At 32.2% G+C, this 144,179-nt stretch overlaps 12 protein-coding genes and 2 non-coding genes across 15 annotated transcripts in view; 7 read left to right on the top strand and 7 right to left on the bottom strand.

Moving 5' to 3' along the window:
• Positions 1-41,147: 41,147 nt before the first annotated feature.
• On the top strand, positions 41,148-41,254 carry LOC128289563 (small nucleolar RNA R71). Its single transcript, XR_008279209.1, has one exon. It is a non-coding gene; the product is annotated as a small nucleolar RNA R71 (small nucleolar RNA).
• Positions 41,255-67,062: 25,808 nt separating this feature from the next.
• Positions 67,063-68,115, top strand: LOC108474784 (zinc finger A20 and AN1 domain-containing stress-associated protein 6-like). 2 transcript variants are annotated; one of them, XM_017776799.2, is made up of 2 exons: positions 67,063-67,223; positions 67,303-68,115. In XM_017776799.2, exon 2 carries the CDS (start codon positions 67,378-67,380, stop codon positions 67,915-67,917), a length of 540 nt encoding a protein of 179 aa, XP_017632288.2. In that variant the 5' UTR covers positions 67,063-67,223; positions 67,303-67,377; the 3' UTR covers positions 67,918-68,115. The 2 variants fall into 2 exon arrangements, with proteins under 2 accessions (XP_017632288.2, XP_052881142.1); XM_053025182.1 differs by having other exon boundaries at positions 67,074-67,223; positions 67,312-68,115.
• Positions 68,116-69,226: 1,111 nt separating this feature from the next.
• LOC108466345 (purple acid phosphatase 22-like) lies at positions 69,227-72,405 on the bottom strand. Its single transcript, XM_053022789.1, has 3 exons — positions 72,244-72,405; positions 71,741-71,829; positions 69,227-69,455 (listed from the first exon to the last, which is right to left on the bottom strand). Exons 1-3 carry the CDS (start codon positions 72,403-72,405, stop codon positions 69,227-69,229), a joined length of 480 nt encoding a protein of 159 aa, XP_052878749.1.
• On the bottom strand, positions 72,188-75,442 carry LOC108475168 (purple acid phosphatase 22-like). Its single transcript, XM_053021693.1, has 3 exons — positions 75,209-75,442; positions 74,844-75,135; positions 72,188-72,812 (listed from the first exon to the last, which is right to left on the bottom strand). The coding sequence occupies exons 1-3, from the start codon at positions 75,365-75,367 to the stop codon at positions 72,448-72,450; spliced, it is 816 nt and encodes a 271-aa protein (XP_052877653.1). The 5' UTR covers positions 75,368-75,442; the 3' UTR covers positions 72,188-72,447.
• A 1,654-nt stretch (positions 75,443-77,096) lies between these two features.
• On the bottom strand, positions 77,097-77,168 carry TRNAD-GUC (transfer RNA aspartic acid (anticodon GUC)). Its single transcript has one exon. It is a non-coding gene; the product is annotated as a tRNA-Asp (tRNA).
• Positions 77,169-77,558: 390 nt separating this feature from the next.
• Positions 77,559-78,594, top strand: LOC108474529 (uncharacterized). Its single transcript, XM_017776478.2, has one exon. It carries the CDS (start codon positions 77,668-77,670, stop codon positions 78,427-78,429), a length of 762 nt encoding a protein of 253 aa, XP_017631967.1. The 5' UTR covers positions 77,559-77,667; the 3' UTR covers positions 78,430-78,594.
• Positions 78,595-87,815: 9,221 nt separating this feature from the next.
• On the top strand, positions 87,816-100,529 carry LOC108476254 (cell division protein FtsZ homolog 2-1, chloroplastic-like). The gene is made up of 12 exons (XM_053022787.1): positions 87,816-88,486; positions 90,508-91,603; positions 91,767-91,838; positions 91,945-91,974; positions 92,198-92,282; positions 94,554-95,203; positions 96,336-96,635; positions 96,759-96,849; positions 97,301-97,425; positions 97,535-97,627; positions 99,946-100,005; positions 100,090-100,529. The coding sequence occupies exons 2-12, from the start codon at positions 90,533-90,535 to the stop codon at positions 100,216-100,218; spliced, it is 2,706 nt and encodes a 901-aa protein (XP_052878747.1). The 5' UTR covers positions 87,816-88,486; positions 90,508-90,532; the 3' UTR covers positions 100,219-100,529.
• LOC108476253 (pentatricopeptide repeat-containing protein At4g33170-like) lies at positions 100,126-103,177 on the bottom strand. Its single transcript, XM_017778405.2, has one exon. The coding sequence runs from the start codon at positions 102,999-103,001 to the stop codon at positions 100,920-100,922; it is 2,082 nt and encodes a 693-aa protein (XP_017633894.1). The 5' UTR covers positions 103,002-103,177; the 3' UTR covers positions 100,126-100,919.
• A 7,502-nt stretch (positions 103,178-110,679) lies between these two features.
• LOC108466753 (protein BIC1-like) lies at positions 110,680-111,545 on the top strand. The gene has a single exon (XM_017767122.2). It carries the CDS (start codon positions 111,007-111,009, stop codon positions 111,412-111,414), a length of 408 nt encoding a protein of 135 aa, XP_017622611.1. The 5' UTR covers positions 110,680-111,006; the 3' UTR covers positions 111,415-111,545.
• An 801-nt stretch (positions 111,546-112,346) lies between these two features.
• Positions 112,347-117,672, bottom strand: LOC108461029 (protein CIA1). Its single transcript, XM_017760776.2, has 10 exons — positions 117,188-117,672; positions 116,765-116,911; positions 116,279-116,497; positions 116,081-116,145; positions 115,808-115,873; positions 115,591-115,662; positions 115,001-115,063; positions 114,206-114,275; positions 113,536-113,619; positions 112,347-112,720 (listed from the first exon to the last, which is right to left on the bottom strand). The coding sequence occupies exons 1-10, from the start codon at positions 117,380-117,382 to the stop codon at positions 112,649-112,651; spliced, it is 1,053 nt and encodes a 350-aa protein (XP_017616265.1). The 5' UTR covers positions 117,383-117,672; the 3' UTR covers positions 112,347-112,648.
• A 1,271-nt stretch (positions 117,673-118,943) lies between these two features.
• On the top strand, positions 118,944-120,772 carry LOC108466488 (cytochrome b-c1 complex subunit 9, mitochondrial). Its single transcript, XM_017766852.2, has 3 exons — positions 118,944-119,176; positions 119,415-119,462; positions 120,599-120,772. Exons 1-3 carry the CDS (start codon positions 119,057-119,059, stop codon positions 120,647-120,649), a joined length of 219 nt encoding a protein of 72 aa, XP_017622341.1. The 5' UTR covers positions 118,944-119,056; the 3' UTR covers positions 120,650-120,772.
• A 142-nt stretch (positions 120,773-120,914) lies between these two features.
• Positions 120,915-123,411, bottom strand: LOC108466550 (iron-sulfur assembly protein IscA-like 2, mitochondrial). The gene is made up of 4 exons (XM_017766919.2): positions 123,175-123,411; positions 121,893-122,023; positions 121,672-121,780; positions 120,915-121,221 (listed from the first exon to the last, which is right to left on the bottom strand). Exons 1-4 carry the CDS (start codon positions 123,346-123,348, stop codon positions 121,156-121,158), a joined length of 480 nt encoding a protein of 159 aa, XP_017622408.1. The 5' UTR covers positions 123,349-123,411; the 3' UTR covers positions 120,915-121,155.
• Positions 123,412-129,322: 5,911 nt separating this feature from the next.
• Positions 129,323-130,025, bottom strand: LOC108466832 (uncharacterized). Its single transcript, XM_017767188.2, has one exon. It carries the CDS (start codon positions 129,925-129,927, stop codon positions 129,436-129,438), a length of 492 nt encoding a protein of 163 aa, XP_017622677.1. The 5' UTR covers positions 129,928-130,025; the 3' UTR covers positions 129,323-129,435.
• A 14,069-nt stretch (positions 130,026-144,094) lies between these two features.
• Positions 144,095-144,179, top strand: part of LOC108467179 (uncharacterized) — a 4,071-nt gene continuing 3,986 nt past the window's right edge. The window contains exon 1 of the mRNA XM_017767732.2: positions 144,095-144,179. This exon is cut by the window's right edge and continues 405 nt beyond it. The gene's annotated coding sequence lies outside the window, so the exon portion shown is untranslated.

The following is a 144,179-nucleotide window of genomic DNA, read 5'->3' as shown; positions in this document are numbered from 1 at the left end:
TTGCCAAGATAAACATGAGGTTTTGGGGCACTGTTTGTCCACCATGGAAAGGGATCGCATCAGTTGTACAATGAATGCCAAATTTAAAGGAGTAAAGACTTATGGGGCATGTATGTTATGGGCCCGAGCTCATCAAAAGTTTCAAGCTGACAATGACTCATCTTTGTAGACATCAACTACTCCATTAAGAGGGGGAGATAGCTTCATATGCCAATATTACAAAGTCAAAAGTCATCTATTTCAAAAAAAAAAAGATTATATATAACTGCACAATGCCAAAAGTTTGCAGTCTTTTCAAAGATAATGCGCCATACCACAGTACAACAAAAGTTGCCAAAAGAAAAAAAAAAGAAGAAAAAAAATTACAAAAGATGACCGAGACTGGTAAAAATTGGCATAAGAAACTACCGCCTACTCTCTATGCTTACGCTAGGGCAAACACCTTCAATTCCAGTTGTTTCAAAGGTTCCAACCATCATCCTTGGAATGGGTGCATTGTTTGGCTTTCCTGAGCAGTCTGATGTGTCATCAATAGCTGCGATGGTTAGCTCCAGGCGGTGGCCATTGATTTTCAGCTATGGGGCATCAGGCCGTACACATTCTCTGAAGCTTAAAATGATAGATTCTTTCTTCAAAACCAGTTTCTGACAAAGTCAATGACGGTATCATGAAGGAAGCTCTATTAGACTTCTATACAAGTTCAGAAAAGAGGAAACCTGATCAAATCATTATTTTCAGGGAGAGGGTTAGCGAGTCTCAATTCAATCAAGTTTTGATCAAGTTATTGAGGCTTGCAAGTTCCTTGGCGAGAAGTGGAACCCTAAAGATTGTGGTTATTATTGTACGAAAAACCATCATACCAAGTTTTTTTTTCAGCAGGGATCTCCTGACAATGTGCTACATGGTACTGTCATTGACAACAAAGTATGTCATCCAAAGAATAATGATTTTTACCTTGGTACCTATGCTGGAATGATTGGAATCACGAGGCAGACCCACTATCATGTTCTCTTAGACCAGGCTGGGTTTTCGGCTGATGATCTGCAAGAGTTTGTTCATTCTCTATCCTACATGTATCAAAAGAGCACTACAGCCATATTTGTTGTGCCTCCTATTTGCTACGCTCATTTGGCAGCTTCACAGTTGGGGGCAATTTATGAAGATTAGGGATGTTTCAGAAACATCATCGAGTCATGGTGGGATGTATGCTGCAGGAGTAATCTCTGTACCTCAGCTTTCCAGGTTGAAGGATAAAGTCAGCAATTTCATTCTTGTCTACTAAGAATCATTGAACCATCTTTTTGTAAGGTTTGACAAACAACAGCCAGGATGGCTGCTGGGGTAATCCATTTCTCATGGGTTTATGAATCAAGATTTTTCCTCCAAGCTTTGATGGAGTCAAGAATTGAATACCTCTAGTAAACTTAACTTGAAAATATTCAACCTAAGCAAATGTACCAAGAATAGATGACACAAACTTATGACAAAGAAGGTTCATCCAAAAGAATCTCATAAAGGAAACCTTGCAAAAGGATGCCGAATTGGGAAGGGCCATATGTTACGAAGAGGGCTTTCTATAGAGGTGCATTGATTTTGACAAGAAATGGATAGGAAGAATTTATCTGATCCAGTGAATTCGGACTCAGTCAAAGAGTACTTTGTCTGAAGGAGAAGGGAAGCCAAGGTGAAAACCCGCAAAGGGCACTTTGGGACTTCTATTTCAAAAAAAAAGAGAAAAGAAAGAAAAGAAAAAGAGAAAAAAATAAAGAGAAAAAAGAAAAAAAATGGAGACGCCAAGGTGAAAACCCGCAAAGGGCGCCTTGAGACCAAAGGGGTTTTGAGTTGAAAACCCGAAAGGGCAGCTCAAATTTGGAAAGTCATGCAGTGACCTTGCTATACTGGATTCGACTAGAAGTGAAGTATGTTACATATCGAGGCATCAACGAATTACTTTGGATCTTTTAAACACATGTTGAACTCAAAAAAAGTCTTTATGGAGCTGGTGTATAGACGCTCAAGCGGCGATATCTGGGGTATCTGATTTTTTGTCCTATTTACTATCTTTGGATTCTCTTTCTTCTCAAAGATAGATTCCTAGATTAACCTCCCTTGTCTTTTTGATAAATCATTATCCTCAAGATCAATTTATTCGTCCCATTATTCTTAAAGTGTGTTGCATAGAAATAATGATTGATGAACTAAATATCTTTACAAACGAAGTATTGCATATTACTCTGGAAATTTCTAGATAATACAAGAAACTGAAACAAGACAATTGTTTAAAGAATTTCCATATTTGAGGGTCAGATGAACTCAGGAAAATTTCTTCTTCAGTCCAAAAGGTGGTTGGATATTTTAAATTGATCCTAAGAAAGGATCATTTCATAAACATCTCCAGCAGGTTACAACATTTGGAGGATGGCACAATAGGACTAAGTTGATTCAAAGCATACAAGCAGAGTATGATTGATACATCAAGAAGTATAAAGTTAAAACTTCGATGAGGGAATGAGTGATGACGCCCGAAATAAGGGTCATATTCATAACATTTTGCATTATAACATGTCTAATTAGGAGAATTTGACTCACTTCGATCATAGGCATGAACTCATAAGCATTCTACAGGTTATGTCTTTTATGGGACAATGTAGATCAAAGAAACAAGATTTGGCATCCCTATGTTTATAGGGAACAGATCGAAGATAGTAGATTTGACATTCTTGTACTCTCTGCGAAGTAGATTGAAGATTTCAGCATGGCATCCCTGTGTTTATAGGGAACAAGTTGAAGATAGCAGATCTGGCATCCCTGTGTTTATAGGGAACAGATCGAAGATAGCAGATCTAACCTTCATATGTTTATACTGAAGCAGATCCAAGATGATTTGGCATTCTTGTGTTTACAAGGAACAAATCGAGGACATAGCAGATTTGACTCTCAGACGTTCTCAAAGATAGCAGATCTAACCTTTAGATGTTTATACTGAAGCAGATCCAAGATGATTTGGCATTCTTGTGTTTACAAGGAACAAATCGAGGACATAGCAGATTTGACCCTCAGACGTTCTCAAATATAGCAGATCTAACCTTCAGATGTTTATACTGAAGCAGATCCAAGATGATTTGGTATTCTTGTGTTTACAAGGAACAAATCGAGGACATAGCGATTTGACTCTCGGGACGTTCTCAAATATAATGATCTAACCTTCAGATGTTTATCTTGGCAGATCCAAGATGATTTGGTATTCTTGTGTTTACAAGAAACAAATCAAGGACATAGCAGATTTGACTCTCGACGTTCTCAAATATAGCAGATCTAACCTTGGATGTTTATATGAAGCAGATCCAAGATGGTTTGGCGTCCTTACGCTTACAAGGAACAAATCGAGGACATTGCGATATGACTCTCAAATGTTCTCAAACAGACTCAAGATGGTTTGGCATCCTTGTGCTTACAAGGAACAAATCGAGGACATTACAGATATGACTCTCAAATGTTCTCAAACAGACTGAAGATGGTTTGGCATCCTTGTACTTACAAGGAACAAATCGAGGACATTGCAGATATGACTCTCAAATGTTCTCAAATAGACTCAAGATGGTTTGGCATCCTTGTGCTTACAAGGAACAAATCGAGGACCTTGCAGACATGACTCTCAAATGTTCTCAAACAGACTCAAGATGGTTTAAGCATCCTTGTGCTTACAAGGAACAAGTCGAGGACCTTGCAGATATGATTCTCAAATGTTCTCAAACAGACTCAAGATGATTTGACATCCTTACAAATCGAAGAAGCAGACTTAGTGTCTCTGTGTTCGGCAGAAAATAGATCAAAGATATCAACATAGCATTCTTGAGGTCGTAGGGAGAAGGTAGAAGACCATTCGAGGAAAAGATCGCAAAGATTGGGCTAGGCCAGGTAAATTTGGTCCTTTATGGTCTTTGCTCAATTCCTATTACATAGCAATGAGCAAAGAGGGACAGCTGTAAACACTCAATTTTGCCCGCCCCATTTCAGTATTTAAAATAATAAACCCAAAAAAAAAACGAAGTCCAAGTTCAGTCTAGAATTACAAATATAATTTGGCCCGATCGGAATGGCCCATTACTTGAAAAGATTTAAGGTCCATCTAAAAGCTTGACTCATATGGAAATATAATCTTCAATAATATGCAATCTTAGATATGATACAATCTTAGATATGATTGCAATCTTAGATATGATATACAATCTTAGAAGATATGATTTTGTAATCTTGGAGATTTAATTTGTAGATATCCTTTAATCTTAACCGTTGATGTAATTGATTTGTACCGTTGGATTTGGGGAGGCTCAACTATAAATAGAGGCCTCTCCCTTCATTGTAAATCACTTGAGTTTTGGGAAGCAATAAGAATTCTTGAGAGCATTCACTCAAATTTCTCTCCCTCTTGCGTTCTTACTCTCTGTGGTTTGTTCTGTAGCACCCCAAACCCGGCTTAGAAGTTATGGCCGGATCCGGCATGCCACATCGAAAACGTTAAAAAAAAATTCCATTCTAAGTCCAGAAAATCGTACTTAATGTTCAAAAGATTAATTTATTAAGGGTTAAAGTGAATGGAAGCTGTGCACCAGGTAGAAAACCGAAAAAGAGGTGGTGAGTCCATTGGACTGCTTAAGTACCAAGCTCCCTTCGGATCCAATCCTAGACATGCATACCGCCATTGCCACACCTTAACATCATGGATATTTCTAGGAAACCGATTTGATTAAGTCATTTTTAGGAAAAGTGATTAATTTTGGAAAATACTTTCATTGCGGAAGCTTTGCTTGTTGTCGTGTTATTTTGAAATCAACTGTTGTTTTTGAAAACGTGCCCTTAAGCTATCCAATTTTAACAGTTAAAATAAGTATTACCTATCTTAGTAATACATATTAAAAACCATCAAAAATAAATAAGCAGCCTTATTACATTTAAAAGCCCAAAACCTCAAACGTAATTAAAAGGATGTCCAGTTCACGGAAGAAAATCAAACTTTCGAGCGGTGGCCACTCAATTCTCTCACGACTCCAAGCCCACTATGGTTGGGGATTACTGCGTGGATGAAAATAAAAGGGTGAGTTTGGGAAACTCGGTGTGTAAATTAACCCAACCATAGCCTATATCACTCAAACCACGAAATAGAATAAGTTGGCCTTAGCCCAGAACAGAATTCAGAATAAATCCCATAGGCCCATAACAGAACAGAACATATATTACATGTTTATACAGAAACCCAACCATATCCAACTGTATACACCCCCGTACCAACCTTACACCGTGTGGGGAGACAACTCGACCCACCCAACCGCTACACACCACAGAATTTGCAGCATGGCTGCCAGAACAGATAATGTGACAGAGTCACTAGATACAGATAATCGTGGCAAAGCCACCAGAACAAATATATGTGGCAGAGCCACCAGATCAGATATTTGTGGCAGAGCCACCAGATCAGATATTTGTGGCATAGCCACCAGAACGCTTCCTCCATAATATAACCCATGTCCCCATGCAACAGATATATAATCATGGCATACATCATACGTAATCGATCGTCATGCTTTTGGTCAAAATTAACCCTAGGGGTATAACGGTAATTTTGTACCTAGGGGTATAATGATAATTTTCCATACATAGGGGTATTATAGTAATTTAGCTACTTTTAGGGTTTTCATGCATATCCTAACTATTTACATACTATCGAACACTTATCACAAGATACTTATACGAATTGGGCCGTTGGCCCATGAACCCGATCTTTGGCCCATTAAGCCCAAATTATCAAAATGTACGAAATCGCGCATACTGCAGTTTATTACTTTAGATTACCAAACATACAAACCCAACTATCTTACGAGCATTCGCACACTTGCAAATTCTCAAAATACTGACTTTTCGGCATTTCGGCTTTTCGGCTTTTGCCAATCTAGTCTATGAGAGGGTGTCAGTTACACACGTTTTTCTAACTATTCAAATACAAACTATGTATTAACCCCTTACAATATTCGGCCAACCACACCTACAGATCATAGTAAGCTTATAAGAAATCAATAAGCAACTCATTAACAAATTTTTGTCAATGTTTACCACATAATCATAATTTCACTGCAAGCTGTCTTCCTGAGCAACAGTCACTAAATTATGTATAACTGGAGCTACGAAACTCCAAATCAAGTGCCGTTAATTTTCCCTGAAAATAGACTCATATATCTTTTATCCGTAAAATTTTCATAATTTTTGGTATGGCCAATCAATACCAGATTTTTCTTAAAGTTTCTCATGTTTCACTGTTTGACTAATCTGACCACTCTTCATTACGAATCAAATTTCTCATTGTACAGAATTCAAAATATGTTCTTGTTTATTTCATTAGAAACTAGACTCAATAAGCTTTAATTACATAATTTATTCAGCTTCTAATTCATCTCCCACAATTTATGGTGATTTTCCAAATTCACGTTACTGCTGCTGTCCCAAGCAGATTTATTACCAAATCACTCTTTCACACATACCTTGCATGCATGTTATTTAAACATGTATAACACCAATCAATCATCACATATCTATGATTTTACTTAAGTATAATCTCCATTTCATCATTTTAAAGCACAACATGTTAGCCGATTTTTCCTTTAGCATCTAAGGCACATGCATGCTCATTTTTTGGCTCAACTTCACCTATCTTCCATTTTTCATCAAAAGAACATGAAACAACAACCATTTCCTTCATTTTAATTCATGACTAAATGCTCACAACACAACTAAAAATCAAAATATACTTCAAGAGTTAAGGTAGAATCAAGAAGAACTCATGAACCTCAAAATAGAAGCAAGGTACCAAGAACTTACCTTCAATTTTCCTCCTCCTAATGACCGAATACTCAAAAGCTTTCTCCTCTCCTTTCTCTTCTCTAACTTTCAGCTATGATGAACAAAGATGGACAAAACTTTGTTCTTTTCACCCCTTTTTCTTTTAATAAAACTTCATATTTCATCCATTTAATTCTTTAATACAAAAGACATGAAATTCTTATCATGAAACATTTACCTAACCCATTATCATGAAACATTTACCTAACCCATTATCATGGAACATTTACCTAACCTATTATCATGGAACATTTACCTAACCTATTATCAATTTGTATCAATTTGTACCATAAATTATGGATATCAAGTGTACATTTTGTCTACAACAACATGATGATTAGCCACTACATGTAAAATGGGAGGTTTGTCATGCAAATCCTCCTATTTTGCACTCCTATTTATTTGGTCACTTCAATTTAGCCTATAGCATTTTCAGACATTTTCACATAGGTTCTATTTCATAATTTCACCCCCTTTTTCTTATGGAACAAAAATTAACTAAAATTGTCGGGTTCTATCTTAAGTTTGGGCTTTCTAGAGGCCCACTAACATAATTAAACCTATGCCAACATTCACAGAATTCCCGAAAATTGGGGCGTTACAACTCTACCCTCCTTAAAGAAATTTTGTCCTCGAAATTTACCTAATCCAAACAGATGAGGGTATTGCTGTTGCATCGTCTCTTCTGGCTCCCAAACTCAGAAGTTTCCTCTTCCTTAACTTGTTGAAAACGAGCGACCAAAGACTCATCGTTCAACTATTTTTCCTTAATCTGATCCACCCAGGTTGGCCTCACTTGCAACTCAGTCAACAGACTTCTATCATCATACAGACTCAGACGAGCAAACATTGCTCTCAGATCAGATACAGCTCTACAACTTAGAGCATCGGCTACCACATTAGCCTTGCTTGGGTGATACTCGATCAAACAGTCATAATCCTTAAGCAACTCAATCCATCTCCTTTGCCTAAGGTTCAGCTCCTTCTGAGTCAACAAATACTTAAGACTCTTATGGTCGGTGTATATAATACACCTTTCTCCGCATAAGTAATGTCTCCAAATCTTAAGTGCAAATATCACTGCGCCAACTCTAAATCATGAGTCAAATAGTTTCCCTCATGAGGCTTAAGCTATCGTGATGCATATGTAACCACCTTACCCTCTTGCATTAACACGCAGCCCAAACCCACGTGTGATGCGTCACTGTACATAGTAAAATCATTCCCAGACTCCGACTGAATTAACACAAGTGCTTCAGTCAGAACTTTCTTCAACTTCTCAAAAGCTCCCTGCTGCTTCTCAGTCCATACAAACGGTTCTCCTTTCCTTATGAGTTTTGTCAGGGGTGCTGCCATAACAGAAAAACCTTCCACAAACCTTCTGTAGTATCCTGCTAGTCCTAGGAAACTTCGTATTTCCAACACCGTCCTAGGTGCCTTCCACTTCAAAATTGCTTCAATTTTTCGAGGGTCCACCTTAATCCCCTCAGCAGAGACCACATGTCCTAAGAAGGTTACCTCCCTCAACTAAAATTCACACTTGCTGAACTTCGTAAAGAGTTCCTTCTCCCTTAGTACTTACAGCACTATACAGAGATGCTCATCATGTTTCGTTTCAGTTTCAAAATATACCAGGATATCGTCAATAAAGACGACTACGAACTGATCCAAAAATGGTTGGAACACATGATTCATCAGATCCATAAACGCTGCAGGAGCGTTCGTTAGTCTAAATGGCATAACCAGAAACTCGTAATGACCATACCGAGTCCTGAATGTCGTCTTTTGGATATCTGCCTCCTTGACCCTTAACTGATGATATCCAGATCGAAGGTCGATCTTGGAAAATATAGAAGCTCCTCTAAGTTGGTCGAATAGATCGTCAATCCTTGGTAGTGGATACTTATTCTTAATCGTCAGTTTGTTTAACTGGCGATAATCAATGCACATCCGCCTCGTACCATCTTTCTTTTTCACGAATAGCACTGGTGCTCCCCATAGAGACACGCTTGGCCTAATGAAGTCCCTGTCCAACAACTCTTGAATTTGAGCCTTTAACTCCACTAACTCCTTCGGTGCCATCCTATACGGTGCATGGACACAGGCGCCATTCCAGGCAACAAGTCTATTCCAAACTCAACTTCTCGATTCGGAGGCAATCCTGGAAGCTCCTCCGGAAAAACATCTTGGAACTCCTTTACGGTCCTAACCTTATCCACTGTCAGTCCCTCCTCTTCCGACTGACTTACAAATACCAATTAGGCCTCACAACCTTTCCGAACCCACTTTTCGGCTCTTAAAGCCGACACCACATTGGACAAATAATCCCTTCGCTCACCTATCACTATAACCTCCTCATCCTTTGTGGTCCTTAACACCATTCGTTTAGCAGCACAATCCAGGGTCGCCTTATGCTTAACAAGCCAGTCCATTCCCAAAATAAGATCAAACTCTCCGAACGGTAACTCCATCAGATCTCCAGGGAAAATCTTACCTTGAGTTTCTAAGGGTACATCCCTATACAGTTTGTCTACCCTAACCGAGTGACTCAAATGACTTAGTACAGACACCCCACTCACAATCTCCTCAGAGCAGTCCAAGTTGTCCATAATCTGTTCTATGGCCTCCAACCAATATTCTGCCACATTCGGGGCTATACCAAACGCACCTCTAAAGATCTCAACTTTTTTGGCCCAGAGTGGTTCAGAAATCGATCCTCGAATTTCGTTGTCCGAACTTGTTCCGGCAACCCTTTCCAGAACACGAAGCATTGCCTGTGACAGGGCATCATCCTCCGTGGCCCTATCATACGGCCCATTCTCATCCGCCGGTGGTGGTCGTGCTACTCCAGTGGGTATGTGTTCAGAAGACGAAGTTCCAGCTTGAGTACTACCTCGGCCTCGACCACGGCCTCTTCCCCGAGTAGCTCTCGTACTCATATCGATTTATCTTGATTACCAATTTTTATGCATCAATTCAATATTCCAGTTTTTATTACAGATGTTTTATGAATCAGACAGTAATTTAAAGTTTGTTTTCGCAGAATCGAAGTCTAGCTACAGTTTCAGTTTCTTATTAGATTTTCCTATGGTTTCAGTATCATCCTATCTAGAGTATCCTAGCAGGATTTCAGTACAGATAGATAAGTCAGAAAAATATTCAAAAGAGTTCAGAGTAATACTTACAGACTTGAGCTGGAGATTCGGAATGCCACCTTCTAAAGATCTAAATTTTAAAAATCAAGTTTTTTGCATTCTTTATAAAATTTTCGTTTTTGAAAATCTTTGTTTTTGTAAACCCATTCCACAGCCAAGTTTTTGCAACCTAGGCTCTGATACCACTAAATGTAGCACCCCAAACCCGGCTCAGAAGTTATGGCTGGATCCGGCATGCCACATCAAAAACGTTAAAAAAAAATTCTATTCTAAGTCCAGAAAATCGTACTTAATGTTCAAAAGATTAATTCATTAAGGGTTAAAGTGAATGGAAGTCGTGCACCGGTAGGAAACCTAAAAGAGGTGGTGAGTCCATCGGATTGCTTAAGTACCAAGCTCCTTCGGATCCAATCCTAGACATGCATACCGCCATTGCCACACCTTAACGTCATGGATATTTCTAGGAAACCGATTTGATTAAGTCATTTTTAGGAAAAGTGATTAATTTTGGAAAATACTTTCATTGCGGAAGCTTTGCTTGTTGTCGTGTTATTTTGAAATCAACTGTTGTTTTTGAAAATGTGCCCTAAAGCTATCCAATTTCAACAGTTAAAATAAGTATTACCTATCTTAGTAATACGTATTAAAAACCATCAAAATAAATAAGCGGCCTTATTACATTTAAAAGCCCAAAACCTCAAACGTAATTAAAAGGATGTCCAGTTCACCAGAAGAAAATCAAACTTTCGAGCGGGTGGCCACTCCGAATTCCCTCACGACTCCAAGCCCACTATGGTTGGGGATTACTGCGTGGATGAAAATAAAAGGGTGAGTTTGGGGAAACTCGGTGTGTAAATTAACCCAACCATAGCCTATATCACCAAACCACGAAATAGAATAAGTTGGCCTTAGCCCGAGCAATTGAGAATAAAGCCCATAGGCCCATAATGAACAGAACATATATTACATGTTTATGCGAAACCCAACCATATCCAACCGTATACACCCCGTACCAACCTTACACCGTATGGGGAGACAACTCGACCCACCCAACCACTACACACCACGAATTTGCAGCATGGTCGCAGAGCGAATAATGTGACAGAGTCACCAGATCTGATAATCGTGGCGAGCCACGTATCAGAATATATGTGGCGAGCCACCATATCGATATTTGTGGCGAGCCACCAGATCGAATATTTCGCATAGCCACCGAACGCTTCCTCCATAATATAACCCATGTCCCCATGCAATGATATATAATCATGGCATACATCATACGTAATCGATCGTCATGCTTTTCGGTCAAAATTAACCCTAGGGGTATAACGGTAATTTTGCACCTAGGGGTATAACAAATAATTTTCCATACATAGGGGTATTATAGTAATTTAGCTACTTTTAGGGTTTTCATGCATATCCTAACTATTTACATACTATCGTAACACTTATCACAAGATACTTACGAATTGGGCCCGTTGGCCCATGAACCCGATCTTTAGCCCATTAAGCCCAAATTATCAAAATGTACGAAATCGCGCATACTGCAGTTTATTACTTTAGATTGCCAAATATACAAACCCAACTATCTTACGAGCATTCGCACACTCGCAAATTCTCAAAATACTGACTTTTCGGCATTTCGGCTTTTCGGCTTTTGCCAATCTAGTCTATGAGAGGGTGTCAGTTACACACGTTTTTCTAACTATTCAAATACAAACTACGTATTAACCCCTTACAATATTCGGCCAACCACACCTACAGATCATAGTAAGCTTATAAGAAATCAATAAGCAACTCATTAACAAATTTTTGTCAATGTTTACCACATAATCATAATTTCACTGCAAGCTGTCTTCCTGAGCAACAGTCACTAAATTATGTATAACTGGAGCTACGAAACTCCAAATCAAGTGCCGTTAATTTTCCCTGAAAATAGACTCATATATCTTTTATCCGTAAAATTTTCATAATTTTTGGTATGGCCAATCAATACCAGATTTTTCTTAAAGTTTCCCATGTTTCACTGTTTGACTAATCTGACCACTCTTCATTACGAATCAAATTTCTCATTGTACAGAATTCAAAATATGTTCTTGTTTATTTCATTAGAAACTAGACTCAATAAGCTTTAATTACATAATTTATTCAGCTTCTAATTCATCTCCCACAATTTATGGTGATTTTCCAAATTCACGTTACTGCTGCTGTCCCAAGCAGATTTATTACCAAATCACTCTTTCACACATACCTTGCATGCATGTTATTTAAACATGTATAACACCAATCAATCATCACATATCTATGATTTTACTTAAGTATAATCTCCATTTCATCATTTTAAAGCACAACATGTTAGCCGATTTTTCCCTTTAGCATCTAAGGCACATGCATGCTCATTTGTTTGGCTCAACTTCACCTATCTTCCATTTTTCATCAAAAGAACATGAAACAACAACCATTTCCTTCATTTTAATTCATGGCTAAATGCTCACAACACAACTAAAAATCAAAATATACTTCAAGAGTTAAGGTAGAATCAAGAAGAACTCATGAACCTCAAAATAGAAGCAAGGTACCAAGAACTTACCTTCAATTTTCCTCCGCCTAATGACCGAATACTCAAAAGCTTTCTCCTCTCCTTTCTCTTCTCTAACTTTCAGCTATGATGAACAAAGATGGACAAAACTTTGTTCTTTTCACCCCTTTTTCTTTTAATAAAACTTCATATTTCATCCATTTAATTCTTTAATACAAAAGACATAAAATTCTTATCATGAAACATTTACCTAACCCATTATCATGAAACATTTACCTAACCCATTATCATGGAACATTTACCTAACCTATTATCATGGAACATTTACCTAACCTATTATCAATTTGTATCAATTTGTACCATAAATTATGGATATCAAGTGTACATTTTGTCTACAACAACATGATGATTAGCCACTACATGTAAAATGGGAGGTTTGTCATGCAAATCCTCCTATTTTGCACTCCTATTTATTTGGCCACTTCAATTTAGCCTATAGCATTTTCAAACATTTTCACATAGGTTCTATTTCATAATTTCACCCCCTTTTTCTTATGGAACAAAAATTAACTAAAATTGTCGGGTTCTATCTTAAGTTTGGGCTTTCTAGAGGCCCACTGGCCCACTAACATAATTAAACCTATGACAACATTCACAGAATTCCCGAAAATTGGGGCGTTACATGTTCTTATTTTCTTCTTCGTCTATCTTAGTTTTTCAACCCTTTTTTTTTTTAATTTCTCCATTTTTCAAATATGTATATTTTTTCTATCTTTTATACATTTTATCATGTATTTTATATATCATAATATTTAACCTTTTATATAGTTTATTTTCAAATATATATTTTCTATGCATGTATATATATTTCATTATAAATATAAATTCTTTTACACATTTGATATTTTATACATTATTTTTCTAAACCAATATATTTTATATTTTTTATATAATTATTATTCTTATAAATATATTTTTATTATATTTTAAATTTATTATTAAATATCACATTTTTAATATGCTCAATCTATTTATCAATTGTTTATATTATACATATATTTTTAAAACTTATGTTTTTTTATTATTATACAATATTTGTTTTACTTTGGAATTAATGTATTATTGTTATGTTATGTATTTCATATGTTATGTAATATCTTAGACTTTTATAATTTACTTTCAAATGCATATTTTATATACATTGATATATTGTATTAAATGCATCATTTCATTTATTAATCCATTCATGCGTACATTAAATTATTGGATTGTATATTTTATATTTTATGTAGATTCTATTTATTCATTTGCTATGCATGTCATATATTTTTACTCATACATATTTTACACATTAATATTTACCATGTTTTTATATTATTTAATATTTTATTTATGATATATTGTTTATAATTAGTGCATTTATTATGCTTTCTTTTGGGTATATTCCTATTTGCTTAGCATGATTATTTTTATTATTCTATTTTACCCTCTTTATAGTGATTGCATTTATATAAAGTGTTATAATACTTTGTAATATAAGCTATTTGAATATCTATGTTTCGTAATATAGAATTGTCACTCTAAAAGGTCATTTAAAACAATATTTAAAAGTTTTATAAAAAAAAGGTAATGCTTAGTATTTGAAAGCTTCGAGAAAAGTAATGCCCTAACTTATTGGGTTACAACTTTTCTCGTTGAGTTTGAATAGTCAAGTACCCTTCTAAGTTTTTAAGATTTTCAAAATACGAGCAACTGTCTTGGAATTTCAAAGCGTTGTGTCCTAACTTATTGGATGTGGCAATTTGTCGTTTCGAGATAGGGATTTCCAAAAGGTTAACTTAGTGTCAATGTTTTGATACGAGTGAACCCAAATTTTCAAAATCAAAGTATTTTAAAGAGGATTACATCTTAAAATTTTTTAAATTTCCGACATTAAAGACATTTGATAATCAATTAGGTACCAATTTTTGGGCGTTACGAGGGTGCTAATCCTTCCTCGTACGTAACCGACTCCCAAACCCATTCTTTTATTTCGTGGACCAAAACTAATGATTTTTAAAACAAAATGTTTTAAAGGTGATCTAATCACACCTAAAAAGATTGGTGGCGACTCCCATTTTCGTTTTTTTTAAAAAAAAGTTTATTCCCATTTTCCAAAACTCGACTTAAAAATGGTTTTGACATGATAAATATATTAAATAATGACAAATGTAAGGTTATAAATGGATACAAATGTACTAATAATATACACATGAATAAATAAATAATACTTACTATTTAAGTATAAATACATGTGTGTATATATATAAAAAAAAGAATAGAAAGGAAGAAACAAAGCAAACGAAACAGAGAGCAGGGGAAGGAAAGAAAGAACAAGAGAAAAGAAAGAACAAAAGGGAAAATTCAAGGTGTGAAGCTTGGAAGTTTAATAGGTAAGTCAATTTAGCCCTTTTTACTTAATTTTGATATTTTAGAAGCTTTGGAACAAGATTTTGATAAAATTAAGTTGATATTTTGAAAGTTATTAGATTTCTAGATAATGTTCATGTTGAGTAAAATGATGAAATAAGGGTTTAATTGATAGAAATTCAAGTTAGAAATGAAATAAGGATTGAATTGTAAAGTAATTCATAAGTTTTATGTTGAAGGGCTAATTTTTAAAGTTATTATGGATGAGTGCTGGAAGCATATGATGAATAAACATATAATTTAAGCTTTAATTTTGATATAAGATAATTTTATTAAGTAAAATTGACGGAAATTGATTTTAGGACCTAATTGTGAAAATGTTTGGAATTAAAGTCTAGTGCCGAAATAATGATTTCTAAAAGTTGTAAAGTAGTTTAAGGTGATACAATAAAGTATTAATTGAGAAAAATCAGCTCAATTGAGAGGCTAATTGGGTAGGGATGAAATTGTTATTTATTAAAGTTCAGGGAAAGAATGGTAATAAACAACTTGCACTAAAACAATCTTGGATAGCAGCAGTAGACTAAATTTGAAAAATCACCATAAATTGTAGAAATCGAACTAGAAGATAAAAAAAAATATAAAATTAAATCTTATTGAATCTAGTTTCTCATAGAATAAACGTTGTAAACAATGGATTTGTAAATAAGGAGATATAATGAATTTTGTGAAACAAGGTCAGAATAAATTCGGGTTCTCCTGTTCTGACTTTGGAAAATCATCAAAAATTGGATAAAAATAATTATAGGATTAAATTTATATGTTTAGAATTCTGAATGAGTCTAGTTTCAATAGAAATAAACGGGAATATCATTCGAATTCTGTACGAGGAGATAATTAATTTTAGTGGAGAAGGGTCAAAACTTTCAGACAGCAAAACAGGGGTAAATTTAAAGAATAAACTGTACTTATTGGGTAAACAAAAAATTCTTAAAATTTTATGGTAAGAAGATATATGAGTCTAGTTTCAGGAAAAATTATCGGATCTTAATTTGGAGTTCTATAGCTCCAGATATAAATAATTTAGTGACTATGACACAGATGGACAGCTTGAATATTTATAAAAATAAAGAATAAAAATTATAGATGATGTTACTTACAAGTGTATTATATACTTTAAGGAAGTGGAATGGAGAGGAGGAGGAGGAAAATATATATGAATATTCAGCTAGCATGGCTAATTTGTATGTTCTATGCTTAAGGACTAAATTGAATAAAAGTAAAACTTTAGGGGGTAATTTTGTAAAAATGTAAAAAATGACTAGATTGAAGAGAATGAATTGTTTTATTATCTAAATTAATAAATTGAATGAAATTTTCAATTTAAGATCGGGTGAAAAATCGAGGAAAATGATAAAAAAAATTTATCAAAATGCCCTTGAATCTTGGTATTTTTGTAATTTAGTCAGGTAAGTTCGTGTAACAGAATTATGCATAATTATAAGCTTGAATTAAATATCATACTTGTGAATTGTATTTTTTTCACGCATATGAAATTGATATGGATATATTTGATAATGCCCGATAAAATGATACATCCTGTTGAACAAAGGAAAATCGATGGATGTAAGTTTCCCGAATTGGTTGTAGTTCTGTATATGTTGCAGACACACCATAGATCAAAAGATCGTCCCGATATTAGCCCTCTCGATCTCCCCGTTATATGGTTCTTGCGAGCTTCCCGTTATAGCTCTTTGGAGCGTCTCGATAGGTTGTGATCCGCATGTGTTGTGAACACACCGTAGCTCTTAAGAGCGTCCCGAAATACATCTCTTCGTGAGCTTCCTGATAGGCTCTTTGTGAGCCTCCTGATAGTGCTCGCTTGAACTTCCCGATATATGGCGATCCGGAGCTTCCCGATAGGCTCTTCGTGAGCTTCACGATATGGTTCTTTGTGAACTACCTGATTTCAGCTCTATTGAGTTTCCCGTTATAGCCCGGATTAGCTTCCCGATATGGCTCTTTATGAGCTCTCCGTTAATAGCTCGAGACGGTAAAAAGGATCTAGCTCGGATGGGTGATCCTATCCTGATATAGTCCTCCCGAAGAATATGTGTAAAATGAATTTAGCCCAGACGGGTAATCGAATTAGGGTCTGAATTTAGCACAGAGTGGTAATTAGATCAAGCTCATTAGAGTAATTGTCGTTGCGAGGATTTAGCTTTGGTGGTAATCCCGACAATACTCTATGAGTTTATATTACAGGGGATTTAGCCTGGACTGGTAATCCCATTGTAAGAATGAGGTTCGCGGGAGTGTGCTCTCTGAAATGAAATGTCTAAGACCATGGTTGAAAGATACCATGGCAACCTGATATGAAATATGTAAGACCATAGTTGAAAGATACCATGGCAACGTGACATGAAATGAATAAGACCATGGTTGAAAGATACCATGGCAACATGATAGAAAACGAGTAAGACCATAGTTGAAAGATACTATGGCATCATGTCGAAGATAAACAAGATTGTGGAAGAGAGACGCCAAGATATCTGTTGATCAACTAATATTCAGGTAATATGTACCAGATGACAAATGGTTATATGAATTGGTTATACAAAATGGTTGTGTGAAATGTTTACGGAATTGGTCATATGGAAATATATGTACAAAATAGTTGTATGAAATAATTAAGAAGATAGATAAATGAAATAAGTATAGGTACATGGAATTTAATTTATGTTGAGTTTAATACTGAACTATTACCGAAATAAATATACATAGAATATAAAGAAATTATGGTGCATGAACTATTGATATGATGAAATGAATAATATATGCTTATGAAGAAATAGTAAGAGAATAATATATTTTGTGACATGCACATATATAATTATCTTTGATATGTTAATACAAGGAAATTATGTAAGTTGAGACTATTATTAAACTCAAGTGTGATATGTTGAGAAAATAGGTATATCAATGTTGAATTTATATGAAATATGTGCAAGAATACTAACAATGTTGTTGTTTGACGTTTAGACAAGTATCAAGCTATTGACTGAATGGTAACATGTTTAATTATAAGGAGCATCGAAATGGTAAATACTTGGATGAAAATATAATTTAAGATTTTGCGAAAAAATTTTCTATGATCCCGATTTTATTTCGGTTGATTTCTAATGTATGTTTTGGGCTTCGAGAGAGAGACGTTATGATTATTTTCAAAATATTAATAATAAATGACTTAGAAATTATCTGAAAATGTTCAGTAAACTCCGGTAATGCCTCGTACCCTATTCCGGCAATGGATACGGGTAGGGGGTGTTACATTTGTTGGTATCAGAGCTAAGGTTTAATGGGTTCTCGGATCGAACATAGTATATGTGAAGTCTAGAAATAGATGTTGATGATGAATATTATGTTATATGTATTATTAAAAGCAAATTGTATTACTACATGAAATATTGTGCTGATGACTAAATTACAAAATATATAAAAGTAATATATGAAGTACATGATAAGGATTATTAGAGAAATATGAATGAATAGTGAATTTTGAAATATAGTACATGTATTGAAGACACAGAAGATATAAGTATATGAATTATTGGTACAAGGATTAAATTGTAAAGCATGTAAAAGTATTATGTGAAAGGTATAAAAGTGATATGCGTGCATGAAATAATTTGTCCAAGTAGACAAACTAGGATATTAAGGGACCTCAGCATGCTCTCTGATTACTAGCACGTTAGTGCTCTCTGATTATAAGTGTAACACCCCCTACCCATATCCATTGCCGGAATAGGGTCCGAGGCATTACCGGAGTTTACTGAACATTTTCAGATAATTCTGAGCCATTTATTATTCAGATTTTGAAAATAATCATAACATCTCTCTATTGGGCCCTTGAAGCCCCAAACATACACTAGAAACCAACTGGAATTAAATCGGGATTATAGAAAAAAAATTCGCAAAATCTTAAATTTTATTTTTATCTAAGTACTTACCATTTCAGTGCGCTTTATAATTAAACATGTTACCATTCAATCAATAGCTTGGTACTTGTCTAAGCGTCAAACAACATCATTGTTAGTACACTTGCACATATTTCATATAAATTCAACATTGATATACTTATTTTCTCGACATGTCACATTTGAGTTTAATAATTGTCTTTACTTACATAATTTCCTTGTATCAGCATATCAAAGACAATCATATATGTACATGTCATGAAACGTATCATTCTCTTACCTTTTTTTCATAAGTATATATCAATCATTTCATTATATCAATATTTCATGCTCCATCATTTCCATATATTTTATGTATATATATTAGGTAAAGTTTATATCAAACTTAACATAAATTATATTCCATGTACTTATTCTTATTTTGTTTATCTATCTTCATAATTATTTCATACAACTATTTTGTACATATATTTCCATATGACCAGTTCTTGTAAGCATTTCACACAACCATTTCATATAACTATTCGTCATTTGGTACATATTACCTGAATATCAATTGTTCAATAGATGTCATAGATTCTCCCACCCACGGTCTTATTTATCTTTGACATGATGCTATATTGTCTTTCAACTATGGTCTTACTCATTTTCTGTCATATTGCCGTGGTATCTTTCAACCATGTTCTTATTCATTTTCTCGTCATGTTGCCATGGTATCTTTCAACCATGGTCTTATTCATTTCATGTCACGCTGCCATGGTATCTTTCAACCATGGTCTTACACATTTCATATTAGGTTGCCATGGTATCTTTCAACCATGGTCTTACACATTTCATATCAGAGAGCACACTCCCGAGAACCTCATCCTTACAGTGGGATTACCAGTCCAGGCTCGATCCCCTGTAATATAAACTCATAGAGTATTGTCGGGATTACCAGTCCAAGCTAAATCCCCTGCAACGACAATTACTCTAATGAGCTTGGATCTGAATCACCAGTCCAGGCTAAATTCAGACCCTAATTTGGATTACACGTCCGGGCTAAATCCATTTTCCACATATTCTTCGGGAGGGCTATATCAGGATAGGGTCACCCGTCCGGGATAGATCCTTTTTACCGTCAATTCCTTTTCAGAGATCCATCGCATTTTCCTTTCATTCAACCGAGATTTCTTCCCCTGTTATCAAATATGTCAATGTTTCATAAATTTTCATACAATGAACTTTCAAATCATATTCACATCAATAACATACATTTCAAGCATTTAAGAATATAATTCAAGTTACACGAACTTACCTAGCAAAATTGCAGAAATATCAAGATTCAGGGGCATTTTGGTAATTTACCATTTTCCCGATTTTCACTCGATCTTAAATTGACAATTTCATTCAATTTATTAATTTGGATAATAAAACAATTCAGTCCCTTCAATTTGGTCATTTTTGACATTTTTACAAAATTACCCCTGAAGTTTTACTTTTATTCAATTTAGTCCTTAAGCCTAAACATGTAAATTAGCCATGCTAGCTTGATATTCATATATATTTTCCTCGTCCTCCTCTCCATTCCACATCCTTAATGTATATAACACACTTGTAAGTAACATCATCTATAATTTTTATTATTTACTTTTATGAATATTCAAGCTGTCCATCTGTATCATAGTCACTAAATTATTTATATCTGGAGCTATAGAACTCCAAATTAATATCCGCTAATTTTTTCTGAAACTACACTCATATATCTTCTTACCATAAAATTTTCAGAATTTTTAGTTTAGTAAATAAGTACAATTTATTCTTTAAAGTTACCCATATTCTACTGTCTGACAGTTCTGACCCTTCTTCACTAAAAACTAATTATCTCCTTGTACAGAATTTGAATGATATTTCCGTTTATTTCTCTTGAAAATAGACTCATTCAGGATTCTAAACATATAAATTTAAGCCCATAACTATTTCTATCCAATTTTTTATGATTTTCCAAATTCAGAACAGGGGAACCCGAATTAATTCTGACTTTGTCTCACAAAATTCATTATATCTCATGATTTACAAATTCATTGCTTAAACCGTTTCTTCTATGAGAAACTAGAATTAATAAGATTTAATTTCATTTATTTCATCTTATAATTCGATTTCTACAATTTATGGTGATTTTTTAAAGTTATTCTATAACATCCTGGTTTTCGGATTTATTCACGGTTTTCAATATTTTGTGAAGATTTTAAAATCTTGTATTTGGATGTGAAATTAATATTTTTGAGTAGGTAAATGGGCTTATAGAAGGCCCATGTGTTGGCCAAAACCTGGTTGAATTTTTGAATTTTTGGACTTAGGAGTTAGGGGTTCTGGCTAAGTGGCCCTTAAGTGGAGTGATGGGTAAATTGCATCACAAAAAGAGCCTTAGTAAAGTGGCAAGGGTGACGCCACTAGGCTCCTAAAAAGGTGGCGTGTGGAGCATTGGGGAAGGCATGGGATCGATTCCCTGTGTTGACAAATAGATGCATTTATTTTTTAAGTGCAGGAGGGGTAAGTGTTGGAGTCCAAGTGGATTCTGCTAAAGGAAAGTTTGAATCAGTCCAAATGCTTGAATTAAGGAGTGATAAGGGGAGAGATTTAAGGGATATGGAGAGAGGCTAAGAGTTGGCCGAATTTAGGGAATTGAAGAGGGAAATTCGGCAGAGGGTTTAGGTAAAATTTCGGCACCTAGGGCTTTGTGAGGTGACATTTTCTTCTACTCAGGCACCACAAGGGTTTCTTTTTCTCTTTTTCCTCTCTAGCCAAAACTACCACTTCCCCTATTCTTGTTTTTTCTATTTTTCTTCTTCAAAACCATTCATCAAACCCGCTATTCATCAGCACCTTTGCCGAAGTCGCAAAAGCCGAAATCCTGTGATCACTACTTGTGCCGATTTCTTCAAAGCCAGGTCCTTCTATATTCTTTTGTTTTTATTAATCCACGATTATCTTTTCTTAATCCTAGATAATTGACGGCAATTTTACTTCAAGGTTATAGTTCCATATTGTCATTTCCTTCATCACCCAAAAGCCGAAAAACCATAGATTTGGGGGGGGCTTATAGCCGAAACTTCTTCAACCCTTGGATTCGGGTTTTACCATTGTTCTAAGGATAAATCTGCACCGGATTGCGTGGAAATCAAGTAGGAGTAAGGGGTAAGTACTTATCATCTCAGATCTGTTCTTATTTTACGATGTTAAGAAAAGCCGAAATCCCTAAAAATTAGGGAGGCTGTCGATTTGAGCATAAGGCTTTAAGGGTTTGTAACTGATGTTTTCTTTCGATGATTAGAGTCTTCTTAAGCATTGGATCAAAAGCGTGAATTATTGGAACAATCGGATTCGGAGCTAGCTATCGATTTTGGCAAAAAGGTAAGGTTTCAAAGGCTTTTAGGGATATGGTTTGAGCATGGATGAGTAAGTTTTGGGGTTTAGTGATTATGGTTTGTAAATAAGAACTGTGCTAATCAATTGTAGGACATCGAAAGGGATCTTGGTAGCGATCGTCATGAATCGGTGTGTACAGAACACCCTTCCTTAGTTCAATTCGGAAAGTCGAAATGCCGAAATTCCGCATTTCATAGGCTTGTGAGTATGCGAATGCTCTCAAGACATAGAGTAATTGTTAGATCTAGCACCGCAAAGTGGTAAGTAAGTTCGTGTGACATTTTAGCGTACTTCGGAAAAAGGGGCTAGATGGGCCAAAATTGGGCCCAATGGGCTTACGGACCAATATGGGTACGATATGGGCAAATTAGCCTGTTAGTTAGATGGTGGAACCAAATTGCATAAAACTGCTAAAAATTACTGAAGTAGCTTGTGTAGTTGCGTAAGTTACGAAACTACCCCTAAAGAGCATAATTACCGAAATACCCCTAGGGTTTAAATTGGCTAAACTGCATGATTGATTAATACTGTATTTTACATGATATGCTTTTATTAATATCTATTGCATGGGATTGGGGTATTGATGGAGGAAGTATTGAAAGTGGTTCATCCACGTCTTGGAGGCTTTGCCTCAACTTATCGATATTTGAGCGGCGTTCTTTGCAAGCTGTGGAGTGTAAATTTGGGTGGGTTGAGATATTCCCTAGATGGAGTGTAGGGCTAGTACGGGGCAGTGTAGCGGTTGGTGGGTTGAGTAGTCTCCCCAGTTGGGCTTGCATTCATTACTACTATGGTTACTTATGTTACTGAATTGGGCCTATGGGCCACACTGTTATGTTAAGGCCTTGCTACTGTATTCTGAAAAGGGCTTTGGTCCACTGTGTACTGTTATCTGAATAGGGCTTAGGCCCAATGGGCTCGAGCTGATTTGGGCTTTGGATGGGTTTCTGTATAACCAAGATGGGCATAACCAAACGGTTTTCTCCAAATTATACGAGATGTTAGAGTGTGGCAATGGCGGTGTACATGTCTAGGATTGGATCCGAAGGGAGCTTGGTACTTAAGCAGCCGACGGACTCACATCCTCTTCTTCCTGGTTTCCTACCTGGTGCACAGCTTCCGTTCACTTTAACCTACTTTCAAAAGTGTCTTATACAACACCAACTAAGTTTTCCAAACTAAGTAATACGGAATGTTTTGAACGCATCGATGTGGCGCATCAGATTCGGTTATAACGTCTAGGCCGGGTTTGGGGTGTTACATTTAGTGGTATCAGAGCCTGGTTGCAACAACTCGGCTGTGGATCGGGTCCGAAAATCTCTAAAAAAAAAAGTTTTTTCTATAAGATTTTCAAAGAATGTTCAAGTTTTTCTATTGTTAAACTGGGTTAAATCAATATTTTTAAAATAAAGGTGTTTTCAAATCAAATCCTTTTATTTTCAGTAAACAAAAACATGGTTTTTAATTTTTACATAAGGAGGTGGCACACTGAATCCCCGGCACCAAGTCTGTAAGTGTTCTTTTTCTGCTTTAAATATTTATTTGGAACTGGACTGAAAATAATACTGTAGATAGTACTGAGCCTTAGAGATAGTGCTATTGATAATGTAGTATTAAGGCTACAAAACTTGGACCATAGCTAAATTGTGAGTACGCGAAAATAACTCTGAAACTCTATCTGTTCATAAGACATTCTGTAATAAACAGTGAAACTAGTAAACTAATGCCATAAAATTCGTAATCAGATAAATCGTTATGAGTACAAGGGCTACTCGAGGAAAGAGGCCGTGGTCGAGGCCGAAGTAGCACTCAAGCTGGATCTGCGTCATCTGAACACATGCCAGCTGGCGAGGTACGTCTACCACCGGTTAATGAAAATGGGCCGTATGACTGGGCCGCAGGGGATGGCGCTCTGTCTCAGGCCATGTTAAGGGTTTTGGAAAGGGTGGCCGGAGCTAACATCGGGCCCGTGAATAGGGGGTCCATTTCTGAACGACTTCGGGCCAACGGAGTTGAGATTTTTAGAGGCGTATCTGGAGTGGCCCCAAATGTGGCTGAGTACTGGTTGGAAGCCACAGGGCGGATCATTGATAACTTGGATTGCTCAGTAGAACAGAAGTTGAAAGGGGCGGTGTCGTTGCTGCGGGATGAAGCATATCAGTGGTAGATTACTGTGAGAAAGGGTACCCCAGCTGAGAGGGTAACATGGGAGCTGTTTAAACAGACCTTTAAGGCAAAATATGTTGGAGCTAGCTATGTGGATGCAAGCAGAAAGGAGTTCTTGAATCTGACTCAGGGAAATAAGACCATTGCTGAATATGAGGCGGAGTTTCTACGATTGAGTCGGTATACTAATGGCATCGTTTCCACTAAATACGAGCGCAACGTTCGTTTTGAGGATGGCCTCAAAGATAAGTTAAGGGTGCTCATAGCTCTGCAGAGAGAGCGAGATTTCGCTGCACTGGTAGAGAAGGCTAAAATTGCCGAAGAGGTGAAACAAATCGAACGGAAGAATCGTGATAGGGATCGGAATCGATTCAGGAGGGATGCTGGACCAGCGGGTGCTGCAAATTGAAATGTTAAGAGAGCTAGGATGGAGGAACCGGTTCGAGCAGTTCTGGTGAACACAGGTAGACCGCAAGCTTGTGGGGATTGCGGCAGAACGCATCAAGGAGTGTGCTAGAAGCGTTCTGGGGCTTGTCTTCGTTGTGGGTCTAAGGAGCATAAGATTAAGGATTGTCCTAGGAGGGCTACTTAGGCTCAGTTGGCCGAACAAGGGGCTGTGCGACCGGCTCAACCTGTGAGGGATGGACCGCCGCTGCCAAGAGGTCGTGGACAAGGTCGCGGTGGTAATGGCCGTGGACGTGGGGCACCCGGCAGGGGTATTGGTAACGCGGATGCTCGTCAGCCAGCTTTGGTGTATGCTGCTTGACGTCGCGAGGAGGGTGACGCATCTGATGTCATAACTGGTACGTTTTTTATCTATGGTGTACCTTATACTGCTCTGATTGATGTGGTATCAACCCATTCATATGTGGCAGATAACATTTCTGGGGCATTGGGTGTGCACTCCGAGGAGACTGTGTGTGGGGTGTCGGTGATAAGTCCTTTAGGTCATTCGGTTAAGGTAGAGAAACTCTTCAAGGAGGTACCTTTGGAGATTCAAGGCGGGGTTTTCTGTGGGGATTTGATGGAGTTACCGTTTGAAGATTTCGATTTGATACTAGGGATGGATTGGTTGACCAAGCATAAGGCAACTTTGGATTGTGCAGCTAAGAGGATGGTGTTAAGGACTGTCAATGATGAAGAGCTAATGATTATTGGAGAATGAAGGGATTACTTATCCAATGTAGTATCGGCGTTGAGGGCTGAGAAACTGATGCGCAAGGGGTGCGAGGCATATCTGGCTTTGGTAAGCCAAGCTGAAACTGAGGATCTGACTGTGGAGACCATCAGAACTGTTAGGGAATTCCGGGATGTTTTTCCGGAAGAGCTTCCTAGATTACCTCCGAATCAGGAAGTTAAGTTTGGAATCGATTTGTTGCCTGGAACAGCTCCAGTATCTATTGCACCCTATAGGATGACACTGAAGGAGTTAGTGGAACTGAAGCCTCAAATTCAAGAGTTGTTAGATAGAGGCTTCATTAGGCCTAGTCTGTCTCCTTGGGGAGCACCGGTCCTGTTTGTGAAGAAAAAGGACGGAACGATGCGCATGTGCATCGATTATCGCCAGTTAAACAAACTGACGATTAAGAATAAGTATCCACTACCAAGGATTGACGATCTGTTCGATCAACTGAGGGGAGCTTCGGTATTCTCCAAAATCGATCTTCGTTCTGGATACCATCAGCTAAGGGTAAAAGAAGGGGATGTTCATAAAACAGCATTCCAAACTCGATATGGACATTATGAGTTTGTGGTCATGCCGTTTGGCCTGACGAACGCACCTGCAGCTTTTATGGATCTGATGAATCGAGTATTCCAACCTTACTTGGATCGGTTCGTAGTCGTCTTTATCGATGATATCCTGGTATACTCTGAAACGGAGTCGAAGCATGATGAGCATCTCTGTATTGTGCTGCAAGTGTTAAGGGAAAAGGAGCTCTATGCGAAATTCAGCAAGTGCGAATTCTGGTTGAGGGAGGTAACCTTCCTAGGGCATGTGGTCTCTGCCGAGGGGATTAAGGTGGATCCTCGTAAAATTGAAGCAATTTTGGAATGGAAGCCACCTAGGTCAGTATCGGAAATTCGGAGTTTTCTAGGGTTAGTAGGTTACTACAGAAGGTTTGTGCAGGGTTTTTCAGTAATGGCGACACCCTTGACAAAACTCATAAGGAAAGGAGTACCATTTGTCTGGATCGAGAAACAACAAAAAGCTTTTGATCAGTTGAAAAGGGTATTGACCGAAGCGCCAGTTTTGGTTCAACCGGTGTCTGGGAAGGACTTTACTGTATACAGCGATGCGTCGCATGTGGGGTTAGGTTGCGTACTGATGTAAGAGGGCAAGGTGGTCGCTTATGCATCGCGACAGCTTAAGGCTCATGAGTTGAATTACCCTACGCATGATTTGGAGCTAGCAGCGGTGATTTTTGCGTTAAAAATTTGGAGATATTACTTATATGGGGAGAAGTGCATTATATATACAGATCATAAGAGCTTAAAGTATTTGTTGACTCAGAAGGAGTTGAACCTTAGGCAACGAAGGTGGGTGGAGTTGCTTAAAGATTACGACTGTTCGATAGAGTACCACCCAGGAAAGGCTAATGTGGTGGCAGATGCGTTGAGTCGAAGGGTTGTTACTGATTTGAGAGCCTTGTTCGCACGATTAAGTCTGTACGACGATGGAAGCTTACTGGCAGAACTGCAAGTAAGGCCTACTTGGACTGAGCAGATTAAGGAAAAACAGTTGAAGGACGATTCATTAGTTCTTCGGTTCCAGCAAGTTAAAAATGGTGAGCACGAGGGTTTTGGGTTGAACACTGAAGGAGTTCTGTGCTTTCGTGGAAGGGTTTGTATTCCAAAGGACCCCGAATTGAGGCAATTAATTCTAAAAGAGGCTCATGGTGGACTCTGCGCCATGCATCCAGGGGGGAATAAGTTATATCGAGACTTGCGAGAGGTGTACTGGTGGCCCGGATTAAAACGAGAGGTGACTGAATTTGTTGGGAAATGTCGACGTGCGGCGGAGTTAAGGTGAGCACCAATTGCCTTCGGATTATTGCAACTGTGAAAATTCCACTATGGAAGTGGGAAAGAGTAACAATGGACTTTGTGAGTGGGTTACCTTTGACACCCACCAAGAAAGATTCGGTGTGGGTAGTTGTGGATAGGTTAACAAAATCGCTCATTTCATACTGTTCGCACCGACTACTCACCGCAAAAGTTGGCCAAGTTATAGTGGCGGACGAAAGCGACCGCATGGGGTGCCGGTGTAGTTATTTCGATCGAGACCCTAGGTTTACATCTCGGTTTTGGCGAAGTTACTGAAGCGTTGGGTACACGATTGGATTTTAGCATCTTTTCACCCACGCAGCAGATGGACGATGAAAGGGTTATTCGAGTTCGGAGGATATGTTGAGAGGTTGTATCATTGATTTTTGTGGAAGTTGGGAGGACTACTTGCCATTGGCGGAGTTTGCCTACAATAATGACTATCAAGCAAGTATTCAGATGGCACCATATGAAACGCTTTATGGCGAAGATGTCGTGACGCCGACATGTTGGACAGAGTTGGGTGAACGCGAGTACTTGGACCGGAATTGGTGGCGAATAATCGAAAGCAAGGTTAGGCGATAAGGGATCGGTTAAAGGAGGCATCCGATAGATGAAGTCGTATCGGATCTCAAGCGCAAGGAGATTGAGTTCATTGTTGGGGATATGGTTTTCTTGAAGGTTTCCTTGGAAGAAAATTTTGAGATTTGGTAAGAAGGGTAAGTCGAGCCCACGGTTTATTGGGCCTTACCGAATTGTTAAGCGGGTTGGACCAAATGGCTTATCAGCTAGAGTTACCATCGAAGCGCATCGTATCCACGACATTTTTCATGTATCCATCTTTGAGGAGGTATCGATTTGACCCAACTCATATCATACCAGTTGTAGAAATCGAGGTACAGTCAGATTTAACTTTCGAAGAAGAACCTGTGCAAATACTTGATCGTGACATCAAGGTGTTGAGAAGGAAATCAGTTCCACTAGTGAAAGTACTTTGGAGGAACCATGGCAAAAAAGAAGCTACTTGGGAGACTGAGGATGCTATGCGTCAACAGTACCCTCAACTGTTCTAATAAGGTAAAATTTCGAGGTCGAAATTTCTTTAAGGAGGGTAGAGTTGTAACATCCTGGTTTTCGGATTTATTCGCGGTTTTCAATATTTTGTGAAGATTTTAAAATCTTGTATTTGGATGTGAAATTAATATTTTTGAGTAGGTAAATGGGCTTATAGAAGGCCTATGTGTTGGCCAAAACCTGGTTGAATTTTTGAATTTTTGGACTTAGGAGTTAGGGGTTCTGGCTAAGTGGCCCTTAAGTAGAGTGATGGGTAAATTGCATCACAAAAAGAGCCTTAGTAAAGTGGCAAGGGTGACGCCACTAGGCTCCTCTTAAAGGTGGCGTGTGGAGCATTAGGGAAGGCATGGGATCGATTCCCTGTGTTGACAAATAGATGCATTTATTTTTTTAAGTGCATGAGGGGTAAGTGTTGGAGTCCAAGTGGATTCTGCTAAAGGAAAGTTTGAATCAGTCCAAATGCTTGAATTAAGGAGTGATAAGGGGAGAGATTTAAGGGATATGGAGAGAGGCTAAGAGTTGGCCGAATTTAGGGAATTGAAGAGGGAAATAAGGCAGAGGGTTTAGGTAAAATTTCGGCACCTAGGGCTTTGTGAGGTGCCGTTTTCTTCTGCTCAGGCACCACAAGGGTTTCTTTTTCTCTTTTTCCTCTCTAGTCGAAACTACCACTTCCTCTATTCTTGTTTTTTCTATTTTTCTTCTTCAAAACCATTCATCAAACCCGCTATTCATCAGCACCTTTGCCGAAGTCGCAAAAGCCGAAATCCTGTGATCACTGCTTGTGCCGATTTCTTCAAAGCCAGGTCCTTCTATATTCTTTTATTTTTATTAATCCACGATTATCTTTTCTTAATCCTAGATACCTGACGGCAATTTTACTTCAAGGTTATAGTTCCATATTGTCATCTCCTTCATCACCCAAAAGCCGAAAAACCATAGATTTGGGGGGGGCTTATAGCCGAAACTTCTTCAACCCTTGGATTCGGGTTTTACCATTGTTCTAAGGATAAATCTGCACCGGATTGTGTGGAAATCAAGTAGGAGTAAGGGGTAAGTACTTATCATCTCAGATCTGTTCTTATTTTACGATGTTAGGAAAAACCGAAATCCCTAAAAATTAGGGAGGCTGTCGATTTGAGCATAAGGCTTTAAGGGTTTGTAACTGATGTTTTCTTTTGGTGATTAGAGTCTTCTTAAGTGTTGGATCAAAAGCGTGAATCATTGGAACAATCGGATTCGGAGCTAGCTATCGATTTTGGCAAAAAGGTAAGGTTTCAAAGGCTTTTAGGGATATGGTTTGAGCATGGATGAGTAAGTTTTGGGGTTTAGTGATTATGGTTTGTAAATAAGAACTGTGCTAATCAATTGTAGGACATTGAAAGGGATCTTGGTAGCGATCGTCATGAATCGGTGTGTCTAGAACACCCTTCCTTAGTTCAATTAAGAAAGCCGAAATGCCAAATTCCAGGCATTTCATAGGCTTGTGAGTATCTGAATGCTCTCAAGACATAGAGTAATTGTTAGATCTAGCACCGCAAAGTGGTAAGTAAGTTCGTGTGACATTTTAGCGCACTTCGGAAAAGGGGCGAGATGGGCCAAATGGCTGGGCCCAATGGGCTTACGGACCAATATGGGTGCGATATGGGCAAATTAGCCTGTTAGTTAGATGGTGGAACCAAATTGCATAAAACTGCTAAAAATTACTGAAGTAGCTTGTGTAGTTGCGTAAGTTACGAAACTACCCTTAAAGAGCATAATTACCGAAATACCCCTAGGGTTTAAATTGGCTAAACCGCATGATTGATTAATACCGTATTTTACATGATATGCTTTTATTAATATCTTGCATGGGATTGGGGTATTGATGGAGGAAGTATTGAAAGTGGTTCATCCACGTCTTGGAGGCTTTGCCTCAACTTATCGATATTTGAGCGGCGTTCTTTGCAAGCTGTGGAGTGTAAAGTGGGTGGGTTGAGATATTCCCCACATGGAGTGTAAGGTGGTGCAGGCGGTGTAGCGGTTGGTGGGTTGAGTAGTCTCCCAGTTGGGCTTGCATTCATTACTACTATGGTTACTTATGTTCTTGAATTGGGCCTATGGGCCACACTTTGTTATGTTAAGGCCTTGCTCATCTGTATTCGAAAGGGCTTTGGTCCATGTGTATCGTTATCCGAATATGGCTTAGGCCCAATGGGCTCGAGTGATTTGGGCTTTGGATGGGTTTCAGTATACATCGAGTTTTCCCAAACTCACCCTTCCTCTTCCATCCTTGCGGTGAGCCCTAGTTGGTGGACTTGAGTGGGCGGGATTCAGAGTGGCCATGAAGATTGGTTGCCGATTTTAAATAAGTTTAGCATTTAATTTGGATTATTTTTATTATGCTTAAAGTTGTAATAAGGCCGCTCTTTTTAATTAATTTTATTTTGGGGATTATTAAACTGGTTAGCACTACGGTTCGTTTTATAAAAACTACTTGTTTTTAACAGATCACGATGACGCGCAAAGTTTCCGCAAATTTTTCCAAGAAAATAAATATTTTAAGCAAACTTTTTTCAACCTTAATCATTTTCTTAAGATAGGCATAACCAAACGGTTTTCTCCAAATTATACGAGATGTTAGAGTGTGTCAATGGCGGTGTGCATGTCTAGGATTGGATCCGAAGGGAGCTTGGTACTTAAGCAGTCCAACGGACTCACCTCCTCTTCTTCCTGGTTTCCTACCTGGTGCACAGCTTCCGTTCACTTTAACCTACTTTCAAAAGTGTCTTATACAACACCAACTAAGTTTTCCAAACTAAGTAATACAGAATGTTTTGAACGCATCGATGTGGCGCATCAGATCCGGTCATAACGTCTAGGCCGGGTTTGGGGTGTTACATATTCTACTGCTGCATCCAATATTGTTTTAGTGCAAGCTGTTTACTACAATTTTTTTTCCCTTAAGCTTTAATAAATCACAATTTCGTCCCTACTCAATTAGACTATCAATTGAGCTGATTTTTCTCAATTAACACTTTATTATATCACTTTAAACTACTTTACAACTTTTGGAAATCATAATTTCATCACTAGACTTTAATTCCAAATATTTTCACAATTAGGTCCTAAAATCAATTTCCATTAATTTTACTTGAAAAAATTATCTTATATCAAAATTAAAGCTTCAATTCTATGTTTATTCATCATATGCTTCCTACACTCATCCATAATAACTTTAAAATTAGCCCTTCAACATAAAACTTATGAATTTCTCTACAATTCAATCCTTATTTCATTTCTAACTTGAATTTCTATCAATTAAACCCTTATTTCATCATTTTACTCAACATGAACATTATCTAGAAATCTAATAACTTTCAAAATATCAACTTAATTTTATTAAAATCTTGTTCCAAAGCTTCTAAAACATCAAAATTAAGTAAAAAGGGCTAAATTGACTTACCTATTAAACTTTCAAGCATCACACCTTCAATTTTCCATTTTCTTCTTTCTTTTCTCTTTTTCTTTCTTTCCTTCCCCTGCTCTCTGTTTTGTTTGCTTTGTTTTCTTCAGTTCTATCCTTTTTCTTTCTTTTCATATATATATATATATATATATATATATATATATATATATATATACATATATACATATGTATTTATATTTAAATAGTTAGTATTATTTATTTATTCATGTGTATATTATTAGTACATTTGTATTCATTTATAACCATACATTTGTCATTATTTAATATATTTATCATAAAAATCTTATAATATAATTATTTAATTAATAAATATCTTTTATAAAATAATAAATATCTATTTAATATCTAATACATGTTTTACAAATGTATGTATTTTTATCCATACACTTGTATATTTTATTTACTATACATTTGTCTTTGTACTAATTTCTTTATCATATAAATATCTTATAATAAATTAATTTAATATCATTTATTAATATATATATATATTATAATTTGAAATCTAAGTAAAAATCTTAGATTTTAACTTTATATGCCGCCTCACTTATGCTAAATGGCTTAATTTCTATTTTGGTCCTTTTATTTTCTTTTAATCTATAATTAAACTTTCACATTTTATTCAATTTAATCCTTTTATCAATTATCCTTAATTAAGAATTAAGCTAAATTCACTTAATTAAACTCTAATTAATCACTCAATTAACTTTTTAAATATTTTTTATAATAATTTACGGATCCATTTTTCAGTAACAGAGACTCGAAAATACACTCTTTTCGATAACCGTAAAATTTGGGTTATTACATTTCTCTCCCCCTTAATAAATTTCATCCTCGAAATTTCCTTATTTTCTTTTGATCATGAACTTCATTAGTTTTACAATTCTACGGTTTCTTTCTGCACATATTTACCTAGTTTATCATTTATATCCGTTCTCTATCCTTTCATTTCACAATTTTCTTTAATTCAATATATCACATTTGCCTTTCACAGCTTCCACTAACAGTAATTAGAAATTAATATCATATTTGAATAATTTGATTTTCTCATAAATTACTTCTTTTTTTAACAGTGATACTGTACATCTCAACTAGTTTTCAGAAAAATCTAATATCTCTATTCATAACCCATCTTTACCTATTAACTCATTCTTAGTTCCGACTGCATTATCGATTGTTCAACTATTGAACTTTTTACTTTTCACTTCTGAACTTAATCTCATGAATTTCATTGTATAGTATAGATCGTAAAGCCTTATAATTAAATTTTCATGTATTTACTCATATAACATTTATCATTCTCAAGTACTATAAAACATTTACCTGTACTTTTACGAGTTCTGTTTCATCATTACTAACATTTTTACTCAGAGATAATCCTTTACCTCGTAACAAAAATTGTTTATTATTTTTTTACTTAGCAGAGGCCCAGTAGACTAGATAGAGCACTTCGGATATACGAGACTTATATAGAGGTGCATTATTATGCATTATTTAACAGAGAGCACTAAAGTGCTATACAGAGATTACGAATATGCTGAATGTGCTTATTGTAATAACTCAAATTTTATGGTTATCGGAAAAAGTGTATTTTTGAGTCTCCGTTACTGAAAAATGGATCTATAAATAATTATCAAAAATATTTAAAAAGTTAATTGAATGATTAATTAGAGTTTAATTAAGTGAATTTAGCTTAATTCTTAATTAAGGATAATTGATAAAAGGATTAAATTGAATAAAGTGTGAAAGTTTAATTATAGATTAAAAGAAAGTAAAAGGACCAAAATGGAATTAAGCCATTTAGCATAAGTGAGGTGACATATAAAGTAAAAATCTAAGATTTTTACTTAGATTTCAAATTATAAAATATATTTATATTAATAAATGATATTAAATTAATTTATTATAAGATATTTATATGATAAATAAATTAGTACAAAGACAAATGTATAGTAAATAAAATATACAAGTGTATGGATAAAAATACATACATTTGTAAAACATGTATTAGATATTAAATAGATATTTATTATTTTATAAAAGATATTTATTAATTAAATAATTATATTATAAGATTTTATATGATAAATATATTAAATAATGACAAATGTAAGGTTATAAATGGATACAAATGTACTAATAATATACACAAGAATAAATAAATAATACTTACTATTTAAGTATAAATACATGTGTGTATATATATAAAAAAAAAAAGAATAGAAAGGAAGAAACAAAGCAAACGAAACAGAGAGCAGGGGAAGGAAAGAAAGAACAAGAGAAAAGAAAGAAGAAAAGGAAAAATTCAAGGTGTGAAGCTTGGAAGTTTAATAGGTAAGTCAATTTAGCCCTTTTTACTTAATTTTGATGTTTTAGAAGCTTTGGAACAAGATTTTGATAAAATTAAGTTGATATTTTGAAAGTTATTAGATTTCTAGATAATGTTCATGTTGAGTAAAATGATGAAATAAGGGTTTAATTGATAGAAATTCAAGTTAGAAATGAAATAAGGATTGAATTGTAAAGTAATTCATAAGTTTTATGTTGAAGGGCTAATTTTTAAAGTTATTATGGATGAGTGCTGGAAGCATATGATGAATAAACATATAATTTAAGCTTTAATTTTGATATAAGATAATTTTATTAAGTAAAATTGACGGAAATTGATTTTTTGGAATTAAAGTCTAGTGCCGAAATAATGATTTCCAAAAGTTGTAAAGTAGTTTAAGGTGATATAATAAAGTATTAATTGAGAAACATCAGCTCAATTGAGAGGCTAATTGGGTAGGGATGAAATTGTTATTTATTAAAGTTCAAGGAAAGAATGGTAATAAACAACTTGCACTAAAACAATATCGGATAGCAGCAGTAGACTAAATTTGAAAAATCACCATAAATTTTAGAAATCGAACTAGAAGATGAAAAAAATATAAAATTAAAGCTTATTGAATCTAGTTTCTCATAGAAGAAACGTTGTAAACATTGGATTTGTAAACAAGGAGATATAATGAATTTTGTGAAACAAGGTCAGAATGAATTCGGGTTCTCCTGTTCTGACTTTGGAAAATCATCAAAAATTGGATAAAAATAATTATAGGATTAAATTTATATGTTTAGAATCCTGAATGAGTCTAGTTTCAAGAGAAATAAACGGGAATATCATTCGAATTCTGTACAAGGAGATAATTAATTTTAGTGAAGAAGGGTCAGAACTTTCAGACAGCAGAACAGGGGTAAATTTAAAGAATAAACTGTACTTATTGGCTAAACAAAAAATTCTGAAAATTTTATGGTAAGAAGATATATGAGTCTAGTTTCAGGAAATATTAGCAGATCTTAATTTGGAGTTCTATAGCTCCAGATATAAATAATTTAGTGACTATAACACAGATGGACAGCTTGAATATTTATAAAAATAAAGAATAAAAATTATAGATGATGTTACTTACAAGTGTATTATATACTTTAAGGATGTGGAATGGAGAAGAAGAGGAGGAAAATATATATGAATATTCAGCTAGCATGGCTAATTTGTATGTTCTAGGCTTAAGGACTAAATTGAATAAAAGTAAAACTTTAGGAGGTAATTTTGTAAAAATGTAAAAAATGACTAGATTGAAGAGAATGAATTTTTTTATTATCTAAATTAATAAATTGAATGAAATTGTCAATTTAAGATCGGGTGAAAAATCGAGGAAAATGAAAAAAAATTTATCAAAATGCCCCTGAATCTTGGTATTTTTGTAATTTAGTCAGGTAAGTTCGTGTAACAGAATTATGCATAATTATAAGCTTGAATTAAATATCATACTTGTGAATTGTATTTTTGTCATGCATGAAATAGATATGGATATATTTGATAATGCCCGATAAAAATACATCCCGTTGAACAAAGGAAAATCGATGGATGTAAGTTTCCCGAATTGGTTGTAGTTCTGCATATGTTGCAGACACACCATAGCTCGAAAGAGCGTCCCGATATTAGCCCTCTCGAGCTCCCCGTTATATGGTTCTTGCGAGCTTCCCGTTATAGCTCTTCAGAGCGTCCCGATAGGTTGTGATCCGCATGTGTTGTGGACACACCGTAGCTCTTAAGAGTGTCCCAAAATACAGCTCTTCGTGAGCTTCCCGATAGGCTCTTTGTGAGCCTCCTGATAGTGCTCGCTTGAACTTCCCGATATATGGCTATCCGGTGCTTCCCGATAGGCTCTTCTTGAGCTTCACGATATGGTTCTTTGTGAACTACCTGATTTCAGCTCTATTGAGTTTCCCGTTATAGCCCGGATTAGCTTCCCGATATGGTTTTTTATGAGCTCTCCGTTAAATAGCTCGAGACGATAAAAAAGATCTAGCCCAAACAGGTGATCCTATCCTGATATAGCCCTCCCGAAGAATATGTGTAAAATGGATTTAGCCCGGACGGGTAATCCGAATTAGGGTCTCAATTTAGCCTGGAGTGGTAATTGGATCCAAGCTCATTAGAGTAATTGTCGTTGCAGGGGATTTAGCCTAGACTGGTAATCCCGACAATATTCAATGAGTTTATATTACAGGGGATTTAGCCTGGACTGGTAATCCCACTGTAAGGATGAGGTTCACGGGAGTGTGCTCTCTAAAATGAAATGTGTAAGACCATGGTTGAAAGATACCATGGCAACATGACAGAAAACAAGTAAGACCATAGTTGAAAGATACTATGGCATCATTTCGAAGATAGACAAGATTGTGGAAGAGAGACGCCAAGATATCTGTTGATCAACTAATATTCAGGTAATATGTACCAGATGACAAATGGTTATATGAATTGGTTATACAAAATGGTTGTGTGAAATGTTTATAGGAATTGGTCATATGGAAATATATGTACAAAATAGTTGTATGAAATAATTAAGAAAATAGATAAATGAAATAAGTATAGGTACATGGAATTTAATTTATGTTGAGTTTAATACAAACTATTACCGAAATAAATATACATAGAATATAAAGAAATAATGGTGCATGAACTATTGATATAACGAAATGAATAATATATGCTTATTAAGAAACAAGAAGAGAATAATATATTTTGTGACATGTACATATATAATTATCTTTGATATGTTAATACAAGGAAATTATGTAAGTTAAGACTATTATTAAACTCAAGTGTGATATGTTGAGAAAATAGGTATATCAATGTTGAATTTATATGAAATATGTGCAAGAATACTAACAATGTTGTTGTTTGACGTTCAGACAAGTATCAAGATATTGATTGAATGGTAACATGTTTAATTATAAGGAGCATTGAAATGGTAAATACTTGGATGAAAATATAATTTAAGATTTTACGAAAATTTTTTTTATGATCACGATTTTATTTCGGTTGATTTCTAATGTATGTTTTGGGCTTCCAGGGCCCAGTAGAGAGTCGTTATGATTATTTTCAAAATATTAATAATAAATGACTTAGAAATTATCTGAAAATGTTTAGTAAACTCCGGTAATGCCTCGTACCCTATTCCGGTAATGGATACGGGTAGGGGGTGTTAAGGACCGTTCCAGGATCGTCGAAGTTTGTCATGACGACTTGAAGATGGAAGGTCGAGCAGAGTTCCATCGTGAGCTCGAGGTATGTCGGCTCGATGATCTCAAAGAAGAGCCCCCATGGTTCAATCGTCAGGAGGGCTTTGACCTCGTTAGCCATCTGAATTTGTTCGAGTGCGGCCCAGTCAATACAGCGGCCTACACCTAGGGGTCGGGCCCGTAATATCTGAAATAGTTTCTCATGGGGTCGCAAAGAGAACTAGAGGAAAGGGTGACGGATCTCAGCGATAGAACCCAAGGAGGATGTTGCTCCTTTCCTTTTCTTTGAAGCAGGGACAGCGGTCTTCTTGCCACGTGAGGTCGACATAGTATACCTGCAATGGCAAATTGAAAAAAGAATAAAATTACTCCCCAATAATAGCATGGAAAAATATGCATGGTAAAACTAATATAGATATTTCCTAAAAGTCAAGTACGAAAGAACAATTATAAATAAACCCAATCAGATGAATTACATCATTACTATGAAAAAGACAACGAGAATAATGCTAACGGAAATATTTAGTGAATGAATGCATGTGGGTAAGCACGAAATCTATGAAGCAAGAAGAATGGATGAATGCAACATAACATGACAAGTTTCTATCATGATAACTATGATTATGTACTCAAAATAAAAACAAAATATCATGAAATAAGTGAAAGAATGAAGAAAATAGAGTGAAAAAATGAACAAACGCAAGAGGGAGGAGCTTTGGATCATCAAAAGTGGTGTTGTAGTCGGCGCACGGGCGTGGCAGGTAGGGCGTGTGAAGTTGCAGCAGCTAGGGTTAGGGATTTTGAAGAAGAGGATGATGAATAGTGAGAGGTTTATATAGATTTTGGGGTACACGGCCATGGAGCATGCCCGTGTGCCCTAATTTTTGCCCGTGTGTTTCGTAATTTTTTAAATTTAGGGGCGTTTGAGACTCGCACTCGCTCGTACTCTTTGGGTGTGTTGGTGCACACGACCGTGTCGCACGACCTTGTCCTACTTCATTCGCTTCTCCCACGCCCGTGTTCCAATACGCATGCCTGTGTTGTTTTATCAGTCTTGAGCACGGGTGGTGGGCACGGGCGTGTCACATGACCGTGCTAAATTCTTAGTCGCAACTACGGTTCCTAGATACGGACGTGTCGCACGCCCATGTTGGTTTGACAGACTCGACCACGGCCACGTCGCACGGTCGTAGCCACTTATCGCATCCTGTGCTAAGGAAAAATTTTGACCTGTTTTCACATAGTCATAATGCACGGCTGTGTCTCCTCTCGTGGTGTGGGCACGGCCTAAGGCACGCCTATGTACCCTGCCGTGTGGATTAGAGAACCTGTGTTTCAATAATTCAGTTAGTGATTAAATGTTAAAACTAAAATTTTTCAAGAAGTTATCATCGTTAGTGCTCGGGTTGCCTCCCGAGAAGCGTTTATTTATAGTCTAAGCTCGACTTCCCTTTCTGGTGCATGGTCATGGTGGTGCAAGGAGTTTACACTCCTCATCCCTACTATCAATTTTATCAACATAAGGTTTAAGACGAGTACTGTTTACCTTAAAAGTGTCGAATTTGGGATGAATTACCTTGATTGTACCATATGGGAAAATACTGAGTACCGTAAGAAGGATTGCTCAATTAGGTTCAGAAGTGGCAATGCGAGGGTCTGCTGTATCTAGTAGTACTTTGTCTCCAACCTTAAGTTGATTTGGTGCTACATTGAGATCGTCATGGTGTGGTTTTGGTTTATCGTGTGTCCTCGGTTTATGTGTCTGCCATTCATCTAGTTCCTCGATTTATAGTTTTCGTTCTTCATAGATAGGTCCTTTGTTGTTACTTGAACATGGCTCATGTAGGTTCTTCGAACTTATTTTCTGCAAAGTAGGCTACTTTGCACTACATGGTCAGTTTTAGTAGAATGATTTATACAACCACCTTCAAGTTTTGATGTGTTACTCGTATTACGAGCTTGAAGGGTGATTGTTTCGTCTCCCACATGAAGTGTGAGTTCACCTGTGCCAACATCAATTATTGTTTTAGCGGTTGCTAAAAAGGGCCTCCCTAAAATTAAAGGAACGTTACTATCCTCCTCTATGTCTAGAACAACAAAATCAACTGGGAATATAAATTTGTTAATTTTAACGAGTACATCTTCAATAATCCCTCTAGGAAATCTGATTGTTTTATCAGCTAATTGAATACTCATCCTAGTTTGTTTGGATTTACCAAGACCTAGTTGCTTAAACATTTTGTAAGGCATAACATTGATACTAGCCCCTAAATCAGCCAAAGCATTATTAACATCTAGGCTACCAATTAGACAAGGAATCATAAAACTCCCTAGAATCTTTTAATTTGTTGGCCAGCTTATTCTGTAGTATGGTTGAGCAAACCGCATTTATCTCCACATGCGACCCCTCATCCAACTTCCGCTTATTTGTTAAAAGCTCCTTTAGGAACTTGACTGCGTTTGGCATCTGCGAAAGAGCTTCAATAAATGGTAAGTTAATATGTAACTTCTTCAATAATTTAAGAAATTTACCGAATTGTTCGTCTGTGTTGTCTTTTCTTGTCGCATTGGGGTATGGCACATGAGGTTTGTACTCTTTACTTATCGGTTTCTGGTTATTGTAGTCCAGCTCACCTTTATCTTTACTTACCACAGTTTTTTGCCTCGATTCTGGTTCAGGTGCAACTAACCCTTCCTAATCTTGAATGGTAATTGCATTGAGTTGCTCCCTTGAGTTAGATTCAGTGTTACTCGACAGGCTACCTTGTGGTAGTTCAGATATCAATTTAGCGAGCTAACCTATCTGAGTTTTGAGCCCTTGAATCGATGATTGTTGATTTTTAAGTGCTGTCTCGGTATTCTAGAAACGAGTTTCTAACACCGAGATGAATTTTTCTAGCACTTCCTCAAGGTTCGGCTTTTTCTCTTGCTGGTAAGGTTGTTGTTAGAAGCCTGAAGGTTGTGGTGGTCTCTGATTCCCTTGGCCTCCCCATGAGAAATTTGGGTGGTTCCTCCATCCTATATTATAAGTATTACTATAAAGATTATTTTGAGATCAAGGATTATTACCCATGTAATTTAACTGCTCGTTCTCCATGTTGTGGCCATAGGGTGGGTATTCTAAATTGCTTGACCCACCTCCACTTGCTTCGCACTGCATTACTGGGTGAACTTGTGAAGAACCAAGAAAACCGTCAATTTTTCTATTCAAAAGTTCTACTTGATTTGAGAGCATGGTGACCGAATCAACGTTAAAAACGCCTGCTATTTTCGTTGGATTTGTCCTCATAACTTTCCACTGATAATTATTCAATGACATCTCTTTTATAAATTTATAAGCATCTTCAGGTGTCATATTATTAATAGTTCCACTAGCGGCTGCGTCGATCATTTGTCGAGCCGAAGGATTCAAGCCATTTTGAAACGTTTGAACCTGTAGCCAAAGTGGTAACCCATTGTGAGGGCACCTTCTCAACAGATCCTTGTATCTCTTACATACATCATAGAGTGTTTCTAAATCCATCTGCATAAAAGAGGAGATATCATTACGTAATTTAACTGTTTTAGCCGGCGAAAAATATTTTAATAAAAACTTTTCGATCATTTGTTCCCAAGTAGTTTTTGGCCCTCATGGTAACGAGTTCAACCATTGTTTAGCCTTATTCCTCAACGAAAAGGGAAACAATCGAAGGTGAATGGTATCATCAGAAACGCCATTGATTTTAAAAGTGTCGCAAAACTCTAAGAAATTTGCCAAGTGAGCGTTGGGATCCTTGTCCTGCAAACCATCAAACTGAACAAACTGTTGGACCATTTGAATGGTGTTAGGTTTCAGTTTAAAATTATTTACAGCAATAGCAGGCCTAACTATGCTCGATTCAGTTCCTTTTAAAGAAGGTTTAGCATAATCATACATAGTACATGGAGCAGGATTCTGATTAGCAGCAATAGCAGGAGGTAGCGGATTTTCTTGGTTTTCAGCCATCTCCTTGGTTGTGGTTGAAGTATCGTCCTCTTGCTCTTCCTCTGTGTATCGTAAGCTTCGCCTTATTTCTCTTCGGTTTCTATGAACTGTGAGATCGATCTCATTATCAAACAGTAATGGTCCCAACGGGTTTCTTCTAATCATACACTATAAAAACTTGCAGGAACGAATAAAATAAAAATTAAAAAAGAAAATAAAAATTTAACTTGCAAATAAAGTTGAATGGATAAAGTAATAAAAATCGAGTGTTCCTAATATCCTAGTTCCCCGGCAATGACACTAAAAACTTGATACGTGATATTCGCAACAGGTTTTAAAAATTTATAATTAATCGTTCTTGAAACTAACTATTATCACGATGAAGGCAAGTGTACCTATCGAACAGTAGTATAGCTTTAGCAAGACCGGATTGTCGAACCCAAAAGAACCAAGAGTACTAGTAATTAATTTCTTTTTATTATCTAGCCTAAAAATTAAGGGATTTGTTTATCTAAACTAATTAACTAAACTAAGAGTGCACACAGAGAAATTGGGGAAAAACTTTTGGAAAAATTCGATTGATTAAGACAATACCGAAGGAACAATCCACCTATACTTCACTTGTTATTTGACTCTGAATCAGACGATTTATTCATTTGACTTGATCCGTAGAAATCCCTAAGTTATATTATTATCTCTCTCGAGACTAATAACTTCTAACCCTAGGTTGATTTAATTGAAATCTCTTTCTAATTAACGCCCTAGTGTTGCATTAACTCGATCTATGAATCCCCTTATTAGGTTTCACCCTAATTCGGTAAAATCTTATCACCCTATCTCTAGACGTGCAATCGAGTCCGCTTAATTACGACAAATTTACTCTTAGACAGGGTCTTTTCCTCCTCTAAATAAGAGCATTAACTTGAATCAATATCCTGGAATATTAAAACAAGAATTAAGAACACATAATTAAGAACAAGTCAAATATTTATCATACAATTCAAATAATAGTAACAAGATCTGTCTTAGGTTTCATTCCTTTTAGGTATTTAGGGGGTTTAGTTCATTATTATAAAAGAAAACATCTCAGAAGAATAATGAATACAAAACATAAAGAAAACTCAAAACCCCTGAATGGAAATCGAAGGGGGATCTTCAGTCTTGACGATGAATCCGGCTTCTGAGATGGACCAATCGGCTTCCCTCGAGTAATTCCTTGCTTCCTATTCTGCATGTCTCTTTTAAGTGCCTCCTCCGGTGTTTAAATAGGCTTTAGAATGCCTAAGAGCCCTCAAAAGTGGCTTTTCCGAATAGGGCTATACTTGGGCTCGGCAGGGACACACCTGTGTGCGATTACTCCAGCCCGTGGTCAAGGCTGTTGAATAGGCATGGGCGTGTAGTCTACCTGTGTAAGTTGTGCTTCGATCCTGCCAAATGGACACGGCCGTGTGACACGCCCGTGTGAGGAAGGCCAGGCCGTGTTGATTTCCTATGTAGGTCAATTTTCTCTGTTTTCGACTCGTTTCTCGCTCTTTTTACTTTCTTATGCTCACCTAAGTATAAAACATAAATTAAAGGATTAGAATCATCGAATTCACCAAATCTAAGGAGAAACCATCCATAAATGTGCTAAGCATGGGATAAAAATATGTATAAATTACGGTTTATCAAAGGGTCATCTGACTTATCTTGAATGGATGTATATTGCTTAAAATGTCGTGACAACTGCTCTTAAAATGGATTTGCACCTCCTTTCTTTAGTTGAAATGGTTTGTGTGAAAATAAAATAAAAATAAAATACACACAGATTTTATGTGGAAACTCTTTCAGGAAAAAAATCACGAGTAGAGGAGAAGAAAATTCACTATGTCGAATTCGAATTATTACAAGAGGAATAGACTATATCTATTTATAGGCTTGTGAAGCCATATTCTAGTAAGACTGAAATACCTTATTCTAATCAATATTAAATAGATAGAATTTAATAAGGTTTAAAAAACCTTATTCTAAAATAAAATAAAAGAAGTGTAATTCTATATGGATTCTTCTTTTATTTTATTTTACCACTGTATTTTATTTAAATAAGGATTCGAGTCACTTAATTCTAACAATCTCCACCTGGACACGAATTCTCAATGAACAAGTTCTCCATTGCGAACTCTCAACGAACAAGTTCTCCACCTCTTCCATAAACCCCTTAATGGTTTAACTTCAACAATGAACACCAACCAAGTTTAAGCAATGCTTAAACTTGGTTATAGGAAGTGACTTAGTCATCATATCTGCAGGATTTTCATGAGTACTAATTTTTCTCACAACAATATCACCACGAGCAATAATATCACGAACAAAATGATACCGAACATCAATGTATTTTGTTCTCTTATAAAATATTTGATCTTTTGTAAGAAAGATGACACTCTGACTGTCACAAAAGACTGTGCTGATTTGAAGGTCTTCATTGATTTCACTAAAGAGTCCCTTCAACCAAATGGCTTTTTTACAAGCCTCAGTAATCGCCATGTACTCAGCTTCAGTGGTAGACAAAGCGACTGTAATTTGCAAAGTGGCTTTCCAATTGATTGCACAACCTCCAATTGTAAAGACATAACCTGTGAGAGATCTTCTTTTATCAAGGTATCCAGCAAAATCAGCATCAACATACCCAATGATTCCATCTCTAGTTCTTCCAAAATGTAAGCAAACATCAGTAGTACCTTGTAAATATCTTAAAATCCACTGAACTGCTTTCCAATGTTCTTTACCAGGATTCGCCATATATCTGCTAACTGCATTAACTGCATATGATAAATCTAGACGTGAACAGACCATAGCATACATGAGAGATCCCACTACACTAGAGTATGGAACATGTAACATGTACTCAATTTCATCTTCTAATTGTGGAGATAAAGCAGATGAAAGTCTGAAATGGGCTGCTAAAGGAGTATTAACAGGCTTAACACTTTGCATATTGAACCTGCAAAGAACTTTCTCAACGTACCCCTTCTGACTTAGGTACAATTTACTTACTTTTCTATCTCTGAGAATTTTTATATCAAGTATCTTCTTTGCTGGTCCTGAATCTTTCATCTCAAATTTCTTTAATTAGTTGGGCTTTAACCTTTCTTATCTCTCATTTATCTTTTGTTGCTATCAACATGTCATCAACATAAAGAAGTAGATACACAAAAGAACCATCACTGTTTTTCTTAAAGTAAACACAATTGTAAAAAGTACTTCTTTTGGAATCATGAGAAGTCATAAAGGATTCAAACCTTTTGTACCACTGTCTTGGTGACTGTTTCAAACTGTAAAGGGACTTTTTCAGTAAGCAAACATAGTCCTCTTTTTCTAAGACTGTAAAACCCTTTGGTTGTTGCATGTAAATATCCTCCAAAAGTTCTCCATGCAAAAATGCAGTTTTTTACATCTAACTGCTCAAGCTCCAAATCATGCATGGCTACAATACCAAGCAAAGCTCGAATCAAACTATACTTAACAACTGGGGAGAACACATCTGTAAAGTCCACTCCTGGAATTTGACTGTAGCCCTTTGCAACAAGCATTGCTTTATATTTGGGTTCTTCAACTCCTAGAGTCCCTTCTTTCTTTTTAAACACCCATTTACAACGAACAACTTTTTTACCTTTAGAAAGTTTCACAAGATCCCATGTTCTGTTTTTATGGAGTGATTCCATCTCCTCTTATATAGCAAACATCCACTTTTCTAAGTCTTCACAGCTAATCGCCTCAAAATAATTAGATGGCTCTTGATTCGCATCTATATCTCCAGCCACATTTAAAGCATAAGCAACTAGATCAGCCTCGGTATACTTCTTTGGAGGTTTAATTTCTCTTCTAGTTCTGTTTTTGGCGATAGAGTATTGTGGTAAAGAAGTAACTCTATCTTCAATTTTTATACAGACTCGAGGCGTCAACTCTATATTAATCTGATGCTTCACCTGCTTTTGATTTTCTTTATTGGAAGAGTCTTTAAGAGATAAGTTAGGCAGCATAGCAGTTTTATCAAAAATAACATCTCTGCTAATCACAACTTTTCTATTTTCAGGACATCATAACTTATTCCCTTTTACACCAGCTTTATAACCAAGAAAAACACATTTAATGGATCTCGGTTCCAATTTTCCATTATCAACATGAGTATACGTAGGACACTCAAAAATCTTTAAATCAGAATAATTTGCAGGATTACCGATCATACCTCTTGTGGAGTTTTTTTCTCAATGGCAACAGATGGGGATCGGTTGATAAAAAAACATGCAGTAGAGGTTACTTCGGCCCAAAACAACTTTGGTAAGTTGGTATTTGACAACATACATCGAACCTTATCCATGATCATTCTGTTCATTCGTTCTGCAACGCTATTTTGCTGCGGAGTATGGTGAACTGTTAAATGTCTCACGATCCCTTCTGACTTACAGAATCTATTAAACTCATTAGAACAGAACTCTAAGCCATTGTCTGTGTGGAGGTATTTTATTTGTTTTCCAGTCTGTTTTTCAATCATAATTTTTCAAGACTTAAATGCGGAAAACACATCGCTTTTCTGCTTCAAGAAGAACGCCCAAACTTTTTCGAAAAAATTATTAATAAAGGTTAGCATATAATCAGCTCCACCTCTCGAATGCACTCTGGATGGCCCCCACAGATCAGAATGAATATATTCTAACGTTCCCTTCATGTTATAGATTCCTTTGGTGAATCGAACTCTCTTTTGCTTCCCAAAAACACAGTGCTCATAAAAATTCAGTTTGCAAATTCCTTACTCATCAAGAAGTCCTCTTTTACTCAATTCTGTCATGCCATTCTCACTCATATGCCCTAGACTTATATGCCAAAATTTAGTAATATCATCATCTGACAAGGAAGAGGAAGTGACAGCTGCATCACCAGTAACAGTAGAACCCTACAAAACATATAACTTGGCAGTATTTCTCTGCCCTTTCATCACAACAAGATAACCTTTGGAAATCTTTAACACCCCACTTTCAGTTGTGTATCTGTACCCTTTTAAATCAAGAGTACTTAACGAAATTAAATTTCTTTTCAATTCTGGAACATGTCGTACGTCACTAAGTGTTCTGACAACTCCATCAAACATCTTAAATTTAATTGTTCCAACACTTGCGATTTTACACGAAGTATTATTTCCCATCAAAACAACACCTCCAGACACTATTTCGTAAGTTGTAAACCAATCTCGATTGGGACTCATGTGGAAGGTGCAGCCTGAATCAAGTATCCACTCCTCGCTCACTTTAGAATTATTAACTGAAGCGACTAGAAGTTCACCATCGTTATAGTCTTCTACAACATCAGCTTCACCAAAATTTTCTGGTTGTTTTCCCTTTTGATTCGCAGCCTCCCTTTTAATCTTGTTCTGTAGCTTATAGCACTCAGATTTCATGTGCCCTTTCTTCTTGCAGAAGTTACAAGTTTTACCTCTTTTTGAAGACTTTGATCTACCTTTAGATTTACAGCGAGGATTCTGTTCCTATGTTCTTCCACGATCATCATCAGCATTCCGGTCTTGTCTCTTACGAATGATGAGACCTTCTCTCTGAGAGTTAGATTTAACCAAAAAATGCCTCATCTTATCATACGAGGTCAAAGAATCATAAACCTCATCAACTGTGAGAGACTCGTGGTTATATAAAATCGTGTCTCTAAAGGTTAAATAAGATGGGGGCAACGAAACAAAGTAGAATCAATCCTAGATCTTCCTTATCATACTGAACCTTCATGGCCTCCAAGTTTGAGAGAATTTCTTTAGACACTTTTAATTGTTAGTGTACAGACGCACCTTCCTCTAAACGATGAGCATAAAGACGCTGCTTTATATGCAACTTGCTTGTTAGAGTTTTCGACATGCATATTTGTTCTAGCTTCTTCCATAATGCAGCGGCGGTCTTCTCTTTCATTCCATCCTGCAAAATTTCGTTGGAAAAATACAGATGTAATTATGTTAACGCCTTTCGACCCTTACGCTTTTTCTCTTCATCTGTTAATGTCGAATGCATCTTATCTATCCCTAGCAGGGCATCCTCCAGATCCATCTGTGCAAGAACTGCTTACATCTTAATCTGCCACAATACAAATCTGGTGTTGCGGTCCAACAGCGAAATTTCATGCTTAAAAGACGCCATTACCGTGATTGAGATGAATAACCCGGAAGCTCGGATACCAATTTGTGAAAATAAAATAAAATAAAATAAAAATACACACAGATTTTACGTGGAAACCTTTTCGGGAAAAAAGCCACGGACAGAGGAGAAGAAAATTCACTATGTCGAATGCAAATTATTACAAGAGGAATAGACTATGTCTATTTATAGGCTTGTGAAGTCATATTCCAGTAAGACTGAAACACTTTATTCTAATCAATATCAAATAGATAGAAATTAATAAGGTTTAAAAAACCTTATTCTAAAATAAAATAAAAGAAGTGTAATTCTATATGGATTCTTTTTTTTTACCACTGTATTTTATTTAAATAAGGATTCGGGTCACTTAATTCTAACAATTTAAAAACTAGTCTCCTTCATAAATAGATTTTGACTCTCTCTCTGAGATTGAGATTTTTTAAGCTAATGTGCTTATATTGAATGGTTTTGGGACCCCTTTTTATAGTGTCAACCACATGAATAAAAGAAAGTTCTTATGAAATTTAATTGCATCATTTGATTGTTCTACAAAATTTATTATTTATTATTTATCTCTCATTAATTTAATTAATTAGAGATAATTATAAATAAAATAATAATTTAATATTATCACTTAATTTATTTTATATTTAACTAGTGACAATATAAATTTTATTATTCAACTCTTAATTTATTTAAGTTAATTAAAAAATAATAATTATGGTACAAATATAATTTCATTTTTACTGCGACCAAAGACATAACGCTTTGTAATTCGCCCGAAAAATTTCTTCGTCTACAAGTACATTCCCGGACAAATGAATCCGACCCTCACCCACGCTCCCAAGTGAATGACGAGCCAATGAGAGGGACTCAATCAGGTTGCAATCGCAAATGCATTCACGATAACCCTCAAGCCAAGGCCTAGGGTAATCCGCCCCTCCCTTTTTATCATTAATAGATAATAAATTAGTAATAGATGCTTTGTGTCTAATCAGTTTTGGTAATAGACGTTTTACCTAATTACACATCAATTGACGACAAAATTAGTAAAAAAAGGTTTAAAGAAATTAACAAAAAAAGAAATAGGGGAATTAGAGCACAAATGTTCCAAAAAGAAAGATCCAATCCACTTTGTTTTTGGTGATTTTTCTTTTGGTTTTTATTGATGTTTCATGCTAAATTAGTGATAAATGTCAAAAAAAAATCAATTGACTAAAGAGGTTAGTTTTTTTAAAAATTTAAGAAAATAGATCGTTTTTGAAGAGAGTATGTGAAAGCGCGACCAGCTAAGCGTGCTTTCTTTACAGTAGTGTGAAAGCGTGTCAAACTAGAAGAGTTTTCCTGATGACATGTCAAGGAGGGCGTGCCCAGCTAGACATGCTTTCTTCAAAGTAATGTAAAAACGTGTCCAGCTAGAAGAGCTTTTCTAATGACGTGTTAAGAAGAATACGCCTAGTTAAACTCGCTTTCTTTGTACTTATCGGAAAATGCATCTAGTTGGATGCGTTTTCTCTAACAAGTCAACAGGAAAGCTCGTCCAACTAGACGCGCTTTCACACACTATTTAAAAATGACATATTTTCTTAAATTAAAATATATATATATTTAACCAATTAACTTTTTTTTGACATATTAAACTAATTTAACCAATGATTCTATGTTTTGTAAGGTATTGATTGCTTAATTGATTTAGTAAAGGAAAAGCCGAATTGATAAAAAAAATCATTACAAAAAGGATTTGTACTAATAAAAAAAACAAAATGCAAATATTGCAAAGTGCCATAGTCAACTAATAAATTGCTTGAGACTATTTTGAAATGCAAAAGTGAAGCATGCAATTGGGGCAAAGTGAGAACTTTTTTAGGTGTTGAAATTAAATTATAATTTTTATTGTAGTAAAAATATAATTTTACCATTTTAATAGTTTCTATCTTTATAATTTTTAAAGGATTAAATCAAAATTTTATCATTTTTAAGGAAGGCCAAAGTATAATTTTATCTTTACTAATTTAAATTTTTAAAAATTTCAAAGAGCCTAAATAAAAAAATTTCATTTCAGGGGGGCGAGGCCCTGCCAACCGCCTGATTTCGCCTCTGCATGTAGCTTGCCATCCTTCTTGTGTAGGGTGAACTTCATCCCGAAAGAATTTGGATTTAGGGTTTGAGCCTAGTGTGATCTGATTTTCTACATTTAAATCAACACTTCCACAAAAAAAACCCTTCACCTATTCCAAAGCAATATGCTTAAATGGGTTCTCAAATGTTGGACTTTCTGTAATGAAAAGAAGCGAATCATCGGAGGTAAAGTCAATTTTTTTGAAAGGGTTAAAATTAAAATAAAATTTTTATGAGAGTTAAAATACAATTTTTTCACTTAAACTTAAACCATTATAAATTTTAAAAGATTAAATCAAAATTTTATGATTTTAGTGAGGCTAAAATATAATTTTATTATATATTAATTTATATATTTTTTAAATTTTAAAGAAGTTAAAATACAAAATTTTGATTTTAAGAGGGGTGAATCCCTTAGCTGCCACCCTCTAATGCTGCCCTTGTGAATCATGTTGAAAAAAGTCAACTAAAATTTAGGGTTGATTCTTCTAGACGTCTACAAACTATGCCTTAAATTCTAAATTCATCGTAAACTTTAAAAGGATTTTAATTGAATCATTTGATTGTTAATTAAGTCCTTATGTCAACTTAGACATTAAATGTTAGTTTAAATCTAATTGATGAACATGACACGCCAGTTCAAATCTAAGCTATCCATGTAATAGAAATACATGTTTAAAATTTGATCAATTATTTTAAATATGCTCTACATTAAATCCTAACTGAATTTTAAGATAAGTTCATTGTTATTCATAGAAAGACCTAAAGATATTGATACATTAAAGACTCGATTAAAATTCTTTAAAATTTGGGATCAAATTAGAATCTGAATCATAGTAGATACATTGAAGACTCGGTTAAAATTCTTTAAAATTTATAATCAAATTAGAATCTAAATCATAGTTGAAAAAATGTATAGTGCAATCAATCCAACATTTAAGATGGTTATGAACTATTTGCCTTGATGAGTTTTGGTCCGGTTGAAAACGATCTTAAAGGCATTATAAAGATCAAGAATAAAGAACAAGGAGCCTTTGGTGGTATCGATTTGGTTGTTCGAGGTGTTGACAGATTCAAGCAGCAGCATCTTATGAAACTTAACGAGGGAGTTCTGAGTTTCGTTGCAGCGTTCAAAAGAGGACCGGATAGTGTATCCAAGGACACAACCCAATGGTAGCAATGGCACGATACCTATTTTCCTCACTCCCAAGTCATGGATGTGTTTCATGTTCATCACTAGATGGTTGACAACGCTTTGTAGTTATGTAATTTGGCCTCTGAATTTGTCTAAAAGTATCTAATTGATACTTAAATTTATTTATTATTTTTTTGAATTTGTCTAAAAGTATCTAGTTGATACTTAAATTTATTTATTTTTTACTTAATTGATATCTAAATTTATATTTTATCAACTAGATTACTCATTTTTTAATTAAAGAGACAAAATATAATTTGATTTTCCTTACCAAAAATATTACCATCGTAATGCACTTCTATTCCATCTTAAATTGAATTTATATAAGGCTACAACTATCAAATTTGTAGGGAAAGAAATCACATTTTTCAACTAAAGAAACAAACTAGTCTAAAAATAGATCCCATAACATGAATTTTAAAACATTTTTAACCATCCAATAGCAGTTACCAAACTAAAAACACAAAACGAAAAGTAGGGCATTTGCAAATATGGTTTAGTGATTTTGGAACAAGCTCCAAGCCATGATCTCATATACTTACGTTTGCCTCTTGGAAGTGACTGTTAATTTGTGTTGTTGGAAAATTTGATATGAAAAACACTTTAGTTTACAACGAAATATTTTTTTTTTCATAAAACAATACTTCATATCTATAATAATAAATTTAATTTAATAAAGTACATGTGATTTTGAGTTTATGGTAATGTTGACATATAGGAAAGTGTTGGATTTGTTGAATGATTCATTAGAATCTAAATATGGAATCCAAATCATGCGTCACTAGTATCAATATCATGATCATCAATAAAAAAATTCAAGTTTATCGGCCTGTTAGGATGGTTCAATTGCATATATCACAACACTTTCACTTTACACTTATCTTGATGATAAACGACTTGTCTCGTCGTGACCTTTTTTTAAATTCTCAAAATTTTTATAACTCGATCCCTGCAGAGATAGAAAACCCTTGTTGTCTCGGAGAATGATTTGTGGATTCCTAATAACAATACCAACAGAACCTAATAAGATAGCAATTACAACCCAAAAAGTAAGAAGTACTCAAGCTTCCAACTTAATTATTTCTTTTATTATACTTGCACTCTTAAATTCTTATAGAATAGGTTATAACTCAAACAATCAAATAGAAGACAAAAGTAATTCCAAAATCTAATTTCTAATTTGGATTATACTTATCAATAAATTGTAATTATAATTTCACAAATAAACTAGAAAAATAGAATTGATATGTCTATAAAAACAATTATTCAATAAAAATCGAATCCTTTTAAATCTTCTCAAATGAAGGGCTTACGAAGGAGATCCGTTAACCAAATTTGATATATTTAATATGGATATAGACCATAAATCCAATTTCTCTATGTGAACCAACCCAATCTTTCCATCACCGTCATACGAAAAAAAAAAAGCCTACTCTCTTTGTTTATCATTTATTATAAAAGAAATAACTCTTTCAAGATTGAAGATTCATAGAAGTTTTTATTTTAGGAGTCAAATTACATTTTATTTTTTTAAAAAATGGGTAATTTAGTCCCTATACTTTAGATCAAAAAGTAAAATGGTCTTTTTTGTTAAAAAATTCATCTATTTTTATTGTTAAAAACTAGCATAATTGATAGAATAGCTAGACAGTTACACGTGAAATGTCACGTATACCTCATTCTAACATATATTGATCAATTTTTAACAGCGAAAATAGATAAAGTTTTTAATAGATAGACCAATTTGCTCTTTAATTTATTGTCCATTATTTGAGTAATGAGGTCAAAATATAATTTGACTCATCATACAAAATCCTTCGTAATATTTTTACTTGTTTTCAACTATTTGAAAATATTCTAAAAAAAAAAATTTTACAGCACCCTAATTAAGGCTAATAGGCCTAAACTCATTCCTAATTAAGGCTAATAGGCCTAAACTCATTCAAAGGACTAGGACAATAGTACACCTTGGAAAATGGAAGAATTTTTACCCCTTTCTCCAATTTACCTTGAAGCCCAAAATCACCTACATAAAATTTTCAGTTTTAACCAAAATCCAAGATTTCTTTGAAAAATATTCAAGTTAAAAACTTTTGATCTATGCCGAGAAAGTTTTGATTTAATTAATATAAATATTGTTGTCAATACAAAAGGATGTGAGTTTAAGTGCACTGAAACATATTATCTTTATATTTATGAGTTATAGTAAAATTATAAATAATTTTAAATATTATAAAAAAATATGATTCGAAATTATAATAAGATATTTTTAAAAAAAATTGACCTTAGAGGGAATCCAAACCAAGGAGGACGGTGTAGGGTATAGGCAATATGATGGTGACCTTGATAATGACTGCTTGGATATGTGGAATGTGCAAAATGATGTTATTTCGTCTAGGAAAGTAAAAATAAACCATATTACTACCGAAAATGGAGAACAAGATCCAACTATAAATGTCAGTGGAAGAGAAATTGCAATGATTTTGGAATCATGTCAATCGGATTTTTAATTCAATTTATGAATTAATCAATTTTTTATCTTACTCTAGATTGATGTATTGATCTGCCAGTTTCTAACAATTTTAAACAATTTTAAGGAATTATTATAGAGATTAATAATTGATTAAACATATCTTTAGTCTCTATATTTTTCTTACATTAGAAATTTAGTCCCTTTATTTTTATTTTTAAGAATTAAACTCTTTCCTTTTAGATTTTAAAATGTAAGTTCAATTGTTAACATCGTTAAATTTTTTATTCGATTTATTACAATATATTTTTTGTCACAAGGCTACTAATGAGGATTTTTATTTTAAATTTTAAAATACCACATCATCGAATTTAACAGAAGATTTTAATAATGTTAATAACTGGACCTAAATTTTGGAATTTGAAATGTAGATACACTAAATTTTTAATAAAATTAAAAATAAAAAGACTAAATTCTAAAAATATATATAATGACTTTGAGCATATTTTAACCATGATAATTTGAGTTGGGCGAAACAACTTTGTTAAATTTATTAATTAGTATGGGAAGAATCCCCATTTTAAATGTATTTTAACTCTTTTCAAATATTTATAATTCAATTTAAATTCTTTTAATATAATTTTTTTTGCTTTTAACTCCTTCATTTTTATAATTTCATTCTGTCCCTTTTACAAAATTCCTATCTTCGTTTTCAATGGTAAGTCATTTTTATAGTGACCTTGAACAAAATTCTTAATTTGACTCACTTTACTTGATATAAAAGATAGAAAAAATTAAATGAGAAAATTGATTAATCAATCATTAGATTAACAAGTTTTTCATCCTTACTCCATATTCAAGTTTAGTGAATACTTGTAATGGATGTTTCGTAAAAGGCTCTTAAGCTCCATGGCATCTCATATGGGTATGTTGCCAAGATCAAACGTGAGAGCCTCTTCTTACACCCACTCTAAAGAAAACCTCAATCATGGTTTATGGCATTGGAAGATAATCTCAATACTGGTTGCTTCCATTATAGATCATGTGTTGTGATTATATGGCTTTTGAGTATCTTTTTATTTAAATTTTTTTATGAAATATGCATTGTATCATTACTGGTAAAATTTTAAATGATAAAGCATAGTGATGATATTTATAAAATTAGAATTCCAGATAGTGAGGAGGATAAGTTATCTGAGATTTGACCTTTTGCATGTATCTCTTAGAGCTCTTGACAATGATTTCTTGGTTAATTGAAGTTCATCAAAAGTTTGGTCTAATAATGGTGGGCTAGAATGCAATTTTCAGCTGTTTATTTCTGCATTCTTCCAATGTTGCGACTACTATTAGTTTATATTTCTTCTCTTTTGGGATTATTCAATAGACATGACATTTGTGCATCAATTTTTAATATTTTATTTATCGTTTGTACTGTGTTCGATCTCTTTATATTATTATTGTTCACGGTTACTATTAATGATAATATTTTCTTAAAATTATTTTTAAAAAGTAATTTTAAAATCTTAAACATTTTTCATTTTTATCAAAGTTCCATTTGCACTAAAAATATAAGGACTAATATGCTAAACATAAAGAATAATTTGAAAATGACAAAAAAAAATCAGAGGAAAAAAGGACCCGGGGGAGGGAGGGGGGGCAAAATCATGTGCTACCACCATTTTAATTTATCAAAAATAAAGAAAATGTAGACTATTTTTTGTTAATAATTGAAGATTGGGACACTGATATTTTGATTCCCTAAAATAGTCATCTTCCATGCCTTATCTTCTTATAAAGCACTTGAAATATATAAACAATATACATAGGAAAAATGCCAAAACATGGAAAAGAAATTATAGTTAATCTTAGACGTGAAGCAAATTATTCTATGATAAGTTAATGGCCGAAGTCTCCTTTTCAGCGAGGTTTTTATATAATTTTCCCCTTTTATAGTTTATATTTGGGGTTCTTTTAAGATTCGAACTTTAGTCTTCCTAACAATGTCATTTTCAAAATTAGAATCATTCCTTTGATAGTACAATATGGCTTACCATTACATTCGACATTGATTCACTAAATTTATTTTAATATTTGTTAATATAAAGTAGAAAAACAATCACCATTAATGTAAAATTAAAATATCCTTTTTCTCAATAATAATTTCATGTTCATACCTTAATCATTCACATTATCAATCCAAATTACTATATTTAAATTGTATCAAAGAAAATTAAGATAATTTTAATTAATTATACAACAACTAAAAACAAATTTCTGGTAGGGATAAATCTTAAAATTATACATGAACTTTGGTTCAATGTACATTTTATGATCGTGTATATTTTGTGATTGTGTATTTGTACTTGTCATTGTACTTATAAACTCGTTTTAGAAAATTTAATTCACAATTAGTGAAATTATAAAAAAAAACTTTACAAGCGAATTTAAGGTGCGATCAAGTATCTTTTATTATTATTATTATTATTATTTTACTACATCATAAAGACACAAAGCATCATTTTAAACCCGCTTGTGAATTTTTATTTTTGTTACTCTACTAAAGTGGACATGATAATGATCATTCATGTCGACAATCACTTAAGAAATTTATTATATGTGCCTTGCTAGAGGGGACCTCGTCAATTGCACCTCAAATCATCTCACCCTCTAGCAACGCCTCACCAAGTATGATCCTCGCTAACGCATGCACACTCAACACGTGGTGCATCTTCAATCTATCTCACCAAAGATAAGTATTAAGCCTCTCTCTTACATAAAACACACATGAAGCTTCATCAAGTCTATACTAGTCCAATCACAGTCTAATCACCAAATCCATTAATCTCGATGCCTTCTAGTTAGAAGGCTATCATGTTCTTAAAGAGCTAACCATGAGAAGACCCACATGGACATGTCTCAAGGTTAGAAGGCAAAAGGTAACCGGGCTTGCCTATAAATATCCACTCTTTCACCTTAAGAAGGGACTTTCTTCTTCTAGTTAGAAGTGGCTCTTTGCACACCTCTACTACGTGAACCTCTATCTCTCTTCTTCTCCCCACTATCAACAATTTTGTGTAGTGAGCGTGGAACTATAACTAGTCCTACCACATATGGCCTTTCAAACTAGACAAGCCTGCAATCTTCAGCTAGGTACATGCCCATCCATTAATCCCTATAGTGAAACATAAAACATGCTTATGTACAAGAGATTTAATCAATTGAAACTAATTGGATATCTGTATTTAAATTTTACTAGATGTCTTGATAGTAGAAAATCCACTTTTTACTATTTATTTTTACTTGTCAAAAGAGCCATATCATGGAAAATTGCTAAGCAGTATGTCATTGCATCATCTATGATGAAAGTAGGGTTTGCGGCATACTTTGATGTCATTATTCATGCATCATGGTTGTGGAACTATATTTTAGGACTTGGGGTAGTTGATACATTACCAAGAAGCTAAAGATTTATTGTGACAATTTACAATAGTGTTTTTCTTCAATTATGAAAAATATTCCAAAGTTACAAAACATATGAAATTAAAATATTTTGCCTTTAAGGAGGAAGTTCATAAACAAAGAGTGCTATAGAGCACATTAGAATTGATCTTATTATCACATATCCATTAACTAAAGGCTTACAACCAAAGATATTTAAAATATACTTGTACATAAAATGGGTCTTTGTTATATTGAAGAATGATATTTTATGATAATGCAACACTTTGAGCTCGTTAATGCTTTTGACATAAAATTGACATATTTCTTGTTTTGTTATGATTGTGTTCACATAAATATAATTATTGAAAATAATAAAATCTTTATAAAATATTATTGTGATATGTATGTTACTTAAAGACCTATTATATTAAATTGTAGTATTATAGTGAATGAAAAGAAGTATGTAACTTAAACTACATAGAACTTCCATAACTTGCACTTGCGATTCACTATAAAATAGTAATAATGTTGAATATTATATTTTTTAATACACATTCAATATTAGTTCTATTAAAATTTATGTTCCATCACATTGAATCATGTGTGAAAATGCAAAATTTTTGCCCATATTATAGACTTAATTAAGTTTAAAAACAAGTGGCTTAATTTAAGCGATTAAGCTATTTACTCTAATAGAAAATAAATTTTATCTATTCATTCAGTTATTTGATGGCAATATTAGATTAGAAGTTAATTATTACAAATTGATCATCCTTCTACGTATTAGCATTACATAAAAAAAACTAATAGAAAACTTATTACCTCAATCATTAGGGTTTGTGTAACTAAAAATAAAATATCAAAAGGAAGAAATTGATTTATCTCAGTATCCATAAAATCTAATGGTCAACTCTGTAACAGCTCGGTTTTAGCTAAATTGGAACAGTAGTTTTAAAACCATAAATTTGAGGTCAGAAAGTTATTTTAATATTATTTTTGTGTTTATAGCATGTGATTATATATGTGTGAAAATTTTGTGAGTTAATTTTATTGATTGGTTGGTTAATTTGATTAAAGGACTAAATCGCGTAAAATGTAAAAGTTGCATGTTATTAGTTAAATGTGTGTAATTGCTATGGTTGTTTAAATGTGAGGTCCTTATGTTGATATTAAACCATTTATAGTGGAGATGGACATTAGTGGTCTTATATTTGATGATTAAATGGTTTAATAAGCAAAGGTAAAATGGTAAATTATGAATTAAGTTAAGTTAAATAAAACAAAACTATTTTAATTCATCATTTTCCATCTTCTTCAACCGAAAATAAAGAAAAGAAAGAGAGCTTCAAAGTATTTTAGGGTTCGGCACTTGTGTGGCTTAATTAAGGTATGTTTTGAGTTCAGATTTTGATGATTTTTATGTTTTTGAGATCATTGCTTTGAATACTAGTTAGCCCGTACCCTAATTTCTAAATTTATTGATGAATTTGTGAGTTGCCATTGATGATAGCTTGATGTTTTTGAATGTTAATTGTCACAACCATTTTTTTTGTTTTGAAAAATAGTCAACTTTTATTTTAAAAATGAAAACGGAAGTCGCCACCAATCTTTTTTTTATGAGGTGTGATCGGGTCACCTTGTGATTGATCGTTTTAATAAAGCGTTTTGATTTACTAAAACAAAAATTTTGGTCTACAAATATTGAGAAAACGGGTTCGGGATTCGGTTACGTACGAGGAAGGATTAGCACCCTCATAACGCCCAAAATTGGTACCTAATTGATTAATTAATGTCTTAACGTCAAAAGTTGAAAACTTGAAAAGAATTTAAAATACGATCCCTTTTTTATTAACGTTGACAAAAAATGCTTGAATAAATTGAAATGAGCGTTTAAGGCTTTCTTGTCTCGAGATAACAAAATGTCACATCCCGTAAGTTAAGACACGACATTTGAATCCTCAAAAATGAGCTTGCTTTTATATTGTTTTATTTTAAAATTCGTACTTTGATTTTTAAAAGGATATTCAGTTGTTTAGATCCAACGAGGGAAATCGAAACCCCATAAGTTAGGGTACGACCTTCTCGAGTTTCTAAACGCAGAACATTGCCTTTATTTTATTTAAAATTCATGTATTTTGAAATTTGAAAGGATATTTGGTTATTTAGGTTTAACAAGAAAATTAAGACCCCGTAAGTTAGGGTACATTTTCTTGAATTTCCTAAATGCGAAATATTGTCGGTTTTCAAAATTTTGTTTTTTACAAGTTTGGATAAAAATGTATAATACTTAAAATGGTTCACGAATGAAGTGTCATATTAGCGAAGGACGATAATGAATATGTTAATAAAACAACATATGAGAATCGTATAATGTACACTATTTTAACATTAACGAACATCATCAAATAAAATAAATAATGACAATGATAATAGCATCAACACATACACATAAGGAACCGTGTCAATCGAATAATAAATACAAAGAAACAAATACATGAATAAATATAAAGCAAAATAATTTGTAAAAGATCGAAAATAAAGAAACAAATTAAAGTAGAAATGAAATTATGGACATAATTTGAAATCAAATATATAGATAAATGATAATAATAATAATAATAATGGTAAAATATAAAAGTACATAAAAGAATATAAATAAATGAAATTAAATTATTAAAAGGGTTGAAGAGATAAATAAATAAATATAGTGTAACGTAAATTAAAAAATCATAATATCAATAATAATGATGATGATATTAATAATTTAATAAAATTCTAAAGTTTTAAATCTATATAGAAAGATATAAATAAATAAGTAATAAAATGATAAAATGAAATAAAGGTATTTAAAATAGTTGATAAATAAATATAGAAAGGAAATATAATAATAATAGTAATAGCAATATAAAATTAATGATATAATAATATAATAATAATAAGCATAAAAAGAAAATATAATTAAAGTAATAATAACACTAAATTAATTAATAAAATAGTAAAAATAACAAAAGTGGACTAATTTGAATTTTAAAACAGAGATTTAGGGGCAAATCAAAAATAAAATAAAAGGGAAGGGTTAAATTGTAATGCGCGCATACAAGGAGGGATCAAATGGGCAATATTCTTTGCCTTGCGAAATGCACAAATCTGATGTGGACCAAAATGAAATAAACGTGAAAGTTATAGGGGAAAATTAAAAAACCGAAAGAAATGAATAGGATTTAATTGAAAGACGGTGAAAAAGCAGAGGGATTCGTCGTATAAATATCCCATTTACAAAGAAAACACACGGATCCTGGCTTAAGCGGGTCGGGTCACACGGGTCAGCCTTAAACGGCACCGTTTTGGCCCTTAAATGGCTAAAGCAAAACTCATCTATTTAAATAAAAAAAAATTTAACTTCATTTTCTCACCTCTTCTTCAAAAAAAAAAAAAAAGAAAGAGCTCTTAACTCTCTCCCTCAACCACCATGGCTGGCCTAGCTCCAGTTACCGGTCCACCGTGGTGGCTTTCAGCTGTCGGCGACAGCGCGGCCGTCCACGGTGGCCAGCAATCAAAAATTTGTCACACCATCTATCATCGGAGATGGTCTCATTCGCCACCCACGGTGGTTCAAACACGAGAAATGTGAGATTTTTTTCTTTTTTATGTTTCGTTTGCTTCTTTTGAAAAAAAAACAAAAAGATGAAAAAATAGAAACAGAAAGAAAACCACCTTTTTGAGATTTTTTTTTTATTGTTGTCTCTGTATTTGTATGTATTTCTATTTCTCTGTGTATTCATCTGTAAAAAATACATTGGTGTTTTTGGTGGCTTTTTATAGCCAATACATTTTGTTACAAAATTGTTTTTTTGCTACTGTTTTTCTTCTCTGTGTTGTTGTCCCCCCTTTTTTTTTGTCTTACTTGCAGGTATGAAGATTGACGTGGCGTGTGGTGCGTGGAAGGGTATGGAGGTGCGCTGGAGGCTGGTATGCGACGGCGGCAGCTACTAGAGTTTCATGTCTTTGTTTTGTTGTTTTTCTGAAATTTGGTTTAATTTTGGGCCATAGGATTGGGCTTAGGGTTTTTATATTTTGGGTTTAGTTTGTAATGTTTTGGGTTTTGTAATTTGGGCTATAAAAAATTAGACTGTTTAATTTTGATTTGGTTTTATTATTTGGTTCCTGTATGGGTTTCTGGTGTTTGTTTGGGCCCTAGGAAAATTGGGCTTTCTACATTAATGATGGAAAATGAATAATTGTTGAAAGATTTTAACGTTTTGTAAAGTGATTTTTGACAAAAATGTCAAATAAGGATTAATTTGTGAAATGTACAAATTGAAGGGTTTAAATGTGAAATAAATGAAAGTTTTGGACTACTAAGGGTCCCTATGGAATTTGGCTAGTGTGTATTTGGATTGAATTGTGTGAATTTTGTGTAATTATGAAATAAGGACAAAATTGTAAGAAATGTGAAAGTTTAGGGCTAAAGTATAAAAATGCCTAAATATGTGTTTAAGGATTAAATTGAATGAGTAGTTAACTAAATGGGTTAATTTTGAATACATATAGATCAAGAAAGAAAGAATTTGGATTTAGATTGGGGGAAAGCGAAAGTTATCGAGTAATCGATCCGATTCGTCAATTTCGAGTACGAGGTAAGTTTGTATATGATAATTTTGTTATAAATGTATGTTATATGCTTTGGTATTGCATAAAATGTGATTGTGAGATTACAGATAATGTTTGGATTGAGAATACAACTATACGAATATGTTCGACAATGAAATAGACAAGCGAAACTTCCCGGTTGAACCTTAGGAATAGTTAGGATGCTAATGGCTTGTCATTAGGCTACTGTGTAGGCTTCGGGCCATGATATAGGCACTTTAGGTGAGAGTGATACCTTGATTTGGCTACGGGCCATGGTATAGGTATTTTAGTGAGGAGTTACCTTGATTTTGCTACGGACCATGGTATAGGTTCTCCGGGATAAGTTACCTTGATTTGGCTACGGGCCATGGTATAGGTACTTATCGATTGAGATCTTGAGTATCCAACTTCTATTTCAAATGGTTCAACAGGCAGAGAATGATGTAATTAAGAAAGAGGTTAGTACGATGTGGTACAGGTACGTACGGAACCTATTCAAATATTACATTGAGAAAGTTCAATGAGATGGTATTTGATCATGTTTTGAGACATGATAAAGGTTTGTGGTTAATGTGATTTTGATTTAGTAATGTGAAAATAGTTAAATTGCATTTATTTGATGAATTAAGATATTCACTTACGAGCTTACTAAGCTATGAAGCTTACTTTGTGTTATTTGTCTATGTTTTATAGATAATTAAAGCTAGTTCGGATCTGGGAGTTGTTGGAAACATCATCGCACTATCAAACACTTAAGTTGGTACTTTTGAGATAGGTATATTTGGTATATGGCATGTGTAGGCTAGTTAAGGTACTTTGAGTTGTGATATTATCCATGAGATTTGGCTTGTAAATGTTGGTGTGTGTTTGGCCATATAAGTTGGCTTGTGAATGTTGGTAATATTGAATGTGAATTTGGCTTATGATATGTGTTCATATATGTGTTTGTGGTATATATATATATATATATATATATATATATTTGGCTAAGTGATTGGCAAGTTTATTATGGAAATTGAGATGGTTTGATGAGTATGAGATTGGTTGTTATTCAACGGTATGTTTTGGTAATTGATAGAAATGGTGAAATGATATGCTTGAAATATTGGATTTGGTATATTTGTATATTGATTGATGAGTTTTGGTTGCATATTTGTAACTTAAATTGGTACCATATAAGCTTATATAGGTATATGCAAAAAGGGTGGCAAATTGGCTTTGCAAATAGCCTATTTTTGTCCACACGGGCAAAGACACGGGCATGTGTCTCAGCCGTGTGTGACACACGATCAGGCTACACGCCGTGTGTCCCTTGGGGCACCCTTCGAATTTAAGTCGGTATACCCTATAGGTTTGACACGGTCGTGTGTGACACATGGGCGTGTGGCCTACTGTATGACCCAAGTCAGTAACCCCTCCAAATTTTCCACGGCGATGGCACACGGGCGTGTATTCGACCGTGTGGTGCAAGTCAATATGTATGCCCTGTTTTCACTCGGCCTGTGACACGGGTGTGTCTGGTGGTCGTGTGAGGCACATGGCCTGTTCACACGGGCGTGTGACCCTTAAATGCATGAAAATTTTATAAGTTTCCCAAAGTTTTCAAATGTTATTGGTTTAGTCCCGAACCTCTTCTAAGCATGTTTTAAGGCCTCGTAGATCCTTATAAGGGACAATGTGAACGTGCCGGATGGGTTTTATATATGAATGCATAAATGTATGTGAATGATGTGTATTGATCGGTAATGCCTCGTAACCCTATTCCGACATCGGATACGGGTAGGGGTGTTACATTGATTCCTGATCGAGCAATACTATATATTTGTGAAACTTATATTGTTCTAAAGATTTTAAGTTATTATTTATGCTATATTATGTTTTGTTTTGCATAATAATATGATCCTAAAGTAAAGTAATTGTCCATGTGCCAATAATGCCTAGGTTGGCAAGGCTGAGGCCTAAGACTTTGATAGTTTAGGTTTGAGCCTCACCATGCACAAATGTCAATATCATATATGGGTTCTCTCCCAAATTATATTTCAGATTATTCTAAAGTATTTTGTTTATTGTGTATTTTGATTTTTTTCGCTTTCGTAATTAAATAGGGTGGCATCAGACTTAACCAATCACTTTATATAATATAAATAATAGTGTATATATAATATTATGCAATTTAACTCAATGATGCTTTGGTTGTATTGGTAAAGTTATGGCCCTAAGCCTTTGAGTAGTTAGATCGTGCTTTACTATGTGTAAATATCAAGCATGGGTTCTTCTTTATATTTACTTTAAGTTTAAACCATTATATATGGGTTTCATCGAAATATATATCAGACTTCAATCTGATTGTATATCGTATTAGTTTTATTTTAATTAAAATGGTTCAAACTAGGGGTGAGCGTTCGATCGAATCGAATAAAAAAATTTTGAGTTAATCGAGTTAACGAGTCCTATTTTATCATCCTAACTTGATTTGATTTTTTTCTTAATGAGTCAAGTCGAGTCGAATTGAGTGAAATTCTTCGAGTTAAATTAAAAAATTAACACGTCAAATTAAATTCTTGTTACAGTATAACTGATTCCATATTAGAGCACATAAATTTGAAACCATGTATATTTGAAAACTTTTCCAAAGTAAAATAATAATAATAAATACTTTAGTATGATAAACTTGAATCATTAATTAACTTGTTTAGTTCTCCAAAATTATTATTTTAGAAAAATTTTAATTTTTTATCCCCAATAAATCATATGTCGCTGCGCCAATCTTGGACAATTTCATTCCAGACGGATTTGAGGCATCATTTTCGGTCACTTTCATGTCAAGAGTTTGACGCACCCTTGTGTTACACCATGTCTTTCTCTTGACAAGCATCCAAGGCCTAAAAGATTCAAATTCAACCCTTTGCACCGCTCTATTCACCAGGATCTAAGAGACTAGAGGTTTTCCAATGTTGACACACACAGCCATCTAGGCAAATTTTTCTCTCGAGCCCTTATCTATTTGAAAATCCAGCTTTGCTACCGTGCCTATCAAGCTCCTGATTTCCTCTAAAATTCATCGTTTGTAGAGAAATCCTGGAAGGCCAGGTAACCTAACCCAAACCATTGTGCTTCTAGGAAAAGCCTGAAAGGGACTAAACTTTGAGGTCTATGGTTGCACTGTGAGGTATTAACCTAGCACGATCCACAACCCTTGGGTAAGCACCTTTTCGTAATCATCTCGACTCTAAAATTATACCAAGAAGTATCCATTTTTCACGTCCATAAGCTGGAATTTTTGGAAGGGTTTCCAAAAGCTATTGATCGTATTCTGCAGTAAGGTATACGATAAGTTCCTTCCCAATAATTTTACGACCACCGTAGTTGCCATGTCTCTAATTAGAATTTGTTGAACCCTCTAAAAAAAAACTAATAGTAGGTATTCCATTTGCATTAGACCTTACAATGTCTGTTTCTAAAAATTCAAAATCTTCATCGCCATCAAATCCAAAAGTCCCTCTGCCCAAAACTTTGTTCTTCCATGAACTACTCGACACTGGGAAAGTCTCCACGACCATATCATTATCCGCATTTGAATCAAGGCCCTTGAATCAAACTTTTCTAATGTTACGATCTCTGACTGAACTATCGCCTCCATCGTCCTTAGCCGTTCTCAAAAATACAAAAGATTTTGTAAAATATTAAAACAAATGCGAATCGAATCGAGTTTTGTTCACCTCTAATTTAAACCATATCATACCTATTAATTATTATACGTGTAATTATGGTTGTAAAACACTCCTTCAAACATTAATTTAGTTTGAAAATCAATGATTAGGGGGTGAACCATGCCCCGCAAATGATGCACCCCCAACCGCACCACCATTCGTTTCACTCCCCCAAATCGCGCGACTTTCAGACACGCTATATCCGACCAATATTACTCATTCCAGCTAAAAGCCAACCGCCCAATCCCCCACCCCCACAACATAACCACCCAACACACTGTTCTTTTTCAATAATTATCCATTTGTATAAAGAAAGCTCTTAAACTTGGCGATGTCTCCAGTCATTTGTCATCTTCTTACAAATAAATAACCCTTTTTATTACATCATACAGCTTCCAGAAGACCCACTTACCACCCCCCCCAAAACCACTGTCCACCTTATCCAAACCCCTGAATTACACATTTAATTTACTTTAATTTAATGATAATATTTTTTATATTAGTTTGGATAAACATGTTTAATTTAATAAAACTGTAATTAATAAAATGTGTTAATTTAATATAATATATAATAAACAATTTCATAATTTTTATGTTACATCCCACCTAGACAAAGCATTTAAAAAAAAAATAAAAGCATTAGAGAGAGGAGAAAAAATAATAAATTCCAAATAACAAACCAAACATCAGAAGCCACGTGTTAAATGAACAAGTTGGACAGTAGCACGCGGCTGTCGTTTTAATTCTATCTCTCTTTCCTACATTGTGCATGAATTTCCGTGTTCTTTGTTAAATACAATAAAGGTTAAAATTTGCCATTAGTCCCTGTAATTTTACATAATTTGATATTTAGTCTATATGCTTTAAAAGTTAAAAAAATCTAATCCTCTTACTTTTTTCAATTTGAAAATAGAAATCCAATGATTATTTTTTGGGTAAAATACAAAAAATAATCACTTTTGATTTAGATTTTTATGTTTGGAATGTTACGTTTTGTCACTTATGTTATCATTTTATCACGAAATGGTTCCTCTAACATTAAGCTCCGTTATCTCCCCAACAGCGTTCCTACGTCGCAATCTAAACAGGTTTTAAATGCCAATTTAGATGTCTTATATGGCAATCCAAATTAAATTTATTTAATTAAAAATATATTTTCATCTTAGCAACTGGACATCCAAGTTGGCATTTAAAACTCATTTGGACTATCATGTAGGACTGTCATTATGGAGGTAACAGATTTTAATGGTAGAGTGACCAGTTTGTAATAAAATGATAACGTAAGTGACTAAAATGTAATATAAAGGCAAACAAAAATGATTATTTTTATAGTTTACGTTATTGTTTTTGTTTTTAGTAGTTTTTGTTAGAATTTGTCAATTTAACAACATCCTAACTAATATATTGACAAAATTATTAACAAAGTTAATGATTAGACTGATAATTTTAAATTAGAAAATATGAGGACCAAATTTAAAATTTCCAAGTATAGGGACTAAATATTAAAATTAATCAAAGTACAGGGACTAAATACAGATTTTAACCTACAATAAACCAAACTCGGATTAGCTGGAATTTCCATTTTTGGCCTTTTACCTGCCAGCCTGTCCCTTCAGATATTTCCTATTTTATTTATTTATTTAACACCAATTGCGAATTTAAAAAGATATATTTATTATTGAATATTATATACTCGGTTTTTTTTGGTACTCTTTTCGTCGTTGTTTCCTCCTTCCCTTTTATCCTCTCATCCCCTCTACCCGTTAATAAGAGGCTTCTTTTCTTATAATTCTTTGCTTTGTTCATATTTTCCCTTCAAAATTCAGAGGTATTTTTTGAATTTTATTTTGAATTTCTGTGTGTTGTTTTTAAAGTTCGTTTGATTTTTATTCGTTTTGTGTGTTTAGATCTTGCAGATCTGATTTTCAAAAACCAAAAATTAAAGGCAAATATCAAGAGATTTCGAAGAAAAACAAGAAAAGATGGCGGAGGAACATAAATGCCAAGCGCCGGAAGGTCACCGTCTTTGTGTTAATAACTGTGGTTTCTTAGGAAGTCCGGCGACGATGAATCTTTGTTCTAAATGTTACAGAGATTTCCGACTTAAAGAACAACAACAAGCTTCTTCGGCTAAATCGTCTATCTCTACCTCTCCTTCATCTTCGTCAACGGCAGTCGAATCTGTTTCTCAGGTACCTCTCCTGACTCTCCCTGAAGTCAAAGGAGTTCCGCTGGTTGTTTCGGCTGTCGCGATCTCTCCGGTGACGAAACAGAAACCACAACAGCAACAGCAACAGCAACAGCAGCAGCAACAACAACAACAACAGCAACCGACTCGGTGCACTGTTTGCAGGAAACGGGTCGGGTTGACCGGATTCAAGTGCAAGTGCGGGATTACGTTTTGCGGGTCACACAGGTACCCGGAAAATCATGGATGCACGTTCGATTTCAAGAAGATTGGGCGAGAGAAGATTGCACGTGCCAATCCCGTGGTCAAAGCAGAGAAGATCGTGAGGATTTGAGAAGAAGAAGATGGAAAGCCGATTGATCCTTTGACTTTTAATCAGTAAAAGAAAAAAGAGAAATAGAAATGTCAAACTTGTTAAGATTGCGACACGTGTTTCAGTGTTGGTCCCCATACCTTTAAAAATTGGGCTTGGATAAAAATATTTTATCTTATAAAATAAGTCTTCTATTTTTATTACTTTTCCTTTACACAATTCTTCTATTTTGTTAAAATTATCATTAATTTAGCCTTAGAAAATAAATTTAATTAATTTACTTTACATGAGAAATGAAATTCATATGACCATGAATTTCATTTTTTTATATACAAAAGAATAAATAATCCTTTTCCTTTATATGATAAAAGTCAAATTAATATTCACGTCGACATTAGCAAGTTGGGTTTTGTATGAGTTGTTTTCAACTTCAACCTAAATTATTTATTTATTTAGATATTATAATTTTGGAAGGTAAAAGTATAATTTTATTATATTAATTTAAAATTTTATAAATTATAAAGGAGTTATTTTTAAGAGGGTTGAAGTTCTTGTCAGCCTCATTTGTTTCGCCAAGGATAAATATTTGATACACAAACGATAAAAAATTTAAATATAAATAGATAAATAACTGAGACATGTGGTAGAATTTCAACTTCACTTGTGAAGTTAAAAAATTCATCGCTTATATATTAAATAATTATTTAAAAAATAGATATTTATCACATTTTTAATCCTATTTATGGTAGATGGATGTGGGGAATTGAAAGAAACATCGATAGATGTAGTGTACTACGGTCTGAACTTTGGGCCATTTATGATGGTCTCCAACTAACGTAGAGGCTAATTTGGAAAATGTTATTGTTGAGATTGATTGTGCTCTAGCTATCAAATGTATCCATGACGATATCAAAGGGCATTCAAAAGGAAACTTGGTTATGTGAATTTAATAATTGTGCAGACACGATTGGAGAGTGGTCTTTAAGCAAATACAAAGTGAAGCGAACTATGTTGTTGATACTTCAGTTGACTTGATGAATGACTCTCCTATTAGTACTCGAATTTTTCATATGACTCATTCATTGGTTGATGATCAAACACGGTTAGATAGACGCTTTTTGATATCTAACCCCGCTACTACTATTAGCTTGAAATTGATTTTCCAAACAAATGAAAATCTAAAAATATTAAATATTTAATGATATAATGCACATGATACAATGCATTTAAATACTATCATTAAATATTAATCTGATAGTTTAATATATAATTTATAGTACAAACAAAGGTATTGGCATCCCTTTCGGAACACTCAATATCGTATATAACTTTATAGTTCATCATTTTTAATGTATGAGCCGTCTTTATGGACTGTAGTCAGCCAACACGATTTGATCGTAGTTAAACTTTGTAGCCAAACCTGGTCGGCAACAAGTGATTGGGAGTCATTGTTGCGGTGCCATGACCAATGTGCTCGACTTTCATCTACCAACCTTAATCGACCATGTCCAAAGCTTGGTTCCCTATAAAGTGAAAGCTCTGGAGTAGGACCTTCAAACCTGAAACATGGGTTATCAGATCAAGTAAAGAAAACTATACTCGGTTTCACAAAACTATTAATAAGTTTATATTTAAGGGCAGCTAAAAAATTACTTTAAAAGAAGTTAAAGATGAATCATAAATTTTTTAGAATGATAAAGTACAAATTTACTATTATATTTACTAACTTGTACTTTTTAAAATTTTAAAGGGACTACAATGCAATTTTATCATTTTTGGGGAGGGGGTAACCCCCGCTTAGTGGCTCAACTTTAAAAGTTACAAAATGGTCACTGAATTATTCGAAAATTTTCATTTAAGTCACTGAACTATTCGAAAGTTTATTTAAGTCATTGGCTTGTTAAGTTTTATTTTTTTTAAAAAAAGGTTCAGCTAATAAGCTTCAAGCAACAATTTGATTATTTTGTATGGTGGATCAGTACCTATCAACGAGTAAAAAAACATACCTTAGATCCAAATCGATTTGACAGTCAATGTTAGGAATCGGAGAAGAAAGTTGTTTAGATTTTAGTTTACAAATTCGTGACATTTAAAGTTGTTTCATGAAAAAAAAATTGAACTTAGAAGAGAAGAGGAAATAGAGCTTTTGATTGGTACAAACAATGCAAATAGAAAATGCCATATAACAGCGATTTTAACAATCTTGTGATTTAAATTAAAATTTTCGAATAGTTCAGTAATTATTTTGTAACTTTTTAAAGTTGAGTGACTAAAATATAAACTTACTATTAATTTAATAACCTTGGGTGTAGTTTAACTAAACATTTTATTTGTTTAGTTTATAGTTGATGTTTGCTCTGTATTGGATCAATCGAATTACAACTTTTCGTTCCATTGGAGTGTCCTAAAGACATGGCAAATTATGCTCGATTCTATGGCCATTGATCTGTGTTATGCTCCCTTTATAAGGATTTGTATTGCATGATTAAGTCCACCAAAATTAAGGTGTGTAATTTATGAGCCTAGAGCTGGTTCAAAATGCATTGAGTCTATATTGAGTTTATTTCTATGTGTCTACAGTTCGATTAAAATTAAATTGATTGATTAAATTGATCTAATTCTATTAATCGGTCAGTAGTTGAATTTAATTTGATCAAAAATCAATTAATAATTTTTTAAAATTTTGATTATTGGGTAAATTAGCTCGAAACCAAATAATTAACCAAAATAATCATATATAATATATATTATATATAGCCCATCCCAGTATATAAATAATATATATAACTTTTTGTTTGGTTGTTAACTTTCAAGACTTATTTAGTATTTCTAATGTCTTATTTGTTATTTTCACATCTATTTTAAATCTTTTGAACTATTAAAAAAAAAAGAAAGAAAGTGAACGTATGTCTTTTTTTTATATGTTTTATACTTATTTTAACCAAAAGAAAAAACATATAAATTTCAACTAATTCGGTTAATCGACCGAATTATCCGAAATATTTCGATTCGGTTAATATATTTGAAAATAACTTCAATTCGATTAATGATTGAAGATTTTTATATTTTGGATAATTCAGTTTGGGTATTAACCGGAACCAACCGTTTCAACACCCTTAGTTAATGGAATAAAAAACTCTCCAAATATTTTCGAAAAATTAATTAAGCCTCTCTTGATTATTTACACCCAATTGAGCTCTTCAACTGATAAAATTAATCAATTAAGTTTTTTTAATTGTTAGATTTAATTGTTGACAGTTAAATCCTAATGGTATTACTAACATGGTTGTTAATGGTTGCTGAGTTAAATCTCATGATGTTTACATGGCGATCCGTGTTAACAAACATAAAAAGCATCAATACTCATCAATTTTTTTTATTTTTTTTTATTTTCACTGACATGAATCGCCATTCACCATCATGATGATTGACTCAATAATTATTAATGATCACATCATAACGACAATTAAAATTTAACAGTTAAAAGGCTTAATTAATTAATTTTATCAATGAAAAGATTCAATTAACTGAAAAATATACAAAGAAACTAAATTAATTTTTAAAATACTTTGAAAACTTGTTATATCATTAATCATTTAATTTAAATTCTAAAGAAAAAAAAAACAGAAAACAAAATGTAGTCTTAGGACTCCTTTGGATAGGTTGTACATTTATTTATGATTAGTGTAAAAATAATTATGGTAGTGAAATTAAATAAAGTAACAATACTATAACATAAGATAAAAAGAAAACTAAACACAACGCACTAAAGCTAAACGATGATGGGTAGCTTTAATCTAGTTTTCTCCATATTTTTAGCTATTATATCAAGATAGCTACTTACTTTAATGCCAGCCCTTCTCGGTTTCCTCCATCGCCTATGGTTATGTAAACCGGGCCACATGGGTTAGGCTTCTTGTCATAAATTCTGTTCTGCGACAAATCAATTAAGACCCTAATATAAATTAGTTGTCAATAAAGAAAACAATAACCCAAAAATTAACTATTTTTAAATTGGTTTATTGTCACATTAAATAATTTAACATTTATAAAAAATTAATTTTTTTTTAAAAAAGCATGGAATATATGTGGATTACCATGCAGTCATTCATGTTTAAAAATTTAATGTTTTAGTTCCTATTTCGATTAAAACAGAACACTTCAACCTTTTTTAAAAGGTTGATGGTCAAATTTGATTTTCTTTAAAAGGTTGAGAATCGAATTTAGCTCAAAAATAATAATAAAAGTCAAATTGATAAAAGATGTAAACGTTAAGGACTAAAATTGACATTTTGATTAATAATTTTTTAAAATGACACTTAAAAAGACAAGAAAAAAGTGACTTACAAATCGTTCATATGCATGAACATGTCCAGCGAAAACAATATCAACTCGTGCTTTATACAACAATTCTTCCATTGCTTTCCTCATGCTTTCCCCTTCACCTTTATGTGCCGAATTAGTATTATACCATGGCACATGCACCACCACCACCACCCAAGGCGTCATCGTCCGATCAACCTTACCCAAATCCGCTTCCACCCACTTGTACTAATCAGAACCCTCCTTAAAATCTATATAAGACCCCAACATCACGATATGTGAACCGGCAACGTCGAAAGAATAATATAAATTGGAGGTGGATCCACTCTCCTTGTATGGCATTAGCCAACGAGCATTATAGGCTTTAAAAGTGTGACGAGGGATCCAAGGGAAGAACTCAATCTCGTGGTTCCCTTCTGTCGTCATCCAAGGGCGACGGTTGGCATATTGCTCCACCAGGCGGCCGAATGAATCCCATAGTTTTTGGTGTGTATCGGCATATGACAGATCGCCTGGTAATAGAAACACATCATAGTCTTTGCTATCGACATGTGCTAAAGTTGATCTTGTCCATTCAGTTTGTCCAAGATCGCCTGTTAACAAACATAAGCTATTATTAAAATTGATGTGGCTAATGAAATAATCAAATAGTTACACTAGCATGCCACATATATCTTATGTTGACTTATAAGGACCAATTTTTAGCAATAAAATGGATAGGGTTTTAAACATAAAAACCAATTTACTTTTTTATCTAACATGCAAAGACTAATTTATCCATTTCTTTAGTAGATGGGGTATAATGTAATTTATCTCTTTCTATAAGGGTCTCAATAATACTTTTACCAAACTTGAGTCGATTTGGTATGAAGTTTACCTCATCCAAGTCAAGTCCAAATTAACCCAGGCTAACGATATTAACAAAAAACCCAACTTTTGGACAAGTCCAATGGATCCATATTATTTTTATAAGGTTAATGCACTATTTAGGGCTTGGATTTGATAATTGTTCCCACATTAGGGCCTTAAACATTTTTTTATTCCTGAACTTGACAATCGTTCCGACATTGTGACTTAAAAATTTTTTGGGTCCAGCTTTTTGTTAAGGAAATATCAGGGACTAATTTGGACAAAAAAAGTTCAAGCCCTAACATGAGAATAATTTTCATGTTCAGAGGCTAACTTGGACTAAAAAAGTTTAGACCCCAATATGGAAAAGTCTTTAATTTCAGGGGCTAACTTGGATAAAAAAAGCTCAGGCCCCAATGTAGAAATAATTTTCAAGTTCAAATACTAACTTGGACAAAAAAATTTCAAGCCTCGAAAACAATTACCAAGTTTAAGACTAATTTGAATAAAAAAAAGTTCAAACCCCAATGTAGTATCAATTGTGAAGTTCAAGCATAAATGTTGCATTAAACCCATTTTATACTTTTAACATATAACTTTGACAAAGCAGTGTTTCGTATTTAAAAGTTTGAATCTTTCTAAAACTAAATACTTTTGTTTTTGTACGTGAAACTTTGATGGGTCTTACGTTTTTGCAATATTTGTATAGCAACTTTTACTTTTTTAAAGAGAGAAAAAAAGAAGTTATATATATATATATATATATATATATATATATTGCTTGATTTGTAGTAGTGTACCCATAAAAGAAAACTCAAAAAAAGCAAGCCAATGCAAACATTGGAGAAATAGGTTTCCCAAGTTATTACTACTCCTAATTATTTATCTACCTAGGTAGTCAAAAATCTAACAATGATCAATGTGTGCACCTTTGGATTTCCTTCCTTAGGACTTTGCTTTCACTCACTAATTTAAACCAAAATTAAAAGAAGAAACATTCTCTCTCGCCGATTGAGTCTTAGCTCGATTGATTGATATGAGTATTGTTGCCAACGCAGAAAGACGTGAATTTGAGTGTACTAAAATATATTATCTTCGTATTTATAGGTTAGAAAAGGGTTATGGACACTTATAGATATTATCTCAAAAAAATAGATATAATCAAAATCTATAATAAAATTATTCAAAAAAAAAACATTCTCTCAATATGAACCTTTAAAAGGAAAAAAAAATAGTGCTAATCCATTATTTTCTCCTTTATCAAAATGATTAGTGATGTTTTAATTTTGGACTCATTCTTTTAAATACATATATTTATGAAATATATTCTTAGAAGAATAAAAGATATAATCTTTATATATATATATATATATGAAAAAATTGAAAATTTGCCTCACAAAATCCTGGGTTTGAATTATCATTGCAGCTTTCGAATTTCAAATTTTAAATATATTTGTGTTTAATACTCAATCAAATCCAAATAACATATTAGTAGAAGTCATTGCTTTCCTTTATATAAATTATTTCAATCTATACTTGGATAAAGTTTTAAATTTAATTTCACAGTTTTTTCAATTTTAAAAATCTAATTCAACCATTGATGTCCATCAAAATTTGCTACCATTACATACCAACTCAGTATATAAATTTGATAGAAGTAGATTTAGAGGAAATATACTAATAATATTAATGAAAAAATAAAAATTTTAAATTGAATAAAATGTAAAATTTAAACCGAAATATAAACACCATATAAAAAAAAAATCTTTACTTACCAACCACAACAAATTCAATAGGAAAAGTTGAAGGAGGTGTCTTGAAGGAAAACTCAGGACCATATCCACCACACTTATAGTAATACATTGTTGATGGCTCCAATGGTCCAATCTTAACATGATGTATTTTTTCTGAACTGTAAAAGAAGTATCGATATCGAGTACTATCTCCCTCAATAATATTATTGTATTTCCCAGAAATCTTCCCATATTCTACTATTGATGGCACGTCTTTATCTTCTGTTATCCAAGTCACCCTCATGTAATCTTTGCCCGCAAAAGAAATATGTGCCTGAAAAAGGAAGATGAAAAATATTAATACATGAAAAGACGTGAGAAAATAATGAATAATAGACAATATCAACCTGTTGAGGGTCGGATTTGGATCGACGATGTGGAGTATCGATTAATTGTCGAGGAGGATATCGAATATAATGGATTTGTAATGTGTACGTGGTTTGAGAGATGAAGAAGATCATTGTTAAAAGGAGATGCAAGGAATGCTTAGGCCATGGTATTGCCATAATCTTTTAGTTGTTTAAGGTAGGATGTTCCTGAATTGGAGTCTTCAGATTTATTTATAACAAGGAATCTTTGAGCTGGTTATATATACATATATATATATATATATAATATACATACATACATATATATAATATGTTTGTATGTATAAGATTTAGATGGCGTCAAGTAAACCAATTGGAAAATTTCTCAATATACTTGCAGCAAATGACAAGTGTAGAGCCGGTTCTTTAACTTTGATTGTTTGTATGTATATATAAAATATGTATATCTAGACAACTGCCTGAAGAAGGGATACGACATGGTCACCAAACATGCAATTCAAGAAGCTGTTCAAACATGAAGAGAAACTTCATATACAGGGACAAATAAGGTCCCAATACATACAAACGTATTTAAATATCAAATTTTTAGTACTAGTTTAAATCTATATATAAACGTAAAAATTATTTTATTTTATTTTATTTTTCATTATTCTATCATGCGAAAAAAGTTATATTTTCATTATAAAAATCACAGATTAAATTAGTCTTTTTACTATTTAATGTATTTTGAATTAGCAGAGTAGCTTCTAAAAGCTTCACCTTTATTCTTTGTTTTTAAGCCCCCCCTGTCTTTCTACATGTCTAAACTTGTCTTCTTTATCTGTTTTTTTCCCCTTTTAATTACTTTCGGCCCCTTCTTTTATACCAACTGGAACCATCATTCTACTTGAATACAAAGCAAAAAAGAACAAATCTATGTCTAAGAGTAACATAAGCACATGTAGTAGTAATTCCAACATGTTCAATCTGCAGTCGACCTTGTAATAACCTTTATCCCTTTCTTTCATGTATAGGCCAGCCGAAAGAGTCCTGGGCAGCTATTGCCCTAATTATAATCCCCTATATATAGACCATATAGGGTTGCTCCTACAAAATATTACTCACAAAACAAGTATCATTTGCCATCATCCACCTGCTTGTTTCTCCACTAATAAGATAACCAGTTTTATATTAGTGATCTTTAATGCCATGCGTACGTAAATACATACATATAATTTGTGTCAATTACAGTGGTTTCTTTTATCCTAAAACCCCATTGGTTTTTTAACTGGGTTTCAGGGGGGCATTACAGGCAAGTTGAAGGAAGTTTGGATAGTCATGGAAAAGCTGAACTTAGAGCTATACATGAAGAACTGTTACATACTGAAACAGAATGAGAGGTTGAGGAAGAAAGCAAAGCTTCTCAACGAGGAGAATCAAGCGCTATTATCTGAGCTTAACCAAAAATTCTCCAACCCCACCTACTCTAAGCCAAAAAATTCAGCCATTACCATTACTGACCACCTCAACCTCAGCTTCAATTCTAACCCAAGTTCTTCCTATTATAACAGTGGCGAACCTATAGACATCAAGACCCCAGATATGGACCCAAGTTCTTCCTATTTCCATCATTTTTGTCATATAGTATTATCATTGTTCTCTCTTTAATTGGATAATGGATCCATTAATGTTGATAGTTTACAGGGGGAAAAAACAAACTTAATGGTTCAGAATCACTACGAGTTACTAGTGAGTTTCATTAAATTATCATAGAACACTATATTCTGGACTAACAACTCAACTATCTTCATGCATAGATTTGAAAATTGAGACGATACCGAAAAAGTATTAATCAGACATAATTTGAAAGTACAGCTTCTTCATGGCTCTTTCTCAGAAATCGAGTTTTCAAATTGAAAAAAAACATCGCCGTTGCCGGGGATCGAACCCGGGTCACCCGCGTGACAGGCGGGAATACTTACCACTATACTACAACGACCTTGTTGCTTTTGAAAAGAAGTATATATCTTTTGGTAAATAAATTAAGAGTTTAGGAACTCTTTATTTAAGTAAAAAAATTTTCACATAATTCCATCGAACGCTTACCTCTAGAGATAAAATTATTTAGAGTGGTAACCACGAATCCCGAATACAAACCGTAAAATGAATATGAAAAATATATAAAGAAAAAGAAAGAATAGTAATATCCCATTTAATACGTTGACAATGTACGCTTACTTTCTAACACTACTTGTTTAGTCTAAAAACTTTACTCGTTGCATAGTAAATATTTTCTCATATTTAATATGTTTTTATAATTAAAATTTAATAAACATTTTATTAAATTACCCAAAACTCGGCAAGTCGGGCCGGGTCTAATCAGCGCCCAATAAATTCCATTAACAAGCTTAAAAGTTGGAAACACAAAAAGATTCCACGGAAAAAAATTAGTAATTTCTAGATACCCACAAAACAAGTCTTTGTAGCTTTAACAAGAAATGGCGAAAGAATTCACGGTGCCGCCGGTGGTCTTCCCCTCCGGCGGCGGAGTCAACCCTTCCGTCGGAAACATCAACCAACGCCGGGTACCCACTGCGCCATTCCAACCCTCACGCCCTCCTTCCTCCTCTTCCGCTTTACCCTTCATGTCTTTTGATATGGGTTCGGCCACATCGTCGTCGGTATCCTTAGGCGGTTCAATCTCCTCCTCCGCAGCAACCGGATCCGCTTCATTCGAAGACGAAGAGCCCCTTCTCGATGAACTCGGTATCCACCCGGATCAAATCTGGTACAAGACCAGATCCATCCTCAACCCTCTCCGGGTGAACCCGACGGCCCATAAAGACTCCGACTTATCAGGCCCTATCTTTCTCTACTTATCCCTCTGCTTATTCCAACTCCTCGCTGGCAAGATCCAATTCGGCGTCATCCTTGGCTGGATCGTCGTCTCCTCGATTTTCCTCTATGTCGTTTTCAATATGTTAGCGGGTCGCAACGGCAACCTAGATCTTCATACGTGTACGAGCGTGGTTGGTTATTGTATGTTACCGGTGGTGATCTTCTCTGCAGCATCGCTTTTTATTCCCCAGGGGACTAGCGTTGCTAGGTACGCCGTGGCGGGGATTTTCGTTGTTTGGGCCACTAGGGCTTGCACCAATTTAATGGTGGCACTTGCTGATGGAGGTGAAGAACATCGCGGCCTTATATCGTACGCTTGTTTCTTAATCTACACTTTGTTTTCGCTTCTTGTTATATTTTAATTGAAGTACAATTTGCTTGTATCTAGGGTTAGGTTCTTTTAGTGGATACTAATTGCTATGTATTCTAAAGAGGTTTTCTTTTTTTTCTCTTTTTTGGTTGAATTTTGATATCTACAATGTTGAACAGAACTGAAATTTCATAGAAATTTGCCTTTTTAGCTCAAAGTTATTACTCGGTTTGTATTGAGCTCTTTTTCACTTGACATGGATATCTATATGATCTTTCAAATGTATCCTAATTTTTTTAGAAAAAATTATTGAGCATATTTGTGTTTGACATGAACCCGAATCCCAAATCCGACTAATATAGAAAAATATAAACTTGTTTGAGGACTTGAAATAGGCTTTTACTTTCTTCATTATTATTCGATCACGTGAATTTTGGATTTAATTCATGATCAAGCTCCCCGAATCCTGAGCCTGAGTAAGATAGAAGAAGATAAACTTGTTTGAGGACGTGAAATGGGAATTTACCTTCTTCATTATCACCTATTTGCATGAATATTTGATTTATTCATGATCTAGCTATTTGCATGGTTCCGTTTTATCGAGTACAAACATGTACCCTAATCACAAATCCACTTAAGGTAGAAGAAGATAAACTTGTTTGAGGACTTGCAATAGGCTTTTCCCTTTTTCATTGTCATCTCTCCGCATGACTATTAGATTTAATTCATTATCAAGCTATCCGGATGGTTCTGTTTTATTGAGTAGAAACACGGACTTGAATTATGGGTCCACATAAGATAAGATAAACTTGTTTGAGGGCTTGAAATGGGATTTTACCTTCTTCATCATCACCTATTTGCATGAATATTTGATTTCATTAATGATCAAGCTAGTCGGATGATTTTGTTTTATTGAGTACAATCATGTACCCTAATCAAGAGTCCACTTAAGATAGAAGAAGATAAACTTGTTTGAGGACTTGAAATAGGCTTTTTCCTTCTTCATTGTTATCTTTTCACTTGACTATTAGTTTAATTCATCATCAAGCTATCCAATGGTTCATTTTATTGAGTAGAAACACGTACCTGAATCAGGGGTCCACATAAGATAGAAGATAAGTTTGTTTGAGGGCTTGAAATAGGATTTTACCTTCTTCATTGTTTTCTATTTGCGTCAATATTAGATATAATTCATGATCAAGTTACTCTGATCATTCTGTTTTATCAAGTACTATGTTGTTGGAGATGGGTTCTGAGAGATCCTTGGTGTTAGCCATTATCTTCAATAAAACTATTTACTCATCCTGGCAAAGCATATTAAGGCAATAAGGAGAAAACATCTCTTTGGGCATGAGGAAAGATTGTTTTTCACTTTGGGTCCTTGATTCTCTTGAGAATAATGATGATTTTTATCTCTTTTTACAGTTTTACAGGCTAAATATAAATTTAGATCAGTTTTTTGGTGTGGAAGTTCTTGAGGTGTCATTTTATAATATAGACTCTGTGCATTAGTGCTTGGATTTACATCATTAGACTAAATATAAATTAAGTTCAGTTTTAGGGAACTCATCACAAATTGAAGCCAAAGAAGTTTAGGTCATGTAAGATGTTAAAGAAAATAAATTCTAATGCTCATCTCATGTGATTGAGTTGCCAACAGATTTGCATATCAGTCCAGTTTTTAATGTTTCTGACTTGTGTGATTGAGTGCCCTACAAATTTAGCAAGCTCTAATTCTTATGTGATTAAGTTTCCTACAGATTCATTTTAGATAGCAAAGATTATTAGTTTTCTTCAGGGTTTAGGGTTAAAAATAAAATTTTATTTGCAGGAAAGTCTAGTAACTTCACTTGCAAGAAAGTCTTTTATATATGTATGTATATATATGCTGTCCCTACTTTTTTCTAACTAGTTTTACAAACCTAATTCTCTTGATTGTTGCTGTTTTCTTCCTTAAACCTCATATATCTTGCTCGTTTCTAAGGTGGGATGTTGTCACGAAGCATTCATAAGTTCTGAATCTTGGAATACTGATTACTTTGTATGACTCCTTTTAAGTATTGAATTCTCAGAGTACATACGCAAGACATGCAGGTTTCTATGGTAGACATTGGCCCGAAAAGCATAACTTTTAGTTCAAAGGGTCTTTACAATGTCGTCACAATACTTTCACAGGTTTTCAGTCTTGGATATATTACAGGCTTTTTTAAGTATAGAATTTTAAGAGCGCGTAGGTAGGACTGCAGGTTTCTATGGTAGGCATGGAACTTAATAGCATAACTTCTAGTTCTAATAGTTCCCTTCAAAACTGCTATATGCGTAGATTACATCTGCAAGCTGCAAATTTACCTTTTCTTTTACCTGCATTCTTATTGTTGGTGGGATGTGTAAATATGTATTACTATTTCAGTCTTGCACAAGGGACATAATCCCTTTCATCCTTTAACTATAGGTGATATATAGGTTTAATATTCAATATTTTTTAAGCACCAAGGGTCCTAGAGCATGTATGGGGTATGCCCAAGCTGAAGCTAAAGTCTTTTTCAAGATTTTATTGAACTAGAAACATTTTTTATCACGTTTCATCATCATCTGATTAATTGATAAGTGTATAAAATTATATGATTGTTGATTTTGTTAGTTGGCCAATAAGACCATGAAGGACTAATTCTAGTCTTAAAAAAGATTTAATAATAAAATAATTTTTTATTAATTGTTTGTATTCCTTTAATTTTCCTTAAAAACACAACTACCATTGAACTAAACAAAGAAATGCTGTTTTTGAGTTTGGTTGTTGAGACAATTGGATTTCTTAAATGTTGCTTTCAATTTCCTTTCCCTTTTTCGATTAAAATTTTTTTATTATCTTGTGTTGTAGCAGTTGGCTCTACCTCTCAAACCCATCACTTCACTTTGACAAGTTTTATCATTTTAAAACAATATTATACGATAAAAAAAATAAGAGTTAAAAGTATTGGCAATCAGTATAATTGATGATAACTATAATCTTTGTAATGATTAAATTTAAATTAAAAATAATTTATTGGGGTGAGTGGAAATTTCTTTTTATAGTGGATATGGAGTATTTATGATAGATATAGTGTATTTATGGTAATTGTTTATTTCGCCTCCTCTTTTTCAGTATATGAACATTTTATCCTTGTACAAATATAATTACTAAAAGAGAAAATATAATATTGTGGTATGGAAAAATTCATATGTTTTATATTTAAATATATTATTTAGAGAATTGTGTTTAAATTATTGAAAATTTTATATTTAAATATTTACTTGCATTTGAAAAATTGAAAATGATAAAAATAAGTAGTAAAATAAATTGAAGCGGAGCAGAGTAAGTTCATAGTGTAGCAGAATGGGTTGTGAACTAGAACATGCTGACTGTGGAGCGGTGGTGGATTTAACATCTCTTAGCCCACTCCAAACAACAATACAATGATTGGTATAATGGATTAATGCTTATCAATAAGTAGAAGCACGTATACCAAGTTCAAATCAGTTTAATAGTCAGTTTCAAATATCAAAAAAAAATTATTTAGATTTTGGTTCGAAGATTTGTAATATTAAAAGTTGTTTCATAAAAAAAAATTGAATTGTAAAAGAAAAGAGGAATGAGAGTTTTCGATTGACATACGGTATAAGCAATGAATACTATCTAACAATCATTTTAGCAACTTAATTTAAATGAATACTTTCAAATAATTCAATAATTATTTAATAATTTTTAAAATTGAATAACAAAAATAAAAATTTACTAATAATTTACCCTTTTGAGAATGACATATCCATTGTCATGGAAAATAGTACAAAGAGATCATACGATTTAAGGTTGACTTTACAAAGTTCCTAATTAGACCAACATCCTTTGTTTTTTAGTATTGGAATGTTTATTTTATCCAATAAAACAGGGACAACAAATCTCTACTTTCTTTTTCAGTCCTAACTTAGGAAGTTATTGGAAAACTAATTTGTAAAAATATGTATGTCATACTAAGAACAGTTAATTAGGATACCAACCCCCAAGTTTAATTGACACAACATTTTTTCTTTTATACAATTTCTTTTAGGGAAAAATATTTTTCCACCTTATATGTTAAATAATTTAAATATTTACTTTTAGTTAAAAATGAGATTAAAGAAAAATAAAAGAATATTAAAAGTTTGATTTTGTATAATTCTATACATAAAATTTTGATTTAATTCATTTTCACAAATTATTAACAATATTATCTAATTGGCATGGTTTTATGTTGATAGATTGCATACACAAATAATTATATTAATTCAATATGAAAATAAACGTATGTATTCATTTCTTTAAATTTGTATGATTGAATTCAAAATCAAAGTTTCATACATAAATATAAAACACGATTCAAGTTTCATGTGTATAATTGTACCAAATTAAAATTCATATATCAAATTGATATTTATCCCAAGAGAAATTGCCATGGTAAATGTAGTTGTTAAAGGAAGCTTAAATATATCTATAGGTAGCAGATATAATGGTATGTCACGTTACACTTTTGGAGAGAACTCGGATTTGAGCCCTGAACATGGCATTATTGGAAAAGGTAACTATGAACTTTGAAATGATTAATCTTAGTAAACTGTAAAGCAGATATAAAAAATCCCTTCATTATACGAAATAAATTGGTCCTTGTACGTCAACATTTTTACTTATGGCATGCCACATGTTACTATCTAATTATTCTATTAGTCAGATCCATTTTTAATAGTATGAATAGATGAAAATTTGAACAGAAATGATTAATTTACTTTTTGATTTAATGTATAAGAACTAATTTACTCTTTTTTTTTTATCAAAGATGATAAAATACAATTTGACTAAATGGTACTTTAACCCATGGGAAAAGCAACGTCAAGAGTCCGAAAAGTGATTTTTGATTTTGTCGCTTGTTTTGACCAAACTCTGTTGTGAATTTGTTGAAGAGCGTTCTACTTACCACCTATTCCCTCAACCCCACTAACCCCAAACCCCCCATCTCCACATATTTAAACGCAAACTGGATGCTCCAAACTTTCACAAACTCAACACTGAAATCAATGACTTCGTTCAGTTTCAGAGATGAAATTGTAGATCATGGAGGAAAGAGCAGCGAAACCCAGATTATAACAAAGATGAAAAATGAAGATGAAGAAGGAGAAGAAGAGCTTTTCGAGATCAATATCGAAGCTGTCAATAGTATCCCTCCACCACATTATTGGGAAGCTTTTTTCACTGCAACTAGCGATGCTTTACTTGCTAATTGCTTGCTACCTATATCTGATCTTTCCACTGCAATTCCTATGGTATCATCTAATGCTTGTACCACATGTTCCAAGGTGATGGATTGAGTTGACCTATATAATTTCATGCAGGGAAGGGTTTTATTTTTAAGGATCTAATTTATGGAGCTTTATATCCAAATATTGGTGTGTATGCGATTGTTTGTCAGTTCCTAGATGGTTCTTTTGTAGTTTCTACATGGTTGAATTAGAAGATGTTGTTAACTTATGGACTTCAATACAAACAATAGATTTTGGCCATTTTTTAAAATTATTTTCTTACAAGTTTTGGCCTTTTCACCCAAAGCTGATTAAAATAAGGGTAAAACTATTAGTAAGTTTACGTTTTAATCATTCAATTTTAAAAAGTTATAAAATGGTCGTTGAACCATTTAAAAGTTTTCATTTAAGTGAATGGGTTGTTAATATCGTCGTTGTATGGCCTTCTCTATTCATGTTATCTGCATCAATCAGAAGCTCTTCTTCTCCTTCTCTTCCACAATTCTTTTTTTCTTTATGAAGCAATTTTAAAAGTCACGAATCTACAAAATCAAATCCAAACAACTTTCTTCTCTGATCTCTGATACTGACCATTAGACCGACTTGGATCTAAGGTTCTTCTATTCTCAATGGATATTGATCCACCCTATGAATTGTTGAAATCATTGGTTGGAGCTCGTTACTTAGATTTTAAAAAGAAAAATTTAACATCCCAATGATTTAAATAAAAATTTTCGAATAGTTTAAGTGACCAAGACACAAACTTATTAATAGTTGATTAACCTTGAATATAATTTACTCTTAAAAAAATTATGACATCTCATCAATACTTTCCTTCATTTATGGTCATTGTAATTTATCCATCTTATTCCCTTAATCCCACATTTTGAAATAAAGCAAAATGTTACATTTTATGTGGTTACTCTTCAAGAAAATTAGTGATCCTTTTTTGTTTAATAGAATCAAAGATCACAATAAGGGATATTAACAAATACAACCCTTAAGGATTATTGGTATAACTAGTTTGGCAATCTCTCTCTTTCTAAAGGTTTTCATAGCTTCTATAATGTACACCACGTAACTCTGTCTTATCAATAGTAAAGATCTCCCCATACCTCATATGTCACTTGTAAGGTGGATTAACTTATTACTATAAAGATTTTAGAGATCCGATGAAGTGATACGTGACTCAAGGGATATATATTAACACACGCTTTAGCAAAGTCACTGACACATCCCATGAACATCAAGAAAAAAATAATCGTCTAAAAGTATACATAACTAGCTCCCACTCATTAAAAGTAAGAAGAGACTATCTTAAGGAATAAGACTTTCGACACCATATAGTGTGAACTTCCCACTATTCTCTTAATCTTATCTTCAAGTGTTGTTTGAACCGAATCAGATCAGCTAGATCGGGAATCGACCGAGAGACCATTTGTAAAGTGTCTTTGAACCGATTAGATCATGAGCCAGTTGAATTGACTAAAATATCAGTTGAATCAAGATTTTAATTTTTTTTTAAATTTTAATAATTTTTAATCTAACCAATGACCTAATCAGTTCGGCCACTGATTTGATTTAAAAAATATTAATCTTCCCCTCCTTTTTTGTTTCTCTCTCTTCCCACTTAAGCAACATCAACAAATCTCGGGCAAATGTCGAAACTTTAGAAAACTTTTTATTAAATTCTAGAATGTATTGATAGGAGAACTGCAAAATATATACATTAGGAGCACTGCAAATTATATACATTCATCATTGTAAATGAGCCAAAAAGAAATGAAAGAGCTGCAAATTCCCTTTTCTTAAGGTTGTTAGAATTAGACCGATTAGCTAGATCTATTGAATAAAGAATTGATCAATACACTAATTCAGAGAAAGAGGCTAAATTAGTGACTCGTTCAAACATACTTTTTATCTTGATATCTAACATGTTCGTTTTACGGTCCATATTCAGGATTCGTGACTATATTTCTCAATAATATTATCTTTTAAGGTTTGAATTTATGTTTTCTTAGAAGCACAATGCGTCTCACCATTGCTATCAAACAGTGCAACATTCGTTGATAGCTTCAAATATACTTACTACTACATTGAAATGAAGGATGCATTTGATGGTGGTTCGATCTTATATGTTCTCAAAGAAGTGGAAGTGAATTTGTTCCTCAAACATCTAAATCAAATTCAAATCTTGAAGTCCACATCAATAAGAGAATTTTATCTAAATATTATCCCAAATTCAATAAAATTAAACTTAAATCATAAGAAGAATGCAAAAATAGCCAAAAGCAGCCCCTAAAACAGCGACCTTACCAATCCCATTCCCATATTCCAACGAATCCACCCATGATGCTGTCGTCCTTTTAAATTCTAAACCCATATTTTCATCATTCACTTTTCACACTGTCCCACAAAAAAAAAAAAAAATGCACGTGCCTCACATGTCTAACCATAACTTTGTAGTATCACATTTGAATACATTTTAACTTTCTTTTTTTTTAAATATATTAAATATTTTCTAGTGTTTGGATGAATCAGTATAAAATATTTTCTGTTATTTGGTCGATTTATTAAAAATATTTCATAAAAGTTGTTTTCAATTAAACAAACATATATTTGAGATTTTCTTAATTTTTCATTGTTTAATTGAATTTATTTTTATCTATAATTTTATATTTTACATTATTTTTTCATATATTAAAAATATTATGTTAAATTCAGATTCATTAAAACATCATTTTTAATTACATGACTACTAAGTGAATATTTTTATTTAAAATGTGATATCAACAAAATTAACAAAAAAATTAACGATCTTAACAATTGGACATGATTTTAAATTTGAAAAGTAAAGGGACTAAATTCTTGAAAATAAAAGTACAAAGGCTAAATTATAAATATGTTAAAGTATACAGACTTATGACATATTTTAACCTTTATACTACAAAATATTTATTATTAATATATTTATAATTGTAATAAATATTTATTATTAAAATATTAATATTGAATATTTTCATGTGAATAATATTATTTAAGATTATTATTTTAAAATTTATTATTAAAATAAAATTAAAATATTTTTAATAAATTATATTAATAATTTATTATATGATTAAATATAAATAATTAAATATGTATGTTTAATAATATTGAAAAATATAATATTTTAAATATTTAAAAATAAAATAAAATTTATTATGAATATAATAATATTAAGTTTGATTTAAGTTAATTTTATATAAAAATAAAATTGTCTATAGATGATCTCTTTTCCGAAAAATGACTTACGCTTTTCAAAAGGTTAAATCATTCTACAGGAAAAAAAGGTTTATTTTACCTTGACCTGTAAGTCATTTTCCGTTGACCAAACTATTTTATATGGAAAATATAGAAAACATTTTACATAAAACATTTTACATATAAACAAACGGACCCTTACTCTCATAGGCTAATATATATATTTGAATAATCTTCTATTCATAACCCTTCCCAATTCATAAATAAGAGGATAATACACTTCAGCGTAATTGAACTCATATTCTCCTGCGTTAACAACAATGCCATTCCAATCGAGCTAAAACTCATTAAACAATAAGCTAAAATATATTAATATAACTCAATTGATATTATTGTTATTGGTAAAATATATTAATAGGCACAATATTATTGTCAAATAATAATTAAAAGAAATATATATATATATTTGTATGCATAACAAAAAAATTGGTTTTTTTTATCATTTTAGTCTTTTAGTTTTTGAAATATTGATTTCAAATATTATAACTGCATATTTATGTCATCAACTTTGATTAGTAGCAAGAGCATTATGTTATAGGTATGAGATTTTGAGTTCGATTCTAAGCAATTTCAAATCAATTTTAATCAATGTTTCTTATACTAGTTAATATAAAAAAATTGGTTGAACCAGTTTTTAACTGGTTTCATATAGATTTTTGGCCTAATTACTTTAAAGCCACTTTTAGATTAATTTTTCAGTCAATTCCCGATTCAATCGGTCAGATTAACTGGTCCGATCCAAACAACACGGATTATAATAAGCTTCATGGTCAGTTCTTTTCAGTGTTTTCATAATTGAACCAAATTGGTTGAATTATAAATAAGTTGAAATATGGTCAGACTTCGATGAAAGACAAAAACGATTGCGACTAGTATGAAACACGTTAAAAAATTGATTAACCCGATTTTAAATTTTAAATTTTTCTAATTTTATAAATTTTTATAATTTATTTGATTAGAGTCATATGTACCAATTGACTAATCAAATTAATAATATGATGGATTTAACCTATGTTTCAAAAGCATTCCTTCCTGTATTTGATGTAGAATAGGAATATTTTAATACCAATAAACACAAGCGAAGAAGTAGTAAAATGGGAGGTTTAGGTTGCTGACGGAGAAGGGTTTCAGTTTCCGTCGACTTAAGATGAACAAAAGAGGCAGCAGCAACAGCACACGCGTTGAGCTAAGAGCAGTAAAGCAAAGCAGAGCAAGCCACATGGCCGAAACGTGTCGATCAAAGCAACGCCGATACCATTTTGGAACTGGGGAGACAGCACAATTACCCAATTTTTATAAAGTTTTCCCTTCCTTTGGGTCGATTCCAATTGACTTTTTTGGACCCCACTGCGCCGGGAAACTTTAAACTCGCTTTTACACCCTCTACGTGTTTGTTTATATTCCCCACTGCCTAACCATTTTCTTCAACCACAATAACCCTCTTATTTTTTCATCTTTTTTCAGCTCCAATCATATCTCTTTTCCTTTGTTGAAACCAGGTATGTTCATACATGCTTTTTCAGTTTCTTTCTTTGCTTCTTTTATGGTTCAAGAAATGCGTTAATAGGGATCCCTTTATGTGTTCTTGCAATCCTTGTTTTGAAGCTATATTCTCTCTATGGCTTGTCCCATTCCATGCATATATATTATATTTTGATAAGGGTTAGAGAAGGCATGAACATAAGATTTATCTTAATAATAAACAAAAATCACTTGTCACTACATACATCAAACACTCCTATCACCCTATTTATTTATCAACTCAATTACTTAGTCATTAATTTAACTTAGGGTAAGCCTTTTAGCTCCTTTATGTATCATTCAGTTTGCCTGATCCATATGTCGTTCAATTATCTATATATCATGCAACATTTTTTTTCCCAATCGTGTATTTTATCATTACACCAACAAAAGTCGAAGTAATGATAAGACATATCTAAAAGAAAATACATATTCAAACACATCTTTAAATTTTAAAGAAAACATTATTTTAAAAAATAGTCACGGAATTCGAATATGAAAAATATGAAAAACTGCAGAATAGTAGGTATTTTTGTTAGGTAGCTAGCCCTTTTTTATCATCTTATGAGAAGAAAAAAAAGGATTTAATTTTAATTTAGCGATATTTGATTAGTCAATGTATGTTATCATCTTTTCCAAAATAGGAAAGATTCTTTGTAGCTCCCCTCTTGGCCCACCAATATCTTTGCTCCACTATATAAAGATCATCTTCTTGGTTCTGCTCCTGCTATATTTTCTTTTTTCTATTTAAAATATTTTATATTTATATAAAATATAATTTTAATAATTTTTATATTGAATATTGAATATTATCTTTTAACCATTATGAAAAATTTAGAAATCAATTGGGTGTAAAGGAATTCATGGTTAGGAGTCACAGCTTGAATCTTTAAAAGGTTTCATGTTTAGATTTGAGGTCAACTATTGTGGGTGAATTTTTTTTAAAGATTAGGTGAAAAACCACAATAACCTAAAAATCATAGAAATTATTAGGTAAGTAATAATTACCTTTTAAAAATCATTATTATTAAAGAAATTAAACAATGCAAATAATTATCAATAAAGAAATAAAAATGCGAATAGTTTAAATAAAAATGATAAAATTGAATAGAAAGGTGAAAGAAAAAATAGGAATTTTAGTTTTAAAAATTAAATTACTTATATATCTTTAGTATTACTAATATAGCTTAATTATTTTTTTAACTTAATTGGTGTCTGAATTATTTGTGGAATTAGCTCAATTAAAGATTTAATTAATAATATAGATAGATAAAATAATATATTTTTATAATTAATTTTAAATATTTTTATTATTATTTAATTGTAGCCTGAGCTGTTGTCTAGATAGGCCATAGATGGTATCTTTGTACTGTAGGTCTCCTTTTATTATAACATTTGGAAACATGACCATAATTTGTATTGGTAGGTACCATTATTGTTCTAGTTTTAAAATTATATTTACTTATAATTATTAATTTTTCTACATGTGAGTTAATATTAAACTAATCACAATTGATATAGTATCAAAAGAAAATTGACATAAAAATTTTAAATAAATATCGAAAATATAAAGCACTTGTAATATCTTCTGACATGATAAAACAATATTTTATTTCAATTCATGGAGGATGGTGGAGTGAAACAAGATAAGCTAATAGATTCCTATTGTTCACCCACTTTTGAAGCTTTTTATCTTTTACATTAAAAAAATACACTACCCCAATTTATCATTTTCTTATTTATTATTCTATTTCCTCCATTGTTAAATTAACTTAACTGAACTTAAACTCCCATTAATGTCCATTATGTGCTTCAATTTATTTACTTGACTGTTCTAAGTGAAAGTCTAATGCACCCTTCTGGACGAACTTATCTTTTTTTCCCTTAAATTTTAGTTTTTGCTTACATGTTGGGTTGATATTCAAGAATCATGCTTTGGCCCCACCTGTAACAATCTGCTAGAATACTTATTTATCGATTATAATCTCGTTTTTGATAGTTTAAAGCAAGATTTCATCGCAAAAATGGTGGTTGAGAACTCTGAGGTTGGCGAGGTCGAGTCCACATTGAAGGAGGTGGACCAGCAGCTAAAGAATCATCCATTATCGGCCTTTGGAAGACAATCCTCAATCTATTCCCTCACTCTCGATGAGTTCCAGCACACGTTATGTGGGAAGAACTTTGGGTCGATGAACATGGACGAGTTCCTTACCAGCATTTGGAATGCTGAAGAAAACCAAGCTACAAACTCCATTAATAACAATCATCACAACAATGGTGTAAATGAACAGGTTAGCAATCATGTTAACTTATCTTTGAATGAAACAGCAAGCAGTAAAGGTGTAGCTAGGCAGTCTAGCTTGCCTCGACAAGGCTCGCTTTCATTTCCGGCACCATTGTGTCGGAAAACTGTCGATGAAGTTTGGTCTGAGATAAATAAAGTGCAGCAAGGACAAGGACAGAGTAACAAGAGCAATGTGCAGAATGCTGAGAATACTAGTACTCGACAACCGACTTTTGGGGAAATGACCTTGGAAGATTTCTTGGTTAAGGCAGGTGTAGTTCGGGAACCATGCGTACCACCGGCAGTACCGCCGCATTCACAACATCAACAACAGTTCGGGTTGCATCAAGCTAGCAATAACCCTGCAGTGGGTCCGAGTTTTGTTCCCAGGCCAATTATGGGAATGGGTGGCAGTGGTGGCTTTGGTGGGAGTACATATCAAACAATGCCTCCAAGTGGAGTCCTTGGTGACTCATCAGGCTATCTTAATGATGGTAAGGGGGGTGGCGGCTACCAGCCAGCTGCTGCCCCACTGTCAACAGCCATCTTTTATAACGGAAAAGTAGGTGCAGCTGGTGGCTATGGACCGGGACAGGCAATGGGAGTGGTATCACCAATAAGTCCGGTATCACCAGATGGGGTATGTACCAATCAAGTTGATAATGCAGCCACTCAATTTGGGATAGAGATAGGTGGACTACGAGGAAGGAAAAGAATCATTGATGGTCCAATAGAAAAAGTAGTCGAGAGAAGGCAACGCAGGATGATTAAGAATAGGGAATCAGCTGCAAGGTCTAGAGCTAGAAAACAGGTACTACCTACAACTACTGTTTGCTGGAAGTGAATGCATATATATGCATGTGTATACAATTATACATATATATTTTCTGGTAGAGAAATAATCTTCTGTTGTGTAGGTCATTAGTATATAGGCATAATACTTCAATTCTTACTAGGTTGGTTATATTTAACAGGCATATACAGTTGAGCTAGAAGCAGAATTGAACCAATTGAAACAAGAGAATACTCACCTCAAGCAGGCTTTGGTGACATTCGTATTACTTTTCGCATTTATCGAAATTTCAGATCTTGATGTAGCTTTTATCATATATAATATGGCAGCTTAATCTCATTTTACTTACATTTCAACAGGTGGAACTCGAGAGGAAAAGAAAGCAACAGGTAAATCATTCAACTGATTACATGTGCTTTACAATGCACCATATGAAGTAGAGAATACAAAAAGATGATCAGAAGGGCAAAGTTATAGAACTTTATGATGGGGGCAACATGCATAAGAGTAGGAAATATAAGCATTGATGGCTACAAGCATCATACTAGATTCATTTTTTTGCTTTGTTCATCCTATTTTTGGTGTTTTTTTTTTTCTTTTTTGTCCTTGCAGTACTTTGAGGAATGGTCAATGAAAACACAAACCAAAGCCCAGAAAGCTAAAGAGAAACTAAGAGTAATGAGAAGAAATCTAAGTGGTCCATTATGAGCCAGAAAAGAAGATGCATGCTCAAGGCAAGTATTTTAGTTATTCTTTTATTTCTTTTTTGGGTAAATATACATTTAGGTACCTAAACTTTGCTTCAATGTTCCTAAGGTTTTTTTGGTTCCAATTAGGTACTTAAACTTGGCTTTAAGGTTCAATTTGGTACCTAAACTTGGCTTTTTAGTTTGAATTGGTACCGACTGTAAATGTCTTATTTGGACCAATATGAACTATAAAGCAAAGGTCAGGTATTTAATTGGGCCAACATAGTTTAGGTACTAAATTGAACCTTGAAGCAAACCTTAGGTACCAATTTAAACCTTCTTCAGGTACGAAAATGGATATTTACCCTTCTCTTTTCTATTTGTTTCCCTCATCATCTTAGATCAGTAATTGCAATGCCTATGCTATAAAATGTAAAAATCCATGGAATATGATGCAGGCATTGATGGTGGAAGCTCTCAAAACCAATGACATAACCTCACACTGAAGAACATCATCAAACACCTTTAGACACATGATAGTTGGTGGATATTTATAAAGAAGACTTTTGGGAATATGATTTTTATGAATAATCAAATTTCTGAAGTCTAAACTGATGATATATATATATATGTATGTATATGGTTTTAGTGTTCATACAAGTCATGGAAAGGTATGTCGTTGCTTGTATATCATCTTAGTCTCAAATTTGGCCCCAAGATTTTCGTGGGGCGATAAATTGTTTCATCGATAATGTTTGATTCCTAATTTTTGAGAATGTAAGTATACAGAAAGTTTAGAATTCAACACCTTGAGATCATATAATATAATAAAATATAGCAGTTGGATAGAAATAAAATATAGCAGTTGGATAGAACGAATTGGTGAATTGATTTTTTTTAAATTTTATAATTTATTAATGATTTTTTTTAAATTTTATAATTTATTAATGATTTTTTATTAAGATTAAATCGGTTGATTGAATTAAGTCACAAATTGACCACGAGTAAAGTTAAGAGTTAAAAGTAAAAAATATGTTAAATATTTTTTCTTGATTTAAATTTTATGGTTAATTGGATTGAATCAAAATATTTGAAGTATTAGTTCGAATAAAGGATGATTTATGAATGATATAAATTTTATTTATTTTATTTATTTGATTAAATCAGATAAAGTGGTATTGATGGAATTAATATCATCGAAGTTTTTTTTGAGGGGTTAATTTGAGTAAGGAAGCATCAATTCGTGGGCTAGAATCTTCTCTTATCACAAAGGATCTTGAAATCCACAACTAATATTACAACAGGCTAGTGAAAATGGAAAAAGCAAAGATTGGGTCGGGACTTGGGAGAGAGGCCTTTGATGTCGACTATTGGAAACTCAGACCTTTGTTTGGATTGTGAGAAAATGAAAAATGGAAACTTGGGCTATTATCCCCACTTAAATGAAACGTCTTATTCTTTCATTTCTTCCATCCAAAGAAAGAAAAGAACTTTTGTTTGTGACGAGCCCCCAGTCCCACCAGTGACAATCAAGACAAAAACAAAAAAGGGTTTAACCATTTTTAAGGGCTACACTTAAACCCTGGCCGATAAGGGCACTATTCATATTTCTCACAAACTCTGGCCTTCTTCTCTTTACTTCACAAGATATTTTCTTTATGTTGGGATTTGTAATATTATTTTTTAACAACAACCTGGCAAAGGAAACCGCATTGCTAAAATCCAAAAAAGAAAAAACCTTGCACCCATTTCCACAATCTTTGGGCTTTTCAGCCACTCAAATGCCCTGAGGGAACTTTGCTGTTTCTGGTTTAGTCCACTCTGAATCTCTTTCAGGTTCTTTCGTTTCTCCTTTTAATTAATACCCAGATAAAATTTTTGATGCATTTTGTCTTGTTTGTACACTTTATCTTTGAACCTTTTACTTTGAATTGTAAATTTGGTTTGCTGTGAACTTCAAAGTTGAGGCATTTTAGGTAGTGTGCGTGTGCATATGGTGGAATTTTTGAATGTATATTGGCAACTTGTTTGATGTTATACTTCACTTTTATGCTCTTCATTTGAGAAAGTTATAGCCCTTTAGCGATTACCTTTAGTTTTAAGGTCAATCTGCAAAATGGACACTGATAGTGTTTTAGCTAATGGGTTTTACTAGGTGTTTGGGAATATAATTTTGATTTAATTGTGGGTTTTATGCAGGTATTGAATGAAAATTGAGTTGCAAACTTGAAATTTAAGCTATTTAGGCTTCTAAATTATCTGGCTTGTATCATAAATTTGATTCCTAGTGCTGCCTTATAAAATGGCAACTGCTTCTGATATTAGACCAATGGGGGTACTTAATGTTCTTGGTGGGAGAGTGTTATTGGAAAATCCTACAGGCAGACTTAGCTGCCTTAAGCTCTGTGATGGGAAAATCGGGTTTTCAAGGGCCGGCCTAAGGTCTATCATGCCTCATCTTAGATGTTCCACCAATTCTCACAGTGTCAGTCCGTATCAAAACAAAGACCGTTTTCTAAACCTACATCATGAAGTTCCAATGCTTAGAGGTGAAGGGAACAATATGATAACCAATCCAAGAAAAGAGAGTTCTAGTGGAAGTGTCACCGAGTTCTTAGGAGACATGAATAGTTCAAATAATAACAATGAAGCTAAGATCAAAGTTATCGGTGTTGGTGGTGGTGGGTCAAATGCTGTTAATCGTATGATAGAGAGCGAAATGCAGGGTGTAGAATTTTGGATCGTTAACACAGATGTTCAAGCTATGAAAATGTCACCTGTCTTCCCCAAGCATCGTTTGCAAATCGGTCAGGAGCTAACTAGGGGTCTTGGTGCTGGTGGGAATCCAGAAATTGGCATGAATGCTGCGAAAGAGAGCAAAGAGTCAATAGAAGAGGCTCTTTATGGTGCTGATATGGTTTTTGTAACTGTAAGTTCCCAATCTACAGTTTTAATCATTTGAGTAGAGTTTGGATTATTACTGTTAGTGTTACTAATCTGATTTCATGAGTGTCTTGAATCTAAACCGTCACTATTCTGTTGCTTTTGTTTATAATAGTATGCAAAATTGAGCAAAATATGCTATGCAACAATTTTATGTTCTGTTTATTACTTTTAAGCGGACTCCTCATGGAGACTAGTGAAGGATATTCCTTGAAGAAAATATTCCTTTCGACCTAATTAAAGTGATATGCATTAATCATATAATAAATACAAATTGGCTGCTGATACATGGTTTCTTGTTTCATGAAGTCCATTGAATCAATTGAATCATTAATGAATATCCTCGAAGTCTAGTGTAAAGGTGTGTAAGAATTATATATTATTTCTCTGGGAGCTAGCTTAACGGTAAAAGTACCATGGAAGCCCTTACACTAGAAGCCGAATTGCATTTTGCCCCCTCTACTCAAAAAATAGGCAAACTAGTCGCCATACATTAGATTAAAGAGCAAACTGGTCCTTTTGTTAAAAATTCCATCCACTTTTACTGTTAAAATTTGGTCCCTATATGTCTGCATGAGGTGCAAGTGGCATGTCACGTATAACTATCCGTTTATTCCATTAGCCACGCCAGTTTTTAACAATTTGTAGAAATGGATAAAAATTTTAACAGAATGTAGTTTACTCTTTGATTTAACATACAGGAACTAATTTGCCCGTTTTGTGAGTAAAGGGAGCAAAATGCAATTTGACTTTTAGTACAGGGGCCTTCATGGTACTTTTACCCTAGCTTAAGTTGTTATTATGAGGTGAGCACCGGCACCCAATATGTGTTGCTAGCATTTAAGGTAAAAATCCTTAAAACTTTTGTTGTATATCTGATCATATTGTTGCCTAGAGTCTGATGTGTCTTATATTTGATGGTTCATATTAGTTCATAAAACTATTTGTTCTCTAATTTTCCATTGGAAAAATCGTTTCTTCTGGTAATGTAACGCATGGGGTTGTGATAAATTCATATTAGTTCAAAGTTAGGATCAACACTTGGGATCTTGGCTTTTATTTGTTTTCTAGTATCTTTCTTTAACATTTTACATAGGATTTCTAGTATGCATTTGCAGGCTGGAATGGGCGGAGGAACTGGAACCGGGGGAGCTCCTGTAATTGCAGGGCTTGCGAAGTCCATGGGTATATTAACTGTCGGTATTGCCACTACACCTTTTTCTTTTGAAGGAAGACGAAGGACTGTTCAAGCACAGGAAGGAATTGCAGCTCTAAGAGAAAATGTTGACACGCTAATTGTTATTCCAAACGACAAGTTGTTGACTGCAGTTTCCCCATCTACTCCAGTAACAGAAGCATTTAATCTGGCTGATGATATTCTTCGACAAGGTGTTCGTGGTATCTCTGATATAATTACGGTATGCAAACCTCCCAATCCAACATTCATATGTGAACTGCTTTGGACGGCACAGAAGTTGAAGTATTAGAAGCTTGGAACCATACTTCTGGACCCTAATTGCTTTTGAATCTCCACATTGCAGATTCCAGGGCTAGTGAATGTGGACTTTGCTGATGTGCGAACTATAATGGCAAATGCAGGTTCTTCACTAATGGGGATAGGAACTGCTACTGGTAATTCAAAGAGATCATTAGCGTTTATAATGTCGAAGTAGGGTGAAAATAGGAGAAAAAAATAAAGGTTTCTCAAGCTTATTGCATGGTTCATTCATACCTTAATGCAAAGAACTTGGACCACCATCATGTTACATGTTTCTGAGTTGTGTTTCATAAATGATAAAGACGGTACGGATTGGACTTTCTTTTTTCTCAGAAGATAATGCACCAAAGTTTCGACCATGAATGCATGAAGTTTCTACCTCTTTTCTTTTCGCCATGTAACAAAATACAAGTGATTGTAGACTATCCATTTTCTTTTCTTTTTCCTTTTATTGGCAGTACTTATTGATGATTTTTCATGTCATATGGTCGTGATCTCTTCCCATTGCAACACTTTAGTTTATTTGTTGGTAATTATGTATTTAAATTGCCTTTCTATTGACAAGTTACTTTGTCTGGTTTGTAGGAAAAACAAGGGCAAGAGATGCTGCACTAAATGCAATCCAGTCACCTTTGTTAGATCTTGGTATAGAAAGAGCCACTGGAATCGTGTGGAACATAACTGGTGGAAGTGATCTAACATTGTTTGAGGTATTCCTTTGCTACTAACTCTCTCAGTCAAGCAATACAAGTGAGTTATTTTATTTCTCTTCTCGTATGCATCATTTGACATGTGATCTTTTTTTTTTTTTTTCTGTAGGTCAATGCTGCAGCTGAGGTTATATATGATCTTGTGGATCCTGCTGCCAACTTAATATTTGGAGCAGTGATAGATCCATCACTTAGTGGCCAAGTAAGTTCGTACTTGTTCTAATTTAGTGATACCAAAGTTTTAGACTTGGTAACAGTCATTTGCATACCTATAGTTTGATTACCATAATTTAAGTATGTCATCCACTTCACTGCAGTTCTAATCAAGAGTATGCCATGACAGCACTGTTGTTGATTAATGCCAAGTCAAAGTTGGTTGCATTGAAAGCCATCAAAAAAACCACTAAATTAGGCTAGTAGTTGCAAGTTGGAAAATTATTAAAGGGATAATTATTGTTTTAGTCTCTTACATTAATGGGTTATTTATAATTTGATCCCTGAAGTTCAACTATAAATAACCTAACCATTTTAGCATTTAAGATCATCACAATCCGAAAATCATTCCGCAGCCATAAAAGTTAGAGAGTGTTGTTTCTCCTTTTATCAAGAGAGAATTTTCATTGTTTTCTCCTTGTCAAAGTGAGAGAAGTTGTAATTCCTAGTTTTCTCATAGTGAAATTCTTCTATCCTTGCTCGTGGTTTTTTTCCCCTATATTAATTAGGGGTTTTTCACGTAAAATCTGTGTCTTCTTTATTCTCTCAAATTATGAGTTGCAATTTTGTTTTATTCGCAACAAATAGTATCAGAGCCAGGTTTGGGTGTGTATATCTACTTATCCTATTCTCTGTGGTTGCCACTGACAGGTGGATACTCCACAACAGAACATAAGTTAGATTATTACTTACGCACCGAAATTGTTGGGCACTATTCACATCAAATAGTGAAATAGTGGGAGTTATCTATTATAGAAGCATTGGAAACAACATTCTCTAAAACTCTCTAACTTTCAATCTCAAATTTTGTTTCCATTGCTTCTATAACAAATAGCTCCCACTATTTCACTATTTTATGTGAATACTGCCCAACACCTTTGGTGAGCAAGTAATAATCTAACTTTCTGTTGTGGAGGATCCACCTTTTAGTGGCAACCGCAGAGAATGTAATAAGTAGATATACACATCTAAACCTGGTTTGATACCATTTGTTGCGAATACAGTCGTCGAGTAGAGGGAAATTGTGAAAGAATAACAGCGAGAACAAAGAAGACAGATTTTACGTGAAAAACCCCCTAATTAATATAGGTGAAAAACACCATGGGCAAGGATAGAAAGAATTTCACTATGAGAAAATTAGGAATTACAGCTTATCTCACTTTAATAAGGAGAAAATAATGAAAGTTCTCTTTTGATAAAAGGAGAAACAACACTCTCTAACTTCTCTGATTTTGGGATGATCTTAAATGCTAAAATGGTTAGGCTATTAATAGTTGAGCTTCAGGGACCAAACTATAAATAACCCATTAATGTAAGAGACTAAAACAACAATTATCTCTTTAATAAGTTTCCAACTTGCAACTACTAGCCTAATTTGGTGGCTTTCAATGCAACCAACTTTTTACTTGGCATTAATCAACCAAAATCTCCCACTTGAAGATTTGATTAGGATAATCATATCTTCACACCATTCTTTCTACCTTGCACTTTTCATGTTGCTCACGTCTCTATCAGGCCAATAGAGGATTGACGCCAAACAAACTTATCAGTATTCATTACCTTTGTCATGAAATCTGCTATGTTGTCTTTGGTATAAATTTTCTGTATATCTACCGTCCCACTTTCTCATGAACGAAGTGATACTGGACCCGGATGTGTTTCGTTCTTGAGTGAAAAGCAGGATTCTTACAAGATACAAGGCACTCTGACTGTCACAAAATAAAGAGATGTACTCTTGTTCGTGCTTGCGTTCCCCCAATACCTTCATTGAATTAACATTCTGAGAAGTAGGGCTAAAATCTGGAATTTATTGGTGAACTTTACTGTGTACGCATTACTTTGCATACGCCTTCTGTCTAACTGTAATTATAATGAAAGCATATGTTACAAGAATAACAATGAAATTATTTAAACATTCAGAAAAGCAGGTAACATGTTGGTCCTATAAGAGATGCCTTGCCTTTGTGTTTAATGTCTAATGTATCTAATTCGTGCTTCCTAGCGAAGTATCTCAGCAATGAGATTGTTGATGGGATTGCATCTCTGCTACCCTGGCTTATTTAGTCATTCATTTCTTCTTGATATTTAAGGTATGGAGAATAAGGTCAAATATAGATAGAGTGCACAATGATTTTAATTCAAGCTCTTGAATTAACAATGAAAACCATATAGGCCTGTCTTCTCTCTTGGTTCTTCATTTAGGTAATAAACAAGTTCATGTTTACACATTGCCTGGTAAACATCATTCATGGTCCTAAGTATGAATCACTAATTTTATGGCAATCGTCACTATGGTCTTTCTTTTAGGTCAGTATAACTCTAATCGCCACGGGATTTAAAAATCAAGAAGAAGGTGAAAGGTCTCAGGTAACTCTGTTGCTCTCTCTCTCTCACATGCACTCATGCACACACACATATGCCTGTTTATACTAGATTTCCATTAAAACGCAGGCAGGTCAACTGGCACAGGGAGATACTGGTCTTGGAATTAATCGGCGGCCTTCTTTCAATGAAGGTGGTTCAGTGGACATCCCTGAGTTCCTGAAGAAGAAAGGCCATTCACGCTACCCGAGAGCTTGAATGATTTTCTGCAGTGTCTCAACCAATGTACTTATGCTTCACTCTGAAAGCACTGCTTAGTTTCACATAATGGTTTCCATTTCTGGATATTATATGCAAAAGCTTGTTCGAAAATAGAGAATGCTAGTAGTTGGTTCTATATATAGTTTGTTGCCTTAGAATGCAAGCAGCTACACATCCCCCCCTTCAAGAAGTTGTGTAAATTTCACAAATTTAGGATAGAACTTGTTTCAGTACATGTTTAAATAAAACTTAGCTTGTATAGAGTGCATTTGATGATAAGTAAAGATGAGTTTACTCGATTTGTTTTATTCAGTGGTAATGTTAACTAAAGAATTAAATTTGATATTGCATATTAGCAATGCAATGCAGTAGAATGCTGTCAAAGAAAAACATGAAACCGAGCATCCGTAAGCTTATAATGTGGCAAAGAACAACAGGAACATGCAGATGAATACCGTCAAAGAATACATGAAACCAAACTTCGGTAAGCAGATTCATACAGAAAAATGTAACAGGAATATGCATGATGTTCCCATTTCTTAATGATAGACAGGCACATTGTTTGAAGTTTAAAGAATTTGCAATGGCATGTACCTCCAAGCTCTTCTGCAGATTTTCCAGCATCCAAAACTGTTCAACTCTAAGAAGTGATGCAATATATATATTTCCCTAATGTTAACTTTAAGATGTCAAAAACCTTACCAAAAATCTCCACAAGAACACAAGCCATTTGAGAAATGATGGAATCTACTATTGTCCCTGACAATAATTTTTCTTCCAATCAACTTTGATATGTACTTAATTGCAGAGTGACAATCCGAGCAGACCCTTAAATTTTTCTTTACAATAATTGGCTTCCCACTTGGAATGCTTATTAGTGCAAATGCAATGGCAAGTCTCTCACTGTGATGTTGAAGTATCTTCTCTTTAACGCTAACATCCACATCTAAGGGAATGGAATCTGTGGAAGGGACATATCCGGCCGCCTTTATCTGACCCGAAAGAGCATCAAGCTTATCATAAATTGCTTTCATTTGAGGATGAGACCAGTCTTCAACACCAAAAATATGGGTTTTGTTTCCAACGTCAACCCAGCTATAACCTGGTAGTTTCTTAACATTAAAATCTTGCATCATCTTCCTCAATGTTCTCACATCTTCCCATTGTTGCTCCTTAGCATAAATATTTGAAAGCAAAACAGGAGCTCCACTATTTTCGGGTTCAAGTTGCATCAATTTTTCAGCTGCAAGTTTACCTCTTTCTTTATCACCATGGATTTTGCAAGCTCCAAGGAAAGAACACCATCCAAAAGCATTTGGTTCAAATGGCATCTTGTTTATAAAATCTTCAGCTTCTTTAAGCTGTCCGGCACGACCAAGTAAGTCAATAACACAAGAATAATGCTCTTCTCTAGGCATGACTCCAAAAGTCTTCTCCATAGCTTTAAAAAAGCTTAACCCGTCCTCCACTAAACCAGAATGACTACAGCCTCTTAGAAGACTGACAAACGTTATCGCATTTGGTTCCACTCCTTCGTTCTTCATCCTGTTAAATAGTTGAATAGCATCTTTTCCTAAACCATGCTGAGCAAACACACTTAACATTGAATTCCATGCAAATTCAGTTGCATTTCCAATCTCATCAAATACTCGAATAGAGTCATCAAGCAACCCGCATTTTCCATACATATCAACAAGAACTGAAGAAACAAAAGGGTTACTATCAAAATTGAATTTAATCACTTCAGCATGAAGCTGTGTACCTTGCTCAAGTGCAGCTTGACTGGAACAAGCCTTGATCAAGCTCGAGAAAGTGAATTCATTAGGTTCAATTCCTTGCCTCCGGAGCCGAACATAAACACTTAAAGCATCCTCCATTCGATCCATTTCAACATATCCATCAATCAATGAAGAACATGACACAATATTTCTACAATCAGAGTCAATTCCAAACACATTTGAGGCGCTTTCCATATCTCCCACCTTTGAGTACATATCAGTAAGAGCATTTCCCACTGAAATCTCCAACTCAAATCCCTTCTTCACCATAACTGAATGGAGACATTTCCCAAAATTTAAAGCCTTTAATGCTGCACAAGCACTTAAAGTGCTACAAAGAACAAACTTATCAATACCAATTCCCTCTTTAACCATATTCTTATAAGCTGACAATGCATCCTCGAAAGGACCATTCTTTGCATATCCATCAATCAAAGCAGTCCACAAGACCTCATCTTTACACTCCATTTCTTGGAAAACATTATGAGCATTAACCATAACTCCACACTTTGAATACATGTCAACCAAATTGCTAACAACAAAAATATCAGACCCAAACCCAAATTTCAATGCGAGGCAATGAATTTGCTCCCCAAACTCAACCAACCCAGCAGAAGCACAAGCCTTAATAACACTCGAAAAAGCAAACTGGGTCGGATTTTCCCCAGCAATTCTCATTTCACAAAAAGTAGATATGGCTTCAAAATAATGTAAATTCTGAGAAAACCCAGTAACCATAGCAGTCCAAGAAACTAAGTTTCTTTGAGACATTTTATCAAACAGTTTAACTGAGTAATCTAATTGACCACATTTTGAGTACATGTTAAGAAGATGGTTGGTTAAAAAAGCGCATAACGGATACCCAGACGAGATCAGCTGAGAATGAAGTTGTTTTCCTTGAAGTAATTGTCTAGTTTGGGCTAAGTTTCGAATTATTTTTGCTAAGGATTTTGAGTCCTTTAGTCCCAGCTTGGCAAAAGTGCATGGCTTTTGAAACTTCATGGGGGAGAATTAAAATTTAAAACTTTTCATAACATACTTCATTGGCCTTTTCAAAAACTTATATAGGGTATTCAACCCATGTTATTCGTAACGGTTAAGGGTATTTATTGTTGGATGTATGATCTAAGGTTGAGTCGTGCGATTATTCTAAGTGTGATCTAAGTTTAAGTCGTGCTAATCGTATTTATTATTCGAGCTTTTGACATATTATTGTAATTAATCAAAAAAAACTTATAATTACCAAAATGTTTGGGTATTCTTGAAAATTTTAATTTCTTAATTACAAAAGCATATTTTCAAAATGAAAAATTATTTGATACATCGTCATCCGGTTTGTGCAGTTGAGGATGAATCAAATAATTATTCTTTCAAAATATCTTAAAATTTCATTATTTTTCAATAAATACTAAATTTAATACTTTCTCTGTTTAATTATATTTAGAAGTATTTATGATCCGCAAGTTGAGGACCAACTTTAAAAAAGTAAATTTTAGATTTGGGTTTGATCTAGCTCGAACGATTTAAAAGTTCATATTATTATTTAAAAATAATAAAATATTTTATATTTATATATTTTATATTTAAATTTGAATCAACATATTAAAATTTATTTGATTTAAATTTAGTTTGACTGTACAATCTAAATATGTCCAGAATGAATATAAACATGAGTATTTTATATATCTTTAATTTTTATTTAAAATGATATAAATAAATATATCTTATATTTTTTAATTTTAAAATAATAATATAACAACATAAAATTTTATAAAATAATTTAAAATATATAAAATTACTAAATAACACATCCGGAATGAATTTGCATAAAATAACATATAGGTTCATTTGAATTTGGATATCTATTTGTTTGTGTTCATTCTAAACATGAAATAATTTTATGATTTTTAACAAATTTATATTTCTTTAAAAATAGAATTTTATTTTTTTATTAATGCATATCATGTGTCATAATCTGAAATCACCACAAGTCATCATATTATTAGTTGTCAATGCCACATCATCATATTTAACAATATTACAAAAAAAAGTATCAAAGTGTGATGTAATTGAATTTGAGTATCAGTTCAATTAAAGAAGGTTTATGTGACGAACTAGGTCCAAGTCATCAAGATAAGGAGAGAAAGCATACGTTAATCATATCAAAAAGGGGATAAATCTCAAGACAATACATGAACCTTAGTTAATGTGTAATTTACTCATGAACTTTGAGTTTGTATAATTCTATACATGAAATTTTGATCGATCAAATTCTCACAAATTATTAACACAATTATTAATGTAACATTGGTTTATCTTTTATTTATTGCAATTTATCGAATATAAAAATAAATTGATATATTTATTTCATTAAATGTGTATAATTGAATTAAAATTAAAGTTTGACGTGTACATTTGAATCAAAAATCAAAGTTTCATGTGTGCAATTACATCAAATCAAAATTCATGTATCAAATTACACAACAAATCAAAATTCATGTATAATTTTAAGATTTATCCCCAAAAAACTACCAAAAAAGTAAAAGTTTTGTTTTTTTGGGGGGTGAACTACACTATTAGTCACTAAACTATGGGTATATTTTCATTTTGGTCACTTAACTAAAAAAAGTTACAATTTGATTATTGAACTATTCAAAAGTTTTCATTTAAGTCATTAGGCTGTTAAAATTAATGTTATATGGCTTTCTCTATTTGTACTATCAACACCTATCGAAAGCTCTCTTTTCTCTTTTCTCTTCTCTTCTATAATTTAGTTCTTTTTTTTTCATGAAATAACTTTGAACATCAGAAATCTGTGAATCAGAATTTAAACAATCTTTTTCTCTGGTATCCAATATTGATCATCAGATCAACTTGACCCTAAGGTATACTTTTCTACTCATCAATAGGTACTGATCTACGGTACCAATTATCGAATTGTCGCTTCGAGCTCACTAGCGAAACTTAAAAAGAAACTTACCAACCCAATAAATTAAATAAAAATTTTCAAATAGTTCAATTATCAAAATAAAAATTATCTATAATTTAGTAATTAATGATACAGTTTATCTTATTTTTTAAATGATATTAATAAAGCCAACCACAATTGAAAATAAGTAGAAAAAGGGGGGAGTTGGCCCATCTTAGTCACAGGGAAAGGGCCAACTTATAATGAAATGTGATTGTCACAGGCCACAACATTTGCAATGGTGGTTTTTGTTCCCTAAATTTTTCCAAGAACAAGTTTCAACCATCAAATCATTATTCTGGCCTAACTTAACCCACATGAGTTTTTTTTTTTAAATAATTTCGATTATATTTTTTCTTTTGATACAATAATTAGTTTTACTCCTAATTTTTTCTAATTTAAGATAATACGTTTGACGCACTTAAATTTATATCTTCTTATAGTAGTATTATTCATATTAGTTAATTTTAATTAAAATTATAATTTAACATATTTAAATTTTAAAATTTATTGAAATATTATTGCTTTGAAAGTGATTATATAGGTCATTAAATCTGAATAATTTTATTTGATAAGACAAGACTAGGTCCAAAATTAAGAGACATAGCCACATGGAGAACAAGCCCTACCACTTTTATGTGACGAAAGAAAATCACTTCTTGCCTTTTCTCTCTAATTTTAGGGTTCAAAAATATGTAAAAACAATTTTAATTTTTTTGTATTTTAATTTAATTGGTATTTGATAAAACAATGGTTGTGGTTTTGAGTTCGAAAATTTGAAATTGAATGGTGGATTTTATCAAAATTTATTTTAGTTTAAGTCGGAATATATTTTGGTTGTTAGTTTGTTTTATATTATAATGATTTGATTTTGATTATAGTTATTCAGATATCATTTGTGATTATACTTATAATTTTATTTTTTAAATATTTTTAATAATTATAATTATTATTTTAATATTATACATAAGTTTTACTAACCAGTGTTTGTATGATATCCTATGGTAAATGTGCTGGAAAAAATGTATTTTTGGAAACTTTGAGGCATATTTTTAATTAGTAAAGGTGAAGAGTTGAATTATAAAATTGATACTCAAAGTAAGCTGCTTGTAAGTTATGTTGAGGAAAATGAAAAACATTAGTCCCACATTGATTGGGAATTAAATGTGGAACTTGTATTATATGTAAACCAATTTAATAGTTATTGAATGACTAAACTAATGCTATCACTTGCACATAGGAGGGGTTGCAAAATCAAATCCATATTGTAGAATTCTTAATAGAGACACAACTAATTTTTCACTCTCCAAATTTTCAAACGTTTTGGTGATAGAAGAAGGCAAGATCTGTTCGTTGATCACTGCAAAAGTACTACTGCCACGATCATTTTTGTTGTTATATCCTGCGAGACAATCGACTAACATTTCTCTAAGTATCATAGGAGCGGTCGAATCACAACACAATATATTAAGTTTTTAAATATAAATATATTTATTATTAATAAATTGGTATTATGTTTTACCCAAAAATGTTTATTTGATTCACTAATATATAAATTTATACATCAATATTATATAGGATATAAACCCAATTATCTAACAAATCAAATATTTAATTATACAATTTTAACTACGACAAAGAAATATTTTTTATATAAAAGTTATTAGTAAAAATTGCAAAAGATTAATATTCTTTAACCACTCATTTTTAAATTCACAATAATTAAATTATTTTGATTTTTTAAAAGGATTAATTTGTTTAATATTAAAATTAAGGGCAAAAATATCTTCTACCAAAGATGTTAAAATTGTTCTCATATATATATAATTTAAATAAAATATTATAAAAAATTAAAATTATTGATAAATCTCGAAAAATAAGTGTGTGCTAAATTTTGAAGAAAACTCCATAATATCCCAAAGTGTAAAAGGTCTTATTCTACAAAATTAATTAGTGTATTGTCAATTTTGTATTTTGTATTTTGTGTCATAAAATACTTATTTATATAATCGATTGAATCTTAACTTGATTGGTGTCGGTATTTTTTTCAATGTAGGAGGATGTGTATTCGAATGCGTTAAACTGTATTATCCTCATATCTATGAGTTGGTGAGAGGTTATGGGTAGTTCTTAGATATTATGTCACAAAAAATAAATATGATCAGAATCTGTAATGAAATTACATGTACACTAAAAATATATATATATATATATATATATATATATATTAAACTTGAGATTTTTTTCTTTTAAGAGAAATGAAAGTGAGGACAAAAGAAGATGAGAAGGTAACACCAAGGAAAAAAGGATCTTTAGAAAAAGTCTAAATCTCATTAAATGAAAATAATAATAGTACTAATTTTTAAAATTTATTTATTTATAAATTTTATTTTATTTAATCAAATCAAAACCAACAACAAGATTGGCTAGTGCCATATCCCAAAAATCAAGGATTTTTATAAGAAATTTGAAAATTTCTAATATTTAATAATAAAAATTAAATGCATCGATTTGAAATTCAACAATAATTTTATAAATAAACTTTTTTAAAGAAATTTGACTATCAAAACTTATGAGATAAAAAGGATTGTCATCTCGATTGAAGGAATATAAAAATATGTATTGAATTTATAGAAGTAAATTACTCTAAAATGTAATTTATTGGTAACGTGTTTATTTTCTTCAAAATTTTCAAAATTAATTTACCTAAAAATAACGAAGCAGTAAATAAATATTATTAATAATATACAATAAAGAAAAATATTTAGTACACTATTAGCGAACTTTTAAACTCCATAAGTAAAGTTAAGGGTTTCTAAATTTCCTATAAAGGAATAGTAAAATATTTTAAAAATAAATATTTTTAAAACAAGACCCTTAATTTTTTAAGGTTGTTTGTGGAATAAAAAAAATTACTACCACTATATCATATACTAACCCTAAAATAAAATATGAGTTAGTATTTGCTTTTTTATTCCGCAAACAGTCTTAAAAACTTGCCATGTGTCTCTCTTTTTTTAAAAGGGAAAATATTTTTTAGACTTCACAAGTAGGATCAGAGTGTTAACAAGTGTCTTATAAAGGTATAGTAAAATATTTAAAAAAAAAAGTCAAATGACAATTTGTTTAGGGTTGCTTGTGGAATAAAAAAAGGTACACTATCAGTGTACCAAATACTAACCCTTTTTAAAATATTTATTTTTTAATATTTTGCTATACCCCTATAGGAAATTTGTCAACCCCTTAACTCTACTTGTAAAGTCTAAAAACTTCACTGACAGTATACTAAATATTTCCCCATGACTTTTTTTTTTTACCTCATTGAGAGGAGTTTAGGGTGAGGGCTGGTTTTGGGTCAATAAGGGCTTCCTGCCTACAAGATAAAGGAAAATTTATGAGGGCGTCAAAGATTGCACTTTGAGATGCTCTTCAATACTTAAGTCAATAAAGAAGCAGGTGATTATAACGGGGCCTTTTTGCATCCTCGCGATGTTGATTGCATGAGAGTACACGTGTAGGCCTTTTGTTGATCTTGCCTTATGACTTATGGGAGGTACTATTTGTTGATTTGACAGTAACTTTTTACTTGCATACTACACGTCAGTTGACTTACCTTATAGAGCTTGGGCTTTGTGTTTTGCCGATTTACTTAGCTTTAAGGTATATTTTCCTGAGTCTAGGTTATATTTTCTAAGGCTAGTATAACAATACATCTCTTTTGGGTTCGAAACTTGTTATAAAGTAACCTAAGGCCTAGTTGATGTCACAATTAATTTTTAGCTTGAAGGAAAATTTTTGGTAATTTTGTGAAATTAAGAGTATGAATAGGGAGTATATAGAATAATGGTAATATACGTAAGGTGTTAAGGAATAATGAGCTTTAAGGGTTATAACAATAAGTAAGAGTGGGAGGTGGCTAACTCCAATGGAAGTAGATGTAGCGCTGAGCGGTTAGTGAGCTAAGTTGATGTGTGTGGACAAGTTGGGAATGTTCGAGCTAGATCCTATAGCACGTTAGGGGTTTCAGCATCATAGGAGAAATATGGCTAGTTCCGACGACATTAACAATAGTAATGTTGGACCTAAAGTTTTTAGTTTCATGAGGATTTCCTATGATGTTAAGTCAGTTGGTTTCACTGCTCAAAGGGTTGTTCTCTTTGTTGATAGGGTTGGTTTAGATATCGGTATGGTTGCTCTCAATGGTAAGACCTAAGGCTTTTCGCTTAGTTCTTACAGCGAATGCCAAATGCTTATGTCATTGAGAGGAGAATAGGTTAAGAGCTAGTTTTCAACTGGTAAGGGTTTTAAGCTTACAAGACAAAGGAAAATCTATGAGGTGTTGGAGTTTATGCTTCGAGACACTCTTTGATGCTTATGCTAGTGAAGGAATAAGTGATGATAACTTAGGAGAATATTTTATCAAAGTGATGTGGTTCTTGTGGACATACCTCGAGGTTATTACTATACCAAGCCCTATATATTAGGGTCTTTTTGCATCCTTAGGGTGCTTATTGCATGAAAGTGCATGTAGGGTGGAAGCCAATATTTCTTGTATTTGGTTAGAAAATTGTGTTTCTAAACTCTTTAACGATCATTGCCTCTAACCTATAGCAAGTACCATTTTTCGATTTGATAATGACTTATTACTTGCATACTATGCACTAACTAACTTCTTATGGAGCTTAGGCTTTTGATTTTGCTAATTTACTTAGGTTTGATGTATATATTTTTCTTGGCTTGGGTTATATTTTTTAAGGAGGAAATAAAAAAAAAGAAGAAATAATTACTCTTTATTCCTTTTACCAACAATTAAATTTTAAACCTTTCAATAATGCAAGTTGAAAGTTTGGTTTATGTCAATAAGAGTAGTTGAAAATACTATGATTTATTAATTATAGTTAGTTATTGAGTGATATATTGATGTAATGAAAATAGAAATTTTTAAGAAGAAATTGAATTATAAAATTTTAGAGAGTCAAAATTTAATTTTATAATTATATTAATTTATAATTTTATAGATTTTTTTTATAGGCAAAGTTTTTAGATAGAGACTAAGAGTTGTCATAAGATGGAATCTAAAACTAGGGTCAACTAAAGATCTAAACACAAGTCTATTGGTTTATTAAAGAAAAGGTAAACTATAATAGAGGTCATCTAATTATTAAAAGTTACAAAATGACCATTTAACTATTAGTAAATTTCTTTTTTGGTCATTCAATTATAAAAAACTATAAAAAATTATAAAACAGTCACTCAACTATTTAATTTTATCTTTTTTAATCACCAGCTGGCAAAAGTAAAAATAGAAACACCCAAAAACTCAAAATAGTTGAGTGATAAAAAAAAGACAAAACGAAATAGTTGAGTGGTCGTTTTAGCTTACTATTGATGTAATATACACTTAAAAATTTATCATTACTCCACCTATGCTTCCACCTAAAAGGTTACTATTTCAATCCAAAAAGAAACATCACATCAACCTTATAATCTTTACAAAAGATTTACTCAAATGAAATCATAGTTTATGATGATCATATTTGTTTTTTTATTCTGACACAATATTTAGGATTACTCATAGCCCCTCTCAACCCATAAATAAGAGGATAATATGCTTCAGCGCACTCGAACTCACGTCCTTCTGCATTAGTAACAATATCCATATCAACCGAAATAAGATACACTCCACAAATTTATTTGTTTTCTTTGAATAAAGAAAAAAAACTCTTTATTTTTTGTTTTGGGTATTAATTTTATCAAAACTTCCAATTAAAAACCACAAAATGCCACACACACACACATATACAAAACACTTACTTTTCTCACTTACCATACAAACCAAACCAACCCCAAACGTTTTCTAAACCATATATTCTTTTTGAATCTTTCGTCATCACCTTCTTTTGTAATTCCTTCTCCCGCACTTAATAAACCCTTTTGAAATCTCTCCATCCTCAATATAATCTTCAATCTTGTAAGGGCTCAACCATTGAAGCAAAAAAAAGAAGTTTTTCATTTGTCCTTTTTTTTTTTTTAATCAACATGAATATAGAACCAACAAAAATGACCACCACCCATCATCAAAATCCATCCCAGTTTTTAGAACAAGCTAATGAAACTCAGCAGCATGACGAGGAAAGCTCGTTAAAGGGTCGGTGTTCGGCCAGAGTTGATGAAGTTGCTAAAGAAGGAAAGGTGAGGGGGTTTGAAAAGTTAATGGAAGAAGATAATGGACGAGAGAGATTGAAGAAGCATAGGATTGAAATGGGAAAAAGTAAGGTTTGGATACCGGATATATGGGGTCAAGAAGAACTTTTGAAGGATTGGATTGATTGTTCTGCGTTTGATGATTGTTTGGTGCCTAATGGGATTATGTTAGCTCGTGAAGCTTTGGTTGAAGAAGGAAGAAGAACAGGTTCTGGTAGGGTTAGAATAGAAAACAGGTGTTGAATAGTTATCATCAATATATCTTTTCATTTCTTTATCTAAAGGTTTTAATTATATGGTTTTTCGCCATGTATTACTTATATTTCATACAACTATTTTCACTTCAATATTTTAATTTTGCATTACCTTGAAAAGTTATATATTTTATTTAAATTACTAAATTGTTCTTCCACTAACAATTCACTGTACTATATATCAATACTCATTTATGAATAAAATTATATATTTTAAATTCGACAATCAATATTGAAGATTAAAGAAAAAATTGTTTAAATTCTTATTCGTATATTCTTCGCAAAGTTCTATCATTAAAAAAAATTAAACGGTAAAAGAAAAAGGGAAATAAAACTTTTGATTAGTTCAAACAGTTCAAATAGAACTCCAATAACTTAAATAAAAACTTTCGAATAATTTAGTGTTAATTTTGTAATTTTTTAAAGTTGAGCCTTAATGAGTCGAGGTGAGTATTCGATAGAATCAAGTCGAATCGAGTAAAAAAATTTCAAATTAGTCAAGTTGACAAATCATATTTTAGCAACCGAATTCAATTTAAATTTTTTTCGAATCGGATCGAATTGAGTAAAAAAATTTGGAGCTGAGTCGAATTAACAAATCGTATTATTTATACTCAATGTTGTGTTTACATGAACCGATTATTTAACTAATAAATGAAGTATAAATTATTTAACTACATAAACAATATAATAATTTTACTTTTTAACTTAATAAGTACACATTTATCAAAACAATGTGATTTAATTTTAACTTTTAACTTTAAAAAAATAAACATTTATCAAAATAACATAATTTTACATTTTCTTATTCAAATGTTTAGATAACTCGAATTGTATAATTTATATTTGAGTTAAACCGAAAAACTTAATTTTTATTCGAGTTTATCCAAATAACTTGATTAAGTCAAATAACTCGAACTATTTAATTCAAAATTTAAAAATTTTATTGAATTTTTCAAATCGAATCGAATTTTACTCAGCTTATATATATACATTTTAGAGAATTACAGGAACCAACAGAGTAAGGATCAAAGCTCATCAAGAATTTCATTTTTGATCTTAAAAATTATACACAGCAGCTTCTGCTTGACAATTATTTCAACTAAGTTTTCTATATAATATTTTAATTCATGATTTCTCAAAGCCACAACCCAACTTAAAACAAATTTCTGAAACCATAGAAAAGGTAAAATCCCCACGGTTAGCTAAAGTCAAAGTTTTGATCAAGGCAAAGTTCCCAACTCCCATATCTTTATGGTTCCATCATCACTTGCTGAAGCAAGTAGCCGTTTCTCCTGTTATTTTCGACAACACCGGAAGCCGAATATGTTAGCTAAAGTCAAAGGAATAATCTCGAGAAAATAAATAAAGAGAGATGCAGTAATTCATGCATGGTCCAATTGATTGGAACTAGATTTAGAAGGACTAAATGTAGAATATAAGGACAATTTAATCCCTCTACTATTAAATGGACCAATTTAGGCCTCATACTACTAAAAAGAATCGAATAAGGTAAAATGGAACATAGTAAACAATTACTGTTAAAAAAATGACATGAAAATTATTATTTTCCATTTACAGTTCAACACCGAACAAAATATTTTATTTGCAGAATCATAAGAAGCTTTCAAAATATAACTCTGTTAAACAACAAATGACATTTTTTTACCGTAAATATTTTAACTCTGTTGAAATTTGACCTCATTTGAATTTTTTTTTTTTATAGTACAAGGACTAAATTGATCCAATTATTATAATAAAGAGACCTTCCAAGCGCATTTACCGAAAGAAAATAGTTTTCACTTTTCTCTTCTATCATCTTTTCATTCCTACCAAACATAGTATAAAGCTAATGATATGGACATGAAACCACAATTTCTACATTTATTATGAATCCTTTTTAAGGGGTATTGTCAACGGTTAAAGCAAAGACTAGCAAATCAATCTTATCGGTTCCGAATAAAGACAGAAAGAAACCAATAACTTAGCCAACCACTAGCCTTTACTACGCATAAAGAAACTATTTGTATTCATTTCTGCTTTTATGTACTGCATGTGAATGCAAGCACATATAATAATCCTCATTAAATTCCAAGAAAGGGAATCTTACCCCAGGGCACCATTGTACTGAATTTACATCCATGTCATGGGCCTTCTCCTTCTTCAATAGCAATTGATATGAAGATCCATTCATCTATTGTAAAACCACAAAAATTGATTAATATTTGCTACTTTCAAAACCTAAACAGCATAAGAATTTGCTTAAGATAATATATATTTAACACAATATATATTTAACACAACAAGAAATCCACAAAAAAACACCAGGACTTAACAATATAAGCTCATATAGATGTATAATCTATGAGGATGAACAACCTCAGAGGGTAACAATATAACGAAATTTGGACTCTGATACTGCGTTAAGCATCCAATGGCGATAGGTGGAGAGATTAAACTTGAACATAGGACCACAAGCAATTAACATAACAAAACTTGGATTTCGACACCAAGTTAAGCATTCAACCTAAAACCAATTGGTTATAGGCGGAGCACCCAACTTGAATACAAGATCATAGGAATCTTTAAGACTTTTAATGTACTTACTGATGACATTGGCAGGGAAGGATGTGGATAATCTTATATGCAAGAAATGAAATAATAATTGGCCAACTTTTAAAGTGACATGGCTGCAGGGTCTAAAAGGAGAAATGGTCGTTGACTAATGGGTTAGATGGTTAAGGAGGGTTATGCATTTCACCCCAGAAAGAATTACATACCGAACCATCTTTACTCTCTACAAACAACCTTACAGCATCATCAGCAGCTCCACTGGCAATAATTCCCTCTCTGTAACATGATAAGCCACACAATCAGTTTTAGATAAAAACTTGAAAGAAAAAAAAAAAGAGATTCATATTGTAAAAAATATCAAAAGTAGAGGGCTGGAGCTACTTGTTTTCTGACATTAACTAACACTTATAAAGTAGAACCAGATAGGCAACAAAATCAACCTCATTTTATCAAAAATCAGACTGAACAATTACAATAGTAACATACATTTTTTTAATGGAACACACTTCACTACTTCGGTCAAATAGTAGTTATATCACTTAAATAATTTTCAAACAGAGTGCTATTAGATTCCATCTGACACAGGTTCTCTCACAAAGTTGCTACTAAATTCTTGAAGACAGAAAGCTAAAAGTATAAGCATGCTGATGAGTTAATAAACAGCACAAGAGCCATTTCCTCGAGATCATGACTATAGCCAGGTCACTTGGACATTTAAGCTTTAGAAGAACATTTTCAGCCATCAGAAAATGATACTGATCATGCAAATCAAGTTAATCTGCCCTTCAGATCTTTCTTTATATATACCAGGTATCATCTAATTTCTTCTTTTTTATGAGAAAAAGAACAAATAGGTAAGCACTAGCGTATCCCAACAAAAATAACATAGAAGCAGTTTAGTTGTAATTAGAACTTTCAACCCTTTAGACCGAGAAAATAAAAGGATACATGCTAGAAAAGCCAAGGAGAAAATAGCTATTACAATAAACCAAAGTTAATACCTTGACCAGTGAACTGAAAAGATGGTTCGATCATGATAACCTGAGAGTGTGCACAGATGATTCCTGGACAATTGAAGTGGATCGCATTATTTTATGCATTGCAGGGTCTTAAACAAGAATAAAAGAAACAAAATACCATATACAAATGCTGAATAAGTTACTTTTGATCAACTAAATATTTTAGGCATTGTTCAGTTCACAGAGATCATGCATGTTAGTGACAATAATTTGGCTGCTATTTCTTTGCTGGGAGAGCAGTAATACCAAGCCAAGACTTGATGTTCTTAAGTTTCAAACAGCAAAAATGAGTCTCTTGACATTAAAATGTGCATTAATAGCTTTCCATGGAAGAGCACAGGCCATGAAATTATCTTCAACTGATTTTCCATTGTGCAAGCAACTATTGCAAATAGCCAGAGGAAGTTCTACACATCATAAACAAATGGAGAAACGAGATTCAAGGACATTAGCCAAACATCTATGTCCTGATATATACAAATGAGCCTAGAGATAGATTTGATATGACGACCAAGAGCTAGCAATTGGAAAAATTCAACATAGAAAAAAAGAAGGCGCAGCATATTTCTCACCAGGGTGCATAACCATCACCAGACTGCATCCTTATGATGTCTGCTTCCCATATCTTCATGGTAAGATCATCACTGCAAAATCAGCCCTAATTTTCAGCCCTTCTTCTGCAACTTTGTGAGCATGCATGTGTGTTTGAATGTAATTTTTCTGTGATGCCATCAGCGAATACTAAAATTCCAGTTACTGCAGGCTATAAGGAAAAATTTGTTATCATACCTACAAGTCACCAATTTGTCTCCCTTAGCATTAAAAGCAAGCGACCAGACGGTGGAAGAATGACCACTGACCACAAGATATTGAAATAAGGAGTTCTTAATAGTCTGACAATTTCATAAAGAATTCGAAAGAAATCTTCAAGGTCTATAAAATTTAAAAGACATCATCACAATACTTCATAGGATGATATAAAGAACAAGTACAAGTCAGGCAATATAATAAACAAGAAAATGAGCTGAAACGGCAAAGATAGAAGAGTTTTAGGCATAGTACTTGCTAGATTCACCTAAAGTTTGTACACAGCTCCAATCACCATCAGCATCATCTGACCACCATACCTACAAGGAAAAGCAAAAGTATTACGACTTCATTACATTTCTCAATCTTGTTGTTGTACAATGGAATTAGCAAAAGAACAAGGATTTCTATTCTCTTGATAAGACATAGAGCTCAGTTTAGCCGAAACAGTACCTTCACAGTGTTATCGTAACTACAGGAAAACAAAATATCCATAGTCGGATGCCACTCAACCATTTTAACATCTTGAGTATGACCTTGCAAAACTTGAATACACTCAAATTCATTCCCTGGCATCACTTCCCAAATCCAAACAGTTTTATCTCGCCCACATGTTGCAAGAAGAGAACCTGATGCATTCCAAGACACACTTTTCACTTCATTTTCATGACCCTATAAAACGCAGAAAACAAATAAATAAATGATTCCAATGTTTTACCATATGAACCAGATATTAAAGAAAAATAAACTAAATAATAATAAATGGCATATTTGATATCTCTCTGAATGCAAGAAGCACTACATTGTTTATGCTCAATCGACTTCTACATGGTAAACCATTTCCATTAACTCATAAGTTCAATGTAACTATAATTTTGCTTAAAACAGACTGAAAATCTTAAGAAATGAAAAGAAAGCAATAAAAGAATAAAAATATACCTCCAAAGTAGAAACACATTCAAAGTCACCCCCAACATTTTCCCATATGGCGGTGGTTGCATCAAAGCTAGCAGTGGCCAACAATCTCCCAGATGGTGACCAAGCACAGGATCGGACGGTTCTAGTGTGTGTTTCTTCCAAAACAGCCTGCAAAAGAGTGCACTCTAACATCACTTGAGCTAATATTTCGACACTTTTTTTTAATTAAAAAGATAGAGATTTTTCCACATTGAAAAAAAAAAGACTTACAGTAAACTTCAAATGACTTCATCAATTATTTTTTTCTATTTATGTTAACTTCAAATATAAAAGGCAACAAAGATTCAAAATTTATAAGTTGCAGTGACCTAACTTTAAATCATTTTTTACTTTTTCTTTGCATTCTTTTTCAGCAAAAACAAAAACGAGAAAAATAGAGTAAACCTTGCAGTCCCAGGAGCGAGTAGAGGGGCTCTCTTCCCAGATTCGAACGGTCTTATCGCCGCTACAAGAAGCGAAAACCTTGGGAACATCGGCAGCGGCAGTGGCGGGATTCCAGGCGAGGCTCCAAACCCTATCGGTATGACCTTGAAGCTTTTGAATCTCTTTGAGCTCTAAGTTTCCATCTAACAACTCCATTTCAATCAAATATCTGAGAAAACAAATTAATAATAATAATTCAAAGAAAAAAAGGTATGCTTTTAAAATAAATAGATTCGATTTGAGTCTTTTATGTTTGAGTGAGGGATTTGAGGTTGAGAGTAAAAGTGTGGAATCGGCGAAGCGGAAGTTCAAAGTTTTCTTCTTCTTCTCTCGTTTTTTCTTTTAGGTTTTTCGGTGAAAAAAGAAAAAGGAAGGTGTTTGACACGCGCGCAGCCTTCAGACCCGTGATTACCGGAGGGCCGTGGCGTGCTCGTGGCAACTATTTTAAGGTCAAATTATGATTTTCATCCTACTGTTTTGCTTAATTTAAAAATATAGTTTTTATGTTTTAATTTAATATAATTTAGTCTCTTATCGGATAAATCTCAAAATTATACATTACCTCTAGTTTAATGTATAATTTTAAAGATGAATTTTAATTTGGGATAATTCTAGACATGAAATCTTAATTTGCTCCAATTCTCGTAAATTATTTAACGTAATTATTGACATTGCTTCATTTTATGTTTATATAATTATATTTATCCATTATAAAATTAAATTAATGTATTTATTTCTTTAAATGCGTATTATTGAATCAAAATTAATTTTATGTATACATTTGAACTAAATCAATATTTATGTATCAAATTACATATTGCATTAAAATTCACGTATAATTTTTATATTTGTCCTTTTTATAAAATAATTTTTATTCTAATCAAGTTACATTTTTCTTAAATAAATTTTAAAGCTAATTAAAAATATTTTTTATTAATAGTGAACCGGTAGATATCATATATGATTATAATCATAATTATGGTTAGTGTTGCAATCACTTTTCATGAATTATTGTAATTATAATTTGTAAATTTATTTCTATATAATATATTTACTTATTAAAATATAAATTGTAATAAATTATCATAATTTTATGGAAATTGAGATTAAAAAATATTAAATTAGCTAAACTTGTTAAAAAAACATATTTTTAAATAAAGTAATCTCACATTCCACCGAAATGTTACATTTCTATAATATTATTACGGATCATAATTTAAGATTTAGATAACCAAACGCCCCCAAACATTAGGTTTTTGTGTCGGTCTTGTTACCATTTATTCCATTAAATTGTTGAGACAATTACTATTTTTTTATAGATTAAAACATACAAAAATAGGAAACAAACTAGCATGATTACTTGAACTGAATCAAATTGATTGGAGTACTGATTCAAAGAAAGCCTTTAGATTGATTGAGCCGGGAACAAATATGCATAGATTCAATCAAGCTAAAAAACGATTGAACTAACGACTGAACTGGTTTTTAATATTTTTTAATAATTTATTTAATTAAATCATTTGAACTGATCAAATTGGTCGGATCGGTTGAACCAATGAATTAATGACCTAACTAATTCGATCACTGGTCTAGTTCTGAAAAACTTGTGAATTAGCAACTGTCTTAAATGGTAAAAGGGCATTGACAAAGATAAGGCCCAAAAACTGACCTATTGGGCCCATAAACAAAATCAATACATTTCGGTTCGACCCGAAAACCCTTTCTGTAAATTTCTTTGTTACATATCACAAAATTCCCCAACTTTTTTTATCTTCTCTACAGACCCTAATCGCAGATCCCAGCAAGAGCCACACTCTCTCAAGAATCGCCATGGACTACGCTTCTCGAAGAAGTCAAGGAGGCCTATTCGAAGGTCTCTACAGAGTCATCATGCGCCGTAACTCCGTCTACGTCACATTTGTCATCGCCGGCGCTTTCCTCGGAGAACGGGTATGTTCTAACTCTTTGTTTTCCCGATTGAATCTCTCTTATTTCCACCCTTCATCCACTTTTTCGAATTGAATTTTATTGTTGATTTAGGGAAAAATAATTTTTTTAACGTACTGATTGGAATATACTTGGTCAGGGATTGTTAATTTTTATTGATTATTTGTTTTTTTATTGTAAGTGACGGTTTTTTCTATTAATTTTTTAATGTGTTTTATTGTAATTGATTTGACTTCTGTAGGCTGTGGATTATGGAGTTCATAAGCTCTGGGAATACAACAATGTTGGGGTAAATTTCTAATTCTAAGAATACCAGTTTTTATTTTGTATTTTACTTCACAGTTTTTTATTTATTTGCGGATTGTTTGGACTCTGATTTGCATTTTCGGTAGTTATTATTTCACTGTCACTTTGCACAAGTACACTGGGATTTGTATCTGAATGTATTGAAGAGACGGTAGCCCCTTTTCTCTGTTTGTCAAGATGTTTAAACCTTACAGTAATTAAGACTGCCGGCGGCGATACTTTTTTATTGGCTCATTCCAATCTAATTATTATCTATATTTGCTTCGCCTCTTCATTTTTATTGAAGCACCTGTATCCAACACCTATTCTTATACGAGTGCAGAGATATGATCCTCCAAGGATCTCCAAATTATCAAAAAACTTCGTAAAAGTTGAACTTACCTATGTTGAACAGATACCCATATCCGATACCCTTTCCTAAGTTCTAGTAACATGGGCTATAATGCTCCTACTGGTCTTTCTTTTAATGGTATTTTACAACTAAGTACATTCCATGGTGGACTTTGTGAAGTATCTGTAATCTTTAGGTATTGTCAATTTTTGTTAAAATTATGACATCATTACACTTCCATAGTCTTGCTAGCGATTGAGAAAGGATTGGGGATATGTTTGATCTCGTTTATTTTGTGATTGGCTTTATTGAAAAAGGATCTAGGAAGAATTGAACTTGGAAAATTTTGGCTTAACAATGCAATAATATCTCATTTACATAGAAGGCTACAACACCTGTTCTATAATTGCAGCTCTTTATATTGGTGTTATCGAATTTCAGGTTATGTAACTTGTTATACGATACATTTTCAATCTCTTGGGTGCATTGACATTATTTCTTCTCTCAGTTGTGTGCATCGTTAAGTTTAGTGCAAAGCAAAGCATTTTTGCTTCTTTGTGTCCTCTCCTCCCCCCTTAAACAATTTGATATGATCTAGCCTTCTCTAAAGTTATGATTTTCTCTTCTTGCAAGTGTCGAGATACTATCAATTTCGTAATGATTAACAAGCGTCCATTAGCTAATCTAATTCAATTCACCCTCAAAAATCGTTCATATTTGCTGCAGTAATCGAGCTTACGAGGTTTGTCTACTAATTTGTATATTTGATTTTGTTTGCAATACAACAGAAACGATACGAAGACATTTCTGTGCTAGGACAGAGGCAATCAGAGGAATGAACTCATCCTTTTCCTTCTCTTTTTGGATGTTTTGAAGTTTTTATTTGAGGAATGGGTATGAGCATATATCTATGATGTAGCAATGCTCATTGTTGCAATAAAATGTCACTTCTTTTTTTTTTTTTTTTTTTGGGGGAACGTACATCTTTATTAACAATGAGTCGATTGATTGTCTTTGAAAGTATTGAATGATTCAGAATCGTGGATTATATGCAATGTATACTCATCTACTCATTGCATCACCAATATATACCAGATTTGGATATCTTGAACTAGATACTGTTTTGGATAGTAATATTTTGATAGGTATAATCATTTAGTACATTGATGGTAGAGTTTTTTAATATTACAAATGGGATTAAAAAACTCAGTGCAAATGAATACTATATAGATTCGAGTACATTATGATGTTACAATCTTTGAATCAAAATAATTTGTTATGACCATATAGAAAAATGGTAGAAAAATGATTTACTAACTGGTTTGGCAAAGCTGAAAATCAAAGGCTACTCTTTGACCATGAATGAACTTTTACAACTGCACCCTCCAACTGCACTTGGGTTTGTTGTTACCTGCACAATAAATTCCAAAATTCACCCACTGCCCACACAAATAAGTATTGGATGCATGTATATATATCCGATTACATTGAATTTTCTTTTCAAGTGTTGGATTGCATGTATATATCCATTGACAAATAAGTGTTGGACACAGATACCAGATAAGTATTTTAATGAAATGAAGAGATCGTTTTAACATAGCTTGGAAGAATGCATGTATATATTCACCGATGTCTAACATATAATGGAAAACCTTAAAAAATTTGAGTTTACTAGTGCCCGGGACGCATGTCCGCATCCCACACTCACCCTATCGTCTTACTAGCACAGTAATAGTAATCCACTGTAATGAACTAAAACATCAAGAGTGCATAACAACATAAAGCTGCAATATATTTTGATGATTAACATTCTATGACTTAAATCGGAGATATGTTTATATATCAAACAAAGATGGCTTACGAGGAACGCCGAACGAATTAACTCCTCAATGTAATCGACTGTTGCTCCTTTTACAAAATCATAGGATATGTTATCAACTATCAATTTTACTCCACCCCTTTCAAAGACCCTGAAAATGGAATCAAATGCAAGAAACAAAGGGTTATGGTAGTCTGAGAGAAAGCATTATGCGTAGTTTTCGCCAAAAGAAAATTGAAGAATGGAAATAGAGGAGATGAAACCTGTCATCTTGGTTGGTTTTGTCATCCAGATCGAAAACGTATTGGAACCCAGAACATCCGCCTGTTTCCACGCTCAACCGGAGCATCTTTTCCTCAGATAATTCTTTACTTGCTTGCAGTTCTTTGATTCTCTGCAAAGCATATCCCTAATGTAATGAGGAAATTATCAAACAACAACCAAATGTAGATTCCATCAATTATTTTGGGCAACATATTTGTTGAGGCGGGTCGACTCCTTCCGGAGAAGTCTTCAAAGTGTCATTCATCAGGCAGTCGACTGGTCCTCCAACAATTGAAGGTATTGTCTCCCGAGAAAAGTTTTGCCTCTAGTGCTTTGCCAAGGGCTAATATGCCCTCAGCAATTGCCCTAAGGGCCTAGTTCACAGAGCCAGGAGTGCCTCAACTGGCTTAAGCAGTACCACTTTCCCTAAAAGGTGACCTATATAGGCCAAGGGTTCAAACCCCATTAAGGGCGAGACACTAACGTCCCTTTGCTGGGTGGCCGTGCACCCACATATGGTTGAGGTGCTCCTAGCTTTATGGACCAAGCACTCAGGGCATCCACTTACGGCAGGCAGGCTCTTAGTAGAGCACAGGAGACAAAACTCTCCTGAGGGACAATAACTTCGATTATTGAGAACTGGACCGAGGCTTGGAGGACTATAATTCGAAGACTTCTATTAAAGGAGTTGACCACTCAATAATATTGATAGCCAACCATCAATAACACTAATTCAGAGAGATGAAGAAAGGTTCTTCATTCAAATTTCATTGCAATGCATAATAAGGTATAAGATTTGTACTTTATATTGCTCCCTAAATTCTGCAACTTTGTCACAGAATATCAGACAATTCATTCAACAATCTTTACAGAAAGACAAAAAAAAAAGGACAATTTTTTCATAATATTTTGTTTCAATTTACAAAAGAAAATACAGATAAGAGTTACATAAATTTAGATTAAATAATGAAATTAAATGAATGTATTTGATGGTATTCCAAAATATAGCTATATTACACGAAATGAAATCAAGATAATTAAAAAAAAAACATACACACATCTTTTCCTGTACTTTCTCAGCACCCAAACAGAACGGCAGAACCACCTTTCCCCAACCCGCAATCAAATCACAGAACACTTGCAAGCAAAAAGAAAAAAGGAAAAAAGAAGACAAACAAACCAAGAATGCTGTATTACCATAGATTCCATAAACAATACTCAAGAGAGCAATATAAATCCCACATAGAAAAAAAAGGGTTTTTTTAATTTGAATTCGTTTACCTTAACGCAATTATCAGTCATGTGAATAGCATCGAGAGAAGGAGAAGATTCAGAAGAAACCTCATGAAGAGCTGAACAAGAAGAAGAATATAAAGAAGACTTTAGAATTTTATGGTTTTGTTTGATTCGAGCTATGAAAATTGGACAAAATCGTCGAATCAATGATCTCGACATGGGAAATTTGATTTTCTTGTTGTTTATTTACTGATCAAATGTCACGGTTTAATGGCTTAAAACCTAAGCTTGGGAAGAAGATGAGTAAATAGGTTTAATTCTGCTTTCGCCCCCTGTACTCTTTTATACCTTCAAAATTAATCTTTTTATTTTTTTAAGAGTTTTTTTCTAAAATAGTATAAACCCAATTTTATTTGCTAAAATAATATAGATTGAATCGTAAAAAAAATCTTTTTTCCGTGCCCCAAATCCACATAGTAGATGTCAATTTGGGTAGGGCATAAGAAAGGTTTTAAAACTTTGGTTAAAATCAAATTAATCAATTGTATTTATCTAATTCGGTTAATCGGTTAGTTAATTAATTTAGTTCGGTCGAAGGCCAGTTAAGGATTTTTTTTAAATTTCAGTTAACGGTTAATTTGGTTCAAAATTAGGTAATTTACTGAATTAATCGAAGTTAATAAATAATATTATATATTATATGTATTAGACTATTACTAATTCGGATAATTTGACTAAGTGAACATTATCAATTTATTTATTTTTGATATGTTTTATACTTTCTTTAACAAAAAAATATAAATTTCGGTTTAGTTAATTTTTTTGAAAAATTTCGGTTTAGTTAACGGTTAAAGGATTAAAAGTTCTATTAATTCGGTTAATAATAGTTCGGTTCAATTAACCATTTGAACACCCCTAAACATAAGAGCACATCAAATCGCAATTAGTTTAGCCATGAATGCGTTTGGGACGCTATTTATATGCAACGAATCGAAATCTTTTTGTTTTGAAGGTTAAGAGTTTAGTTTCTATACTTGTTTAATTTAAAATTAAAGTCTAATTGATAATTTCGTAAATTAATTTATGTTAAATTTAAATATATGCTTTCAATTAGATTTTGATTTTTAAATTAATCATTTGAATATTAAAATACAAAATATTCAATTTTAATAGAAATCGCTTTAACAGACCTTAGCTATTGCTTTAATTTTCAAATTAGTATAAGGACTAAAATTTTAAATTTTAAATAGTATAGGGACTAAAAACATTGGGTAAATATGTTTTGTGTCGAAGACGAACTTAGACCACCCAAAGACGCACGTTCCGCCAGTTCTTTCTTGTTCCATTGAAGTTGCAATTACAACCTCTGAAAAAGGGTATAATCACAATTAATCAAAGATCAAGGGATCAAATTGTAATTAAACGACATGACTACAATAAATAAAATCATCAGTTTCTTCATCGGTGCACAATGTTCCAACTAGTGCGTAGGATCAGAATTAAACTAAACGAGTTGGTATGATCGATACAGAAAATTTTCAACCATCAGGAAATAACGTTGACTATTCTAATTTTTTACTGAAATAGTACATACCAACCGTGCAGCTAAAACCGCATTGGTTAAAAATTTATGTTTTAACCATGTAGAGAATGGAAAAAACACATAATAGAGAGTATATTTATTTTATTGAAAATAACTATCGAAAAATTATTTTAAAAATAAATTGAATTTCAAAAAGCAGATATTTTGTTTTTTGTATTAAATAATTCTATGTAAAACATTTTCTACTAATTGATAAATTTTCTGAAACATAATTTTTAAAGCAATTTAGTAGAAAAAGAATATTTAATATAGAATATTAAATTTACCAATATAAAAATATGATAATATTTCAATGCATATTTTATATATACAATCAACCCTATTTATAACAATTGTCCGTTATAACAGTTAAGTTTTTAGTGGTATTGATTTTTATATTTAGTTTAATATTTTTAACAGTTTATCACTTATAACAACAACAACTGTGATGATAAAATATATTCTTTATAACAACATATTGTCTAAAATTCTAAGTAAACTTATAGTTATTTCATAAAATAAACAATTGTTGGGCTCTCTGTTAAGACATATTGCACTCTAAGAAGAGAACGTAGGTTCAAATCTTGGAGTCAACATTGTTGAGAGGGGTAGCTACGAACCTCGAACATGGATCGTAAACCTCTCTATAATAGCATGCTGCTAAAGTATAGAACAACCACCTCTTTATAATAGACAAAATATTAACAAACAAATAAGACTATTATAAAGAGGATTAGCTCTACTAGTATATTAAAGGCTATTATAAGATAATGGCTAAATTGCATTGTGATCTTTTACATGCTTACGTTTGGGATTTAATCCTTATATTATAATTTGACATAATTTGATCTTTTACTTTTACAATGACATTATTTAATCGAAATAATTAGCACCCTTAGACGTAAATTTTTATTTAAACCACTTTTCTAACACAAAAAGAAAAACTATTTCGACATGATAAGTCGAAACTAGTTTTTGACTTCAATATTTTAATCAAAATAATTAAAGGTACAAACTATTCGAACAAACTAATGATATTATAAAAATACAAAAATTAAACTATGTCAAATTAAAATATAGATACCAAACCCTAAATTTAAAAATAAAAAGAGATCGTAATCATAATTTGACCTAAAACAATTTATGCTTAATACAATCAATATAAATATATTTAAAAGATAATTTTTAATTAAATATCATTATCTAAAAGCTATGATGAATTGAAATGATTCTATCTATGAAACTTCCTTAAGAGTGGCAATGACATGGAACACATATAATGTGATCAATTCAAATTTAACTTTGCTTTTATATTTCCCATCTCAAAATATGTGGTTTTAAATTCCAACAAGCAAATTGAGATTTTGATTGGTGTTGGAATTATATATTATTTGGGCCTATTTTTGCTCTCAGTCCTTATATTCTTTGAATTTTTGAAATTTAATCTCTTTCACTTTTAACTTAAAACGAATTATTTTGAAGTTAATAATTTTGAGAATTCAGTTGATCTACTTATGTTAAATTTGAATATTTGTTGTGAGTTGGGCATGTTATCAATTGAAATTTTATTATTTAAATCAAACAAGTAAATGAATTAAATTTCTAGAATTAGAAGTAGATAATTTTTTTAAATCCAAATAGTATAGGGACTGGAGACAAAACTAAACTTATATTTTTGCTCGAAATAATTTAGGGATAAATATCATAACTATACATGAGCTTTGATTCAATGTGTAATGTCATACATTAACTTTGATTTTGCGTGATTTTATACATGAAATTTTGATTTGATTCAATTTTCAGAAACTACTAACAACATTATCAGATTAGTACCATTTTACGATGTTATATTCAGTGGCATATCTAGGGGGGCTGGCAGACCCCGACCCCTCCTAAAATAGAAAATTATCCATTTAAGCCTTTAGAAATTTTAAATTAGTAAAGGTAAAATTACACTTTAGCCCCCTAAAAGTGATAAAAAATTTATGTGATCATTTAAAATTATAAAGATATAGACTATTAAAATTTAAAATTTAATTTCGCCCTCCTAAAAATTTTTTGGCTTTGCCCCTGGTTATATTGCATACATAAACTATTATATTAATCCAATATGAAAATAAATATATGCATTCATTTCTTTAAATGTGTATAAAAAATCAAATCAAAGTTTCATATATATATATATATAAACCACACAATTCAAACTTCATGTATATAATTATACCAAATTAAAATTTATATATATTAAATTACATATTAAAATAAAATTCATATCTAAATTTAATATTTACCCATTACCATAGTATGAATATGAAATTCATGCGTGAGACACACCAAAGCTTAACCATTACCTATGAACAGATTTTTACTGAGTCAAAGTGGACTTTGTCTTATCAGTTTATATGATGATATTGGGTATTAATTATGAGCCATAAGCCACCATTAGTATGATGGGTGGAGCAGTAAAATGGCACCAATATAAACCTAATAATTACACATGCAAACTATAATTATATTTTCTTTACTATTATAAGTCTTTTTAATGTGATTAAATATTTAAATTTAAATAAGGGGTGTTAGCTAAGATGGTAATAATCTTTTTTATCTTAATCAATAGTCGAGGGTTTAATCGTCACATTGGGTATGAAGCAACTTTAAAATTTGTTGTCAATATCTACCTCTTAATATACCTATAAAATACGGAGAATTAATTACTGGACTTGTTCCAATAAATACCCTAAAAAAAATTAATCATGTTTAGACTCCAAAATTATGCATATAAGTTCATTTAAATTAAAAAAAAACACATGCTTTTGAAGGGTGATATACTTTTACTCGTATTAATTTGGAGATGAGGCAAAAGATTTAATGGATTAGATGCATTATTTAATCGTGGGTTGAAAAGATTGAGATGTGGGGTGAAATCATAAATTTTATTAGGTGTATATATTTTTATGACAGGTAAAATATAATTTTATCTATATATTGACTCATATTTTTATAGTTTTCAAAAGATTAAATCAAAATTCTGGTATTTTTGAGAGGCCAAATTATAATTCTATCATATATTAACTTAAATTTTATAAATTTTAAGGACTAAAATAGAAAATTTTCATTTTAAGGGCCTCCTCCTTCACCCCTATTGAACTATGAACTTCCGATTTAACGTCTAAATGGTTGAACCCAATAGATTTAATTATATTGAAAATTTTAAAACATAAAATAATAATTAAGAAAATTTCACAATTTTTAAAAGTTTTTGGACAAAACTAAGGAGGAAAAAGAATCAAAACATAATTTAAAAATAATATTTTTTTAAATCCAATATTAATAAAAGTTTCAATTTTAATTAAAAATAAAAATTTGAATTCACCAATTTTTATCTCAATTTTAATAATTTTAACGATGACTTCTAGTTAAAAATCTATTTATAGGATTCCATCGATTCTTTTAAATTAATGGTTAAAATTTTAAAAAATCAATCTATGATTGATCATACCACGTAGGATTTGCATTGAGAAATATGCATTTACCTTTTAACTAATTTAACCGATTTCAATACTAAAAAAAGTAAAATTTATTTCAGAGAAAACCAATATAGGTTCCAAATAATGTGACTTGTTTAAACGACTATAATCTCTTCATTTTATCTTTTAACCATAATCATTGATTTAAAAGGATACCATGAAATCTCACTATATAATAAAATCTCACTTTAAATGTTATCAATTTCTAATAATAATAATAATAATAATAATAATAATAATAATGGTTATAGGTATTTTCATAAATAAGAAAAAGAAACAAAGGCTTTTATTCATTGTAACTGTTGTATTAACTCGAGTTAGGAGTAGGGGTGAGCTTTCGATCAAATTGAGTGAAAAAATTCGAGTTGATGAGTCAAATTTTATCATCCTAACTTGATTTGAAATTTTTTCGAACCAAGTCGAGTGAAATAAAATTCATGTCGTATCGAATCGAGTGAAATTATTCGAGTTAAATTAAAAATTAAACATGTCAAATTAAAATCTTGTTACAATATAACTAATTTCATGTTAGAGCACATGAATTTGAAATCATATATATTTGAAAACTTTTTCAATTTCAAAGCAAATAATAAAAAATACTTAAAATTTAATAATTAATTAACTTATTTAGGTCCCAAAATTATTATTCTTGAAAATTTTAATTCTTTAACTTTTTTATAGATTTTTTATAATTTTTTTAAAAATATATAAATATTTTGAATTTTAAAAATTATTTTAAATTTTTGAAGATTAGTATTTGAATTATTTTGTACTTTTTGTTAAGAGAAAGAAATCAAAAGTGTATTTATCAATCATTATTCGAATTGTAAAATTCAACATAATTCGAACTCGAAATACAAATTACTTATTTGAATTTACTTGAATAATTCAAATAACTCAAAGTTCGAATTATTTTTTAATTTTTTAGAATCGAATCAAATTTTATTCACCTTATAGCTTCTGTTACTGGTTTATTGGTTTATTGAATTATTAGCTTATTTTTGCTTTCTTTAATTAAGTGGTAGATGCCATTTAAATGATGAAAAAAACATGAAAAAGAAAATTTAATGGACGTTCACAAGGATTGAAATTGAAGCATCTATTATCTGCAGACTTTCATAAATGAAAACAAGCATATTTGTTACAGACTTACAGTACTATATATATATATATATGTATATGTATGTATATTCTGTACTAGTTTACTTCAGTTATACTCTCTAATGCAGGCTTCCACTTTCTGCAACTATCATCGTCACCATCATCATCATCATCATCATCAACTCCATTTATGCTTTGTTTACTTTGAATCTTCGACACCATCTCATGAACTGAAACTCCATCTTTTTGAACCAACTTTTCTAGTTCCTTTTTACTGATTATCAATTTAATCCTCACAACACCATGGCTTCCTTCTTCATCATCCTTCACCTCTGGTGTACTCGAAAACCTCACCTTCTTTTTCTTACTCTTTATCGAGGGTGACGGAACAAGGTAATATAACATACCCGGTAACAACTTTGTGTCCGGATGAAGATTCCGGCAGCCAGAAAATGATTCCGACAAAGCGTGATTGGAGAAATCGGATAAAACTTGTTGTACTTTGATGGGTTGTCGGTATTCAAGGATTTTGCCATCGGTTTTCATCACTCTGACTACTTTCTCTTCAAGAACTAAGCAATTCCCCATGGCTTTTTTCTTTTTGTAGATTACTTGCAATAATATACAAAGCAAAGTTATTGAAGTTTGTAAGTGTGAGGGTGCTTTTGAAGTGTAATGGTGGTTGTGTATATATATATAAAAGAATGTGCTTGTGGGCAATGCCCTTATAATATTATAAAATATTACCACCCCAAATGCCTTTTGCTTTCTCTTTTGGACCCCATATGTTGATTTTGTTGGTGTGTAAGCTCTACTTGGAAAGTCACCATTCCTTAATCATTATTTTTCACTATTTTTATCTTTTATAATTCATGAAATATATTTTTTAAATATACTTCCTAATTATTTAATAACATTTCATATTAACTTGTTCTATAATTTTATATCCATTTTAATAATTTTTCTATATCATTGATACATAATTTTAGTAATTTTTTAAATCTTAAACTGAATTCAAACTATAACTTTAAACTTTAAACTTTAAACTCAAATCCTAGATCCTAAATCTTGGACCATAAACCCTAAATTTGACATTTTGATTCAGGATTTAAGGTTTAAAATTATGATTTTGGGTTTGAGTTTAGGGTTCTAAGTTTGAGTTTGAGGTTTAAAAAGTTATTAAAATTATATATTAATGACATGAAAAAATATTAAAATATCATTAATTTAAAGTAATACAAGATAATATGACACCCATATTTCATACAATTATTTCTCCGTTATTTAGTTGGTGTTACCTTAATTTATAAAATTATAAAAATATCAATTCTTCTAAATTATAATTAATATTATTATTATAACACATTTATCTTTTTCATACTTTTATATATTTTTAAATAAAAATATAAAATGCAAATCCAAGAATCCATGTTAAATTAGTTAAAAATTTATTATTTGAAACTTAAATTTCAGCATCTACAATAATTTTCCCTATACCTACATGTATATACCTAGGCATAGGCAAACAACTTGCTCTCTTGGGAAGTGAAACATGATAGTTACTCGTTAAGTTTTGTGGGGGGTTAAAACTCCTTAAGTTCTTTGCATTTGGACAGTAAGTGGAATGTGACCAAACCACATCTTTGTTCTTTTTACAGCATAAGATCTGGTTGGATCCTGTAGGACCACTCCTAAACCCAATAAAACTGTTTTTGACCACATGACACATTGGACGGGGCTCTGTCGTTGACCATTTCTACATATGCAAGACATTCACCATTTTCATTGCGGCCGTTTCTTTAACAACATGCGTGTTTAATCTCTCTAAATATGTCATGTGGTCGGTAAAGCATGAAAGCAACCTTTTCTTTCTTTCTTGTCTTCTTCATGCCTTATTTTGTAATTCACCAACTGCAAATTTTCATTACTTGCCAGAGCTTGTTATGGTTAATTTGTGCTTGTAATAAAGAGAGATTGGTTGGATAAGTGGGTTTCTTTTCTTTTGTTGTTGTTTATTTGGAATGAATCTATCATTTTTCAAGTAATAAAGCAAAACCCTTCTATAGAAATAAGGAAGTTAACTTTGTACATTCCTTGTACTTTGAATATATAAGTATATGTTTATGATATTTAAATATGATATGTATTTAGATTCGATTTATACAGATATGATCCTTTAAGAACTCTATAAATTAAATAGATTTATGTCAAACATATGTATATATCTCGCACTTGCACTTGAGTTCAATTAAGGTAAAAGTATCATGAATGCTGTTATATTAGGAGTCAGATTGTCTTTTACTTCTTTTATTCAAAAAATGAGTAAATTAGTCCTTGTACGTTAGATTAAAAAGTCATTTTTGTTAAAAATTTCATTCGTTTTTATTGTTAAAAATTGACATAACTGACGGAATAACTAGACTATCACATGTGGCACGTCACGTGTACCTCATGCTAACGTACAATGGACCAATTTTTAACAGTAGAAATGATTGAGATTTTTAACAGAAAGATTAATTTGCTCTTTGATCTGACGTACATGGACTAATTTGTCCATTTTAAAGTAAAATAAGCAAAATAAAATCCAACTCCTAGTACAAGAGCCTCCGTTGTACTTTTACCATTCAAGTAATATAATGTTTCATATGCAAGTTTTTCAAACCCTAATTTTCCAAAGAATTTGATAACGAAGTGGTTAGAAATAGCAAAACCTAAATTGGCTAATGGATTTCAAATCTGCCGACTTTAAATGAATTGGTGTATTTTATTTAAAAAGTGGATGCAGGCTGAAACAATTATGATAATTATTTATCTCATCTCGTCCCATTTATGTAAAATTCTCATTTTACATTTATATATATTAAACCCATTATAAAAAAATTTATTGTACGACCATGGATCAAAATGTTGTTTAAAGAGAACATGTTACCATTTAAACTAATTTTTCTGGTCGCAATATATTGAATAATTTTTCATAATTTCCCACATATACAATCATGAAACTTCAACTTCAAAGTGTAAATTCTAACCATTACTTCTAAAGATTTCCATTTGCATAGTGCTCCCAAAGGGAGAGTTGAACTTAGAAACATTGTATTTTCAAGTCAACCAACATTAGCTCTATTTTTTGCCAATTTGGGGTCAGCTTGCAACATTTATTTCAACCTCTAGTAAGTTCCATGGTGATGGGATTTTAATGGAAGAATTGTAATAATTTTTTTTGAATAATTTATTATATGTTATGATTATAGCTGCTTTTTTGACACAATGTTAGAATTATCTATAGCTTCTCTCAACTCATAAATAGAAGGATAATACGCTTTAACGTACTCAAATCCATGTCCTCCTCCATTAATAATAATGGTCGTGTCAATCAAATTAAGATTTAATTGATAGTTATAATAAATCTCTTAAATATAAAATATGGTTTTTTGACAAAAGGAATGATTGAGACCACACTTATAATAAAGATTATATGAGACTTAAGGAGAAAAAATGGTCTGGTTAGTGGGAAGGTGATGGTGTCAACACGCATGCTTTGGCAAAGAGAATTCATGGAGTAACTCTTTGGAGTTGAAAATCAGAACCCCACTTTTGGAAATTTCATGGATGAAGAATAGAAAAATAAGATGAAATTAGCCAATAGAATGAATCAACAGTGACTTAACCAAGGGGGTAACTAGAGCAAAATAGATTATTATTTTTGAATAATATTATTACAAGTGTTGGTCATATCTGTTCTTTTTTACACAATATTTAAAATTACTTATAGCCCCTCCCTAACCCACAAATAGGAGGAGAATGCGCTTTTTGCGCACTCGAACCCACATCCTCCTGTATTGATAATAATGCCTATGCTAATTAAGTTAAGACTCAATTGGTCAAAATAGACTATTTTTAAAAGACTTTGCTTAGAATATATGTAAGTTTTAGGTAAAAAGCCCTTTTTGGTCCCTCTCAATCATGATATTGAGTAAATTGATCTTTTTCGATTTAATTTTTGTCAATTTTAAAAGTGACCAATTAAGGATAATTAATCACAACTTTAATGTTTTTCGTCAATTGTACATAAATTTTTTTATTGGTATAATAATTTTAGCCCTCAAAGTTTACACATTTTGTTAAATTGGTCCTGATTTAACAAATTTAGCTTACAACATTTACACATTCTCTCAACATTTAAGCATAATATATAAACATCGAAGTCTAAGTTTGTTATTATATAAATCAAAACCATTTACAATTGACAAATTGAATTGCTCCAATTTTTATTAGAGGGACCAACTTGCTCAATATTGAAATTGAGAGGAGCCAAAAGGTGTTTTTACATATTTTTATTAACAATAAAAAATATAACTAAATTTACATTTGATGTACTAATAGTGTAAAATCCTAAACTAAACTATTGCACATTATGTGGATGAAAAAAATTAATAAAATTTATAAAAAAATTGATATCAAAACCAAATGTGACTTTAGTTGAAATGGTAAAATAAAAATGGTGAAGATTATAATATATTGGGTTTAAATCTCGTGGTTGTCATTCTATATATACATTTTTCTAAACTTATCAAAATATAGAAATATATAAATATATTCAAATTAATATTTGTTTTTTGTAAAACGAATGAACTTTTGATAATTTCACAACTAGGTTGAGACTAAATTGACGGGTGGCATCATCTCAACTAGTCCCGTAATATATAATACAGATATTATCATTCAACCATAACACGTCACCAGTTAAAAAATTTAACAATTATATTTACTTCTAGTGAAATTTAAATAAGTTTATTAATTATGTATCTTAATATTACGTGAGTATAAACTTATGGATTATATACAATTCCTTTTAATATAATCACAGGAGTTAGATGAATATGAATTTTAGCGTTTTGCCTTTCGGTCATGGATGTTTATTTTATAACTTATGTCATAAATTCGAATTGCGATAATTATTTACTTGTAGTATATGCAAAATAGTAATTTACTTCATCCAAAAATAAAATTGTAAAAAATAAAAATTAAATGTGTTGAGTAATTTTCTATCGTATCTTATTGAATAGAACAATCAGATATTTATACATGTTATTACTGTTCATAGAATTGACATTCTGAGCGGACTCCAAGCATACTAAACACGTATATCGATCTTTCTATCTGCTACACTTCGTTGCCCTCACATGCAAACTCCTTGGCATTTCATATAGTCTATTTTTCCTCGTTGCTTTAAGGATACTTGAGATCCATTTAGAACCAAAATGCCAAGCTATGCTTTGCATTTATTTCATCTTTATTCAGCGTTTCCTAAGAAAAAAATGGTGTCATTAATTACATCGTCTAATATAAACTTTTACGCTCGTTTTTTAAGTTTAGTTGGTCCAAAAAATGAACCTAAAATTCTACTTGAGCCTGACTTAATCTATATGAATTTTTTCTAAAAAAAATTATTTACGTAAATAACACTAAAATAATTAACAATAAAACAATAGTTATACAATCTCTAAACAATAAAACAAAACAATAGCAATATAATAGTAAAATAACAGTAAAACAACAACAGAATAGTTTATTTGGACCAAACCCGAATAAAAAAAGCCTTACCCAAGGTTCGACCTGTTTAGAAAACGAGTTTTATTTTTTATCCAAACTCATTTTTCTAATATATAATTTTACTCAAATTTTCTTATTTTTTGAACAAATCTTCATGCTTCAACGAGTGTCCCGCCCCCCATTATCAGTTTTATTCTACACCATAAAGCCGTAGAAGTACCATATTTCAAGATCACCTATGATTTTGAAGGTAATGATGGCAAAATTAGCCATCTTTAAATCCATTAAGGCATGGAATTTGAGAAAAAATGAGATATATGTCATAAGACATTAAAGCTGAAATCATCCCTTCCTGACTAATAATATTATATTTAAAAGACAAAGGTTATACATTTAAGAATAGTGCATTAATCATGGCAAAAAGCAGCAGCCCCCCCCCCCCCCCCATAGAAGTAAATCTTGGAAATTCAGATTCCTTTTTCATTGTTTTTCTCCTACAAAACAAAGAAGACTAACTTTCATGAAAGTTACATAACTTACATTGCTTTTGCCATCAATGGAAAATGTTGGAACAGTTGAAATTAAGAAAGAAACCCCTTGCTTTTCTGAAACAATTTATTCATGTTTTTCCCATTGCTTTTCTGAAACAATTTGATGGAAAAATTATCTTATATGCCCACGAATTATCATCTTTTGATATTTATTTATGCATCTCAAATCTAATTATTCTACTTTTAATTCTAAAATAACATAATAATTTCAACTTTTATTCATATATTTTGGGATGATTTAATTAAAAAAATGTAAGTTTAAGGGCTAAACAAAGTGAAAAATTAAATAAAGGATTAAAATGAATATTTTTGTAAAATTGAGGGCCAAAAAACATTATACCTTCTAAATTGTTACTTAAAATTTTAAATTAAAATATCAAATATGCAAATAACAGAATTAAACTTCTTTTACGTGGTTTCTAGATGTGGTCCAAGACCAGAGCAGAGAGGGCAGCATGGTCGGCTGACATGGCGCACGGGCTTATGACTTTTTACGACACTTTATGACTCAATGGCTCAGGCGGCGTTCAGCGACACCGCCATGTGGAATTCTCTTCTTCCCTTTGTAGCCGATTATTGTGGACTCCATGAAACCCTTTCGGTTTAATTAATCTATTGTTATTATTATTATAATTAACCTTTTATTTGATACGTGTACTATACATTTAATTGACACGTGGAGTCATATTTTTCTTGATTAAAATATGTCATAGGTGTCCATACTCTTTACAAAATTAGAATTTAGTTTTTATTTTTTTATTGATTTATTACATATTGAAAAAGAAACTCACTTGGTATCTATGTTAAAGGTGATATCGGTTCGGTTTGGTCAAATTTTTTAAGATTTTCTTGAATCGTTCATCATAATTTGGTTCCAACCAGTTTGATTCTCAGTTTTCTTTTTTTTTTTTTTTTATTCTTAGACTTATTTTAACAAAATGAGATTTATTTTACCTTTTTTGAATATTATTTGATAAATTTTCAAAACCCTTTTCATAAATATTTAGAAAAAATAATTTTTTAAGAACTTTTAAATTATTTTTACTATTTTAAATGTAAACTATTTATTCTTATATAATTATAATTAAAATTGATTATATATTAAATAAAAAATAGAATTCATTTGATTTTGACAGTTTTTAAATTTGCATTTCACAAATCATCCAAACACTTCAATTCGGGTCAGTTTTCAGTTTTTTTTTCTTGCTTAGCCCTAACCCATGTAACTAAAAAATCGACGTTGTAAAGAACCCAAATTTAACAAAATATTTTTAACAATCTTAACAGTTGGACTTGAATTTTAGAATCTAAACAGTAAAAAAGCTAAATTCCTAAAAATAAAAGTAGAATGACTAAATTCTAAATGTATAAAGAGGGCAAGAAGTTATGATGGATTTTAACTGGGGACGAAAATGATGACTCCACGTGTCGATTAAGTGTACAGGTTTCAAAAAATAGGTTAACCTTTTGTTTTCCTCTAGTTTTTGGTGTAATTACAGTAATCAGTGTAAATGAACTACCCATAGTCTTTTTCAACCATAAATAAATAGATAATGCGCTTTAATGTATTCAATTCACATCATTATACATTAAAATAATACCTATAATAATCAATTAAAACTCAATCTACATATTATTATATTTTTCAAATGCCCCTATCTATGAAATGTATATAACCTATAATCCTATATAACCCAAGTTATTTTTAGCATAGATGAACGTAAGTAAAGACTTGAAGTTTTGTTTGATATTAATTTAAATTTGGAGTAAATAAAAATTTAGAACAGTTATAGAGATTTTTATTTAAATATTATATTTTGTATTTATCTAATTGATGATGTTTTGAAAGTAATTTTTAAAATTGGGGATCACAAATAAAAGTTTGAATCTGATAAGTCTCAACTTGACTCGACTTATTAGAATTAGATTTTTTCTTTTTAAAAAATTGAGTTCAAAATGTGTCGTGTGAAATTAAAAATTTTTTTTAGGTCAAGTTTGAGACAAATCCATATCATCTCAAAATATTTATAAAAATAGTTATAATATATATTAAAATTTTATTTTTAATAAATAAATATATAAAAATGTTAAGTTTTAAGTGTAAACTAAAAAGAATTAATCTTTTTGCTTCAAAATAAAAAATAAAACGAGGAGGAACTAGGACCGCAAATGTTGCAACATCCACCGAAGAAGCTGCTACCTGTGATGTAGGAGGATAGAGCCAGACACGCTATAATTCGAGCAATTATCTAGTAATTCTTACTTGTTCAATTTTCTGTTTTCTTAAAAAGAAAAATAATCTTATTTTCTTTAAAATAAAACAATTAAATTATATTCAGATCGGGACGAATTAAAGTCGAAATCAAATCTTTTATTAAAATTTGGATTTAAATTTAAATTATATTCAAATCGAGTCCAATTAAAATCGGAATCAGATCTTTTATTAAAATTCGAATTTAATTTCGGACCAAATTTTTTCTTTAAGAGTTAATATCTCCTATTATAGTTGGATTGTAGTAAAGTTAAACTGTTCCAACCCACCCTAATTTGAAATTTAGTGTATTAAACAAGCAAATCGAAGACCAGCTACCAACAACTCATTTATATATGGTATCTAAAATGAGGTACTTCAAAATCATGTTAAAGTTGTTTGTCACCTTAATTAAGAGATAGGTCAAAGACTCGTGTTAGCTTGATAGTTAGGGTGCTCATCGTCTCTAATAAAGTTTTAGTTTAAGTTACGCTAATCACATTACTGTTAAGACTTTATTCTTTTTTTTTTAATTTACCAAAAAGGGAAAAAATAAAAATAAAAGACACCTACTTTATTGACAACATTTTCACTTGATGTACTAGCAGTAACAGAAAGTGTAATCAAATTTATACTTAGTTTTGGCTTGTTTTCAGGTGAAATCAATATGTTTAATATTGTTTTAGTATTTTAAATAGGGTAAGCGAAATTTAATTCGATTTTAAAAATTAATTTTTCCAATTTTGAATTAAATAGAATCTAGTTATTTAATTTTTTCGAATAAACTTGAATAAGTAATTGAGTTCGAGTCGAGTTAAATTTTATAATACGAATAATTCAAATAGTTTAAATAAAATATTGGTATAAATATACTTTTGGTCCCTGTCAATTTTGAAAATGAGCAAATTAGTCTTTCTCTCAACAAAAATTACAAAAAAATCAATATGTTTACAAAAATTCCAAAATGTATATTTTAAAAAAATTACAGAAATTTAAAAATATTAAAATTCTAAAGAATATATAAAATTTTAAAAATCTAAAATAATAATTTTTGGACTTAAATAAGTAAATTATCAATTAAAACTAAAATATCTTTTTTCCCTCTTACTTTGTTTTTGAAAGAGTTTTAAAACATATATAGTTTCAAATTTAGGTGCTCGACATATAATTAGTTATATTATAATAAGATTTTGATTTGACATATTTAATTTTTAAATTTAACTCAAACAATTTCATTTGATTCAACTCAACTTGAATTTTAGTTTACTCGACTCGATTCGAAATTTTTTTAAATCAAGTTAGGATGATAAAATGAGACTCGTCAACTCAATTAACTCGAACAATTTTCACTTGATTTGATCGAACACTTACCCCAAATTTTAGATTTGAATTAGATAGAATAGTGTTATTTGTTTAATTCTAGTTAATTTTACATATTTCTAGTTAATTCTACTTTAAACCATCATTTGTAATTTTTTACTCTGTAGTTCCATTAAATCGGAATTGTAATTAGTAGGATTTAAGTTTTCTTTACCTTCATTCTCAATTTTTGTCTGACAAGTCAAGTCTACAAAGGATTTAAAGGTCTTTTTAGATGAGTGGTATATTTATTTGCAGTTAGTGTAAAAACAATGATGGCGGTGAGATTAAACACTGTAACTATACTATAGCGTAAAAAAAAAAAAAAGAAGCTAAACGCACTGCAATAAAAATAAACACACATTCAACTAAACCTTAAATTTAAGTTTTCAACATCTACATTTAATTAAGCATTTTTAAACATTGATCTTTTTTATATTTTGTAATTTATAATTTTGATTCTCATTGTTGGATGTTTTATTTGTGTTAGATAAAAGTGTAAGTAATTTGTTATGTGATTAGATTGGTTAATTTAATGCATATTTATGATTGATGATGATTCTAATTAGCCATTCCAATCTAGTTTGTTAAGTAGTTTACAAGTGAGAGCTACAATCTAGTGGCGCGTTCTAAATCTAGAAGTGAGTTAAGAGACCGAGAGGGATTAAGATTAGTGGCCAAGTTTAGAGTTTAATCATTAATTAGTCAATTGAACCCACTAATCTCTTGCTTTTATACTTTTTAAAAGGTTAAAATTGAGGTTTCTAGTTTAATTAATCATTAATTATCGATTGTATAATACGATATGTATGTACATATGTATCGACTTTGTTAATGTGTTTACTACTTAAAATGTAGAAAAAAATTTAGGGTCAAAATAAAATTTTAATTTTACGATAATAAAATGTAATTTCACCATTTGAATAGCTTATATCTTTATAATTTTTAAAGGATTAAATTATTTTTTATCATTTTTAGGGGTAAAATATAATTTTACTTTTACTAATTTAAATATTTTAAAATTTTAAAGAATCTAAAAAAAATTTCCATTTTAAGGAAATCGGGTCCTGCTAGCCCCAGCTACACCCCTAATATAGAGATTAGTTATTTTGTTTACTTGAGTTTACATTGTTAATGTTTTTTCTACTTCGTCTAATTTTTATTTTCTATTATTGTATATTTGAATAAACAATCCAATTGGTTGAATTGAAATTTGATAATTTAATCGTTTCTCAAAATTTCAATTCATATTATTAAAATAAATAGTATTACAAAATTTAATTGGACTAAATTAGAGGTGTTAATGGGCCGGGTCAAGTCAAACTAAAAATTCAAGCCCATTTGCTAGGCTCGACCCGAAAATGGGCTTAAAATTTTACTCAAACCCAACCTGGATAAAAAATACTAAAACCCGAGCCCGGCCTACTCATATTAATTTTTTATATTATTTTTATATAATTTTTAAATATATATAATACATCAAAATACTAAAAATATCAAAATAAATATTTCCAAATACATTGAAAATAAATTTTTAAAATATTTATACTTAAATAACACTAAGATAGATACAAACTTAACAAGCAAATGCCTGCAAAATAATAACAAAATTTAAAATTACCTCTAAAATAGTAACAAAACTAACAATAAAATAATAATTATATAATATTCAAACAATAACAACAAAATAGTAGTAACATAATGGTAAAATGGTAGCAAAATATGAAGAAAACAACATGAAAATAGCATTAAAAAAAATAGATTTTTTGTCATTTAGTGAATTTGGGCTGAGCTCGGGCCAAAATGCCTTACTAGAGGCCCAGCCTTTTTTTTAAATGGGCCTTATTTTTTTGTATAAGCCCATTTTTTAAGTCTATATTTTTGCCCAAACCCTCTTACATTTCGAGCGCGCCTTTAGGCCGGGCCAGGTGGCCTGACCAATGAACAGGTTTAGACTAAATTCTTTTTAATAAAACTTTAACAATGGTTAAATTTAATTTAGCCATAATAATAAATTTAATAGTCAACATTTTCATTTTTCGTCAATTTGGTCCTTATGTTTTTGAGTAAAATTTGATAACTAAACTTTTAAAAAGAGTAATCGCTTTTCTTTAATGAAAATGTTGACTAACATATTACATTTTTTAATAATATTGGCGTGACAATCCACATTGTACGGACTCAAATTTGTCCAGCCCTTCAAAGAAACTCAAACACATACATAAATTAAACCCAAAATTAACAAAAAACCTAACAGCCCAAAAGCCCACTACCTAAACCTATTTTCAGAAAAAGGACAAAACCCTAGCCCCCTAGCAACAAGCGGTGCCGCAACCTACCACTGTCAGAGCCTGAAGCCACCGCCGGCCACCATCGCCTCCTGCAAGGAAAAGAAAGAAAAGACAGGAGCAGTTGAAATAGTAAAAATAAGATTTGTAAATCGACTTTAAAAAGCCCGAATCATGAATGTAAAAGGGAATTTTTTTTAATAGAAAAAAAAGGCAAATTCAAACAAAGAACCAAGCAAGCAGATCAAAAAATAAATTCATTGTGCAAAGGTTTTTTTTAGTTTACTTTTCTCTTCATTTTTTCTTCGAATATATATATTTCTTTTACTTTTCTTTTTAAAAAAGATATCATATATATACAGACATATATAAAAAAATAAAAGAAAATATAAATAAAAAATTAAAAAAAACATACCTTTTTTTGCGATTGGCAATGACGATGTGGTGACTTGTCGAACCCAAGACCCGACGAGGCGTCTTTGCAGAGAAAAAAGGGAGCCCTCCTTTTGTTTTTGAAGAGAATGAAGTAAAAATGATTTTTTTTAACGAAAATTTAGCTTTTATACCCACATAAAACGGCATCGTTTTGAGCTTGAAGTTCAGACTCTAAAACGACGTCGTTTTATCCCTTTGCCCATGCACCAACCCGATTCGACCCGACCCACCAGCAGGATCCGTGTGTTTTTGGAAAAGGGGGAATTTGCACGCGTGGTCCTTCCTCCTTTTTATTGCTTTGTAATCAAGTTATTTGATTTTTCAATTTTGGCCTCGAATTTTGCCTAGATTCTAGTTCGGTCCCTACCGAAACTGTGCGTTTTGGGGGGAAAGGGATTATTTCCCTTTTGGTCCCCCCATGTTATGCGCGTGTTCGGATAGGTCCCCCCTTTCTTTTTATTTTGAATTTCCCCCCAAACTTTCGGTTTTAAATTCAATTTAATCCTTTTCATTATTTTGATATTTTATTATTAAAACTAAGTGATTTTATCATTTACTTATTATTATTATTATCATTATACTTGTACTTATATTTATTTTATTCTCATGCCATTTTATTACTATTTCCATTATTATTATTATTATATATATACATATCTTTTTACTATCGTTTTTTTTCATACATATATTATTTATATTATTACTATTATTATTACTATTATTACTATTTCTTTTATGTCTATTTTTTATATTATTATTATAATCTCATTTCATTATTATCATTCTTATTAATACATTATTACTATTATTTTTATTTTTATTTTATTACTATTACTTTGTTATTTTTATTAACATATTATTTTTATCATATTATTATTTCCTATTTTTTATATATTATTATTATTATTAATGTACTATTATTTTCTATTTATTACTATTATATTTATTACTATTATTAATACTTTTTTCTTTAGTACTATCACTACTATTATATTTATTTGTCATATTAATGTACTGTTATTATTTCCTACTTAGCTATTATTACTATTATTATTTTTACTATTATAATTATTATTAATCTTTTATTATTCTCTTACATTGCTTGTTCGTTTTATTCCTCCATTTCTGTTCTCATCATTCTTATTATGCGTTTATTTTTATTCTGTTATGTTCGTTGATATCGAAATTCATATTTGTTTGTTCATTCTTCGCTATTCCATTTTACCACGAATTTATATTAATTACCCGACAAAAATAATTCTTTCGTAAAAGTGATATTTCGTATTTGAAAATTCGAGAAAATCGTGCCCTAACTTACTGGGTTTCGATTTTTCTCATTTAACCTAAATAAAGGAATATTCTTTTAAAATCACTACGAGTTTTGAATAAAATGCTTATTCTCGAAGATACGAGGTGTTATGCCCTAACTTACTGGATATGACATATTGTTACCTCGAGATAAGATTTTTTGCAAATAAAGACAATATTCGATGTTTGAGAATTTGAGAAAACGTGCCCTAACTTACTGGGTTTTGATTTTTCTCGTTTACTCTAAATAATCGAATACCCTTTTAAAAAGTTAAAATACACGAATTTTAAATAAAAGGCAAGCTCATTCTCAACAGTTCGATATTCGTGTCCTAACTTACTGGATGTGACATTTTATCACTTTGAGACAAGAAGGTCTTTAACGTTAGAGTTTTTTTTTTACAAAAGAGGGATTGTATTTCAAAGTCATTCAAGTTTTCAATTTTCGACACTTAGACACTAATTAATCAACTAGGTACCAATTTTTGGGCTTGACGAGGGTGCTAATCTTTCCTCGTGCGTAACCGACTCCCGAACCCATTTTTTTGAATTTCGCGGACCAAAATCGTTGTTTAAATAAATCAAAATATTTATTAAAAACAACCACTTTTACGAGGTGACCCGATCACACCTCATCAAAAGGATTGGTGGCGACTCTCTCGTCTTTCATTTTCAAAATAAAAAGTCAATTTCGCTTTTCAAAAAAATGATTTCGACATACGTGTATTATATCTTGATATGACATTATTTGTTTTATGTATCATGTTTATAAATAATTTAAAACTTGTTTAAAAACTTAAAATTTAAATAAAAATAAAAATTAACATAAGTTACACGCAAATTACTATTGAGTTACCATGTTTAAAATTTTAATTTTTAATTAGTATTTCAATTAAAAAATCTAATCAATTTTTAATGGCCAAATTAAATTTTTTTTAAGACCTAAATTAAAAAAAAACTTTAAAGAATAAATTTATTATTATCTCTTAAATTTTGTACAATGAATGTCGCGTCCTTGTTGCCTTACCCGTCACAGTCTATGTCCTGTCACAACTGAAAACAAGGACAACAATGGATCCCCCGTTTTCCTGGTTT

The sequence above is a fragment of the Gossypium arboreum genome, chromosome 2 (genome assembly GCF_025698485.1).
Source record: "Gossypium arboreum isolate Shixiya-1 chromosome 2, ASM2569848v2, whole genome shotgun sequence".
NCBI lineage: Eukaryota > Viridiplantae > Streptophyta > Magnoliopsida > Malvales > Malvaceae > Gossypium > Gossypium arboreum.
Note: the sequence above shows the minus strand (reverse complement) of the source record. Positions and strands in the feature narration are given on the sequence as shown.

Coding starts and splice junctions, on each gene's coding strand:
- LOC108476253 (XM_017778405.2), bottom strand. CDS start 103,001: ATGAAGTTTCAAAAGCCATGCACTTTTGCCAAGCTGGGACTAAAGGAC.
- LOC108466550 (XM_017766919.2), bottom strand. CDS start 123,348: ATGTCGAGATCATTGATTCGACGATTTTGTCCAATTTTCATAGCTCGA. Junction 122,024..123,174: donor TGACTGATAATTGCGTTAAG/GTAAACGAATTC, acceptor TATGCTTTGCAG/AGAATCAAAGAACTGCAAGC. Junction 121,222..121,671: donor TAATTCGTTCGGCGTTCCTC/GTAAGCCATCTT, acceptor TTTATTGTGCAG/GTAACAACAAACCCAAGTGC.
- LOC108474529 (XM_017776478.2), top strand. CDS start 77,668: ATGGCGAAAGAATTCACGGTGCCGCCGGTGGTCTTCCCCTCCGGCGGC.
- LOC108466753 (XM_017767122.2), top strand. CDS start 111,007: ATGAATATAGAACCAACAAAAATGACCACCACCCATCATCAAAATCCA.
- LOC108476254 (XM_053022787.1), top strand. CDS start 90,533: ATGGTGGTTGAGAACTCTGAGGTTGGCGAGGTCGAGTCCACATTGAAG. Junction 91,604..91,766: donor GGTCTAGAGCTAGAAAACAG/GTACTACCTACA, acceptor TATATTTAACAG/GCATATACAGTTGAGCTAGA. Junction 96,850..97,300: donor GGGGATAGGAACTGCTACTG/GTAATTCAAAGA, acceptor TCTGGTTTGTAG/GAAAAACAAGGGCAAGAGAT.
- LOC108466345 (XM_053022789.1), bottom strand. CDS start 72,405: ATGACGCCTTGGGTGGTGGTGGTGGTGCATGTGCCATGGTATAATACT. Junction 71,830..72,243: donor TTCATGCATATGAACGATTT/GTAAGTCACTTT, acceptor GATTTGTCGCAG/AACAGAATTTATGACAAGAA. Junction 69,456..71,740: donor CGAGAAGGGCTGGCATTAAA/GTAAGTAGCTAT, acceptor CCCATGTTTCAG/GTTTGAAGGTCCTACTCCAG.
- LOC108466488 (XM_017766852.2), top strand. CDS start 119,057: ATGGACTACGCTTCTCGAAGAAGTCAAGGAGGCCTATTCGAAGGTCTC. Junction 119,177..119,414: donor GCGCTTTCCTCGGAGAACGG/GTATGTTCTAAC, acceptor TGACTTCTGTAG/GCTGTGGATTATGGAGTTCA. Junction 119,463..120,598: donor GGGAATACAACAATGTTGGG/GTAAATTTCTAA, acceptor GCAATACAACAG/AAACGATACGAAGACATTTC.
- LOC108461029 (XM_017760776.2), bottom strand. CDS start 117,382: ATGGAGTTGTTAGATGGAAACTTAGAGCTCAAAGAGATTCAAAAGCTT. Junction 115,663..115,807: donor GACAAATTGGTGACTTGTAG/GTATGATAACAA, acceptor CTGATTTTGCAG/TGATGATCTTACCATGAAGA. Junction 115,064..115,590: donor GGTGATGGTTATGCACCCTG/GTGAGAAATATG, acceptor TCAATTGTCCAG/GAATCATCTGTGCACACTCT.
- LOC108475168 (XM_053021693.1), bottom strand. CDS start 75,367: ATGGCAATACCATGGCCTAAGCATTCCTTGCATCTCCTTTTAACAATG. Junction 75,136..75,208: donor CCAAATCCGACCCTCAACAG/GTTGATATTGTC, acceptor TTCCTTTTTCAG/GCACATATTTCTTTTGCGGG. Junction 72,813..74,843: donor TATTGAATTTGTTGTGGTTG/GTAAGTAAAGAT, acceptor GTTTGTTAACAG/GCGATCTTGGACAAACTGAA.
- LOC108466832 (XM_017767188.2), bottom strand. CDS start 129,927: ATGGGGAATTGCTTAGTTCTTGAAGAGAAAGTAGTCAGAGTGATGAAA.
- LOC108474784 (XM_017776799.2), top strand. CDS start 67,378: ATGGCGGAGGAACATAAATGCCAAGCGCCGGAAGGTCACCGTCTTTGT.